General features: G+C 43.9%; 2 protein-coding genes and 1 long non-coding RNA gene across 6 annotated transcripts; 1 reads left to right on the top strand and 2 right to left on the bottom strand.

Moving 5' to 3' along the window:
- Positions 1 to 19,794: 19,794 nt before the first annotated feature.
- Positions 19,795 to 23,025, bottom strand: LOC308590930. 2 transcript variants are annotated; one of them, XR_014009938.1, is made up of 3 exons: positions 22,930 to 23,025; positions 22,140 to 22,288; positions 19,795 to 19,961 (listed from the first exon to the last, which is right to left on the bottom strand). It is a non-coding gene; the product is annotated as an uncharacterized lncRNA (long non-coding RNA). The 2 variants fall into 2 exon arrangements; XR_014009939.1 differs by lacking the exon at positions 22,930 to 23,025 and adding an exon at positions 22,438 to 22,684.
- LOC308590886 (hepatocyte nuclear factor 4-beta-like) lies at positions 22,287 to 47,366 on the top strand. The gene is made up of 10 exons (XM_081201232.1): positions 22,287 to 22,421; positions 32,010 to 32,181; positions 33,412 to 33,506; positions 37,357 to 37,463; positions 38,644 to 38,799; positions 40,515 to 40,602; positions 42,470 to 42,622; positions 43,868 to 44,104; positions 44,763 to 44,882; positions 45,530 to 47,366. The coding sequence occupies exons 1-10, from the start codon at positions 22,304 to 22,306 to the stop codon at positions 45,667 to 45,669; spliced, it is 1,386 nt and encodes a 461-aa protein (XP_081057358.1). The 5' UTR covers positions 22,287 to 22,303; the 3' UTR covers positions 45,670 to 47,366.
- Positions 47,367 to 49,472: 2,106 nt separating this feature from the next.
- ZDHHC7 (zDHHC palmitoyltransferase 7) lies at positions 49,473 to 75,367 on the bottom strand. 3 transcript variants are annotated; one of them, XM_081201275.1, is made up of 8 exons: positions 75,138 to 75,367; positions 67,673 to 67,754; positions 60,959 to 61,281; positions 57,511 to 57,635; positions 56,029 to 56,125; positions 54,493 to 54,574; positions 53,027 to 53,157; positions 49,473 to 52,842 (listed from the first exon to the last, which is right to left on the bottom strand). In XM_081201275.1, exons 3-8 carry the CDS (start codon positions 61,262 to 61,264, stop codon positions 52,666 to 52,668), a joined length of 918 nt encoding a protein of 305 aa, XP_081057401.1. In that variant the 5' UTR covers positions 61,265 to 61,281; positions 67,673 to 67,754; positions 75,138 to 75,367; the 3' UTR covers positions 49,473 to 52,665. The 3 variants fall into 3 exon arrangements, with proteins under 3 accessions (XP_081057401.1, XP_081057402.1, XP_081057400.1); XM_081201276.1 differs by lacking the exon at positions 75,138 to 75,367 and adding an exon at positions 70,277 to 70,456; XM_081201274.1 differs by lacking the exon at positions 75,138 to 75,367 and adding an exon at positions 70,281 to 70,456.
- Between the last annotated feature and the right edge of the window lie 56,193 nt (positions 75,368 to 131,560).

The raw sequence follows: 131,560 nt of genomic DNA, 5'->3' as shown, positions 1-131,560 counted from the left end.
AGTCATTCAGTGTTAAAGGTAAAGGTAAAGGGACTCCTGACCATTAGGTCCAGTCGTGGCTGACTCTGGGGTTGCGGCGCTCATCTCGCTTTATTGGCCAAGGGAGCCGGCGTACAGCTTCCGGGTCATGTGGCCAGCATGATTAAGCCGCTTTTGGCGAACCAGAGCAGCGCACGGAAACGCCGTTTACCTTACCGCCGGAGTGGTACCTATTTATCTACTTGCACTTTTGAACTTTTGAACTGCTAGGTTGGCAGGAGCAGGGACCGAGCAACAGGAGCTCACCCCGTCGTGGGGATTTGAACTGCCGACCTTCTGAATGGCAAGTCCTAGGCTCTGTGGTTTAACCCACAGCGCCACCCATGTCCCTTCCATTCAGTGTTACTTTATTGCATATTCCATCAACTGGTGCACCCACTATGTTCTAATGGTGGGAATCTAACCATTAGACATTGGCAACAGGCCTTGAAAGAGCAGACATAGGGTATCTCATCCCTCCAATTTTAGGGCAGGGGGTTATTGTGTGAAGTATGAATGTGGGTTGTAGCTTGATTTCTTTACTAGCTTCAATCACACTCAAAAACACGCACACTTAAAAGTTCCGCTTAGGAAGTTCTGCAGCGGAGGCCCCACCTGCCTGTCACAGTCAAACATTATGTCTTTCCTCTCCCTTTTGATCTCTTTGGACTTTTTCTCTGTTCTTTGCTATGGATCCCAGTGGTGTTTCCACATTTTACATGGAGCCAGCTGACAATTTTTATTTGCCTGAGAGGTCAGCGATTGATTTGAAACTGAGATATGTTGGTTTCTTATTTTTTTAAAAAATCATCCATCTCCATCCCTGGTGGGGCACTTCCCATGGAAAGTACAGCAAGGAACTCAGCTAATGGCAAGCATGGAATCTGTTTCAATTGAGTTGGCAATTTCAGCTGGCTGGCAGGTGGCCTGTAACAAGCCATTAAAAAAATGTGCGTCATTCCTGCAGCTTTCTTCCTTTTTTTTCCTGAGGAGAAGCACATCCGGAAGTTTCTTAATGCTTCCTATGTTGCAAAGTGGAGAGAAACTTGAAGATCCTCCAGGCAGAACTAGAATTGAATACATAAATTTATAAAGAAAGCCCAAGCAGCATGGATTGCACAAACATATTATTAGCTCCATGAATTGTCTTTGGGGCTTTGCTGGAAACTCCCCAGTAAGTCATGATAATGGACTGAGATATTGAATGTCTTTTTTCCTGGACACCTTGCAGATGGCATTTGATGTGTTTTTGGAAGTCAGCATCAAACACAGATCATTATGCTTGACTCAGTTTTTTGTGGGGGGTTTTCTTCTGCCCATTGACTGATGGCTGCTTTTCTAGAGAAAGAAAAAGGCCTACACAGTGATAAAAAGAAATGACTCTAAAATAAAGATTGCTGGGAACTTCCAGCAGATGACTGGTCTGTTACCCCAATTGTAGAATCATCTCTAGTTAATAAAAGGGACATTGTAGCTCATCTGGCAAATGCCAAGTGACTGTTAGTTAAAACCCGCTAAGCAATACTTCCCAAACTTTTTCTGGCCACTGCCCCCTTGGTACCATAAACTCACCCACCATGTCCCCTACCCAATAAAAAGCATGATTTGTTTTTTGTTTTTTTATAATAATATTTATTAGATTTCCAACAAATTGAACACAACACAACAAAAAACCAAAAAAGAAAAAACATACAACAATACAATACAATACAAAAAAACAACAATGCAAAACACTAACATACAACTAACAAAACAAAACAAAAACCATTTAAAACACAGTCCAATTTCAATATCTTATCTTTCTTTCACTAATTTCCACGACCTCCTCACACCTCCCTTTTTGTATTCCACTTCTATTAATTGTTTCAGCAATTCCTTTCCATCTTCCTCTGTTTTCTATCCTATAATTGTCTTAACACATTCTAACCTTGTTTTCCCCTTTAATGCTCTATTAATCTATTTATACTTAATTCCTTATAACATTTCTACTAAAGCCATATAACCTCATTCCAACATTTTTCTAACATTCATTAATTTTACAGTATTTCTGTAAATAGTCTTTAAACTTTTTCCAGTCTTCTTCCACCGACTCTTCTCCCTGGTCTCGGATTCTGCCAGTCATTTCCGCCAATTCCATGTAGTCCATCAACTTCATCTGCCATTCTTCCCTGGTGGGTAAATCTTGTGTCTTCCAATATTTCGCAATGAGTATTCTTGCTGCTGTTGTTGCATACATAAAAAAAGTTCTATCCTTCTTTAACACCAATTGGCCGACCATGCCCAGGAGAAAGGCCTCTGGTTTCTTAAGGAAGGTATATTTAAATACCTTTTTCATTTCATTATAAATCATCTCCCAGAATGCCTTAATCCTTGGTCATGCCCACCAAAGGTGAAAGAATGTACCTTCAGTCTCATTACATTTCCAACATTTATTATCGGGCAAGTGGTAGATTTTTTTTCAAGCTTAACTGGTGTCATGTACCACCTATAAATCATTTTCATTAAATTTTCTCTTAGGGCATTACATGCCATAAATTTCATACCTGTGGTCCATAACCGTTCCCAGTCAGCCATCATTATGTTATGTCCTACATCTTGTGCCCATTTAATCATAGCTGATTTCACCGTTTCATCCTGAGTGTTCCATTTCAACAGCAAGTTATACATTCTTGACAAATTCTTGGTTTTTGGATCTAACAATTCTGTTTCCAATTCTGATTTTTCCACCTGGAAACCAACCGGGTTTCCCCACGAGTAGGGGAGGCGCAAAAGGTGCCCGCCGAATCCCACGCTCACAGGCTTCTCCTGCCTGTGATTTTTTGCAGGTCTCCGCCTTCGCCGTGGCAGCCAGAACCAATTCCCATGGGGCAAATTCCTCCCGATCAGAGGAATTCTGCCATTACTGGAGGCACCTCCCCGGAAGTCCTAAAAAGAAGAAGAAAAAAGCTTGATTTGGAATAGGAGTTTGCACAACCCACTAAGTAAGATAATAACACAATAAATTTCAAAACATTAATTAACTGCACATTTTTCAAAACCCAATTAATTTAACTAATAATAAAATAATGTTAATTTTTAAACAATAAAATAATGATAATGATAATTGCCATTTACACCTCCAGCATCCCTCTGCTGCACCCTGGCCTCCTAGTGCCCCCCTAGGTAATCCCATCCCCCCCCAGGGAATCACAACTATAGTAATCACACCGTCAAACATACGTAACACTCACATTACGAACTTGTGCATGTCTACATTGAAGTAAAGCCCCACTGAGTTCAATGGGGCTTATACCCATCTAGGACTGGTCCTACCATTAGGCAAAGTGAGACAACTGCCTCAGGTGGTGGATGGTGATGATGTTGATCTTCTTGAGCATGAGAGCCCTCTCCCCTCCTGTGTCTTCCAGTAACTGGTAGTCAGAAGCATTGCTGCCTCTGACTGTGGTGGCAGAACATAGCCATCATGGCCAGCAGCCAATGATAGCACTATCCTCCATGAATCCAGCAGTTTCTAGCTGTAGAGAAGCACCAGCTACATCTGAAGGCCTCCTGCTCTGGATTCTTCACTGCAACTTTGGCGAGTGTTCCTCTGATGCCCAAGAGATGGCAGCACACATTTCATTCCTGGGTAATGGAATGTTCCACGAGCCACCAGAGGGGCTATTGTGAGTAGGATGAAACGCTAGTAATCTAGAAGACAAACGGCTCATATAGTCCTTTCTGGTTTATTTGTTAAAGTCAAACGGTTCAGCCCAAATGGTTTTCATGGCTCCCTACCCCCCACAAAGCACAGGTGGGAGAGGATTACTTTTTATACTAGACAGACAAAGGATGAACCTTGACAGGAAGCCAATGAGCACATTTGCAGACACTTTGAGAGAGGCTGTCTGGCAATCTTGTGCGGGAATCTTATGATTCAGCAGCAGTTTCTGGTTAATTAAATTATGTCTTATCTCACCAGAGGAGAGGAGGAAGTGGGCCCCAATTCTCTGGTGGCGATTCTCCTTTGGAGAGGCAAGCACAAATGAGCAATTTCAGAGGCAAAGAAAAATGCCTTTCTTTATTAAACCTGAGTGGGAAGCCAAAGTTATAAAATGACCAAAGTGTATTCATTCCAAAGGGGCCGTAGCTTGGTGGTAGAGTATCTGTCTTGCATGCAGAAGGTCTCAGGTTCAATCCCTGGTAGGGAGGTAGGGCTGGGAGAGACTCCCATTCTAAAGCCTTGGAGAGATGCTACCAGACAGTGTAGAAAATGCTGAGCTCAATGGACCCAATGGTCTGATTCAGCATAATGCAGCCTCCTCTGTCCCTATGTCTGAATGAATGAAGAATTAAAACCCACCACCAAAATCATGGGTAGGCAAACCAAGGCCTGTGGGTCGGATCCGGCCCAATCGCCTTCTAAATCTGGCCCACAGAGGGTCTGGGAATCAGGGTGTTTTTTCATGAGTAGAATGTGTGCTTAAAAAAAATAAATGCATCTTTGGGTTATTTGTGGGGCATAGGAATTCGTTCATTCCCTCCCCCCAAAATATACAGTGCTGCCCCCCACAAGGTCTGAGGGACAGTGGACTGGCCCCCTGCGGAAAAAGTTTGCTGACCCCTGACCTAAATCAGAGAGAGAGATGTTGTTGGAGTGAATCTGCCATCATACCCAACCATGCTGGCTGAGGCTAAATGGAGTCCAACAACATCTGGAGGGCCACAATTTCCCCATGCCTGAGTTATTAGACCAGGCTTCCTCAAACTTGGCCCTCCAGATGTTTTGAGACTACAATTCCCATCATCCCTGACCACTGGTCTTGCTAGCTCGGGATCATGGGAGTTGTAGGCCAAAAACATTTGGAGGGCTGAGTTTGAAGAAGCCTGTATTAGACAATGGTTTGAATCAAGGTCAAGGATTTCTGGGTAATTCAACTTAATAGTACTCAATCTGAGTATTACAAGGGTGTGATTCCAGAGTTTTCCTGCCATGAATGCCACTCACAGCTCTATGCCTGGATTTCCCAAAGTCTGCTATTTGGAACAACTTTTTTTTTACAACCTGAGGTTCCCATTTGGCAACTCGATATCAACCCCAAGTTGATGAATTCTGAAAGATCTGACAACTGCTAGAGATGGATTCCTGGCATGGTTCACTCATCCCCTGGTATAAATTTCCAGCTGTTTAAAAGAATGAAACTGGAGGGGTGGAGGAAGAGAAGCCCCCCTCCATGTGCTTCAACAGCCCCAAGCGGGATCATTTAGAATGAATTTCGGTTTGACGTCTTTTGGCAATCCTGTTGCATAGAGAGCAAGACAAATGATCCTCTTATCTCAAAAGCAGCAACCCACAAGCACTCCTGTTTCTAATTGGAGCCTGGCAGAACTTCTTTCTTCCATCCATCAAGCTGGTGAATAAAAAATGAGTATCCCTACAGCTGGGACTCTCCAATGGTGAGTAGCAATGTTTGGGGAGGAGGTAGAGAAATCCAGGCCATTTAGTACCGTCATTCCTCTCCTTGGCTCAACATTAACTTGTTTTCCATTGTAGTTTTGAAGAACCCGGTTGACTTTATCTCTTAGATGAGGGAGGATAAGAAGCACTCCTCTCCCCAAGGGCCTTTGATAGTTGGTCCAGCACTCCAGAAGGGGCCAAATGACAAGGCAGGACCTGAAAAATGTGGCTCATTTGGAAGGCCATGAGTACAAATCTCTTTGGAAAGGGGGTGTTAGGTTTTACTGGGGTTCTTTTTTTTGGGGGGGGGAGGGGTCTTCATCTCTATATTTCTTGCATCCCTCTTTTGATGAAAAGGGATGATTTTAAGAGTGTATGTGTGCTCACTCTCTCCCCTGCCCACCTTCTTAAAACAGCCAGAGGCAAAATGTATATGAGTGGATATTTTATTTTTCTTCATGTGCTTTCTAGGATCACATCCTGTTGCACACACTCCAGCAGGAAGAGACTCCAGGGGTTCTTGCACTTACCCAGGGCTCTGTTCCCTTGGAATGAAGGTCAAAAGAGACAGTGATATTGTGATAGGAATTTTGAGGTCTTAGATATATGTTAAATGTTCATAAGTGTACCAACCAAGCACGTACATAGATCAGCACAGGAAGACCAACCTGAAACCATTTTGATTCCCAAACTGAGCAAAGGTTTTCTCTGCAAGGTCAAAGGAAAATGGAAAAGCCTCCCATTGTCTTTTCCTTCACAAATCCTGTCTTAAGGGTATGTCTGTATTTGAATAGGGTGAGCCTGTGACCTGACTCAGGAACTAAGTATTTATCATTACTAAGTATTTATCATTACGAAAGACTGGCCAGGCTCCCCAGGGTATCCAATCAAGTAAGCAGGCAATCCAATCAAGTGACCATTAAACAGGTAACCTGTCAGATGAGATAAACAAGTCACTCAGATTTCTGTTTTAGACCACCTTTTTGTGATGTAGGTATGATGTATCTGGGGGTGGTGGTCTTGAGTTACACCCCTTTTGTGATGTATGTGTGATGTTTCTGGGGGTGGTCTCAAGGGCAGGGAATTTAAAACATCTATATAAGGCCTTGTGCATCATTGTTCTGGGTTCCTCCTCCCTCCTGCGTTGTGGTGAGTGAGAATCCTGTTGCAACAGATCAATAAAGATCAGGCTTACTAGCTGCTTTGCTTCTCAATATTCTCTGGTTGGCCTCTGTTATTTTCTCCTATCAGTAGGGAACCTATGTAAGGACTCTATATGGGCTCTATATGGGAAGCAAGCAAACCCTACTTTAATTTTTAAAACATATGCCCCTCCTTGGGGTCAGATCAAACCATCTGTCCAGCTACTGTCATCACAATAAAACAATTACAAATTTGTAATTGTAAAAAAGCAACAACCCAACACTGCAAGTATAAACAATAACAGACAAGGATGGCAGATTCTTTCCTGGACTGCACCACACACACACACACACACACACACACACACACACACACACACACACACACACACCTACCTACACCTTGTGCTTGAAATAGTCTACACAGTTTCTGCTGAAATCTGGACTTCAGACGTGCACCTGGGGGCATGTGGTTTCAAGACCAACCTTGGCCATGTCATCCAGAACAAAATGGCCTTTCTTATGTTCTCCTCTCTGAAGCCCTGGGCTGATCAGGGTTTATGGAAACTGTAGCTGAAAACAGCTGGAGGACAGCAGGTCACAGAACCAACTGAATGTCCAATGGGGCATGATGAGCTTTATCCCTTATACACCCAGTAGACGGCTGCAGTCTTCAGGAGGGTTTCTCCTGCAAGTTCCAACAATCTCAGAAGGCACAGTGATTCAGATCAGGGCTTTTAGTGTGGCTGCCCCTGCTCTGTGGAATAGCATTCCTGTCAAGATATGACAGGCACTCACTCACTGCACTTTCCAGAAGCAGCTGGATAAATGAGTCTTTACTTGGAGCATCCAGTTGTTAGGGTTTGGGCCTTGTTTTAAAGATATTCATTGTTTTTAATAAATAATAATAATAATAATAATAATAATAATAATAATAATAATAATAATAATTTATTTATACCCCGCCCATCTGGCTGGGCTTCCCCAGCCACTGTGGGCGGATTCCAAAAAAATATTAGCATACTGTAATACATTTCAAACATTAAAAGCTTCCCTAAACAGGGCTGCCTTCAGATGTCTTCTAAAAGTCTGGTAGTTGTTGTTCTCTTTGACATCTGGTGGGAGGGCGTTCCACAGGGAGGGCGCCACTACCGAGAAGGCCCTCTGCCTGGTTCCCTGTAACTTGGCTTCTCGCAGTGAGGGAACCGCCAGAAGGCCCTCAGTGCTGGACCTCAGTGTCTGGGTAGAACGATGGGGGTGGACATGCTCCTTCAGGTATACTGGACCGAGGCTGTTTAGTGCTTTAACACTTTGAATTGTGCTCGGAAACGTTTAATATTTTGAAACCTTTGAGGCGGGGGCTTTGAAGGCAATTAATAAATCAAAGTTAATTAACCAATACATTAATAAGCTCATTTGTTGGGGCTCATCACATCACTGAACTCAATCCAGATTTGCATACTAATACTGCTTCAATCTATGTTTAAGTAACATCACCATAAAACCCACCTGGGTAACTCCCACCTCCCATTTAAGGCTTAAATGATGGATCTGATTACTCTGCTGATTCAGCAGCTTGACAAATTGCATTCCTTCAGGCTGGGAGTCTGAATGTTCAAAAAATTACGAAATGCATTGCTCAGCAAAAGAGAGGGGTGAGGAGGGTGGAGAGAGAAGCCTTTATGGATGCCTATAAACCAGTGGCCATATTTGTTTAGTTTCATGGAAAGCGCTCTCGGAGCGAGTCATTTCGCCGAAGTTCAAAGTGTATGGTTTCAAAAGGGTTTCAACGGTTGCCAAAACCTTCCTGGTTCCGAGGGTCTTGTCATGCTAAGTGGTTGTCATGGGGACAATTCTTTCCCATTATTATGCCTGGAGTCTTTCCTAAACCACATTAGAAGTGGATACTGTTACAACGGTTTCAGAATCAACAATGGAAGCTCAGAAGAGGACAAATCCTTTCCAGATGTTGTAAACTAAGAGTAGTTTACCTTTCATGCAAAAGTGAATAATTTTTGGAATGATTCTTAATGCCTGGGGGGTGGGGGTAGAATTCCCTCTAACCAATCACCTGTTATATCCTTGTAGTTAAGATCGGAAGTACAGTGGTACCTTGGGTTACATACGCTTCGGGTTACATACGCTTCAGGTTACACACTCTGCTAACCCAGAAATAGTGCTTCAGGTTAAGAACTTTGCTTCAGGATAAGAACAGAAATTGGGCTCCGGCAGTGCGGCAGCAGTAGGAGGCCCCATTAGCTAAAGTGGTGCTTCAGGTTAAGAACAGACCTCCAGAATGAATTAAGTACTTAACCCAAGGTACCACTGTAGTTGAGGTACCACTGTACACATTTTGGGATAGGTCTCCCTTTTAGCATGCTTCTAAGAAGTTTACATCTGAGCTGTGAAAGGATATATTTGAATTGGGAAATAGCCAGTGGCTTGTTCCTTCTTCACATTCTGTTTCAATATAGGACACCTTTTTAAGATGTAAATGAATTTGTATATATTCAAATTCGTCAGGGATACAGAGAAATGCAAACAGTGGCTTGTTTCTGTATCATATATTTTTATCAGACATTTTGCTTGTTTTCTATATTGATCCTTCATCCCCTCTTTTTGGCACAGAAAGATTGGCCTCAGTCTTGCCCCAGTAATGCTCCTTTGAAGATTTGAAATTTTAATTAAAAGCTGAGAACTTGGGTTGTGGCCAATGTTAGCCTTACTTTGGTTAGCTGAAAAATTCCTGACATCCGCAAAGTAAGTTGCTGAGCTGTTTTTAGGAAGAGTGATTTTTTGCCAGAAATTCCACCCTGACGCCATTTTTACACCAAGAACCCATTTTGTGAATTTTCCTGATGTTTGGCAAGCCTAAAGACTTGGGTCCATGTGAACACTGTATACTTAAAGCACTACGACAATGTGACTAGTCATGGCTTCACCCAAAGAATTCTAGGATCTGTAGTTTCTTAAGAATATTGAGAGTTGTTGGGGACCCATATTCCCCTCACAGAGCACAGAGAACAATTCCCACAGCGGCTTAACAATTAATTGTTCTGCACAGTGGGAATTGCAGCTTTGTGAGGGGAATAAGGGCCTCCTAACAACTCTGAGCACCCTTGACAAACTATAGCTCCCAGAATTCTTTAGGGGAAGCCATGATTGTTTAAAGTGATATCATAGTGCTTTGAATGTATGGTGTGAATGTGGCCATAGTTGGATGCAGCCCTTAACTAGTGGCTGTTAATGAGTCAATGCATGCTATGTTGAGCTTTGGCATCTTCAGTTTAATACATGTTGGGAGAAATGGCCAACTGCTATCAAAAAGAGTGAATCAGCTGGCGAGAGGTTGACTAACGGTTAATAGAGGAATCTGCACTAGACAGTTCATGCTCCGCAGGTGATCTTTTGTAAGATGCTCCCTTTCCTCTTATCTTTTCCAACAAGGCAACCTTGAGACGAGTCATCCCTCTAATCAGGCTGTGCAAATATTACTGGGCAGGAGGAACCAAATGTTCTTGTCCAGAGTGGTGTATTTATAGACCACAAGGGCTCAAGATTTCCCCTGTTCTATTATAGAAATTGAGGCATCTGCTCCTAGTACTGACAACAGCCTTACTCTGGTTGTAGAACTGATCGACGCTGATTAAGTTCCATGCATAGAAAGCCACCATAAGTCAACAAAGGAGTTCAGAACATAATGAGAGCCCTACTGGAGCAGTCCAAGGGTCCATCTTGTCTAGCATCCTCTTTCTCATGGTGTCACTAAATACCTCTGGGAAGTCCACAAGCAAGACACAAGCACAATCATGCTCTCCTGCTGATGTCACCCCAAAACTGGTGTTCAGAGATCTTTGACCCTGGAAGTAATATAGAGCCATCAAGACTAGTAACCATATGTTGATCTATCCTCTATGAATTTGTCCAGCCTCTCTTTAAAGCCACCTAAGCAAGTTGCCATTGCCACATCCTATGGCAAAGAGTTTCATTGTTTAACTATGAGCACACTTGAGCTTTAGGCAAGCAGGTAAGGCAGAGTGCCTGATTGCAAACATCAGGGGCTACCACACAAAAGACCCCGGTCTTAGTAGACATAAGATGGACCTCGGGAGCATGTGGCACTACTAAAAGTGTATCCCTCAAGAATCAAAGGCAGGGATATGCATGGTAAGGTATTCCCAGAGGAAACTGGGTTCCAAGTTGTTCAGAGATTTGAATCTCTACAGCAAGATCTTAAACTTGACCCTTAAAGCACATTTTCCCCCTCAAACAATTCTGGGCACTGTAGTTTGAGAAGGACTGCTAGGAATAGCAACTATGTGAGGGGTAAACTGCAAGGCCCAGAATTCTTGGGGTGGGGATGGGGTGTGTGTTTCAAATGTGCTTCAAAGGTATAATGTTTATGCAGCCTCTCTCTTCATAGAGGCTTGTTCAGGTGATCAACCAAGGAGAGATTAAATAAGTTCTAAACATGGAAGCCAGGGGGCAATATAACAAATAATACCATGCCCAGTTGGGGCAGAGGAGTATTGACTTTACTGACTTCTAAGCGCCGGCAGAAAACAATCCTATCATCCAGAGTTTTTAATAGATTATGTATTTATTACTCATTTGCCATCTTAATTTTATTGCTGTGCCGTGGGTTGGCTTTTACTGCTCTTCCTGCTTCTCTCCCATTCCTTCTTGTCACCTCTGCTCTCAGTGCACTTTGTCTCAATCATCTTACAGATTGGATGGTTTGCATTTTTGGCCTGGCCAGGACTGAATTAAGACCTTTAGAAGAGGCCCTAAGCACTGAAAAGAGTATGGTGCCCCCCATAAGTGATTCCAAATAAAAAGAATATTGAACCAGAAAATATTTTTAACGTTTTGATTTTTTGAATGTTTTAAATAGATGTTTTAAGAACATATGAAGAACCTGCTGGATCAGGCCAATGGCCCATCTAGTCCAGTATCTTGTTCTCATAGTGGATAACCAAATGTTTGTGGGAAACCCGCAACCAGGATTGAAGCTCAAGAGCACTCTCCCTTCCTGTGGTTTCTAGCAACTGTTATTCCAGCAACTATGGAGGCAGAGCACAGCCACCATAGTTTACTAGACATTGATAGCCTTATCCTCCATGAATCTGTCCAGTCCTCTTTTAAAGCCATCCAAGTGGGTGGCCATCACTGCCCCATGTGGGAGCGAGTTCCATAGTTATGTGCTTCATGAAGAAGCACAGTGGTACCTTGGGTTACAGATGCTTCAGGTTACATATTGTCAGAGCTGCTTGAAGATCCTAGCTCACAGAGGATCACGCTAGCCAGCGGTCATTAAGTAAAAGTCTTTATTGAGTTACAGTTTCCATTCCCAAGCTGCTGCGTGCAACTCTACGTCTAATGGCTAGATCGGCGAAGCGCCGTCTGAGTCTCCGCCCCTTGTGCACCAACTTAATATCCTAGCCCTGCTCCACCTTTTCCGCCTGACTGCTCTCCTCTGGGTCCCTCTGCCCCCCGGGGTCTCTTCCTTCCGGGATTCTTCTGACGCCGACCCCCCGGAACTCCCTGTCTCCTTGCGCCGGGCTTTAGGACCTGGCTCCCTTTCCTGGCTGCCTACTGCGTCACTTTCCTGTGCATTTGAACTTGGCGCGCTCGCCCAACCTTCCACTTTCCGTCTGACCGTTTCTTCGCTCCCCGATGGAGGTGTGGCCACTCCTGACTCGTGCCCTCCCCCCTGTTGCGAGCTGCCAGCGCTTGATCTCTGGCGCTCTTCCTCTTCCCTGCTCTCTGGCTGTGACGCTGGTCCCGATTTCCAACTGCTCTCCTCGGAGTCCCCTCTGGCCCTATCTTCCTGGGGTGTCCCCCTAGGCTCCCCCCTTGCCCTGACCACTGGTGCTCCTTTCTGTGAATCTTCTGATTCACTGGAAAGACTCGGAGATCTCGGGTCGTCGTCATCACTCATCTTTTCTTCTGCCTCCTCCCCCTCGCTCTCTGTTTCCTCCCTTGCCCTTGCCTCTGCTCCTGAACCCCTGACACATATGCTTCAGGTTACAGACTCCGCTAACCCAGAAATAGTACCTTGGGTTAAGCACTTTGCTTCAGGATGAGAACAGAAATTGCGTGGCAGTGGCGTGGCGGCAGCGGGAGGCCCCATTAGCTAAAGTGGTGCTTCAGGTTAAGAACAGTTTCAGGTTAAGAACAGACCTCCAGAACGAATTAAGTTCTTAACCTGAGGTACCACTGTACTTTCTTTTATCTTCCAAAATTCAGCTACATTGGTTGGCTATGAGTTCGATGTTATGAGAGAGGAGAAAAAAATTTCTCTATACATTTTCTCTATGCCATGCAAAATTGTATAAACTTCTTCCATGCCACGATCATTTTCTTAAAAATCCCTCCTCACTATTTCTTTAATCTCTAACGTATTTGTTTTGCAACCCAGGATTAGCTTGCTGTCTAGGATTCATTTCTGAGGTTTCAGAGTCCTTAACAACATCTCATCGGCAAGGCATACTACAGTTGCCGGTTGGCCTCTCTCCCCACCCTCTTAAACCTACACAGTTTCAGCCAAATATTGGCCCCAGTTCTGAAAATAAATCAAGAGAATAATGCAAATGGTTAGCAGCCAATTTATGACATACTCTGAAGAAAGGACTGGCTAAGATTTATGCATTTTATGACACTGTGTCAAAAGACACACATCTCAACCAAATAGTAGCTAGCTAATTATTAAACACAAAATATCTATCAATGATCTGTGGAATGGGATGGGCAAGTACAGGGGTTTTCTCAAAGCTATGGTATCCCTTCTGACAATTTGCTGAGGTCTAACATTTTCTAAGGTTGAGTCTCCATCCCAGTATTGATTTGTACACACACACACACATTATAATCAGTGCTCTATGTTTTCTGTGGGGCTACAGAATTCAGCCTTAGAATTAATTCAGGTTAACCAATGTATCTTGAAGAACATATGTGAGGTAGGAGCCAAATGACTGAATGTTCCATCACTGTCACAGCCAGGCTGCAAGTAGTGCTCTGAGATCCTTCAAAAGCCAGAGAAGAAAGCCAGCAGCCAGGACTAAAGAGCAAGTCAGGATTGAAGGGGAAATCAGGGACAACAGGTCAGGAAACAAGACCAAAGGACACAGGAACACACCAGGGTTCAGGAAGACAGTGGTTTAAGCAAGGCTCAGTTGAAAGAGGAAGTCTTCTTATACTCTTCCCTGTCCAGGAGGAACCAATGGCCAGGCTGCGTGAGCAGAGTCATTCCAGGACCTGATGGTATTTCAGGTACACACACAGTTTCCTTGCCAATGGAAAACAAGCATCTTGGAAGGAAGGTTAGCTGACAACCTTTGCCTGGACGTTCTGCAGCCTGAGGGCTGCCATTGCCTCCTGAGCAATCTTCCAGGGGCCGTTTGCCAATGGTAGGTGTGGGCAAAAGTAAAAGTGGGTGCAGCAATGAATGGAAGTGTTTGTACGGTGCGCAGCATTTGAGTGTTGCAAAAGCCATACACCTCTCCATCCTCCATCCAGGCAGGCAAGAGACATTATCAGCAAAAGCACTGATGCAGAGCAGAGGCAGTGGGGACAATAGCCTAGAAGGGGAGTCTCAAGGGCCAGATGGAGAAGCCTGAAGGGCCACATCTTGTGCCTAGATCTGAGCTTCCCCAATCCTGAATGTGCAGAGATATTGTTTTTAAGGAAGAATCGTTGTGGCATCCTCATCCAAAGCTTGTGTCACCACCTTGCTCTCCTTATTTATTTATAAGCCTTTGGGGACAGAATATTGTATGGGGGTAGGGATAAACCCTGGATTGGTTGAGAAATAGTTGCCTTCGATGAGTCAATCTCAGGAACAGCAAAGGAGAGCTGGTGTACCCAAGATACATATGTTTTCCATTGATGAAATAAATCTCCACACACACGTCTTGGCTCCCAGAAACTGTTGATCCTCCACATTGCATAATATTATTTTGTGGCTGATTTAATTCTCTTGCTTTCCACCCTGACACCTACCTTACAGAGAAAGCCAGCACGGCGATTGAAATAAGGCTAAGACATCTGTGATTTCTCAGAAATTACTTTCAGCAGAACTATCTATAACCTACGAAAGGAAAAACATATGCTAAAAAGTTCTAAGCAGTGCCACAAGCCTATGCAGCAACCCATCTAGCACATTCAGCAGCAGTATTTCCCCAGCCACAACTCAGAATGTTCCACTGAGTCAAATTGTTGTGATTAAGCTACAAATATTGTATCTAGTCACATGAAGAAAGGCAGATGCAACCAGGTAAACTTAGCCAAGGGGAATCATTAGGTACTTAACAGACTTAGCAGACTGGCCTATGGCACAACTTTGCATAAATTTGCATAAATTTTGCACATGTTAATTTATGCATTAAAAAATCGCCAGTGTGGTATAGTGGTTAGAGTGCTAAACTGGGACCTGGGAGACCAGGGTTCAGATTCCCACTTGGGCATGAAGCTCTCCTTGGGCCATTGGGCCAGTCACTGCCTCTCAGCCTAACCTACCTCACAAGGCTGTTGTGGAGATTAATTGAAGAGGGGAGAACCATGTGTGCTACCTTGCACTCCTTGGAGGAAAATCAATAAATAAACAAATATGTAGACCTTGCATACAGTTACATGTACTGAATTATATGTATACATGGAAATTTAGGTTGACTTTCAGCACTTGTTGTCAGGCCTTATTCTGAACTATGAGTTCATAGGTTTGGGAACCTAAAGCACTGTATGTGGATTAAGCAGGTCCCAAGGAGCTCAAAGTGCCAGTCACATGGTTCTTCCCCTCCCTTCTTTTATCCCCACAACAACCCTGCAAAGCTGCGTAGGCTGAGAGCTTCCTGGCCAAGTGGGAACTTGAACCCTGATTGCCCAGTTCATAGCTTAATATTTTAACCACTACATTCCTTCTCTCAGTTTGGCTTTCTCTGTTGGCATTGATGAAGAAATAGCACTTTCTGAGCACCTGTTTACATATGAGCTCTGACAGGGGTTGACATTCTATCCCCTTTTGATGATGTCTCCCGTATTATGGTGAGCAAACACAAGTGTTCTGGGGAAATATATTCAGGGAAGTCCTTAGTGGAGTAGACTGAGGTCACATCCACACCATACATTTAAAGACCATGATCCCCCCCACCCCAAAATTACCTCCCGTGGAATTACAATTCCCAGCATCCTTAACAAACTACAGCACCAAGAAATCTTTGGTGAAGCCATGAGCTTTAAATGTGTATTGGGTAGGCCTTCAATGTATGGTGTGGCTATGACCTGGAGCCATAGCAGACTTTCTATTTTCTTTTGGCCCGTAAATTAATGTTTGACAAATGGGGTGTAGGTTTGTAGCAAGCAGAGTCAGAGGAAGCTCACTGGCAGACGCAGCCCCCATGGAAAACTTCCGTCAACTGTGTCTGAATCAGTGTCTGTGTCTCCCTGGCTTCCAGTTGTGTTTTTCACTACTGTATCTTCTGGAAATTCCTCTTAGGCAGAAGTGTTACAGAAATTGCCAAAATCAGGCCAAGAAAAGAGAGCAGGCTGCTTTCTCCAAAGCTCATGTTTTCTTTGAATTTTTTGGACTCTTTGAAGAAGAGTTCCTACACTGACTGGCAGCAGCTCAGTATTACGCTCTCTTTCAACCCAACCTGAAGGTGCTGGAAATTGAACCTGGGAACTTCTACATCCAAGGCCGTTGCTCTACCGCTGAGCTATAGCCCTTCCCCAAAGGCAAACTGTACCTGCTTCAGTGCTGGAATTAATATTTTTTGAAATTCTTTTATTTAAAATGAAAATTGGAAGGGGTAGAAAGAAGAGGGGAGCAAACCAACAGAACAATGAAGTCACAGGAAGAAGGAATTTTCCACAGCATTGTGTACATACACACACATATGCAGGAACCATAGACTCGGCACACTCTTTTACAATCCGGATCATGACTTGAGTTTAACGACAGCTTTGCTAGCGATGGGGGAGACATAACTAACAACAGCAAGAAATTACTGGCTCTAAACAACATTCCAGGATGCAATACAATGCAGGACGTTCAAAATGATACTACTGAGACAAGGCAACTGATTACCCAGCCATCTGGTTTGGGTAAATGTGTTACGGCTGCGGTTATAAGATTAGACTCTAATGATTTGATTTCACACCACTGATTATCACAGGCAGCACACTGTTTCTAATTATATGTTTCTCCCCCAAAGACATCCATTGGCTTCTGTATTTCAGCTATTGAGTTTATCCAGAGAAGATCTATTAGATTATTGACCTTGCCAATCTTCTCTTCTCAGCCATCATCTGTAGTAAGGACGGGGAATCTGCAGCTCTCTGGGTGTTGCTGCAGTCCATCTCCCATCAGCCCCAGCCAACATGGTCAATGGGTGGGAGTAATGGGAATGGTTGCCCAGCAACATCTGGGGGCCAGAGGTTCCCCATTCCTGATCTGCAGTAAGGATGGATGAATAGGGAGTTGGGTACATTTGGCTTGGAGAAGAGAAGACTGATCGGTGATATGATAGCCACCTTCAAATAGCAGAAGGTCTGTCAAATGGCAGATGGAATGAGCTTGTTTTCTGCTGCTCCAAAGGGCAGGATCCAAACCAATGGATTCAAGTTACAAGACAGGAGATTCGGACTAAATGTTAAGAAGGACTTCCTGACAGGAAAAGCTGTTCAACAGAGAAATGGATTACCTCAGAAGGTGGTGGGTTCTCTTTCATTGGTGGTTTTTAAATGGAAGTTGAATGGCCAGCTGTCAAGGATTCTTTATCTATGAATCCTGCATTGCAGGGGATTGGAGAAGGTGACCCGTGGGGTCCCTTCCAACTCTACAGTTCTGTGATTCTATGAATAAGTCAATAAATTGGATTTTTTCTTTTGAGGAGAATGGGAGGGTCCTTTCCCCCATTCCCCCCTCTTCAGGTTTTCTTTTTTCTTTTTAACTTCCATTTGCAATATTTCCATGTTAGTTTATGAAGTTGTTTTTTTGGGGTTTTTTAAGTCCTGGCAGAAAGAATTTCAGCGTTTTAGTGGGCAAAATATGTACATTTTGTATGCAATTTTTCCCAAATATACACATTTTTGCAAGCAATTTCCCCTAATATTTTGCCTTTTGTTTATTTTCATGGATACATACACACTGTCCCTCAATATATGCATGTTATTGGTCGGAAAATAGCATCATAAAATGCAAATTTCAAACTGTAGCTTGAATTTTGGGTTGTGTATTGTTTCAGGAAGCATGAATTAGTTAGGTTCACATTAAAATGCAAACAGGAGGGAATTTCTTCACCATTCCTATTCTACAGAATATGAAGTTTTTTGTGAAGGTGAATGAGTTCACCATTTTCTTAATGAATGAATGAATGGAGGGAGAAGGAAGGAAAGAGTGGTTAGGCTTATTTACAACCCTGGAATCTCCACAAGGTGCCATCCACCCGAAACAGAGACTTCTAGGAATTTTCGGTTCCCCAAGGCATGGATTGTACCCACAAAAGCTGTGATCTTATTTTTATAAGATATCCAGTAAGTAAAAAAAGGTCAAAGTTCCGTAGAATGACTGCAAACAGATCACATTGGGTGGTGAACGTTCTGAAATAGCAACTGGATGTAGTCTTTCCCATGTGGTTAATTTCAGTGCTTTTGGCTCAAGACTTAAGAGAAATGCTTAGAGGATAGGAATTGGGAAAGTTTTTTTTTTCCAGCCCAGGGGTAACATCTCTTTGTGGGCAACCATCTGGGCCTGCAGGCCAGCCATGGGCAGGAACAGAGGAAAAGCTGGAGAGATCAATGGAAGTTTGTGCAGCAGGGTGGATTCCATTCATGCCAAAGCTACAGGTTTTCAGTCCCACATCTCTTTGTATCCTCCATCTAGGCAGGCAAGAGGCATGGCCAGTATTCAGGTACTCAGTCCAGCCAGGCAAACAAGGGTATGAAGCAGAACTAATGAGGGATGTGACCTGGAGTAGGAGCGTGAGCTGGTGAGAGTCCCAGATACAAAAGCCTAGAAGGTTGTGTTCTGCCCCCAGGGTTGAAGTTCCCCATCCCTTTAGAGAATATACCCATCAAAAAGCTAGGTAATAACATTGTTGTCTCTTGCCACTGAGAACAGAATAGTAAGAGGAAATTACCGACTCCCTCCAAATACAGTTAAGTCCTGTGTCAACACAGTATATTAGTGTGATGCCACATCAAAAGTTCTTAGAAAGATGTGGGTTGGTGGTGCTCTCAGGTTTCCCTGGGCTTTGTTGACAGTGGAAAGAAGAAGAAGAAGAAGGAGGAGGAGGAGGAGGAGGAGGAGGAGGAGGAGGAGAGAGCTGATATAACATATGAAAAGGTAATGTTGGGGTAGGCATCCGTCTTTGAAGATCCTGTGTCCCTACTCCAAAATGGGTTTACTATTCATAGTTATAGGATGCATTTGGTACCCATTTAGCATGCTGACACTCCAAGAAAGGAGACATAATGTCTGTCTTTAATAGGCCAGCCTCCAGTGTTCTTCATGTTTTAGAGCTAGGAATGTTTGACTTTTGCAATGTTTGTGTTTGGCATTGACTGAAAGAAAACTCAAATGTCACCACCAGCCATCTTCAGGAAGCTGTTTCTGCTCATGGTACTGGGAAGTGGGAATGTTTTGATTCTGCACACTCTAACTTAGTTGGCACCAACCTGGTGTCCTCCATATGTTGTTGGACTACAACTTCCATAAGCCCCAAACAACATGGCCAATGAACTTATGGGAACTGTAGCACAAGAACATATGGAGTGTGGAAAGCTGATCTCACAGTCAACTCTAAAAGGGCATAAAAAAATTGGGTCAGCAGGTCTTCCATAATACTGTGCAAAATCCATGTTGGACAGGCAAAGCAGGAAGTGCTAGCAAATCCAACTTCCTATGTAATGTATCAATGGGAATCTAGGCATCTTCCTTTGTCATTACATTAGTGAGTTGTCCATGTGTCTGAAAAATACTCATTTCCTGGTTGGTTGGTTGCTTTGCTGTGACATAACTCTCCAAGACCCACTATGAGAGTCACAAGCAAAATCAGAACTACTAATTAACGCCTAATTGAGCTGATGCTGGCATTTCTGGAAGCCTTGGTACATAGTCCAAGGATAAAAAAACATAAAACTCTTATCTTTCCAAGGAGTCTGTGCTGTGCTTATTCTTTGAAACAAAGAGGGAATTGATTGCACAACTTAATTATTTTATATCTTGCACATGATAACAAACGTTCTTGCTTGAAGATAGATTTTAGGGGTGGTCTTTGTTTCAGTTTTCACACCGGCTGATGGCAGACCAGACAGATCCAATCTTGTGTTTTCACAGGTCCCATGTTGACGTGGTAATGTGGGGTCTGCAAGTCAGAGACAACAATCAGAGGTTGAGCCTAGTGACCTCCAGCAAAAGGTTAGCCAGTATGAAAAAGAGAGAAAGACAGAAGATGTCGAGCTGTTCAAAGACCGGCTTTGGCTCGTCCCATTATTTGTATTATTTGTTTTATTAAAGGATTTATTAGGTTAAACTGGGCCTCCCTACTAATGGAGTTGAATCTGAGTTCAGGAAATTTGGCAGAGAAAGCAGTTGACAATCCTTTGGCCCAAAGCCTACCTTCTGGAAATTGCAGGGCCCCCCCCCCATCTCTTTCTCTTGAAACATGACTGCATATCAGAGTAGGTTTGCCTAGAGTTGAAATAACAATCCAATCATTCCATTTTCCATGGGTGTAATTTTAGTGAGGCACACACAAATTCTATGAAGGTCTTTCTTCTCGCTATCTTGGGCTGTGGGCCTCACTTTAAGTTTCTTGTTCAAAACTCCAAATCTGCCACCTACACAGTTTCAAAGTGTGCCACTGGATTTTATTCCCCATAACTGATGCTGCTCCCACTTCTGTTTTTGTGGCGATATTTAATGCATTTTGTGTGCATGCATGTTCATATGCCAATGTACATATTTCAATTTGGTGGCCATTTTTTCCACATGCACCATTGAAACAGAATGGTGGTGGCCAGCAGTGTGATCCAAATATGGCAGCCATTTTTAAATGTGCAAATGCATGCTCACATGAAGAATGGGGACAATAGTTTGAATCAAGTGAAATTATTTGGGTGGAACAACTTCTGCTTTTGCAGTGGAACTTCCCTTCCTTCCCTCTACTTACCCCCTGTCCCCTATGCCCCTCCCAGATCTGCTCCAGAGGGTTGGGGGGGGGGGATAACAGAGCAGATTTGGGGGAGGTCACATTGGAGGGGAGGGAGGGGAAGATCCGCTGCACAAACAGAAGCCCTTCTGCTTATGCAATGACTTCATTGGATACAATCCAGAGACTCAAAGTCCCCAAATGAGCAGCCCTAACTGTGGATACTAGTACCAGATACCAGTTTATACCAAAGTATAAACAAATACTGTATTAGCCCACTGTAATGGATCAAAGCGGAGCCAACAATGGAATGACTGAAACAATTATCCTTCTCTGCACCATTGTCGTTGGTGATACTAGGGCTGCCAGACATTTTCGAAAGGTGGCGCTGTGTCCTGGATCTTAGGCAAGTCAATTGAAAAATTGAGGGTTTTTTGTTTAAAAAAGCTCAACAATTTTGGGGTGTCTTTACTTTTTGAAATATGGTAACCCTAGGTGATACAGTAATGCATTGCATCTGATATTAAAATCTGGGCATTTGAGGACTTTGAGTTGTTGTCCCCATCATTCTTTGTCGTCTAAGTTAATGTGCTTGCATGCACATATGTGCAAAGGATTGCCATCTTTGGCACTCAAATTTGACACCTGCCACTCCTTTTACATTTCACCTTTCCAATAGTTGTTCAGACATCAGAATTTTCAATGGCATATGCACAATGGGTACGCAGTACCAGCACACCTCTCTCTTTTGGTTAAAAAGAGTAGCACTTACTGTAACAACTTCATAATGAGTACCGGCACCTACTTTTCGGGGGGGGGGGGGAGCACTGGATATACATTATATTTCCCAAGCAGAAATACATGGGGTGGTTTGTTTGTTTGTTTGTTTGTTTGGTCTAAGAGCCATCAGTGGCCTTCATAGAACCTGGATAACTTTGTCTGGGCTTCACATGCTTCCTATGAATGTGTGGCTTTCATGTAGTTTCCTCCACATAGCCAAAAACTTGCTTTTCTTTCACAAAATGGTGGCACTTTCCTTCCAGCATCCTTTCTGACACATATCAACATTTAAAACCCTATAATAAAACCTAGAACGTAAAAGGGCATGATAGCCTCCAACACTTCATGTCCTGCAGAAAGAGTATGTTAGATCATCTGTCGTTGCCTGTGCTTTTCAAAATGTTTGCTTAAGGATTGCCATAAACCACACACTATTGAACGGAGGATGCAATTTAAGTTGATTTAGACCAGGTCTTATCTGCCACCATATAATCATGATTCAGGGCATAGACTCATAGGGCACAAGGCAGAGAGAGAGAGAGAGAGAGAGAGAGAGAGAGAGAGAGAGAGAGAGAGAGGCAGAGCATGCAATAAAGACTAGGTCATTTTTACCTTCCAACCTTCTGATAGTGGTGGGGGTGGGAACAGCGGGAAAGTTAGGTAATGATTTGTCATCCTCAAGCCTGCCGTAGTTGTCAACCCTACCGTGCTGGAGATCCTCGCTGTGATTGACAGCAGGGTCGTGGGGGCCTCACTTGTCTCTGTTGACAGTAATAATGCGGATTTGTCAAAGCCTAATGGACATGGAGATGCCAGATTACGCTGAGTCCCTCGACTCCTCATACACCATGTTGGAGTTCGAAAACCTGAGGGTGCTGCCCACAAACTCATCAGGTGAGTGAGGAGATACCTTCCGTTGCCTCTCCAATCGGCCTCTGCTACCTTTGTTCAAATGTTGTCCTCTTCGGTGGACAAGAAGGAATGGGGTCGAAGGGTGGAGGGTGTCGCATTTGTGTGGGTGAACTCTTGGACTTCTGCATCGGGACGGGTCTTATGCTGCGGCCTTGAATTATATTGCCGATAAGGGACTTAGATTGAAAAGCTTGTTGTATTGTGATTGAGAAAACGGATTTCTAATCAATGGAAATCTCTTGGAAAAGGTGTATTCCACACCTCACAAACCTTGCTATGACATCACAATGCTGCAAAATACTTAGCCAACAGCAAAGACTATTGTTTATTAAGCCTGGAAAAATCTACTTTCCGAATATTATGCTGATGATGCATTTATCAAATAAATGGCATTTTATACCACTGTCCACTTTGTTTGGCAAGATGTACCATTGATAAATGAGATGGTGGGGAGAGATTACATTTAAAAATATATATGAAATAGCTTGGCCTTCTTCTTCTACCTCTCCTTCTCCTCCTTCCAAATCACTCTCATCCGAAGCTGATTTCTGGGGCACAGGGAGAGAGGTCATCAGAGTTTTGTTGGTCATGTTCATTGTGAATGTTCACGGAACTTGCATATATTTAGAATCTCATGTCATCTTGGTTCTGATTGTAGCTCTTGGATTTCATGACCATTCGGACTTACTCTTTACACACGTTTCCCCCATCTACCAGCTGAGGAAAACATAACATTTTACATATCTGATGAAGTACAACATTTCATTTTCCAGAGGAGGAGCTGTGTTTGTCTGTTGTAGCAAACGCAACAGAGAACCCTGTGCTACCTTAAAGATGAACACATTAATGATCGGATAAGCTTTTGCGGACTACAGTCAACTCCATCAGTCCATAAAACCTCACACCATTATAAATGAGTTAGTCTTTGAGGGGAGAAATGGCATTTCAAGCATCCGATAAAATGAGCTCGAGTCTTGTGCTACAAGATTTCTCTTAGTCTTTAAGGTGAAACACAGGTGCCTCCCTGCTCTTCTTAAACAATATGGTGACACCTTTCTGTGACTTTGACACAGAAGGCTTGTGGGTAGCCAGAAAGCTTGAGCTGATGTTTCCTTCAAATATGTCCCTCCCCCCCTTATAACCTGTGGCTCAAGTGTCACTGACTGGACAGGACATCATTCCTAGGAGTACTTCTTGTGGTTCCCCATGCCCCTGAATTTGGGCCAGCCTCTGCTGTGGTAGGCCGCCTTTAGTGTGGTAGGCCCTGCCCTGTGGAACTCCTTGCCTGTAGAAGTTCAGCAAGAACTGTCCCTCCCTCCCTTCAGACATCTTCTGAAAACTGTTTAATTTAGAAAGGGCTTTGCAACCTGATTTTTCTTTTAACTGATCAATGTCTATTGTTATTCATTGTTTTATTAATGTTTTTAATGATGTGTTATGGATCTTTGATCTCTATAGCTCCACCTTGCTATATATTTAGAAAAGTTAGGATTCATAAATAAATTATATCTATACAATAGTGTAGAAACAACACGCTAGCTTTTCTGAAAGGTGAAGGCTGTTTCAAGTTGGCATTGTGGTATTTGCCTACTTGTTAATAAGTAAACCAACATAGTCAGGAACTTGCTGTTTTGAAATGAGCATGTTTGTCTTGGGTAAGCATCCTCATCAAAAATTTGTCCAAACAGCTTAAAAAAGAAAACACCCACCTCCCTACAAGCTAGCCAAAACCTTGAGATCGTGACATATCCCATTAGTAAAGTGATCCAAATGTAAGAGGTCTACCCAAGAGCTTTCACAAAGCTCTTACAATAGACAAACAGCCATCTTTTTAATGGTGTTTAGGGGAAATTAGGGGAGGTGTTTGCTCAAATTACGGAATTAGCAACTGGTTTAGAAGAAAGGAAAGGCTTTGTCTTGTATTGTGTTCTCAGTCTCATTCTTATCCTGGGCTTTGGAGCTTTCACTCGTGTTCCTGCCCACCCCCCTCCACCAAACAAAAAGGAACTTTGATAAAGTGATACTTCTCTGTTGCAATGGGGAAGGGGGAATATATTGATCCCTGAAAGGAAGTTCACCTTGAAACAAAATTAAGACTCTCAAAATGGTGGTACATCACTGAAGGGGGAGGAGATAGTTTTGCTGGCACTGCTCCTGCTTATTCTCTAAAGGGTGGTATGCCAGGAAAACCCTGAGGCTGGCTTTAGAGATGAAGAATAAAATTAAATCGAAATGTCTTTTAAAGCATACAAAGATGGTGTTGACATGAGGTGGTGATGGTAAGCTGCACTGCTTATCACCAGAGATATCACGAGCACTCTCTTGAGTAAGGTGTTCATGACATTGACGCAAGCACACCTATTAGGACTCTGCAAGTTTACTGGCTGAAAAACCGAGCTCCCCTCCCCTCCACCGATTGCAATTTATTGCAGCTTGAGCACCAGGGAAATGGGATATCCTTGAAGCAGAAACACTTTGTAGAAGGAAAACTTGGCGGATCTCATCTTGCACGATAAACAAGCAACATCTGTGCACTTGCTTCTTGAAAAGCTAATCATTGGGTAGGGTTTTAGATATGCCCCGTTGAATCATCTTATTTTGTCGAAGCCAATGCCCTTTCCAATGCAGATTTAAGAGTCAAAAGAATTTCAGAATTAAAATCCAGCGATGAAACCTTCTGACTTTCTTAATTTTGTAGTGATTTCCTGTAACCTCCAAGAACCCCACTGGATTTCAGTGGCCTTTCGGTAGTCTTCCCAGTTGTTAAGATGGTTCACTTCTGACATGAAATTGGGGAAGAGCTCTATGGTAGAGCATCTGCCTTACATGCAGATGGTCCTTGAAAAGTATATGTGATGTGCAAACAATGTTAGTGGGGTTTCAAGAAGCACTGTGAAAGTTGAGATATATTGTTAAAATAGAAATAGAAGTGGGAGAGAAGTCTAATGGCAATATAAATAGAAGAAATGCGTAATTGAGAGGCAAATATGGATGATTGTCAGAGAAGCTGAAGGAAGTCCAAACAGAGTCAAATTTGTGGAAATTTTGATATAATTGTATATTTGTGTTGAAAAATTAATAAAAATTATTTTAAAAAAAAATACATGCAGATGGTCCCAGGTAACATTCCAGTATCTCCAGGCAGGCCTGGGGAAAGCTCTTGCCTGAAACCCTGGAAAGTCATCATCAGTCAGTGTAGCCCAGGGTTTTCCAAACTTGGCCCTCCAGCTGTTTTGGACTACAGTTCCCATCATCCCTGACCACTGGTCCTGCTAGCTAGGCATGATGGGAGTTGTAGTCCAAAAGCATCTGGATACCCAAGTTTAGGAAACCCTGGTGTATACAATACTGAGCTGGATCAACCAATAGTCACTAGGTATAAGACAACTTCCTATGTTCCCATGTGAAGCCGGCATAAATTGGCCTTACAAAGAACACCTATGTGGTCGCTTGGCCCCATTGCTACTCACTTCCAGGTGGACGACAAATACAGTTTCATTTCAGTAGCATTTTTTTGAAGACTCATTGGGAAGGGGATTTTTTGCTGACACTGTCTTTGTAATAATTTTAGCTTGTTTTATCTGGTATGATTGAAATTGTTCTTGCTTCATTTATTAGTATGCATTGATTTTTGATTTTTTATTTTTTTAAAAAGAAAATCCATCTTGAATACTTAGTGGGAAAGTGGGATATAAATTGTGGCAATAAAAGAAAGAAATATACATCTCTTTTCAGTAGATTTTAGAATTTTGAAGATTCATCAGAAGTGGATTGAACCAGAACAAAATGTATGGTTGTAATCTAGAATACTTTATGATCCTGTTTCTTTCCTTTTCAAACCAACTCTTACAAACTTGAGAAATATTCCCCATCAGGCTACAACTGTTTATTTTTCTCTTAGGTGCCATTTTAGCTGTCCTGGTCTTCCTAACTTACCTTGTTTATGCTAGACGAACACCTGCCCCATGATACAATTCCTCATATTGTTGTTTCAATATCTGGCTGATGTATCTCATTAATTGGAATTGCTTTGACAACTGGCTTGGAAAAGGAACTTCTCTTATGAAAATGTTTCGTTGTTTGCCCTAATACTTTCCCCCATCCTAGAAGTTCAGCATGACCCTTTTCAAAAATGTCACAGCTGCAATCTGGTCCATGGGTGGTGGCCAGGATAACCAAGTCAAACAAAGGAAGCTTATTATAGAGTAACATACGAAGAAGGCAATAGACTATATATCTGGATTCATGGAGAAATGCACAGGGCATTGAGAGTAAAAATGGCTCCACTCTTGAGGTGTGGCAGAACAGGCCAGATAACATCTCAATGCCGTTTCAATAAGCCTCACCCCACTCGTTGGCAAGGAAATACCCTTAATAAAATACATTGTGACACTGAGTAAGTTGATATCACATTATCAAGTGCCATATAACGTTCATTCTGCACTTGTAAGGAATCATAAGAACTCCATCAAAACTCCATCTAGTCCAGCCTTCTGTTCTCACAGTGGCCACCAGATGCCCTTTTAGGAAGCCTGTGAGCTGAACTTGAGTGCACCGGCACTCTCTCCACCTGTGATTGCTAGCAATGGGCAACGGCACCTACTCTTTGGAACACCCTGCCCATTGATATTAGGCAGGTTGCCTTCACTGTATTGTTCAAAACTTTTTTTGTTTCACCAAGCTTGCAAAGGCATGCCATTTTAACATGTAATTTTTAGCAGGTAGTATGGCTGATTTTATTTGCATTTTGAGACTTTATCCGTGTCAGCTTGATTTTAATGCTTGCTTTCATCAATATTTTAAATGAATAGTTGTTATTGTTCTTTGTAAACCCCTTGAAGGTTTTCTGTCCAGTTAGCAGGATATACATTTTGTTCCATAAGAAGTGCAGAAGAAGAAAACAGGGAGAAACTTGACACACAAGCTGCAATTCCACTGCTAGCTCTGTGGAATTAAAATAATAATTGAGATTCCAAGATGAAAACTAGGACTGATCCTTTGTTATATAGAGAAGCTCTAGGCTGCTCTGAGTGACTTACAATTATAAAAGCATACATGATACCAAATTTAAAAGACATCAGATAGATGAAATGGCATCCATTGGCTAAACTCTGCAAAAACAAAAAGGGCAAAATCTTACCCCACACTACTAAAAGAAGAACACCAATACAGCCTAAGGTATTGTCATTCCCAAGTGACCCCAATTAATAGGCAACTAGTTGACTGAAGAGTAACATCTTTGCTTGCACTAAGAAGCTGAGAATGATGGCACCAGGCACATCTCTCTACGCACACACATAATGAAAACACACAATAAAATAATTTCACCAGAACATCAAAATAAATTAAAGTGTACAATAAAACAAGCCCATTAAAACAACACAACAATTTTAATAGCCCCCCCCCCAATTAGAGCAGGAATTTCAACTTAGCCAATTAGGGGAATGCTTGTCTAAACAAGTTTGTCTTCGAGAGCCGGAGGAATGCCAGTACTGATGGGGCATCTCAGATTTCAGCAGTGAGATCATTCTACTACACTGGTTTCACCAGCGAAAAAGCCTGCTTCGTGTTATCACAAGCTGATAGCCATCAGACCATGGTGACATTAACCAGGTTCCATTTATTGACCGTAATGCCCTTACTGGCCAATAGAGTGAAATAAAGTAGAGGGGTTTTTTTAGGGCTTTATAAGTAAGAACATGGCCCAGAGTTGTTTAGGGATTTATAAGTAAGAAGGAGTAACAAAGAAATAATTAAGTCTATCTTGTTGAGTGCTAACCATAAACTGTAGGTTTTCAGGTTTAAACGTCAGCCCTTTGTTCTGCATGCACTGTATATATTGAAGATCAACAATGTGCTACGCACTTCCTCCACACATGATGCGGTTGTGAGGATACATTTTCTACCCCGAGACATTGCCATAAATTCCCAAACTGCACACAGTGCATCCATCACAGCCAGAATGCTTGTGGAACTTGGACGGAGTAGATTATTTTTCTGCCAGAGAATTCTCACCACAAATATATCTCAGAGCCACTCCCAGGAATTATTTTCTTGCCCCAGAACAAGGCCATTTATTGTATTTAAATTAGGGTATGTTTAGAGGAGATCTAGAACCCAAGTTCCATTAAGAACAGTTTAAAGAATTATTTTTTAGCCTGGAGAAGATTATGGAGAGACATCATAGTGGTCTTCAAATCTCTGAGGACTGTCGCACAGAAGATGGACAATACCTGGGTCACATCCGCACCTTTTACCATACATTTAAAGCACTACTATACCACTTTAAAAGTCCTGGCTGCAATTTCTAGAGTTCTCTATGAAGAGTGATTGATTGTTAGACCACTCTGGAAACTGTAGCTCTGCAAGGCGAAACAAGGGATCTCCTAACAATTCTCAGCACCTTTAACAAACAACAGCTCCCACAATTCTTTGGGGGAAGACACGACTGTTTAAAGTGGTATCATAGTGCTTTAAATGTATGGTATGAATATGGCCATATATTGCCTGCTTTCTTCCCACCCACCACCTGCTTTTGAAAAGCACTTCATCCCCCCTCCTTTTGACATCATCATAGCATCACTAATATTATTTCGCTCACTAAAAGAATCAGCCAGCCTTTTCTTTCCAAGCAAAGGCATTGAGGAGTATTTATGGCCAAATAAAATGTCATCATCATATATCCCAAGCTAACATTTACTTAGCTGAGTTAAACTAAATGACAGGTGGCAAGCATCAACAAAGGATTCCATTTTTTTAAAGGTTTCAGAAGGCAGGATTGGAGAGATGGCCCTGTGACACAAAATATTAATGCCAATGATGCTTACCTTGGTTGGGCACCTTTGTGGGATGGCGTCAGGATCCAGCAAGCATCTGGTGGCAAGGCACTTTCCTGAGCTGGGTGAACCCAGAGGAGGGGAGAGTGCTGTTGTGTTCAGGCCTTGCTTGCAGCTTTCCCAGGGGCATCTGGTTGGCCACTGTGAAAACAGGATGCTGGACTAAATGCATCATTGCCAGTGTGGTGTAGTGGTAAAGAGCAGTGGACTCATAATCTGGTGAACCGGGTTTGATTCCCTGCTCCTCCACATGCAGCTGCTGGGGACCTTGGGCTAGTCACACTTCTGTGAAGTCTCTTAGCCTCATTAACTTCACAGAGTGTTTGGGAGGAAAGGAAAGGAGGTTGTGAGCCACTTTGAGACTCCTTAGGGTAGTGATAAAGCAGGATATCAAATCCAAACTCTTCTTCTCTTCATCATTGGCCTGGTCCAGCAGAACTCTTCTTATGCTATCTTCCCAAACACCTGAATGGCTAAACAAGGGAGGGACTTTTCAGTGCTCACACCTGAATTTTGGGATTAGCTTCCAGAGATACCCACCCAACTCCATCACCGTTGAGCTTTAGGCATCTGATTCAGAGAGCAGAGGAGTCAGTAGATGACCAGCCTGTTCACTGCTGGATGGCTTGGCTGCTTTACTGATGCTGTGGTCTCTTATAATGCTATGTTGTGTTTTAATTCTCTTGACTTTATGACCACAAGCCACCTTGGCGATTGTAAATATGAGAACGTCGGGTATGGCTTATGGCTGTGCACAGCTCATCCTCCTTCCATCCAGCCTGTGGTCTCAATTTGGGTGGGCAATCAGGTTACATCCCCCACCCCACCCAGCCACCTACCCCAGATCCAGTCCCAAATTAGTTTAGGGGTGGGGCTAATGTTTATTTCCCCCCTTTAAAACCTAATTAAACATACAGGTGGGGGATGTTGCAACTCCCCACTAACTGAGAATAGGAGGGTTGAACCTGGAGGGGGCGCTGTTTCACAAGAGGCTTTCCTGCAGGCAAGCCACTTGGGAAGGAACACCCTGCATCCGTTGTTGCACAGAGACACCAATCAGGTGAGGTGCTGCTTCAGAGATGGCGCATCAGGCAGGAAGGAGAATCAGGCAGCACTGGGCCCCTATCTTATCTTGGGAAGATGCAGCTGGTGGTCAGATAGGCCTTGGCCTCTTAGTGGAGGTTTCCTGTCCACCACCTGCCTCTCATTGCTGCCTGATGCCAAGTTGGTTGCGTGTTTTTTAATGTGAAATGGCAGCTGCCTGGATTGAGAAAGCAGCATTGGTAAAATAAGGTGGTCTGTGAGGGCAGTTACTGGAAGATCCCTGTGCAAGACAAGAAAATAGAAGTCCGTTGGGATACTTCCATGTGTGCACAGTCTTGTTGTACCATCTTTTGCACGTGGCCTTGCACAACATTTCAGGATACTTGCTCACAGAAGATGCATTGCACATCATCACACAATGTTTTTCTGGTGGCTCTTGCACAACAGTTAAATTGAACAGCACCGCTGCCAGAAATTTGTCCTCTACTGCATCTTTGGATCCAACTCTAAATAAATAACGCTTCCCCTCTCCCCAAAAGATTGTCAACTGATCCTGGGTAGGCTGCTAATTTATTTCTCTGCTCTCTTGTGTGGTGTAGCTTGAACCACCTGAATCAATAGCTTTTTAATGATCAAGAATCTGTTTTGTTTTGTTTACCTTTTCAAGACCTATAAGGCACCATCTCTTGGCTTGGTCATGGCTTGTAGCATCATATCCCAGGACTGCATAGACCAGGCATAGGCAAACTCGGCCCCCTTTTGGGACCACAACTCCCAGCATCCCTGACCACTGGTCCTGCTAGCTAGGGATGGTGGGAGTTGTAGTCCCAAAACATCTGGAGGGCCAAGTTTGCCTATGCCTGGCATAGACTGATTTTCAGGATCCTGATTGGACTAGCTTAGGAGTGGGCAGATCTTGCTTCCATGGCCAATTTCTGGTGGACCACCTAGAGTCAGCTAGTGGCTTTGCTAATTTAGACCACATTCATATCATAGACTTAAAGCACCGTGATAACACTTTAAATAGCCATGGCTTCCCCCAAGAATTCTGGGAACTGTAGTTTGTGAAGTGTGCTAAGCAATGTTAGGAGACTCCTCTCTTTCCCCTACAAACAATGGTGCCCATAGTTCCTTCTGAAGATTGATAGATTGGTATATTTTTGAATTGTAGCTCAGGATGGGTAAAATATGAGTCTCCTAATAATTCTCAGCACCTTTAACAAATTCTACAGCTCCCAGAATTCTTTGGGGGAAACCATGACTGGTTAAAGTGGAATCACAGTGCTTTAAATGTATGCTGTGAATGTTGACTCATTTAACACGCAGCAGTGAGCAACGTGAATTTGGATTTTAAAAATAAGGCAAGACCCAATACTCTATGGATTGGGTTGGTTTTGTTCCTTTCCAGAGCTGGTCCAAGAGGAAATATAGAGCTTACCTCCCCACCCATTCTCTATATAAAAGCCAACCAGATTGGTGGTTGCACCTAACGTAGACATAGGTGGTGAGAAACCATCCTCCACTCCACTAGAGGGCAGCAGATTAGTTTATAAGTTGCTAGGCAGACCCAGCTGTAGCCATACCTCTTACCTATGGTCACCTGTGGCAGCTGCCTCCCTCTGCCTCACAGTAGGATTGGCATCCCCAGGATACCCACTTTATTGACCACTGGTGAACTCCTTTTTTGCAGATGCCATTGTTTCAGAGTCAGGGAGTGGCGGCCTGCTGGCGAATGGGATCAGCTCAATGTGTGCCATCTGTGGAGACCGTGCTACTGGGAAGCATTATGGAGCTTCCAGCTGTGATGGTTGCAAAGGGTTCTTCAGAAGGAGCGTCCGTAAGAATCACGTCTACTCGTGCAGGTAGCTCTATAGTTTTGTAGGTCATCCTTGGGCACTGACCGGCTTTTCCATAAGCTTTGAACATTGTCACTGGCTTGAAGATGAAGACGAATGACAACTTGAAATTTTCTCTAGTTTGCACTGCCTGAAACAATATGTGAACCATCCTTTGAAATTCACACGTTTCCTAATTTTGCAGTGGAGTTCTCCATCCAAGTAATTTGTACAAAAATGTACATACTAGGGTAAAGTTTGCATATAAGGGCATGTTTTCATGAAAATAACACACAACAATGCATTATATTTGGGGAAATTGTATGCAAAAACAAGCACATTTAATCAAAACTGGATAGCTCAGTTGTTTTGAGTATAGTGCTGGTAACAGCAAGGCTGCAGGTTTGATCCCCATAAGGGACAGGTGTATATCTCTGCATTGCAGGGGGTTGGATGAGATGATCCTTGAGGTCCCTTCCAACTCTGATCCCATGGTCAGGAGAAGTTTGCACCAAATTTCTAATAAATTCTCATGAGGACTGTTTTACCTAAAATTCATAAATTGCTACAGTAGCTTGAAAAAATGAATTTAAGTGGGTGGAAATGAGAAATGGAGAAACAGACAGAATTGCCTATCTCTGTTGGCCGTCCATGAAGCTGCCCTAACACTTAGCTGAAGCTAAGCAAGTCTGGCCAGTGGCTGGCTGGGTGGCCACCCAAAGACCACTTGTACTCCACCTTGGGCTCCGTAATGGACAAATAGTGAGATATAAAATGTAAAATAAAATAGGAGCCTAAGACATTTCATTGCCTGAGGCAAAGAACAAGATAGCTCTCAATCCAACCACACTGACAGTTGACCCTTGCTTCAACCCTGGCAAAAGGACAGCGTACAAGGCAGCAGGATTTGGGAAGGGCTGGTAGCTCATTGTATCTGCTTTGCATCCAGAAACTCCCAGGTTTAATTCCCAGCACCTCCAGGCAAGACTGGGAATGTCCACTCCTGTCTGAAACCCCAGAGAGCTGCTACCACTCAGCATAGACAACACTGAGTTAGATGGGCCAATGGTCTGACATGGTATAAGCTTCCCCTCTTCCTCTGCTTAGCAGGGGAGTTTCCAGCCTTTAGCATTGCCCATTGCCATCTTCACCCCTGGCACCTGCCGTCGAAGGCATCTGGCTTACTCTGCCAAATGATAGGACCGGCCCTTCATATCACCAATGATTTTTTCAGAGCTTGCCTCTTTCCCTTTCCAGATTTAGCAGGCAGTGCATAATAGACAAGGACAAGAGGAACCAATGCCGATACTGCCGTCTGAAGAAATGTTTCCGGGCAGGAATGAAGAAGGAAGGTAAATGGTCTAAAACTATCCCCTGATCCAGAGTCTCATGTGCACTGCTGTGATGCTAGCCTTGCATTCAGTAGCCTGCTGCTAGCGTTGGGGGAGCTGATGAGTTGTGCCAAGTTCCACATCAGCAAATTCCTTTGCAGCACCGTTAATGAGGGTGCTGAATCACAACGGATGAATTCTGAATCACAAATAGGCAGAGCTGGATCATGTGGTTTGGAAGGGGGGGGGGGTTGGAAAAAAATTAGGATGTTGCCCAGACAGTGCCATCCCAAGACATTTTGCTTCCTGAAGCAGAGTTCAAATTTGTATTAGTAGTTTGATATATTGTCTACCGTTCACTATGCAGTCTCAGGGCAGGTTTCAGCTGTTCAAAAATACATTAAAACCAGTTAAAGACAAATTGCAATCACAAGAATACAATGGCCCCTGAAAGGTGCATCTTCAGTATTTGATAAAGACAGTATAGTGAAGGTGCCAGATGAAACAAGATGAAAAACAAGGATAGAAACCTCATCTTGTTTTAAATTTCCTAAGCTGCTTTGAGAGCATTTTGCAGAAAAAGGGGACTATTTTTTAAAATAAAATAAAATAAGTAATTAGTATATCAGCAGAGCACCAGATGTTGCAATCAGACCCTCATCATTTACTTAGTATATGCAAATCTAGTGAAAGTTTTGGGGAGTTACTGATTTGCTTCCTTTGCCAGAAAAGTGACCTCTACTGGGACAGGTATCGATTTCCTATGGTTTTGTTTTTTTCCGCCCCTTGCCCCACCCTGATCCACCCCCTCTGTAGCAACCCAACCAGGTTTCAGGGGAAATGAAGCAAATTGTTTGTTTGGTGGTGCACTAGGAAGTCAAACAGCAAACACAGTCCTGTTTGTTCAAGATTTTGAACCTGGAAGGGGCATCAAAGTTTTCCATCACTTGATTGCAGAATGCTCAACAAAATTCAGATATAGCAAGGCTCCTGACAGGAAATACTCAGTGATTTTCTACATCCTAAATTCTGGTCCAAAACACCAAGAAGGCATTGAGTTGGCAAAGGCAGAGTCAAAACTTGCTCTGTGATCATGCTGTCTTTCCAGTGATGCAGTTTCAGTAAGCCTTTGTGTCTGTCCAGCCTTTCAGACAGGCTACTGGCCTCAGCTTAGAGATGGAAGAGAAACTCAATTCATCATCAATGTTAAGAAAAACTGACCAAGGGCCCAAACTCAGACCTTATGAAGAAATAAAAAATTTATTCACTGGTTGGCTGCAATACCACCAGGTGAATGATTTGTTAAAAGAGGATAAGAGGAAGGCGGGTTTTGATGATAAAAAATCAAAATTTAGTATAGAAGTAATAGAAGGCAAAAATAAAACCCTGTCCAGAATTTATGATATATTACTAGAGTGGTACACAAAAGATGAGGAGGTGAAGGAGGCAATGATTAAATGGGCAATTGACTTTGGTTATAACATTGATTTTGAAAGGTGGATAGAAGTTTGGAATTGTAACATAAAGTTCACAGCATGTATGGCATTGAGAGAAAATATCTGGAAGATGCTATATAGATGGTACCATACCCCTGTGAAATTGGCCAAAATGTATAGATTAAAGGATAAGAGATGCTGGAAATGTGGCGAGGTGGAGGGTGACCTATATCATTTATGGTGGACATGTAAAAAGGTGAAAGGCTTTTGGGAATTAATTTATAATGAACTTAAAAAAATATTTAAGTATACCTTTCCCAAGAGGCCTGAAGCCTTCCTGTTGGGAATGATGGATAAAGAAATTAAAAAGGAAGATAGGACGATATTCCTCTACGCCACCACAGCAGCGAGAATTATGTTGGCACAATATTGGAAAGTGGAAACCATCCCCAACATAAAGGACTGGCAGATTAGAATGGTAAACTATGCTGAGCTTGACAAACTAACAGGTAAAATAAGAGATCAGGATGAACAGAAATTTCTGAAAAATTGGAGTAAATTTTGGAAATATATTGGAATAAATGCTTAAAGTGAATTGACGGGGTTAGAACAATACGACCAGCGAGTGAATTTAAGACTATAGATTGAAAATCAAATACGTAATGGAAGGAGATATTTGATACTTATCAAAAGGATGGAGGGAAGTTCAGATTGTGTGTCTTTCTTTTTTCGGATGTGTGGTTTTTGGTTTTTTTTCTCTTTTTTTTCTTTGTAATTTTTTCTCTGTATTTTCATATATATCTATTTTTTGTGTATAACTTCAATAAAAATGCATTTAAAAAAAAAAAAAAAGAGAGAAACTCAATTCAGTTTGCATGTATGGGCAAACCTTCCTAATTCACACTTTCCGTAATAATACACTATCTAAAATGCAGCCATCCTTCAAAATTCACACATCTTTGAACTTTGCAATCTACTTCTCTAGTCAAGTAACAAATAGAAAAATGAACATATAGAGGCAAAGTGTTCACAAAAATGCATATATAAATGAAAACTGCTTATAAAAATGCATTATATACGGGGAAATCACTTTGCAAATATGTGTACATTAGGGAAAGCTGCATACAAAGGTGTGCACTTTAGGAGGAATCACACTAAAATGCTGCTGAATTTTCACAAGGAAAATGTGGAGAACTCAACCTAATTCTGGGAAACAGAAAAACTGAAATTCACAGGTTTGCCCATCCCTGTCTCAGTCTTAATGTTTCCATTCATCAGAAATGCATTGCAATGCACTCACCACCGAATAATGACTTACTTTTACAGTAGGTAAAATATTAACTGGATAAGTTTCTTCCAAGGAACCTCCTGCGATAATGCCAAAATCATCTTGAGAACATCATGCTTTAGGCTGGGGGGTTGTTATCTGCCTTGAAGGGAAAACAGAAAAATATACACCATAAACCACACAAAAGATAAACAAGGAACCACTTTGCTCTCCAAAGGGTGTGATTATGATAGGAGCATTAATGCAACTCACTTCAATTGGATTCTGTCTTCATTTGTGCTTTAAACAGTATGTGACACACCTGTTTTTTATCTCTTGTGTGGATGACCTTTTGGCCTCACTTTGTCATAAAATAATAATTCTTTCTGTTCTCAGGGTATATATGCCTAGCTTATGCATCCATATACCTAAGTGGGACCCACAAAAGCTTTCAACACAAAAATGTGTTTGTTAGCCTTTAGGGTACTGTGGGAGAACACTGAGTCAGACCATTGGCCCATCCAGCTCAGTATTGTTGACACTTAATTTAGATCCTGGGCTTAGCGTAAATGAAAACAGATGCAACTTAAACCACACAATGAATATCAACAGCGGCACTGAAAACAAACCACACAGAGAGACAAAAATACAACGCCCACCCTCAGAAGACACAGCCACAACAGCTAGTTGGTGGCCAAGGACTGTTGGAACAAAAAATACATCTTTGCCTGCTGGCAAAAGGAAAGCAGGGGGGGTTGCCATTCTAGCTTCCCATGGGAGGGAGGTCTACAATCTGGGAGTAGCCAGCAAGAAGGCCCTGTCTTGTGTGCTTACCAGATATGCCTGTCATGGTGGCAGAGAAACACCTCCCCAGAATATCTCTCATAAGGGAGAGCCCGTCCTTCAGAAAGGAACATGAATTCAAAGGGTGTGGACATTTCCAAATGATTCTAACCATGTCCCCACCAGAACAGTTGCCTATGGGTTCTTCCTACCTGGCCTGACCACTTCCCAAGATTCTTAGCATCTGCATTTGGTGCAAGTCCAGTAAGAAATGTAAACTTGGGAAATTACAGTGCAAGTCAGCCCTCTTGCTTATTGACAATTGGTTGTGTGGTCATCGGAGGGGATGCCTGCCTGACACGGTTGCTTCGTCTCTCTTGCAAAGCTGTACAGAATGAGCGTGACAGGATCAGCATCCGCCGGAGCAGTTACGAAGACAACGGAGCCCTGTCAATCACCATTCTGACCCAAGCAGAGGCGATGGCGCATCAGGTAGGAGGGGAACCTCCCCCCCCCCATTTCTTCTTACATCTTGTGGTCATTGGGAGTCTTCTTATTCTGAGGTCCTTAACCACACGGAAACCTGGCAATAGGGTATAATCTTCTGCTGCACCTGAGGCAGCACAATGTGGTTCAGGTCACATCTAAAGGTGAACCTACCTAGTCTGTACTTTCCAAAACAATATGCGAATTGAAACACAGCCATCTTTTGAGATTTGTGTATCTCCATATTTTGCAGTGCAATTGTCAAGCCAAGTAATGGGTTCAAAAATACTAGGGTGAAATGTGCAATAAAATGTGTATATAAGCAAAAAACAACAACAAAAGGAGCAAAAGTGCGTTGTGTTAAGGAGAATTGCATATATGCTCTAAAATGAATTTTCGTGAGAACTAGTTGTTGGGGAAATGTGGATGACTGAACTTAAGGCAGTCAAAATGAGAAACCAAAATGGACAAATTCATCCACCCCCAAACAACAGGCTAGTTTAGGAGGCCAAAGCAGGACAGCTACTGTACATGGCTATGAACTCTTCAGCCTCCCTGAACGCTCACATTTCCTGAAATCCCCAACATCCTCAGCTGGGCTTTCCCATTAGCCCCAGTAGGTGGGGAAGCTTCTGACTGTATGTTTGGAATTTGTTTATCATTTTTTGGCTGTAACATCCAGACCACCCCCCCATCCTTTTCTTTATTCTTTTTCATTGTCCAACCACTCCCTACCACATAGAAGATCTTATCCAACAATGAACTCTGGAGAACTCTTAAGCTTGCCACATTTTGGCTACTTTTTGTTTGGTCCTAAAATAAAGGTATTAGCTAACTGTGTACTATGGAGTTAGTTTCTCTCTCTCTCTTTATGAAGAAATTCTAAAGTGCCCCAAACAGGAATCAATAAATAAAATGCAAGCCTCTTGCACCGAAGGACTACAGATTTCCAGAACTTGGAGGGTGAGTTTGGGCAAAAGGCAAATTCATAATGTCAACGTACGTTGTTGATAGAATAGTTGTGATCTATTGCCACCTTCTGGACAAAAGGGTAACTTTCCATTTGGGCACGATAGACTCATCTATACAATGTTGTGTTATATGGAGGGGTGAAGGAGTGGGAAAATGGGGAAGAAGGAGATGTAGGCTTGCCTAGTTAAAGGGTGCCTTATCTTTTCTCTTATAGTATTCGGCTCTCCGTCCTGTGCACAGTGCCGATATTGCCATGAAGAAGATTGCAACCATCAATGATGTGTGTGAGTCGATGAAGCAGCAGCTCCTGGTCCTTGTTGAGTGGGCAAAATACATCCCAGCATTCTGTGAGCTTCCCCTGGATGACCAGGTGAAAAAAGCAACATGTGGCTTCTGCAACCTGGATTCTTTGAACGTTATGCTTTCCTTCTGCAGACTTGCAATGTGCAAAGGAGAAACTTCCTAACTCAAAAATCTGTACATTTGTTCGTTTCACAACAGTTATGGATTGATTTAGTGATTTGGGAGAGAGAGAATAGAAAACCTGGGTGTAAAAGATTAGCATTTTTCAAGCTAACACATGTACTGTATGGCAACTGTTGCACAGAGCTTCAGATATCAATGAGCTGGATGGGTAGGATGTCATGGAATGTTAGCGAACATTGCACTTGCTCAAAGAACAGGTGTTTTCTGCTTCTGAGAGGGGAGTGGAAGTTGTCAGTTTGGCTGAGATGAAAGCTTCGCACAGACCCTAGAGACAGGAGTGGCTTTTGGGGGTTGGTCTAGGAAGAAGTCTCAGTCCAAGAGAGAAGTAACCCCCATAAGCAAGGTAACCATAAACAGGGTAGAATGGACTGAGAAAAAGGTACCTGAAGGGAAGGTGTTGATGGAAGAGAAGGGAACTTGGGTAATTGGACAGATGAGGTGACAAACTGGGGCAACAGGAGGCTCTGAAGAGACCTCATAGCACTTAAGGCGGTGGGGAAGAACATAAGAAGAGCCTGCTGGATCAGGCGAATGGCAGTGAGGGTTGTAGGTAGGCAGCATTGAAGGAACCCTAGGGAGGCAATGAGCATGAAGAAGCTGTAGGGAGGTTACCAGGGAACGGATTTCACATATTAGATGTAACAATCCTAGCTGCTACTCCAGTTTAGCAGGCTGGGGAAAAAGCATCAGGTTTGGATGGTGACTTCTACATTACCAAAACATATATTTTAACTTTGGTATGTTTTAAAGTATGGTTGTGATTTTTTCTGTGTTTTATTGTTTTCTTTTTTGTAAATTGCTTTGAGGGCTTTTTTTTTTTACATTTGTGTATATATTTTTATGAAATACACACACACAGGAAATACACCATTTGTAAAGGAGACAAAAGGAGAGGACAGGTTTGCATACAATTTGCAAATGCTCATTTCCTATCTATAGAGGCGCATTGAAAGATAATGGCTATAATTCACACAGATGTTACTGTGACCAGTGTGGAGAAGACTGTGACCAGATGACCCATTTGCCTAGTGCTCACTGTCAAGTCTCACCTGCTCTCCCTTCTTGGGGTCCTTTATTTTTAAGCCAAGCTTAGACCAGACAGCCCTTCAAACAGAGGCCACCTTCAAATAGGGGACTGACCTCTGTAGAGTTGGACACACGGCCACCCTAGCCAGGCCTTCACACTCCTCTCCTTTTTGTGGCTTTGGGGCTTCAGTCCTAGTTAATTTAAAACAAGAGTTCTCCCATATATCCCAATGGGTAACTCTCTGGTTATATGTCCATTTAATTAACAATAATCTTAAACCTATGGTTTGTATTTGGTTTTAGGACACCCCCCCCCACAGTACCAGTAAGGGGAAGAAAATATAGAGGCTGTAGGTAGGAAGGAAGGAAATTTATGGCAGCACCAGACATAAGGATGTTGGCTGATTTATTTCATGTTTTGATCACTTCACCAGAACTAGGACCTGATCAAAATCCATTGTTGACGTGCATCAGTAAAGCAGACTACAGTTTAGTCAGTATGAAATTGTTCTTTCTTCTCTCTCTCTCTCTCTCTCTCTCTCTCTCTCTCTCTCTCTCTCTCGGGATTCACAGGTTGCCTTGCTAAGAGCCCATGCTGGTGAGCACTTACTGCTGGGAGCTGCAAAGCGTTCTATACCATACACGGATTTTCTATTACTAGGTAAAATACCCATGCACTATAACACACCTCATTGTCTGGTTTCCACAGAGTAACCAGATCTCTGTACTCTCTCCATGTTTTCAAAACCACAGTGGTTCATTATTATATTTTTGGTGTTATAGAATAAGACAACTGGAAAGATTACCCCCCAAAACCATATTGTCCAACTCCCTCTAGTAAGGTGAAAGGTAAAGGTAAAGGACCCCTGGACGGTTAAGTCCAGTCAAAGGCAACTATGGGGGTTTGGCGCTCATCTCGCTTTCAGGCCAAGGGAGCCTGAATTTGTCCACAGACAGCTTTCTAGGTCATGTGGCCAGCATGACTAAACCGCTTCTGGTACAACAGAACACCATGATGGAAACCAAAGCGCACAGGAACACTGTTTACCTTCCCACCACAGCGGTACCTATTTATCTACTTGCACTGACGTGCTTTCAAACTGCTATGTTGGCAGAAGCTGGGACAGAGCAATGGGAGCTCACCCCATCGTGGGGATTCGAATTGCCAACCTTCTGATCGGCAAAGCCCAAGAGGCTCAGTGGTTTAGACCACAGCGCCACCTCTAGTAAGTTAACAATAATCTATAAACACCCCACCCTAAAATGTATCACCCTAACACAAGAAGATCCCTGCTGGATTCTGTTTCCCACAGAAGATAAGCCAGGTGTTTCTTTAAAGCTCCCATGAAGCAGGGCAAGAAATTCACTCTACGCACTGCACCTAGTGATATTCAGAGGTAGACTGTAGTTGAACATGGAGGTTCAATGATCAATAGCTGCTGATAGACCCATCATTCACGATTTCATCTAGCCCCTTTATAAATCTACATAAGTTAGTCGCTCTTGTCACATCATTTGGTGGCAAATCCATTTATTTATTTGGAACAATAAAACATGCATGCATATACATACATAATTGATGGAATTTATGCAGTATGTGAAGAAGTACTTTCTCCTGTCTCAATTTCACTGAGCCTTTATTATGAGAGAGGGGGAAAATATCTCTCTGGTTCCCTCTCTCCACACTAAAGATAGCACATTAAACAGTTTTATAAACAGCCACCATATAATATCCTCTTTATAATCCAAATCTATACATGTCTACTCAGAAGCAAGCCCCAGGGAGTTCCATGGTACCTACTCCCAGGAAAGTGGGCATAGATTATTGCCTTAAAGTTTATCCCATGCATCCATTGTCTACACAGAAGTAAGCACCCCTGAGTTCAATGAGGCTTACTGCCAGGTAAGTGTACACAGGATTGCAACCTGAAAAGCCCTGAACACTCTAGCTTGGAGATGGAGATGGGACCCTCTAGATGATGCTGAACTCCAACGTCCCCCATTGGTCATGTTGGTTGGGGCTGATGGGAGCTGGAGTCCAAGGACATCTGAAGGTCTACAGCTTCCACATCACTCTTACACCCTTTCCCCAACAGAGAAGGGGGTCCACCCTTTTCATCCTTTACCACCAGGTTTTCAGACAAGGCAACCAGAGAACTGTGCCTTAAGTTTGTTTGATGAAGAGTCCCATTTTAAATCCAGAAGCTTGTTCATTCTTACTTGCGGGGCCAATTTGTTAAAAATAATAATTTTGAAACAGCACATCAATATTTGCACTAAACATTGGAGAAGGTCTAGAGAGCTCAGTGGTAGAACATCTGCTTTCCATGTAGAAGGCTCCAGGTTCAATCTCTGGCATCTCCAGATAGGGCTGGCTGGGAGAGAACTCCCTGTCTGAAATACTGGAGAGTCAGTGGCGACAATACTGAGCAAGATGGCCAAGGATCTGACTCAGTGTATAGCAGCATCTTATGTTCCTCTTTGCATCAAGGTAAGATGCTTTTTCTCCTCTCCCCCTCCCTTTTCAGGAAACGACTTCATCATCCCAATGCACTGTCCAGAGCTTGAAATTGCCCGTGTAGCTACCAGGATTCTGGATGAGCTGGTGAAGCCCTTGCGAGAAATTCAGATTGATGAGAATGAATACGCTTGCCTGAAAGCCATTGTGTTCTTTGACCCAGGTGAGGTCCTCTCATGTGCTACTGACCGTCACAAAATCCATTAATCATCAGAGGATGGTGCAGATTTCAACAGCAAGACTTCACTGCATATCTCTGCCCATCCATTATGCTTCAGGTTCCTTCCTGGACCATTCATTGATATGGTACCCCCTTCATCCTTTCTTCAGAACCCTCCCACAAACATCACTTTTCTTCAAGGCCTTTTGCTGAACCCCTTAATCCTGTAGGTATATTGGAGGAATTCAGTTTTGATGAATCTGAAAAGTGAACTGACCTGATCTACACATTCAGGATTAATGTGTGGATCGGAATGCAATTTTCTTTTGGATTTTGCACTTCTCTGAATATTACAACATGGTTCTTGACTCATGCAATTTAGCATTTGTATTGTAGGAGAAAGGAGTGTTTAGAAATGCATAGGTTGAAATAATATATATTTATAAAACAGCTATTTTTCAATAATGTATGTATTTAAATACAAATCTTCATGCAGATTTCTTAGAAAACAGCAACAGAATTTGCAATAAGAGGATAATTTATTTTAAAAAGGTATATCCTGAGTTTCACCATCTCAGTCCCCAATGGTCTTACAAAATAGAAACATATGATATACAACATTTGAAACATAAATTAAATGCCAGAGATTTAAACATCAGTGCAGCAGAGTCCTCCTGGCATAAAACAGTTTCAACCAGGTGTCTGAAATTTAACAGGAGTGGTACAGGTTAATGTGGAAATGGGTTGGAACAAGCTATGAGCATATGTGAAATTAACATGGGGCATCTTTATCCCATAACCAAGCCTAAGTCCATCCAATGGTATTTGCCCTTATCCATCCCTTGCACCTCTTGTCTCTCCTTCACCCTCTTCAGCTGTCTTCACCACATGTCCATTTCCTGGGGTGGGGAATTCCACAAACTGGGCTTCACTAGGGAGAATGTTCTTTCATGCACTGTTGCGAACCACATCTCAGATGGTGGCAGGGCACACAGAGAAATCTCCTCAGGTGATCTCAGAGGGTATTGTGCATATCCTAGTTGGAAACCCTTTAAGGCAGGGACAGGGAAACTGCTGCCCTCTAGATGTCAGGCTCCAACCCCCATCAGTCCCAGCCAGCATGGCCAATGGTCAGGGCTGATTGGGGGTGGGGGTGGAGTCCAACATATGGAATACCACAAATTCCCCTGAGTCAAATTGCTGCATGCAAGCCAAACTAACCTTAGTTAGTTTCTCTCTCCCTCCCAGATTGCAAAGGCCTGAGTGAGCCTGGGAAGGTGAAAAACATGCGTTTTCAGGTACAGGTGAACTTGGAGGATTACATCAACGACCGGCAGTATGACTCGCGAGGCCGATTCAGTGACATTCTCCTCCTGCTGCCGCCTCTCCAAAGCATCACTTGGCAGATGATTGAGCAGGTTCAGTTCGTCAAGCTCTTTGGAGTGGCAAGGATCGACAGCTTGCTGCAGGAAATGCTTCTGGGAGGTAACAACATTTGGAATGGTGTTGTCTCTTTCTCAGCTGTGTGTCTTCAAGCAGAGGTGAGGACCCTCAGGCCTAGAGGCCAGAATGTGGCCCTCCAGACCTTTCTATATGGTCCTCAGAACTCTCCCTAGGCCACACTCTTCAGTGGCTTTGTGTCATGCCAGAAATGTTTTTGCCTTGTTCGGATGTGTCATTGAACTCTGGTGATGCCCCTTGCTTCCATGCATAGAGAACGTACAGGTGTGTGTAGACACTAGCCTACTAGACTAAGGTAAACTTGCTGCACCCACTTTTGCCTCTTGCCCTGCCCACTGCTGGTACGTGGCCCTTGCAGAGTTGCCCAGAAGGAAAGGCAGCCCTTGGATTGGAAATGTTACCCTGCCTGTACCTTGAAACAAAACTAGGGGGAATGACACACTTTGGGCAAAAGCCAGGAGACAAATCCATCCGTCCATTTGGGTGTTTGCATACAAAGAGAATGGCATAATTAGAAAATGCTTTCTGAAGGCTCAGCGTGGGTCACATCAATAAAAGCAAAAGGATTGCATTAGGCTTTCCCATTAAAGGCAGAATGAACTTCAAAACAAAGAAAAATGACGCCTGTGTTTGTTCAATAATGACTGGCAGAATGAGACAGCTTTTCTCTCTGTTCATGCAGGGACAACTATGGATGCACCACAGTACCAGTCAGGGCCTTCCAGCCTTAACATGGAACCTCTTCCGGGACACATTGTGCTCCCCAGCAGCATCGGATCAGTAATTCACACCATTTCAGCCTGTAGGTGTCCAATTTCCTATCTGTTTCACTTAGTCAAAACTTTTGCTTATTAAGGCTACGCAGATCTTTCCTCTGAAATATTAAATTCTGAATGTGCACATATTGGAACATTTCAGAAAGGCATGCACTTTCTTCCAAGGAGCGAGGATAAGAAGAGGAAAATCTGGGAGCGATGCTTCAATTTCACTGCTAAAATTTAAGATGCAATATGCAATTTCCTGAAAAGGAAATTGCATACTTCAAGTGCACATTTCTTCACAGCAATGGGAGAAATTGTACAGGGCAGTAATGTAATTCAATGATAGCAAAGATGCTTTGCATCCAGAAGTACTCTGGTTTGATCCTGCCAGGATCCTGTCCAACCCAGAGACCTCTTTGGAGGAAAGGGTTCAGGGGATGATTACATACATAACATTTGCAGACTTAAAAAAAAGCAAAAAAAAAAAAAAAAAGCTAGTGAATGCTACTCATATTCACTTGTATGATTCCAGTTCCTGATCTCCAATGAACATGCAAATTGCAGCAATGTCCACTCCTGCTCCCATTTCTGATGGAATTCCCCAACATCTATAGTCCTGACCCACTGGTTGAAGACTAATGCCAGGCTATTGCAAATAACACCTTTTTGTGTTTTTCCCCCTCCACAGCATCTCCTGAAACATCCCTTCCTTCTCCTTCAACCAGTACAGGAAGTGAAGATTACAAGCTAGGTCCTGCCCCCAGGCCTGAAGTAGTACCTGCGACTGTTTTGCCTCAGGTGGTGATACCCAAACAGGAGATTCTATAAAGAACCACGCTGAAGAAATCAATAATTTAACCTTTCAAGTCTTAAGTCCAGTAGCAGCCAGCACTGCCAACTTCACGGGGCCCTTTTCAGACACTGAAACAAAATGGCACCTTTCAGCAAAGACAGGAGAGAGCCCACCTGTCGGCAGTGTCCCCTTCCTATGGGTTCATGTCGTTTCCTCAGTTAGAATTGTAAGGTGTTTGGGGCAGGTGCTTCCTAATGAAGCAGCAAGGGTTCTTTGTTAATGGAGATTAAGTAGAAGATAGATGCATGTGTTCTAAGTTCTCTTGGCTACGGGTCTTCATGCTTGTGCGTGTTCATGCTTTCCAAGCTCGGCCTACATACCAACAATGCCTGGAAGGCTCAAGCAGCAGACAGACTCAGAGAGACACATTGAAAAATTAGAAGCAAAGAGCAGGAAGCACATTGTGAATCTGAGACCTGTCTGCTGCTCTCTTCTCCTCTAGGAAGCTCCACAGTGCTCCAACACAGAAATCTCCTTCATGGGGCTTGGCAATATTACATCTTATGAGGCCTTAATAATGTGTTGCATACTAGAGAGGGCAAGCAAGCATAAATGCATCATCAGACCTTGTTTCCAAAGTCCCATACCCTCCCATATTTCTCCAGTGAAAATAGAGACATCCTATTCAACAACAACAACAACAACAACAACAATAATAATTTTACTATTTATACCCTACACATCTTGACTGGGTTACCCCAGGCACTCTTGGTGGCTTCCAACTCACAACGACATTCAACATTAAGAAGCTTCACTATACAGGGCTGCCTTCACGTGCCTCAGGGGTGAGATAACTCCATACTCTCCAACATTTCTCTGATGAAAATAGGAATGTCCTAAAGAAAAGCAGGACATTCCGGGATCAGATCAGGAACTGGGACAGTTCTGTAAATCTGCAACTATCCCTGGAAAATAGGGACACTTGGAGGGCATGGGATTCCAGCTGGCTCCCTGTTTCACTGCAGAACATCCAGTATCTCAGTCTTGGTCTTGCAGCACTCACTAAAGAGAGGCCCACTGTTTTATTATTTGTGTAATTAATTTGCACTCTCCTCAGTTGGTATCTCAATGGAGGCTGATTCCTTTGGGAAAACTGGGCACTGCCCCACCACCCTCTAGCTGCCGTCTGCCAGTCCCCAGCTGCCTGCTTTGTTGCTCCAGGATGTGGCGACACTGGCTGTCAGCTTCCAACTTCTTAAGTCCCAGTGTTGGCCCTGTGGAACTCAGTGTGGAGGAGGATGGGGACAAAACTAAAATTAGTTGGCTCCACCTGTCCTTGGCTCTGTTTCTATGTGGGTCTCCCTGGCTTCTACCTTACCAGTTCCAACGGGCATCAGTCTTCACTGAAGAGCATGCTGCTCATCAAAAATTGGCAGTTCGTTTTCTGTTAACACTCCCAGCTGTTGTGTGGTTCTTTTGGAATAGAATACAGGATACATAATCCAAAGTGGAGAAGATTGGTTCTGCTCATATCACAGCCACTGCCAAAATTGATTCCTACATTCCCATTGCTATTTCTTTTGATCCCATAGGTGTCTGTTTATTAAAGTCTGATCAGCATACTATTAGGACTTACTAACGTTTCTGAGATTTGTTATGCTGTTTCTAAAAGCCATCAACATTTGAAAATAGGAACATGCTGTGCTTAAATAAAAAGTCATTAAGTATGTAATTAATGCTTCAGTCTTTCCATTGCTTCTTGGGGACAGAAGCCTCTTCATACGCGTCAAGCTATGAGGTGCTCCTAAGAATATGTATCATGTGAAAGCCACAAACCACTGTATTGACTTGGATGGATGCATTGCCACTGCTGCCCTCATGAAGCGGGAACCACGACTCATAGCAATTATTGAAAGCCAGGGTCACCAGTGCTTTGGACCCAGTGATTACATTTGGGATTTTGAGAAAGTGCTGTGGCACAAGTCACAAAATGGCTGCCATGGAGACATGACAAAGCATAACACAAAATGGCTGCTGTGAGGTATGTGGAAGACCACAAAATGGTACTGTCGTGCCTCTCCATCAATGGTAAACAAAGGCACCTACATTAGGCACTGCCAAACTTGCTCACGGAGAAGCTCTTGGCACCTCTCCTATGTTCAGAAGGGTGTCCTGTCCTGGTACACAATGAACTGTGGACATGCTTAGGAGGACATGTTCAATGTAACAGTGCAAATAGAAACTGAGTGGAAAGAGCTTGTGGATTTTTGAGGGGAGACCTTTTGTAAACAACAGGAGAAGTACTTGCAGACACACTGAAACATGTGGGCACCACCTCTGATTTAAAGCTACCTTCTGAGGATTTTGAGTTGAGAAATATCCTTTACTACATGGAGTATGTGGGGTATCAACAAATACATTCACCACCAACACCACACCGTATTTTTTCGTGTATAAAACACCCCCATGTATAAGGCGACCCTTATTTTTTAAAACCCCAAATTAAGAAATTAAGTTGCTTAGCTTTTGGGGTGGGGGTCACTTCTGCCAGTTGCTCACCTGTCTGCCTGCCCTGCCACTTGTCTGCCTGCTCACCACTACCAACAGCCCACTTGCTGCAGCCACCAATTGTCTGGCCACTTTGCCACAGCCGCCAATCGCCTGCCCAATTGCTGCAGCTGCAGCAAATCGCCAGCAGACCTTGCCGCAGCCACCAATCACCTGCCCCATTGCCGCTGCCAATCTCCTGCTTGCTGCTGCCATTAATCACACGTCCCCCCTCTGCATTCACTATCCATGTGTAAGATGACACCCAATTTTTGCCTTTTTTTAAAATAGCAAAAAGCATTGTCTTATACATGGAAAAATATGGTATATTCTATTCTGGCCCCAGCAGAGGAAGCTAGTTTACATGCTATGAAAAAGCTACTGGGCAGCACACAGGGATGTAACAAACATTTCATTCAAAATGATACCATACTATGACTTATGCTAGGACAGTGCAACAATGTCATGGGTAGGAGCACTTGCTATGAATACATGCAGATCCTGTTGATTGCTCCTTCCTGGTAAAACTCCTTTGTTTGATATCAAGTATAACAGAGGGATATGTAACTACACCTCTGTTGAACCAAGGTGAATCTTCCAGGGTGGACACATGCCATTTTTTACAAAGCACAGCCATCTGTTTGAAGGAGTCCTCTGTTGCAGAGCTATTTGGTCCAAGTCTAATCTACAAATAGCCAACACTTAAGAGTGAAGAAATTAAGGCAGGAAATTCAGTGAGCACACAGGAAACCTAGCTTTCCTCACTATGTAGAGAAGTAATGTATTTCTACAAACAGGAGATGGGTCGGAGCTCAGTGGTATTTACTTTGCACCCAGAAGGTCCCATGTTCAATCTCTGGCATCTCCATGTAGGGCTGGGAGAGACCCACAACTGAAAAACTGGAAAGAGTTTTTCCCAGCCAGTCTGTGAGCTAGATGGACCAATGCTCTGGCTCAGTGTAAGGTACCTTCCTATAGTCCTAATACAACCAGATACCAGGCTTAACCAAAGCATATGTTAACAGTTATTTCCTTTCTTTGAACAACTGAAAAAAATGTCAGGAGGACATAGTACTTGAAGGCAAGGAAGTTCTTAAAAGACAAATGCACAGGGGAAAAAAGACATTAGGCCATCTGTCCCTCTATTGCCTCCTCTGTTTGGTTTCAGAGTTCCTGAAAGTCTTTAGGTATTCTTCCCAAATTCAAAAAGGATGCCCAGACTTCTAATCACGCAAAACATGAGCTCTGCTGTCAATATATAAAAATGAAATTAAATATCCAACACAAAGCCCTCAATTAGTTACTTTATTTTACATTAAAAAAATTACAACAGAACAAGGATTCGAAAAGCCAAGAAACTCCATTTTCATACACACACGCACACACACTTGCTAAGTCACACACAGGTTCAGCTGCTTTAAAAGGGATTTGCTGAGTTCCAGCAGTATACAGTCCATCAAAGTGTATGTATGAAGTCTTGTGTTAAAGCAGATATAACCAATTCCCAAACTAGGTGAAGGTACAAAATGGAAATGGGCAAGATCTTCCTGGGCTTGCTGCATTTTTACCCCTTGCTTTGGTGATCCAAATCTAATGTTATTTATCTGCTTGCAAGTTCTGCCTCCCTAGTAATACATGCACAGACTTGACGGAACTGTGAATATGTACATAAGAACAAACTGCAGGCTTTTGTTCATGGGCTGAGAATGGACTGCAAAGATCCCTTGAGGCATTGTCTGAGCATTTTTTGATTCTTACAGGTTGCTTAGTTCACCAGCTGTGTGTGCCTGGCTTCGCTACAAGTCACCGCCCGCCTGCCATGAGCCCATTTTTCTGTATAGCAGGTAGTGCACACATCACCATGGTTCCAGTTTATGCCCTGCATGGTGGGAGAGCAAATAGGACCCCTTCATCACCATATAAATACTGTGATTTTGTAAGAAGCCTCTCCTGATGGAGGCCCAATTCCCCTGCTCCAAGGGAGAATTGTTTACATGGATGTATGTACAGTGTGCTTGCCCCACAGCTTACACTATGTGTGTTTGAAGAGGGGGAGCCTGTAACAAATTCATCACCTACATTAGGAGGGTCAATGAACTGGTATGCAGTATGAAACAGACCCTTCCGTTGTATCTCTTGTTTCTCCTCCCGTACTTCTATTCCTCCAGATCACACAGTTTTCATTTAATGCCAAAGACCAAAATGGTCATGCAGGAAGCCCCCTTCATGGGAACACACGCTTGGGCATCATTGCCATCCTGCTATAAAACACAATTCAGGTCATTATAGTTAAGACGCTGCACAGAGACATAGGCGAGTGAACCTCCAGGAATTAAAGATCCTACTGGAAAACTCACACTAAACTTATAGCCTACAAGTCATTCAGAAGAGGGAATTCTGCATGAGACAGAAGTTTGCTTGCTGTTTGCTTGCTTTTGTAATAACAGAAGTCGCAATCCACTCTCTAAGCCACTTCTTTTCAGCAGTGGGAAGTGCTGGGGTAATATCAGCAAAGTCCCAGCTTCCCAGGCACATGCATACTCTGTCATCTGTGGGGTGTGCCAGCCTCCAGATTCTTGAGCATGCTGGTACTGTGATACCAACGGCTAAGCAAAAGCTCAGTCTCGATATGTTTAAAGGCAGGTTTCAATTTTGAAAGGCTTCCCCCGCCCCCTCAAAAAACATTTCTCCTTTCTATATATGCATGCTCAAGATGTGAAGTCTCTTGTTTAAATGGCATTAAAAGAAATTGGGGGGGGGGAGGATTAGCTTCTGTTACTGAGCACATATATCATTCCCTTCAGACAATGTTTCATTACTTGCAGATGTAACAGCACATTCAGACCATGTAGTGGTTTCACTCTACAAGGGATGGTAAAAGCTGGTTTGATACCATTGATTTCTCCAGTTCAGAAGTGATTTTGTTTGGAATATGGTAGCATGCTGTATTTCCTTTTGCTGCCAAGGATTAAAAAAAATAAAATCATTACATGGAATCATCACAGTCAAGTACTGCACTTGTTTCTGAAGAAATCTGCCCATCTTCTTTGCCGACAATGGTAAGCAAGTGTAGCTATGAGTCACACGGTTGGCATGGCTGCAAGGAGACTATCTGAACAATTGGCAACATTCCCAAATGCATTCAAGATACATCAAGAGAGCCCCATATTTGTGTAGGAGTGCTGACGAGTACTCAGCGCTCTCACAAGAGTAGTGCCAATAGCTTTAACAGGACAATGCCACTACAAGAATCCCTTTGTGGAATCAGGAGGCGCCTCTCCCACTGCAATGAACATGAAAACTGGTGTTATGTGTCAGCAGTGCATGCACAATGTTGCATTAGTAAACTCAGCAATTAAGGCCATCTGGAACCAGCAAGTCTGACTTCCACAGAGCATGTTTAGAATCTGGCTGCAGGCCAGCATGTTTAAAGACATGCCTGTTCTTCAGATCTATTGCAGCTTACATCTTCCCACCCCCTATGTGCAAGTTCACTAGGTCTTACCCATAGCTTTTGAGAGGCCTGGCTTGCATTCTGACAAATTTATATAATGAAATGCAAGAAGCAATTGAAGCTGTTGGTTCAATTAAGAGACTTCCAATATGCATTTTTTCATGCCACCAGAAGTTTATGGTTCCACTCCCGCCCCCTTTTGGAAGGACAAAAAGTAATCCTTCAATGCACCCAATGATGAGTTCCCTTAGAAATTATAATGAACAGGAAATTGGTGTAAATACCTCAGGGTAGAACAAAACCCTGCAATATGATTTCCGCACACTTACCACTTAAAACTGAATCCCAAAAAAGGAATACTTTTCTGAGCCTATGGAAATTTTGGACACTGAGTGGCCTTGTATGTTTTGGCTACAAGGTAATGGATTACAGACCTGTTCAGATACCCACATGCAGAAGTACAGCTGAGGGAGTCTTTGGGGACAAACAGAAAAGTTACATAATGGGGCTGAGCATTGCCTAAAAACTATCAGGTCAAAAATGGTTTCTTTTGGCTCATGATTTCCAGCATTTGTACTTGTATAATAACATGATTGACAACTGTGCCTTGCCACAAAGTCATATAAAAACAGCAGAGGTCAACTCCTTAAAAAAAAAAAAAGACACATATCAAATAAAAGGGGTTTGACAAAAATAAATGCATAATTAGTCCTCTAAAATAATAAGTTACAGTAGTAAAGACAATATTTTGGCTTCATAGTGTGACTGTCCACTTTTCTTGGTTGTTTCTGATTGTTTTGTCATCTTGCTTGAAAGCCATGTGTGGTAGTATCCAGTTTACACTTCTGAGAGTTAATGAGATGTCTGTGACTATAAATGTATAAAATTCTGCTTGCTACAAGCAAAATGTTTCATGTGTGTCAAATCTTCATTGGTCACAGGTAACTTGTGGGCAGCTTTTTTCTTTTTTCCTGGTGCCCAATAAATACAATATACTACTTTTTGTGAGTTCCAGCATGATTATACAGACTCAAACAGAAAACTCAGGACCTCCTTTCTTGGCTCTTAGCATAAGCCGTCTGATTCGAAATCCAGCAAACGGATTTATCCATAGCAGAGAAGGCTGGCCCCCAAAGACAGATTTCATTCCTTCCCAGCGCAACCTCCGTTCCCATGTAGGCTTCTCACTCTTCAGTCTTTCAATCTCCTGCAAGTAAATATGATAAAAATTGATGTTAAGAAATTTGGAAAGCACGCTAAACTCTAGCCAAGACTGAACATCTGTCTCAACAGAGGATATGGAAAGGGGCAGAACAAGGTCATAGGAGAAGCAGGTTCAAATCCCTATCCAGTCCTGAAACCAGACCCCAAGAAAAACCCTCAATTCTGACCGTTTCATCGTTGCATATCGAGTGGATCTGGGTGCCGAACATTACTGCGGTAAACGTCAGAAACAGAAAACCCTCAAGGCACAAGAAGATCAACAGGATCACAGTCACAGGTGGTGAAAAGTCACTGCATTCTGAAAGAGAGCGGATGAGCTTCAATGAAAAAACAAACCGCAACAAGCACGCCAACAAGAGTTAACTTCAAAAGGATTAGCAAATCTGAGAATGTAACAGGAAGTTAGGAGGATCACATGCATACACATCAGTAGCCAGACTGTTGGCCTACAAGGGGCCAGTGACATGTAGAATGGGAGTTTGTTCCTGTATGGAGCTGCCACTGTAGTGGGACACCATGTGCTCAAATTGAAAGCGCCTTCCAGGTGCTTCAGGCTCAGGTGCCACCAGAATTTTTACAGATCAAAATACCCAGCTGTATTTATATGGCAAAGTATAAAACACAATATACGCAGGCCTCCCTCATCACTGATTCACCATGCTAGGTAGGAATGCATGACCCGCGCCCACATGCACAATTTAAAAAGGCAATTATTTTAAAAGCAAAGTTAAAAGGCACGGTCTATTGGAATGTGTCCCACCATTGTCAAGCTCCAATGACTTCCTTAATAAGGAAGGATGATGCCTGTTCATCTTTGTGATGGAAATGGCAAAAACCACCTTAGCAAATACTGCAGGGCTTCTCAATCATAGATTTACATGGGTGACCAGCTTTTTAGGCCAAAATATCAAAGGGCTGTTTTTAATCTTGAAAGCCCTATACACCCTGAGCTGCCAGAGGACTGCCTTCTCCCCTATGGATCTGTCTGACCCCTTCAGAGGTCCTTCTCAAGGTACCCCCATCTTCGGAGGTAAGGAGGATGGTTGCCAGGGAAGAACTTTTCAGTGGTGGCTTCTATACAGTCTTGGTTGACAAATGCCTTGCGACTTGAACGTTCTGGCTCCTGAACGCCGCATACCCGGAAATGAATGTTCCGGTTTGCGAACGTTCTTTAGAACCCGACTGTCCGACGTGGTTTCTGATTGGCTGCAGGAGCTGCATCCAATTGGAAGCCGTGCCTTGGTTTCCAAACGTTTTGGAAGTCGAATAGACTTCTGGAACGGATTCCATTTTACTTCCGAGGTACCACTGTACAATCCCCAAACAAATCTGGGAGGCATTTTTTAAAATAATACTTATGTGGTGAGTGAAAGCTTTTCTTTATTAACCAAGGTGTTTGAATGACTGTTCTGCTGTTTTTACTGTTTTAGTGGTTCTTGAGGTTTATCTGCTTTAAAAAACAACTCTGTTGATTATTATTTTTTAGATAATGCTGTTAACTTTTCAATTGTTTGATTTTTACATGGTAGTTTCTTTTGTGGCACTTGGATACTCTGGTAGAAAAGTGATTTAGATATACCAAAATAAATAAGTAAAACGCCATATTACAAAAGCAACTGAAGTGTGTGCTTACCAATCCACTGTCCTCTGACGCAGGAGAAGAACTGAAACCCACACAGGATGAGAGCATGAGCTGAAATTAGAGCTATGTACATCTGGAAGTGAGAAAAAAGATTTGCAAATCAGCTCTGAAAACCATGCAACCATTAGGCAGGCAGTCAATATTTAAATTCTTTTACAACTTGTAAGAGGACTATGCTAGACTGTGCAGTGCTTTCAAAATTCTCTTTTTTTGAGACGGGGCAGGTGGGCAGAGAATTTGCTGCATTAGCTCAAGGTTTCATCTAGCACAGGGATAGCAAACCTTTCCCACCATGCCTCCACCCAGATGTTGTTGGACTGCAACCCCCATGATGATGATGATGATGATTTATATCCCGCCCTCCCCAGCTGAAGCCGGGCTCAGAGTGGCTAACAACAATAAAAGTAACACAGCATTCTAAAATCAATTCATCTTAAAATCAATTCAAAATCAAATTAATGGCAACCATTGGGCTGGAGTTCTGTGAGGATTACCAAAGGAGGGGGTCAGACTGTGCCTTGGCCAAAGGCCTGGTGGAACAGCTCTGTCTTGCAGGCCCTGCAGAAAGATGTCAAGTCCCGCAGGGCCCTACTCACTTGTGACAGAGCATTCCACCAGATCGGGGCCACAGCCGAAAAAGCCCTGGCTCTGGTTGAGGCCAGCCTAACCTCCCTGTGGCCCAGGACCTCCAATATGTTTTTGTTTGAAGACCGTAAGGTCCTCCATGGGACATACCAGGAGAGGCGGTCCCGTAGGTACGAGGGTCCTAGGCCGTATAGGGCTTTAAAGGTTAAAACCAGCACCTTAAACCTGATCCTGTACTCCACCGGAAGCCAGTGCAGCTGGTATAGCACCGGGTGAATGTGATCCCGTGGCGAGGACACTGTAAGGAGTCTCGCCGCGGCATTCTGCACCCACTGGAGTTTCTGGGTCAGTCTCAACGGCAGCCCTACGTAGAGTGAGTTACAATAATCAAGTCTGGAGGTGACCATCACGTGGATCACAGTGGCTAGGTCAGAGCGAGAGAGGTAAGGAGCCAACTGCTTAGCTTGGCGGAGATGAAAAAATGCCGCCTTTGTTTTAGCTGCAATCTGTGCCTCCATGGAAAGGGAGGTGTCGAAGATTACACCCAAACTCTTAATGGACGGTGCTAGCACTAATTGCGCCCCCGCAAGAGATGGGAGTTGCCCCCCATCTCAAACCAACGGCCATGAAGGCTGGGCACTGAAGGCTGGGGATCTACACGCTGACTATCTGTGATCTAGCCCATCAATGTTTCCCAACAACAACTAGTCAGACGGATCCAGAAAGCCATGAAGTCAACAGCTCTCTCCTGCAGTTTTGGCATCTGCCCCATCAACTGATATTCAGAAGCACACTGTGTCTCTGAGTGTAGAGGTTCCAACTTGAAGATTCAACCCCCAAATTAGGATAGCCAGGGACAGTTTTACATTGGCAACAAACAAACAAACAAACAAACAAACAAACAAACACTAAACAACTAAATAAATAAATAACCCTACTCACAGTAAACAGCACAAAAAACCTCTGGTTTCTTTCCCCCACACAGTTATTGACCCAGGGGCAGTGATGATCCATCTTCCGAATGCATCGCTTGCAAATGCTAGTGGAAGGAGGGGGAAAAACACTGAAAGTTATGCTGTGGTATGTGTTACGGATATTTTGCCCTTGGTGACTGCAAAGAGGCCATCTCTCTGGAAATCTAAGACGCTGGCATGCGTGGTACAGGAGGCCAAATGGAGGATGATTTCAAACTGCAGCTCGTTCAATGCAGCCGCTCTACATTAACAGATGCTGTAGGACATTCAAACATTGTGTGACTTAATATTGTTTGTTTTCTGCATGTCAAAGTGAATAAACGTGATTAAAATACACACAAACACACCTCAGGGGGCACACCTTGCTCCCTCCCCAATAAAAACAGTTCAATGAAAACTGAATATACTTAGAAGTCTTGGAATATTGAGTATTAGCTGGAAAAGAAAAATTGGGGTGGCATAATGGAGGAGGGTACGACTGGATGGGTGGCTCTCTGAGCAGCACTCAGGTTTGAAGGTGAGTATATACATTTTGTTCCTTGCCCCACCAACAATACTAATGCTACTAATTATAATAATTTTCAATATATAACAACATTGCACAGTTCCACATTTCATTCTACATGGAGTGCTGGCACCTTCCCTTACCTTGAGATGAAGGCTCTCAAGCACTACATTTTCTAAAGCTAGCAATTTTTAGTGCAGATGAGCTCTGCCAGATCTTCCAGGAATGGCCAGATTCAAATGCTTTGCTATCACAAAGCCACAGAAAGCTTTTAAGCATTCAACTTAATGCTTAGAAGAGCGAGGCACAAAGAGATGGTGGGACAAAGTGGGGAAGCAGCTGCAGGCAACTTGTGGAGAACAACAACCCTCCATGCTCCTGCTTAGCTTGTTCAGACAAAAGGGAATCTGAAAGGAATCTTGAAAGAATTGACCTTATCTGTCACTTTTGCACAAGCTATAGTGAATTGCAGGCAACTTAAAAGTCACACAGCAATGCTCTGTTCCGAGAAAGCTGCAAATAGAACACACATGAAAGCAAAGAATGCTTTTAGGGAAATGTGCTGAAAGAGGCATCTCTGAGGTCTGAGAAGCCACGCAAGAGTCAAACTATATATTACACCGAGACTGCCATTGTTTATGAGATTTTTTTTTAAAAAAACAAACAAACCACAGCTTCAATCCTTATTGGAAGTATTCTGCAGAGACCGTGAGGCTAACTCATTTCCCCAAGAGCTGAAGTCACAGGGAAAATTGCCTTACTATTTTCCCCAGGAGGGAAAGTGGTGGAGGAGGATGATTTTCATTGGGGCTGTGGAAAGGAGGAAAGGGGTCAACTTCCTTCCACCTGCATAATTGCAATATGCAAAGACGTTTTTAATATCACTTATAGTTTGGGCCTTGGATTCCAGGCTGAGAACAGTACAGAAGCAGCAATGGGACATACCTGCAATGGTGGGCACGTTCCGGTTTAATGCTGCAGCACTTTGGACACTTGTAGATTACTTCGCCTGGTTTCAACTGCAAACTCTCCATGTACTCTTTTGTGGCATTTCCTTTTGGAACAGCCCCCTAAGGCATTACAGATGGAAAGGAAGACAAGGCCCAGTTACTGGTATATATCTGAAGAGTCCCAGTGGAGTTTTCGAGAGTGATCTAAAAGGCAACCTGAAGGCACAGCTGAGAGCAACTTTAATGTTACTTCTATAGGGGCTGAGGTCCACAAGTTTCATGCAAAAGGTATATTCCAAGCAGGGATTTGGATAGAAAGAAACAGGGCACCACCACGTTTTTGAGGGAGTTCTCAGCAGAAAGGAAGGCAGAGTAATTTAGAGGACCTGGAAACATTTGGGCAGATGAGGTGGCAGAGCAAGGTGGTTGCAAGTAAACGTGTACCAGGACAGGAGGGCAGAGTAACAAGATGGGACAAGGATCTGGGAGATCTTTGGTGGTAAGGACTAACTGCCCTCAATACGGAGCCTATATACATAGAAATAACATTTTAGAAAGTTAGAGAGAAACTGCCATATTTCCTCATACACTGGGCCTTCTCAATAAGCTACCAAACTGAGCAGGATCATGTTCAGACAAAAACGTGCTTGTATTATGATTTACAATCCTAGTTTAGGTAGATAAAAAAGGATCCTATTCCTCCATTTCTTTAGCAAGTGATATTATAGACATGTAAGATTTAATCTTGGGAATACACCAAGGAAAAACACACTATGTCCATGAGGAAGGTCTGTAGGAAGGAAGATGTATTAAGGGTTTTCTGGTAGCAAGACCATAATGGGGCAGACACTGGAGCAATTTCTTTGATTTCTGGCTACAATTTCCCACTTGACTATTCATGATGGTTTAAGCTTTGGCAACTGAATGTTCACTGTGATCCAAGCCAGAGGAGTGCATATGTATTCTATGCGCAACTGGACGGTTTTCTTATTTTCAAGCACAAAGTTCTGTGGGGTGCGCGTGCATGTGCAAATCACCTCTCTCAACTCTAAAGGCCGCTTTCCATGAAAGAGAGAGAAAGGCAGCAACACAAAACTGATAGCAGTTACTGAAGCATAGGTCTTAACAGTAATGGACAATTAAAAGAAACAAGCAGGCACTAGGGCCTGGAGGGAGTACTGCCCCAAGTTTCAGTGTGGTAGCTAGGGAGAACTGCAGAGGGTGAGGCTATAGGGATGGGGAATTCTTACATGATAACAAAGCAGATGCAGCAGTCTAGAGGCAAGGTTGAGCATGATATGTGTCAAAGAGGAGGCTAATGGGGGCAGCTGACCTATTCTTGCCCTTCAATTTCCCCTCATGTCATTTAAGGTGAGCCTCCTAACTGCCCTTCGGTCAGTGAACCTGCAGTTCACTGACTGTGGTTTAACTCAATGTAACTGGCTCTGTATTTAAAAGCCTTTCTAAATGACTTATTATGAAATCTCTTAAGTGGTGTACAAAAATACTATACAGTGGTGCCTCGCAAGACGAAATTAATTCGTTCCGCGAGTTTTGTCCTCTTGCGATTTTTTTCGTCTTGCGAAGCGCGGTGTCGGGAAGGTTTTGGAAAAGCTTCAAAAATAACCAAAGTCTTTAAAAACCTCAAAAAAGGCTACCACACCGCGTTCTATGAGTTGCTCCTCGAAGTCAAGTCGCAACTGTAATAGCGGTGTTAAGAAAAAGGAAACAAACTTGCAAGACGTTTCCGTCTTGCGAAGCAAGCCCATAGGGAAAATCGTCTTGCGAAGCAGCTCAAAAAACCCTTTCGTCTAGCAAGTTTTTTGTCTTGCGAGGCATTTGTCTTGCGAGGTACCACTGTACTGGCCACTCTGACTGGTGGTGACTCTTCAAGGTTTTCCCTAGTCCTGCTACCCATGTTTCATTTAACTGGAGGTATGGGAAATAAGTCTGGGACCTTCTGCATGCGCAGTGTGTTTTTAACTTCTATATGGATACTCCTACCATTCTCAACACTGAGCCTGGAATGGGGAACTGCTGGTTTCTTTGGAACCAGCCCATAGTCTCCTGTCCAAGATCTCACCCTCTGATAAATAAATTAGATTTAGTTGGGAAAGCTTCCATTGGTGCTAATGGGAGCTTTTTCTCTAATCCCAATTACTGTGCTTGGAAATTCTAAAGGGGTGGCAGCTGAAGAGTAAGGTTAAACTCTGCCTGACATGACCCCACCCTCCCAAAAGCCCTCCTGTGTAGCAACTGAGTTTAGAACCAAAAGCTTCCACTGGGGTCAATGGAAGCTTTTCTTTCTAGTTATTGTGTAGGGCTGATTTTCAGTGTGGAAAGAAGTGCAAAGAGGAAGAGGAAGAGGGTGTGTGTGTGTGTGTAAGATAAATGAAAAAAGAGGGGAAATCGTGTAACATAAAGATGAGTTGGCTGTGGTATTTGTCACTGTAACTGACTTGTACAGGTTTGATATTAAAGAGATATATAGTAAAATGTTATTTAGGGAGATATTTGTAAGTTGTAAGGTAAGATGAGTGCAAGGGGGCACGAGTGAGAATGGGACAGAATGGTGTGGTGTGTTGTGTCCCGATTGGCTGAGGGTGGAGTATGACAGTGTGTGTGTATACAGAAAAATACAGTTGCGGTCTCGAGAAGGGTGGTTGGTGTGGGTGCTGAGGAGCAGGGGGCAGAGTGGGCGGGATAGGATTAGGATTTGTATTTGTATTAGGAAAAGAGTTATAAGCACATGCTATGAAATTTCTAATGCTATTGTTGAAAGCAAATCATACCTATTAATGACTGCTTTTAATAAATATTTGTTCATTCAAACACCTCATATTTGGCCAAGCCATCAAGGCTGTGACAAAGTTGGTCAGAGGTATTATTGTCTAGATGGCAGTAGCAGAATACCAGTGGTTAGAAGATTGCTTGAGGTACTGGAATTCCAGATCTGGAAACCTGATAAGGCAAATAGGAGCCCAGGGGGTTGAGAGAACATTCACCAAAAGGGATTGATGATTTGAATTAAAGTATACTCTTGCTCCTAAACCTGAGTATGACAATGGGTATGGCCCTGCCTGATTTTGGCTTTAGCAGTATGTGGTCCTCAAAAGATTATCCCTAAAGGAGCACAGTCCTTAGCATAAAAAGATTTCCCAACCCTGTGGTAGGCAATCCACAAGTGCATGCCAATAGAATAAATTACTAGGAAAGGCTTCACACACAGTAAGAAGTGTTGACTGTTCAAGCATGAAGTGTATAATGCTAGTTGTGTTTCCTGTTTGGGGCATTTTAATTTGACTGTAGGTTTTGTTTGTTCCCAAACACGTTTGTGGTGCTATGCAAGTGCCAAAAGTTCTGCCCAGAAAAGATTCCCTGTGTATCACTGTTCCATGCACACAAAATGGTTAAACCCAACTGTGAGGAACATGTCTACTCACGGGATCAGTCAGCATTGTTCTCAGGTGCGAGGACAAGGCGAGCACTGCCAAGCAGTTGAAAAGGACCCCATTGATGAGGGAGTACCAAAAGTCTTTGGAAGGCAGCAGCATGACAAATGTCACTACAAAATCCGCATAGATAACGAGAAGCCAAGTCATCACCGCACAGACCATCCCACAGCCGTCACGGATGAACCAGACCCGGTCGGCCATGTCAGACTCCGACGACGATGAATCATAGCTGTCATTTTCGGCAAGCAGCGGGTGATGCTCGACGTCGCGGAACCTGTGCCCAGATGACTGCATGATTTTCTGGACTGGCCCTGCAGAAAAATAATAAGAGGGCAGCCATGAACCAAGGCGTTTTGACAGCAGATGTCAGGTTCTATTACCATGGGACAGAAGCAGGTCTGATGGTAGAGGTTACCTCACCATAACAATTTTGTTCAAGGAACAGTACTTTAGCAAGAGAAAGTGCAAATCTTCTGTCAGTTACCTGTATATTTTGCACCTCCCACTTCTCTCTAGCAGACAATTTGTTGTGGTTGTAAGAACATGCACAACCCAGTAAGATACATCTCACACCACTTCAAGGGCCAGTTATATATTTTTACGAACTCTGAATTCTTATGTCAACTGCAGGAAAGCATTTTGTTAAAAAAATTAACTGAAGTTTTTGTTTTTGTCCCTCCTTCAGAGTTCTCTGTATGTATTCTCATCTATTCTAATCCCAAACCTGTGGTATTTTCTGCATTTCACAGCACACCATTTTTTCTCTTTCTGCACTCCATCCATTATCCCTCTTTTCCATCACTCATGAGTAGGGTGAAGGAATTAAGCCAAAAACAGAAAAGCAAGTGGAAGCAGAGATTGCTGCAGTTAAAGGTTCATCTGTGGTCAGGAGCATAAATTAATCAAGCAAAGACATCACTGTTGTTTTCTTTGAGTCTGCAAGTGACTTTTTAAACCATTGTTTTGACATTTCCTTTAGACTGAAATGAATGTAAGTTACATACCTTAAGTAAATAGTTATTTAACTTATGTTAAACAGCAGCAGAACACAAATAACACTGTATATGGTGGAAACTAAACTGCAGCGGAATGGAAACAGTGCCGACTGTGATGAATGGAAATTGCTGCCTTTTTACATCTCTATCTGCAGATTTCTCAGCACCCCCACTTCATAGGTACTTATTTTTTCTCTTCCTCACCCCCAAATCACTTTGTACTCCATGTCACCCCTTTTTTCTCTGTGCATCCTTGTCCCTTATTATTATCCTCATCCCTTCCAGGCTCTAATTTTTGCTCATTTTGTTGCTGTTGTGCACTCCCTTCCCCACGATCACTTTACTTCTACAACCACTGTCTGAAATTGGTGGCAACAGCAAACCAAATGTTTGCTACCCCAACCATTAACCCCACTAAGGAGTCTTCAGCTGCAATCACCAGCTCACGTACTAGGGAGTAAGCCTCAATGGATCACATGGGATTTCCTTCAGAGGAAGCATGTTTATGATTATGGTACTACATTCAAATGGAGCATGCAGCTCCATAGAGGGAGAGGAGCAATGAAGATATTGTGCTGTAGACATTCTCCCTCCCTCATCTCTGCCTTTAACAAGAAGGAGAAGCAGGCTTAGTCATTTTCAAAGAGGTGGGAGATGACTGTAAGTTGTAGGCATTTGGAATTCCCCAAATAGGAAAGGAGTACAACTGGCTCATGTGACTAACATTACGTGAATGCTCTTTACAACATTCACATAAGACAAGAAAATGAAGCCTATGCAAGATAGGTTTTTAATTCACTGAGGGAAAACATTTATACGTTTGTACAGAGTTAAAAATAGTTTATATTACATCCAGGACAGATTCCTCACTTACAACAGTTAATTCTAAGTCTCATTTAAAAGTATGAAGAAATGGCCTTAACTGCTCTAGCTAATTAATGTTTACTCTGAAGCAGGATCTACTGAATTCAACTGAGGCTCATATTAACATTTCCCTGAGAACCAGCATCATTTTTTTGATCCCAGGGCCCCCCCAAAAAGGATTCTGCCCCCCGCCACCACAAGTAATTTAGGCAGGACAGTTAGCATATGATGAGAGCACACTACAATTGGTACAGCAAGGTGGCAAAGAGATTAAATGAGGCAGGAAACCCAATGTGATTTTCATTCCACCATAGATTAGATGGCCTAAGGCAAGCCACTCTTGATCTTAATCTCTGCAATTTGAGGCTTATCAGACTTGGGTACCTTTCAGGGTTGTTGTGAAGCAGGGATGGAAACATTCCAGCTCTCTATATGCTGCTGAACTACTAATTCCCATCAGCCTCATCCAGCATGCCTAATGACCAGGGGTTCTGGACATTTGGAAATCACGTAAATGGTTATGTTCACATCACAAACCAAAAATATACACTTCTGTGCAGACGGAATAGCAGGGAGATCAAACAATTGATCCCATATGGTGCTGGCAAGCAGAGGCAATTGCTAAAGCAGAGACAATAGCTAAAGCACACACACAGCAAAAAATATGTATGTCTCAATTTATACAATGACTCAACGAAAAAAGAAAAGAAAAGAAACACGGCAGAGGCTACTCAACACACTGCAGCAGCAAGATCTCTGGATGGGGTTGTGCTTTGCACTTTCAGCTAGCAATTTAATCTTGGGAACAGATGCTCTTTCTGCTGCCCACACATTCTGTTCATTCAAAAGTGGTTAAGTGGTGAAATAGGTTCCAGCCTTATGAAATAAATCTGCTTTCCACGAGAACACCTTATTTTTACACACTGACTTTTATACTCATTCCCAGGATAGAACGATCTAAATCAAGTCAATTTAAAATCAGTTAAAAATAGTAAATTTATTTAAATCACTGTCTTTAAATTAAGTTTCCCCATTTTAAAATTGATATATTTTGTGAACAAGTGTTGTATTCACTGATTCCTGTTGTGAAGCAAATTGGTTGCAACTAAGCTGAGTTGTTTTACAACCTACAAATGTAGGAAGCTGCCTTATAGAGACTACAGTCCTACACAGAATCAAACCAGTGGTCCATTTAGCGAAGTACTGTTTATACGAAGGTAGCTGAGGTGGAATCCTCCAGATGTCTTGGACTCCCAACTTCCATAGAGCAAAACATCATCAGGCCTGGCTCGTGCTGAAGGGAGCTGCAGTCCACAACACAGACAAGAGATAAATTTACCGTATTTTCCGCCCTATAGGACACACTTTTTCCCCTCCAAAAATGAAGGGGAAATGTGTGTGCGTCCTATGGGGCGAATGCAGGCTTCAGGAAGCTATCCGCTTTTGGAGAGCTGCCTGCACCCCGAAGCCTCGGGGTGCGCTGAGCTCAGCGCCCCCAGGCTTCGGGCTTCATGCAGCTCTCCCACGGCTTGTGGAAAGCTGCCTGTTCTGGGGGCTGGGGTCGGGGGAAGCTCGGGCTTCCCCCTCCCCAGCCCCGCGCCTGGGGGAAAAAAAATAATTCCCCCCCCTTTATTTCCCCCCCAAAAAACTAGGTGTGCCCTATGGGCCGGTGTGCCCTATGGGCCGAAAAATATGGTATCTTTAGTCTTCTGCACACATATGCATGGATATTAAGTGAGACTGCCTTCCTGTAGAATATGCACATTTATGTGAAAATAACACCTACTGAATTAGGGACGCGGGTGGCACTGTGGGTTAAACCTCAGCGCCTAGGACTTGCCGATTGCATGGTCGGCGGTTCGAATCCCTGCGGCGGGGTGCGCTCCTGTTGCTCGGTCCCAGCGCCTGCCAACCTAGCAGTTCGAAAGCACCCCCGGGTGCAAGTAGATAAATAGGGACCGCTTACTAGCGGGAAGGTAAACGGCATTTCTGTGTGCTGCGCTGGTGCTGGCTCACCAGAGCAGCTTCGTCACGCTGGCCACGTGACCCGGAAGTGTCTGCGGACAGTGCTGGCTCCCGGCCTCTAGAGTGAGATGAGCGCACAACCCCAGAGTCTGTCAAGACTGGCCCGTACGGGCAGGGGTACCTTTACCTTTACCTTTACACCTACTGAACCAAGTGGAACTTATTAATAAACTTGTATATGATCAGATGTTCAAAACATTACAGGTCTTAAGTGGGAAAACTATGAGATGAAAAATGCCTATGCTGTTTGGTTATTGTTGAATCATAACTATTCATAATTTGGAAACAGAACACCTTGCAGAGTTCAGATTGTTGGAGGACATAAAATAAAAGTTATAAAATCACCCATATGAACTGGTGAGAAAAGGGTGCCATCTCCTGGCTCCCAGTCTAAAGACTGAAACTTCCTCCAAGAACACAACTTGGAGCTCATTTGTCTTACTTTCTTCAAATCCTTCCTTGAAAAGCCACATGTTCTTTGGTGCATCCCTATAGTTCTCATAACATTACCAAATCTAACATTGTGCTGCTGAAATATTATTCCACTGTATACACATGCTTTCAATTCCTCCTTTCCTCTTCTGCAGCTATCTTCCTTGTCAGAAACTGCCAGCCCCGTGCTTGTGGGTACCGTGGCACAAACAAAAGCTTTAATTAGTGACCCTGGGCAGGTACCCCAGTGTCAAATGAGCACCTGGGAGACCAAATCCCCTATACAGTGGTACCTCGGGTTACATACACTTCAGGTTACATACGCTTCAGGTTACAGACCCCGCTAACCCAGAAATAGTACCTCGGGTTAAGAACTTTGCTTCAGGATGAGAACAGAAATCGTGCTCCAGTGGCGCAGCGGCAGCAGGAGGCCCCGTTAGCTAAAGTGGTGCTTCAGGTTAAGGACAGACCTCCGGAACGAATTAAGTACGTAACCAGAGGTACCACTGTATATATAAAGGTGTGATATAAACGCAGCCATAAATAAATAGATAGATATATAGATATATAGAGAGATAGATAGATAGTCTCTAGCCCTTCTAGAAAGAAATGGGGCAAAATGTGCTGCTATCTTCTATGTGACTTCAGTGAAATGAGAGTGAGTGCCATGTCTTTGTACTTAGTAAAGCACCATGACGACGGATGGCATGTTGTAAATAAGAGTAATTTTGATAGATGCTCACAATAATGTCAAGTGCATGCATTAACATTGTTCCTTTTAAATTTGGCATATTTTTGAAAGAGAAACAGTATCATTTACTTAAAAAATAAAATTGAGGGTTATATCCAATGTTAGACCCATTAATACTACTTTACTTGGATACAGCTCAGCATCTTTAAATACTAAATAACATTCCGACTTTTTAGCTACCCTATTGGTTTCATTTTGCAATAATGCTCTCTCCCAGCAGATGGAGGGTTTTTGTTTTGTTGGTGGGACTAGGTGTTCACTGATCTGCACTTGGTGTCTGGAGTGGAACTATAATGAGCTTCATTTATTTGCTCATTGCCTCATCGCACCAGGAACAGAAAGGAGGCCCCAGAGAGCCTCCAACTATCTATATAGAAAATCAAAGTATTATGACCAGATTGCAGCATAACCCCAAAAGTGCCAGAAATAGCATGAAACCCTAGAAGCACTTTCATCACTGAAATCCCTATTGATTCACTGCTATTAAGGACCATGTTGGAGAGCAACCTGAAAGCACTGCATTGATTTGTGATATCTGAGCAGATGCCTCACCGCTTTCCAGCTTATGCTAGGTCCCCTTCCCTATAGCAAGTCAGCTTCAATGTAGTTTAAAGCGCCTGCTTACCAATTTTGTCATTACTGATTCTCTTCCAAACATTAAGCTTACACCATCCAATTTGATCATAAGAAGAACTTTTGGTGTTTCTGAACCATATAAGGCAAACCCCACCCCTTGTCAAAAGGTATTCACAAACAATGGAAGTTGTAGTCCAGGAACACTTAGAGGGGAAGCAAGATTTGAAGTAGAGACTTCAGCCTCAGTCGCATTACAGCACATCACCTCTGTGCAACATGCTGCTTTAAGTCACTAAAGCCTGTTGAGCAAATAAGCAAGTTGAACTGCGGAGGGGGAGGGAAGCTGCAATAGGATGAAATTTGAGGTAGCTGCATAAATTGCTCAACTTACTCCGATCAGGATGCAAGTACAAAAAGGCCTATTAAGGTAACGTCCCAGGAACAGCATGAACTTTGAATGGAAGCATGCTGAAAGTTTATCTGCCTTGAAGACAAAGACCTAATGAACACATACAAATGATCTGCCATTTATGTGTGGCAGGTTGCTATGCCAATCCAGGGGTGCCGCCAGTTCATAGGAACATTATACTGAGTCAGACCATTGGTCCACCTTGCTCAGTCTTGTCTATGCTGACAGGGAGTTTTTCGCAGCCCCACCTGGAGACGGAACCTAGGACATTCTGCATGCAAAGCTGGCGATTTACCACTCAGCTATGGCCCTCCCCTCGCCTTTTTTTTTTTTTTTTTTGGTCTGGCAAATACAGCATTTGAAATAACAAAGACAAATGCCACTTCTGCTTGCTGAGCCGCTACACACAAGTTGCTTGAAGAGTGGAGGAGCCTCCCTGCTTTGGCATTTTAAGGTGAGCTGTTGTAGCTTGTTCCAAGGCATCATACTTACGCCTATTGCTCTATTTTTACAAATCTGAAGAAAGCTTATTCTGGGCTACAGGCTCACCATTAGGGACTTAACAGCATCTAAACATTTGTATTTCTATTTGCAACCCACCTTGAGCCTCTGGGGACAGGCTGGGCAATAAATCCAGAATGAACACATACCTGACAAGGAGTGTGAGTGTTAGTCTGACATCTTGCTGTTCCTTTGGGCTTCTAAGATGCATGTAGTCATAGTTGATGTAACCTGCACAGACATAATAAAGCCACTCATTAGTTACAAGCACAGCAGCAAGGTTATAACAAAGCATGAGGTGTCTTCTGTGATGGAATTACAACACATCTGTAGAAGCCAAAAACCTGCACTAACGTGGAGGAAAACTTCCATTCTGACCTCTGATTCACTTATCAAGTTAAAAAGGCCGCTTTTCTCCTCTGCCCTTGGATAAACACTGAATCTCTAGGAAAAAAGTGGGGGGAGGGGCTTTGGCTTTTCATTTTTCTGATGAGAGGATAATGTTAATGATAGGCATTATCTACCATCAGCTGTTCAGGAAATCTCAGACTCAAACCATTTGCCCTGCCCAGCTGCTCCACGCTGCTGTCCAGCTGTCTGATCTCTTCACCTCCATGTTCTTCCAGCAAGAGATTTCACAACTGGGAAACACCAATATGTGCTGTAGAAGACTATATATCTAAGAACTTCTACCTAGAGCACAACATGGTTGCTAAATTACTGACTTGGATTGTATCTTGTAGTTTCATTCTGGGCACAATTTTAAAATGCTGGTGTTGACTTTTAAGGTCAGTAAAGACTTGGAACCTGGATACCTAAGAAGCCATCTGCTCTTACATGAACTAGTCCAGCCATGATAAACTTCATCGGAAGTCCTTCTCCAAATATCTGGGCATTGTCTCTTCCTCCATAGCTGAACTCCCTCCCTAGGGATGCTTACTTGACACCAACATCATGAAGCTTTAGGTGCCAGTTAATAATGATGTTATCTGCCATTTGTTTTTCTTTTTTTCTTTTACTGAATTATGATTTAATTTTACTACTTCTGAGTGGATTTTTGTGTGTCTATATTTTGCTGTCTATTTATGCTGCCCCTTTGCTATTTATACAGGCAATGCTTTGGGGAAGGTCTTAATTATGTTTATTTTTACGTAAACCTTAACTGGGAACTTGCCTTGGAAATTTTAGCAAACTGAAAGGTGGGATATCATTCCCTCCATTTATGAAGTTCAGAGGTAGGTGACAGAACTTGCATAGCCAAAACAGCACACACTCACAGGAGAGGTAACAGCAAGTTTGTGGAACAATCAGAATTTGCTGAAGTTAAAAACAATAACAAAAAAAGCGGGATCCCAAAACAAACCACTGAGCACTGGCCACACTCAGTGGTCACAGAATGCTGACTAATGATTTGGGGAGGGAGAGAACAGAAAAGCAGGTAGGTGGGGAATAGAATGGAATATTGTAGACTACCTGAGACAGTAAACCAGTGTCCAGTGGTACCTTGGTTCTCAAACGCCTTGGTAATCAAACAGCTTGGAACCCAAACACTGCAAACCCGGAAGTAAGTGTTCTGGTTTGCGAACTTTTTTTGGAAGCTGAACATGCTCTGTTTTGAGTGCTACGCTTCCGATTTGAGTGCCACACTTCCATTTTGAGTGTTATGCTGAGGTCTGTCTGTTTTTGCTATTTATTTTACATTTCTGTTTTTGCAGCTTTTTTGTTTTGTTTTTGTGACTATGTGGAACCTAGTTCAGCTACTGATTGTGTGAATGTAGTACATTGTTTATTGCTTGCATTTTATGGATCAACTGTCTTGTTAGATAGTAAAATTCATGTTAAATTGCTATTTTAGGGGTTGTTTCTAAAGTCTGGAACAGATTAATAAATTTTGCATTACTTTCTATGGGAAAGCGTGCCTTGGTTTTGGAACGGACTTCTGGAATGGATAAAGTTTGAGAACCAAGGTACCACTGTATGGACATTGCAGCATCATATATAGAGGCACCTTCACCTATTATTTCAAGTATGAACACGTCCCCAGACACAGTGCTTGAGGTTTCATGACCATGAATTCAATTGGGAAAAATTCTGTCTCTGCAGTCAGATTAGCTCCCCCTTCTCCCAAAAAGATTTCTGTTGGCAGAAAAGAAAAATCTACAGGGCCCTAAACGTGGGCACCAGTGACAATATTAGCGAGAATATCCGCATTGACAATGTAAGCAAAGCTGTCACACACAGTTAAGGCATGGTTTCAAAAACGAAAAATGAAAATCTCACAGCAAACTGGCTCTGCTAACTACAGAGTCAGCATCTCCTCTCTCAGAAGGAAGGCCAGCCAGTCTTTCATTATACAGGTCTGCAGCCCAGGGGAAGCCCTTCTGCAGGAAAGCAGCAGCTGCAGGAGACTCAATCTACCTATAAGTGCCCAATTAACCCCCTCTTGATTATTTTGTCCAAGTATTCCATGCTCAAGGTCACAGTTGCTCTACTCTAGCTAATGGTAGATTTTCTGCAATTGGATACGCAAAATGATCTTGAAGTAAGATATTTTTCCTGGAAGCTGCCTTTGTACACGGCCAGCTGTACGTTAGGAAAGTCAGGGAATTATTTTCAATTATGCTAGGCTACCTTTCACTTTTTGTATCTCCCAAGTCTCTGACCTTCACAGTTTGTATATCCTTGTGTCTTGCACCAACTCCTTCCACCCCCTGCGTGATCCATAATCAGTCCTTTAAGATGACTTTACTTACTTACATGTAAGTAAGGTGAACTGTTCTAGCTGAAAGGGTGAAGGGGCTTGGGAATTCTGCAGGCCTCGCAGGCGCTGCCCGACCCACACGGTGCTGCATGATGTCATCCCATCATGGAAAGCGGGCAGACCCTGTTCAACCTTGAGGGCCAGTCACAAGTCCATAGCTCCTTCAGCAGCAAGGCTCAGCCATGCTGTGTGAAACCGTGATGTCACAGAGCCCAGCCATCTCCACTCTGCTTGTGAGGAGGGCAGACCCACGTATTCAGCAACAGGCTGGTTGAGAGCAGTCACAATTTGAGAGTTGGACACAGACACACCTAGAAGGGCCTGAAGTTTACAAATGGCAAGATAGGAACAGACACACAAATCTGAAACTAGTCCTTCTTCCTACATAGTTGAGATTTACTGAACCCTGGCTTTGGTTAGGATTACACAAGCAAGCCCACACACACTACCCCCCCATTACAGTTACACACACACACACACACAAAAACCCAATCCAGGTTTTGAAAGGCAGTCTTCTGGAGCTTTCTCAATGCTTATGACATTAATACGAAGCAGTGTGATGTATGTTCCATTGAATTGTATACACATCCAACCACTTTCTTTTGAAGAGTTTTCCAAGTACATACAAAAATCTACCTATTCTTTTGCATGCCAGTTACTGGATTGCTTAATCCAGTAGAGAAGGACCATACCTTTCAGTAACGAAGTGCCCACTTTGCATGCAGGTACAGTCACTGCCTTCTCCAGTTAAAAGGACTTCAGGACCAAGTGCTTGAAATAACCTCTGCCCGAAACCCTGAAGGATCAGTCCAATCAGTCCAATCAGAAGAGAAACAATTCAGCTAGATGGACCAATAGTCTAACTCAGTTCCACATAGAGCTGCTTCACATGATTTGTCTCGAGTACTGCTACCGACACCTTTATTAAAACACTAGAGAGCTTGGAAGTACGCAGGTACACAGCTAAAGTATTTGACATCAAAGTCCAAGAAACAGCACTTATCACAACTACTTACTAAACTACTGACTCCTATTTCTGGTTAACGAACTTTACTGACGAAGGTTCCCTTCCCCACAAAAATTCATCATGCTCACATTCATCACGTTAAAAATTCAAGAACAAATTATGTCACCCAAGTCAGTTTTCGGTAAGCAAAATAAGAAGCCAAAGGCTGTTCTCTTCTAATAAATTATACATGTAAAGATCCTTATTGTACCAGGTAGACTGCTTTACACCATTTGGTTTTCGGCAAAACATTTCAACAAAGTGTCCTACTGCACTGCACGGTAACGACAAATATGCATGGGGAAACTATCATGATTTTGTTTCACTGCCATCGTGTTTTCAGACTCCCAACAACCAAAAGGACTAGAATCATATTTGAATAATAGGTAACAATATCACAATACCACTGCTCAGTGGCGCAGCACCTGCTTTGCATGCAGAAGGTCCCAGGTTCAATTCCTGGCATCTCCAGGTAGAACTGGAGAGACCCCCTGGCTGGAACCTTGGTGTGTTTCTGCCTCTCACTGTATACAATATTGAGCTATTATTTACTTATTGAATTTATATCACATCCTTCCTCCCAAAGGAGCCTAGGGTGGCAAATGTGTCCATAATTTTCTTAAAGAGTATTCCAAATTCCCAGATGACAGCTCCCAACAGTTTTATACAAATATTAAAATAGCAACGAGACGAAAAGGGCCCTTGTGGGACCCGTAGTCCAAAAACCACAGAGCCAAGCGACAATCTGCTAGTACTACTTCCTTGTAGCAACTCTGCAGGTAGGAGTGGACCCACTTTAACACAGAACTTCCTGCTAGGTGGACCAATGGTATGACACAGTGTAAGGCAGCTTCTTATGATCCTAAAAGCTGCACAGAGATACAGCAGGGACTTCAAATTCTTGTAGTACAATAGGGACCCTCTCTCAACTTTGGTGACTGTGATTGGCTTTAAACTGCTTTAATATTGTATTTTTATAATGCTGTAACTTGCCCTGGGATCGCATGGTAAAGGGCAGGTAAGAAATCAAAGAAACAACAACACAAGTTGTGTGTGCCTATTCCAAAACGATTAACAAAGTTTCAGGTTCTTACTTGTTTTACAATTTGCTTAAATCATCTGAAATGTGAGGACCTTAAAGAGAGAGGTTGTATTGAGCAGTGATGGTGGTGGGGAGCCAATTGAGGAGTTAGGTGGAGTACATGCAGTTTCCTGGCAGTATGTCCTACCTAGTTCAATCCCTTGTCAAAGAAAAGGAAAAAAAGGAGTGAGGGGAACCAAAGACTGCTGAGATGGAAATATTATCTCTCTACCAGAGACTCTTGAAAGCCAATGCTAGCCACAGTAGAGAATGCTGGTGTAGATGGACCATTGGTCTGACTCAATATAAAGAAACCTAATGAGCAGTGTCTCTTAAAGCCAAGGATAATGAATTAAATCAATGACAATGTTCCTTGATTTCTTTGCTGCAAAGACAGCAGCCAACAAAAGCATCAGCATCTGGCTCTCAATGTGAGTTTTTCTGTACAAGGTGAATGAATTTTTTTTAGCAGACATATCAGAACAGAAAGCCAATTATCCCAGACACTGGGCTGATTAAAAACATTTTCTCTCAAACTTGGTCCTACAATCATGGAGGAACACAAAGCCATGGCTGGAAAAGAAGGAGAAAACTTATTCTCATTTACAGGACTAGGTCACTGGCAGTCCTGGAAAATGAATGCTAATGGTTGAAGATTTCACCTTTATGCCAGGAGGAAAAATGTAAGCCTCTGTATTAAACTGTGCTGAGACAAGAACAAAGATAACAGCATGATGGGAAAATCCTGATCAACAGGGAAACCAGGACCAATTTCTCATAGAGATGGCAAGCCAGTGTCTAGCCTACACCACATCAGCCTGTAAGTGGTGACTTGAAAGTAAACCATCAAATCCTGTGCTTAAAAAAAAAAGCAATTATGTCAGGGAGACAGCAGGGTTCCTGATTTCCTAGTTTTCTATGTGGATGGATTTTTAAATATATATATATATAGAGAGAGAGAGAGGGGGGGGAACATTCAGTCAAGTGCATCCCCCCTAAGGCAACACAGTTCAGGCAACCATATGCTCAGTGAGCCCTAGATGAAGCATGGTACAGCTTTTGCTGTGGGGTGGAACAGTTCTCCAAGGGCTGCAATCTCGTGCACACTAAGTGGGAATACCTCCAAGTACAGGATAGGGCTACAAAGATGGGATAGGGTCGAAAAGTGTGAGAAACACAAAGTAACAAAGTATTGAAGAGTAGAAGGCAGTAACGGCTGATTTTATCCATGATAGTTTGTAGGGGTGGGGGTGAAATACAGGCTATCAGTTGTCAGATGGCGATGAAAAGTGTGGTCAAGTAGATGTCGTTTTCAAATGCACAAATAAGACTGGGAGGGGTTTACAATTAACTAGCTGGAAGAGAGAAAAGGTGTTAGAGCTGTTGGTTTAGGACTGGAGAGACCCAGGTTCAACTTCCCATTCAGAAATACAGCTCAACAAGTGCCAGTCATGACCTCAGCCTCACCTACCTCAAGGGTTAGTGAGGATAAGAATGGTAAAGAGAACCAAGCGTACCTTGGCAGAAAAGTGTGATTTACCGTAGGTAAATAAGCATAAATAGTCAAGCAAACTAATTAAGTACAGTGGAACCTTGGGTTACGTACCATTCTCCTTACGAACACTTCGGGTAACGAGCTCTGTTAACTCGGAAGTAGGTCTCCTGGTAGTGAACTTGCCCTGGGATGCAAGCGGAAGTCGCACGCTGGCAGTGGGTAGCCCCGTTAGTGAATGCACGCCTTAGGCTAAGAACAGTTTCGGGTTAAGAACGGACCACCGGAACAAATTAAGTTTGTAACCGGAGGTACCACTGTACTTATTTTAGTATATATTTTAAACATCTGTTTTATTATATTTATTGCATTTCTATCACATCTTTTCTCCAATGCTCTCAAGGTGGCGTATATGGTTCTCCACCTCCTCATTTAATCCCCACAACTCTGTGAGGTGGCCTAAGGTCACCCAATGAGCTTCATGGCTGATTTCCTAGGTCCTAGTCTAACACTGACCATTACACAACACTGACCCCACTGTTTCTCAAAGGAGCTCATCACAAACCACCTCTCACCACTTTCCCCAAGATGGTGACTACTAAATGTTGCTGAACACCAACACTGTCAGTTCCAATCAGTGTGGTCAATGGTAAGGGATGGGAGCTAAAAGCTCAACATCTGGAGGATGCCAGCTTGGGGAAGGCTGCTCCAGCTTAAATGTGCTATATGGCAGCACAGGTGTGGGCCTTCCCAGTGGTGGCACCACGTTAATAAACTTCTTTTCTGAAATACTGGTAGTGTGAACTCTTGATTGGCACCACCCAAAGGCCTTACCTTGTCTGCCCTGGCCTTTGTTGGGAATGAGCACTGACGCTGGGTGTTGTGGTGTTCCTCTGCCTACGCTGGCTGCAAGTTTAAATTGCTATTTGTTCGATATAGTTTTAGTTTTGATTGCATTCCCCTCCATGGGGTCGCTTTAGCGATGGCAGCACAGGCCAAATAAATAAATATTCCAAATAAATAAACCAAATCTACTTCACACAGCCATGAGAGAAGCCCGGTTGGGGGGAGGTACAGTTTGTGGGGCAGAGGAACATGGGGGGGGGGGAGAACTGGTGACATGCTTGGTAGGCGTGGTCTAAAGAGGAAGGAGGGGTCGAAAAGGGCGTGGCTTGGGATAACGGAGGCGTGAGGACACCCGAATAGGCGTGGCTTAGAACAAGGGCGTGGCTTGCTTATCTCTCTTTCTCCCTGCCCCTCCCTCACAGACTCACCGTCGCTTCGGTTCCTTCAGGGCTTTGCCGACGATAACCCAGGGTGATGAGGGCGGCGGCGGCAGCGGCAGCAGCCTCGCATTCCAAGGCCCGGCCCATCCCGGGGAGAGAGGAGCCCCTCCGCTCGCGGCCCGCCGAAGGGAGGTTGGCAGGCCGTGTGTGTAACGGCCGCTGCCGCTGCTATGAAGGGAACAGGGCGAGCGCGAGCTTGGGAAGCCAGCCCGGCGCACTGCGCAGGCGCCTCGTCGCGCGGCTTAGGCCCAGCCCCTGAGGGGTGGGGAGGAAATATGGCTCTGCGCATGCGTAGAGTGATGGGTTCCAAAGGGGACAAGAGAAAGAAGAGTAGAAAAAATTAGGGCACTGAAGCGACTCTGGAAGTCATGAAAGCAAGCCTCTTTTCCTGTTCTCCCATTAATCGAAAATGCCGGGGGGGGGGAGCAGAAGTAACAGCGCGGGAGCTGCGGAGCATACAGGGCATCTCGTTTTGTTTTGTTTTGCTCTCAATCGGAAATGCCCCGCAAATGGCAGCTGTCGAATAGAAACTTGAAGTGAGGGGTGATGGGCAGCGCTCCTGGAAAGGCCCGGATTCCTCGTTGCGCTTGCGCAGTGCATAAAACGTGCCTCCTCTGCTCCTGTTTTTTCATGTTTTCTCCTGGGAAGTTTTTGACCTGTGACCTTTGCCGTGATTGTAATTAATTGCTGCAACGGGGCTTCATTAGAATCCGGGGGCTCAGCCTCACTTCCAAAGCCAGCTTCTCTAGGCCAGGCTTCATCCCTGGAGAAATCATCCCCAAATTCAGGAAGGATGGGAATGCAACTTTATTTAATTACAATTAAATTAAATAATTTCTTTAATACAGTTTAATGTGCAGTCATTCACACACACACACACGTGCCATTTATGACTCCTTTCTCATAATATAATCTCGAAGTGATTTCACATTAAAACAATAAAATTTGCACAGCTTCATAGATAAAAGCAATCAGAAACATTAAAACCATTTAAAAACACTCATTTGTATTTTTAGAGGTTCATATGTAATATAGATACAGACTGGAATAAATTCCCTGCTTTTGTTGCCATCCTTCTGAAAATGAATCTAAAAAGAGCTGCAAAATCAAAACAAGCACTAAACCAATTAAGCAATACTAGATAAAACGGAATGAAATGACACAATCTATTCCCAGAGCGTCCTACAATAATTTTCTTGCAAATACCTTGGTCTCCAAGTGGCTCAAAAAGCTGAGATTAAAAGAGCCAAATTAGACGTAGGGTTGGATCTGAGCATATATAGGGCAAGCCTGTAAAAGTCCCAAGATAGCCTCACTGAATTTAGTGGGAGCCCAAGGCAATGTACACACAACAGCCTTGTGAGGTACGATAAGCTGTGGTAATTACCTGCCTCAAGGTCAGCCTGTGAACATCATGGCTGAGAGGGGATTTAAACCTGGGTTTCCATGCAGCTGTTCTGACAGCTTAACAACCAGTGAGAGCCAGTGTGGTATAGTGGTTAAGAGCAGTGGACTCATAATCTGGAGAACTGGGTTCGATTCCCTGCTCCTCCACATGCAGCTGCTGGGTGACCTTGGGCTAGTCACACCTCTCTGAAGTCTCAGCTCCACTCACCTCACAGAGTGTTTGTTGTGGGAGAGGAAGGGAAAGGAGAATGTTAGCCGCTTTGAGACTCCTTCGGGTAGTGATAAAGCGGGATATCAAATCCAAAATCCAATCCAAACTCATAACACCTACACTGGCTCTCTACTCAGCTGGCTGTCAAAAAATAAAGAATAGCCAAGGAATGAGAACACCTTGCTATAACACATATCAAGAAAGGGCCTTGGCATTTCATTTCAATGTAAAAAAGACAGAAGCCTGATGTCCATTTTCCAAACTCCTCACTGCAGTATCTCATCCCCGTGCAGGTTTACTTGGCAGTAAGTCCCACTGTATTCAAAGGGCCTTATTCCCAGGTAAATAACCATAGAACTGCAGACTGAAATAATTCCCTGGTTCTATTTTCCCCATAATCCATTGATCTCTATTTGGCCACCAGGTGGTGCATTTAATTCAAAGGCTGGTGCGGGAAAGGTGTTACTTCAGTTATTCCAGTGTGTTATTTCAGCCCTCTGGGAGCTGATTCAGACTGGTCCAAAGTCACCTAGTGAGTTTCATGGCAGAGTGAGGATTTGAACCCTGGTCTCCCAGGTCCTAGTCTGACACTATAACCACCATGCTGCACTGACTCTCTGTTGGAACAGGGCTTAAAATGGAAGGTGGATGCAGCCACTACGCAGTAACTCCTCAGTGGTAGCATAAAGAGGAATTATTGTGGGATGGTACTCGGACAGTCATATTTCCAGGATGGATAACTTATTCATTGCTTTCCTTCTAACAACATTTGTAAAGCTTGGTCATTTGTGTCTGATGGAGCACAGCTGCATGGCTCAGCTGGGATCCAGATGTTCCTGAATATCTTTACATCTGCTGTTTTCAGATTGGTCTTCCTTTGCCTGGCAAGAGAATATAAATGAAAACAATCTTCTCATCCTGCTTCTCACTCTCACACTCTTTCACCCATTCCCTCCCAAAGTGGTGATTTTAAAATATAAATATATGGGCAGGATTCATTGAGGAAATTAAAGAGCACGAAAATAAAGAAATCTCTGACTCCTTCCAGATGCTTGTCTCCTAGAGCTACCCAATAATTGCTCTTTTGTTGTAAGCTGTGAGTAGATTTGCAAGTGACTTTCCACACTATTGGGAGGTGGGTGGGTTATTTTTTGGGTTTTAAAAGAAATTATGGTTCTTCTGATCCTGCAGCACATATGGGTCTTGTTGGCCATTTTTAGAGCAAGAAAATGTGTTGAAACTGTAGAAAAGCCCAAGTTGTGCTTGCAGTGGCACAGAATGCTTTGAAAACAGACTTCCACTGCAGCAGCATTCCCTTGTATGCCTATGTGACTACCTCAGCAGCTGGGGTGCAACCAGGCTTGAATTAGTGAAACCAGACTGACTCATTGGAATTGGTGGGTTCTTTGGGACAATTTCCAAAAATTATTGCAACCTTACTTACATAGGAAGCTGCTTTAGACTGAGTCAGACCACTTGCAGGTTATGGTGGAGCCCAGGTAGACTCAACCATCTACAACCTTTCAAGCATTCAAAATGTTTTCAATGTATTTTTCCAACAAGACTCACAACAGCCCTGGTAGCAAGTACCGACCCACGTTGCCAATGATGGACTGAGAGTGAGAGAGATAGTGTGTGTATTTACTGAGGCCACCAAAATATTTGAAACAGGATCTTTCCGTTTCTGGCCTTGCGCTCTACATTGCAGGTGGCCACCCAATAATTGCTCTCTGTTGCTGTAGCGTTTATTCACAGTGCTTGTTGGGTAGAAGGGGATCTCCCTTTGGCCAGTAGCCAAGTGGTCTTCCACCTGCTTGAGACATGAGGCAGGTGGCTCCAGAACCCAGGGCCTTGCTACCATCTCCTTTTCTTAGTTTTTGCCAGTAGTGTAGTGATGAAAGAGTATCTTGATTGTCAAGCGAGTTAGGGAGAGCAGAGGATAAGATTTAAAGAGCTGGGCATGCAGCACGAACTCTTAGCCATGGAGTCATTTATTTAGGGAAGCTACAGAAGAGACTGGAGGGCAGCAACGTAGAGAACTGGAGGCTGGTAGATGCCTAAGGGTATGAAATCCGCTGCAGAACAATTTCAACATTCACAGTCTCTCTTGCTCAATAGCTAAGCATGGTTTACACTAGCAACGGGGAACATGTGGTCCTCCAGATGTTGCTGGACTCCAACTCCCATCATCCCTGACCATTAGGCACATTTGTTGGGGCTGATGAGAGTCGGAGTCTAACAAAGTCTTAGAGGCCACCCTAATTTTTGGAGTTACGACAGAGTTATTCAGATTTGGGTGTCCAGGTGTTGGACACCCAATTATCCAATTATCCCATTATCCAGCTTAGCCAATGGGCAGCGATGATGGAAGTTGTTAGTCCAACAGCTCCTGGGCATCCAAGGTGGAAGAAGGCTGGTTTAGAATAGAGCTTTGGGACCCTCATGCAGCCTTTGAGTGGCTGAGAATCAAACTGGCTGCCTTTTAATAATCAAGATTCTATTCTGGGAAAAGCCAGTTTTGTAATCTGAATAATTTGTACAAAGCCTATTAGCTTTCAGACACAATCGTTTGTGGGTTCCATTTTCTTTTATAGAATTACAGAAACATAGCTTTGCAGGGTTTGGGAGGGGCCCTGAGGATCATCTAGTGAAGTCCAACTCCCTGCAATCTCAGCGCACAGCCCCCACCCGTTTTGAAGACATACTTATTTGAAGGAAGCTCATTCTTAAATAATAGGTTATCCTTTTTGGAAGATGCAGAGTGACCTCTAGTGGCTGAAAACAACATAAATGCTATTCCCCTCAAAAAACAAAATTGAAGGTGTACAAACAACCAGAACTAAGAGAGGACGCGATGTCTTGATGCCCTGAAAGAGTCGATACAGCTCCATATTTCTTTCCCCCACTCTTCCTGATGAAATCTAGTGCCTTTCCACCAACCCTGGTGCCTTCCAGACATGTTTGGACTAAAATTCTCATCATTCCTGACTATTGGTGTTGCTAGTTGGGATTGATAGGAGTTGGGCAGCGCCAAAATCTCAAGGTCGGCAGATTGGGAAAAGCTGATTTTGTGTCACATATGATATAATTGTGCTGCTTCCCCCCCCATCCCTCCCACCACGCAATACTGCAGATTGGAGTACCAGAAGATAGGCTTGCTCCTTCTTGTATGTGACAGGCCTTCAAGTACAGTGGTACCTCTGGTTATGAACTAAATTCATTCTGGAGGTCCATTCTTAACCTGAAACCGTTGTTAACCTGAGGTACCACTTTAGCTAATGGGGCCTCCTACTGCCGTTGTGCCACTGCCACACGATTTCTGTTCTCATCCTGAGGTAAAGTTCTTAACCCGAGGTACTACTTCCGGGTTAGTGGAGTCTGTAACCCGAAGTGTTTGTAACCCGAGGTACCACTGTATTTGAAGATGGCTATCATATCACCTCCCAGTCTTTTCTTTTCCATGCTAAACATACTCAGCTCCCTCAACTGTTCCTCATAAGTCTTGCTTTCCAGACCCTTAATCATTTTGGTCACCCTCCTCTGTACACACTTCAGCTCATACTGAATGATAGTGCCCTGAACTGGACACAGAACTTCTGGTGAGATTTCCCCAAGACAGAGTACTATTATTTCCTTTGATCTGGACACTATACTTCTGTTGATGCAGCCTAGAATTGCATTAGCTTTCTTTGCTGTTGCATCACACTGTTGATTCCCGTTAAGCTTGAGGTCTACTAAGACCCCTAGATCATTTCCTAACTTATGATAGATGTATCAAAAAAAGTTGTGTCAGTAATGAGTTCTTTTACTTCATTTTTTTTCAGCCAACATGCTACCCATCCCTTCCACTTGGTTTACTTTATTTTCTTTTAAATGGGTAGAATGTAACCATTCCAAAGGATAGGGAGTGCTTTGCCACCAGCTGTTAACACTAAAAAGAGGTGTTTTGATGCTCCAAATTTGGGAAATAAATTCTTTTTAGTTCCCTCCATTTATTTATTTTTATTTACAGTGTCATTTCAAACATATTTTCAAGGGGGAAAGCAGCCTGCACAAATCCAGTGCAACTGAAGTTCATTCTAATACAGCCGTAAAGTTTCACGATGTACATTAAATCATGAGGAGCAGGAAGAGCTAAACCGGCAGCAAAGCTCTGAAACTGTCAGGCTCCCTTACCGGAGCTGTTCCCCCAAGGGAGCCATTTATGTAACAAACGTTTAAAATCCAGTTGTAAATGATGGCAGGACAAGGAAAGTGCTTTGCTCAGTTTACAAGGGGATTTTTCTTTCATTTTTATTCTTCTTTTTTTAAAAGTACACTTTGTTGACAAATGCTCTTTTCCCTATGCTTAAGGGAGAGATTAAATTTTCTTGGTAGTTAGCTAGGGCCTCTCAAAGACAGTTCTGCTGTAATAATGGAACATGGAATTATTTTGGCAATTTCAGTGGATGCCATCTGCCCTGAGTTGCAACCGTGGCAAGAGGGTCCCCTGATGGATGGGGTGAGGACTTAGCAAAGGGCTGATGTAGAGCATCTGCGTTGCATGCAGAATGTCCCAGGTTCAATCCCTGGCTATTCTAAGGCTGGGTAGACTAACGATGGGGGTATTAAGGGGAACGGCCAAGTATTTTGATATCCCTCTGATTTGCTCTTCAGTGAGTCTAATGTGCCAGTTTCTCATCCTGCCAAAAGATGGTGCTGTTTCATAGAGCTGGGAGAAGAACCTAGCCTAGGAGGAACATAGGAAACCGCCTTGTACCGACTCAGACGATTGGTTCATCTAGCTCAGCATTGTCTACACTGACAGGCAGCAGCTCTCCCACAGTTTTGCCACAGCTTCCCTGGTGATACCAAGCTATGGCCCTTCCTTGTAAAGTTCAAAGTCTCGTGGTGGGACGTGATACCTAATGCCTTAAACATTCCAGGGTGTTGCTGATTCACCCTTGCCTTGGACACCATTAAGGAAGAAGATTGCTACGCATGTTTCTTAGGGAATCTATTTTCTGTGCCATTCTGATAGGGATGCACCCAACTTTCAACTTAAACCTACACAAAGCCCTGCGCTCAGTTCTTTCTTTCAGGCCTTGTTATCAGCCCTGCAATTTGCTAGCTGCGTGCCAGCCAGTGGGGGAGCAGTCCGAATATGATGCTGGATATGGTGCCTCAGTGCAAGTCAGGCAGATTGGCCAGTCACCCCTGCTGGGCTATAATGAAAGGAATAATGCAAAGCTGAAGCCAGGAGATGTGTGTCCATCTCAGAGGGACCATTCCCCACTGCTCCTTTGTTGGCTTTGGGCTCCGTTCAAGGGCTTGGGCTTTCATCTTTGCCATCTCATCCACCGCCTCATCCCATATTCTGCTGAGAATCATATATGATTGCAGGAGCGGCATAGCTGTATATCCAGGGGCCGCCGGTAACATGTTTTCAATGGACTTTTGCCTTTGAAATTGTCTTTCCCTTTCTTGAAGAGATAATGTTGGAGTTTGCTGAGTTTTGGGCTCAGCTCAAAGGCTGTCCCTTGCTGTGAGGAGATGAGAACATAAATCATATATTTATTTGAATTTGGGGTGGGGTAACATTTTGAATTGGAATTTCTGGTCCTGGGCCTTAAAGAAACTGCGTTTGTTTGGATAATTGCGATAAACTTGAGACTCGGGTATATGCTCTCCTAACCATGATCCCTTCTGTGCTTCGAAGCTGTAAAAATAAAAAGGAAAGGGGAGGGGGAACCCAATCACTCTTGTGTTTTGTTTAGTTCCTCCAGGCGAGGAATTCATGAACATGGATCCACAGGTAGAGCCGAAGGAGCCAAGTTATGACCAGAGTAGAACCATCTCTTGTTATTTTCATGGAAATGTTTCTTTGCAAATGCATTTCAGTTCCAAGATGGTCCGGATGGTGTTTTCATTGGATCAGCGACATTGACAAGGCAGAGGAGCAGCCTTCCAAGTTGTCTGCTTGAGCCTTCAAACATTCTGTTAGGGTGGGCACTGTAAGAACGGAAGAGCACAAATCCCTCTAGGTCAGATCAAAAGCCCATCTAGTCCATCATTCTGTTTCTGCCAGTGGCCCTTCCAAGTTGCTTCTGTGATGCTCATAACTGGACCAAGGAGGCAGCCATCTTTCCCCATTCTCCCCAGCATGCATCCAGATGCGCACAGCCCCATGGAAAGCTCCAAAACCCACAGTTGAGCAGTACCTATTGACTGCAATAGAATAATGGATAGACAAATCTGTTGATTCTGGTTTCTCTCCGTTTCTCACTTTTCCAGTCTTAAATTTAGTTTCAAATCAGTTTGCCTTAAAAAAAAAAGGCCTCATGAAAATTTATCAGCACTGGAATGCACATTTCTCCTAATACAGTGGTACCTCGGGTTACATATGCTTCAGGTTTCAGACTCCACTAACCCAGAACTAGTACCTCGGATTAAGAACTTTGCTTCAGGATGAGAACAGAAATCATGCAGCAGCAGTGCAGCAGCAGCAGCAGGAGGCCCCATTAGCTAAAGTGGTGCTTCAGGTTAAGAACAGTTTCAGGTTAAGAACAGACCTCCAGAATGAATTAAGTTCTTAACCCGAGTGTACAAACTTTTTTTGTATGCAGTTCTGCCTAATTCAGGACTTTACTGTGGTCCACAAACCACACACAGTAGACTCATTTAAATTAATGGACCAAAGTTATCCATCAACTTGAATGGGCCTACTCTTGAGTAGAACCAGTATTGGATCCCAGCCTATCTCTCTACAATGAGACCTTATTCAATTCCTTGGTTCTGACCTCTTGGCTTCTGATTCTTGACTTCCTCTTGACTGTTGCCTGGAGTTCAGCTCTGAGATGCTCAGCACAATCCTATGCCTGTTTGCTCAGAAATCAGTCTTGCTGCATTCACTGAGGCTTCCTCAGAGGCAAATGTGCACAGGGTTGCCAGCCTGATACTCATTTTGTCTTATGTGTTTCTCCGTTAGCCTTCTGAGGAACTCAGGCTGGTGGTGTGCGTGGCTTTTTAAATCCCATTTTCTCCATCAATCTTGTGAAGCAGGTTAGGCTAGGAGAGAAAGAAAGTGCATGTTTGTTGCATTTTTTGCATGTGAAACTCACCAGGAACTTGAATACAGGCTTCTGTAGTCCAGAGTTGGCCAAGCCATCCTGCCTATATCCCCAACCCTTTGGGCAAGGACCACCTTATTCAGCCTAAGGGCCACCTTCTGTTCTGGGCAACCTCCCAGGGGCTGCATGCCAGTGGTGGGCAGGGCTAGAGGCCAAAGAAAGGAGCGCAATGAATGCAGATTTTATCTTTGTATAGAAAGCTGGTTTCTATGCACATCCACACACCCATCCTCCATCCAGCCAAGCAAGAGGCACCACCAGAGTTGAAGGGAACATTCCAGCCAGGCAAAAACACTTCAGGTGTGACACAAAACCAGTGAGGAGGATGGCTTGTGGAGAGTATCAAAGGCCTTACAGAGAGATCTGGAGGGTGGCATTCATCCCCTAGGCCTGAGGTTTTATGACATACAGGTGGGAAAGACACATCACTTCCAAATGCTGTAACTCCCAGAAGCATTTCCTGCAGCAGGCTGCTGATCCTCACCACTCCAAAGAGCTTAATGAACTTGACCTGCTTGGTCATCTGCCAAACCAGGGCCAGCAGAGGGTTTTCCTGGAGACGGGTGTGTGGCTGAGTCCTAAGGGGCCAGGAAAAGAGGTCTGGAGGACCACATTCTACCCCTCAGGTCTGAGTTTCCCCACCTCACCCAATTCTTTTTTCCTTTTTTGCCCCCATGTAATCTCTGATGCAATAACCCTAGTCCAATTTACTTGGAAGAGTAAACGTCTTTGAATTCAGAGGGAGTAGATATACATCGGAAGACCTAGGGAAGGATCCTGATTTGGACAAATATTTAAAGGCTTTCAAACAAAGTCAGCTATTGTTGAGGCTTCCTTCTGCCTCCCCCCCCCCCCCGCCTAGAATTTTGGATTGTGGCCACAGTCAATCAACTCCAAATATGGCTTTTCTGGCATCGGATAACTGTCATTCCCTTACTCTCAACATTCTGTTTCTCTCAGTAGGCTGTGAAAAACCACCCAGGAAATTGTCTCAGACTTTAATTTTTTTAGGAAGGAGGATTTATCGGTCCATTAGTATTTTGTTCTCATATACACCATCTTCTCCAGTTATGGCTATTTCCATATTTCTTGTTTTGCAAAAAGCAGAGCTGTTGTTTTGCTGCTGAAACTGCAGTTTTTCACTGCAGTTGACCAGCTATCTTATTTGCCTGATGATGAGAAACGGGATATATATACATTTATATAAGTTGCTATCCCCCCCTTGCTTTTTTAAACGCTGTAAAAGCAATCGTGAACTCAGTGGGTGATTTTCCTGTTGTTAAACCATAGGCCGTAATCAAAGGGAAACAACCCGCCCTCCTTTTATTTTCATTTTTTGAAGCAGATAAGATAGGCAGTGTTATTAATCACGGATTTCAATGGCCATGGTGGGAATTTGAGGCTGGGACTGACGAGTTCCAGCTTTATATGAAACTTGTCAACATGTACAACAGAGCCCGGCTGAGGTCTGGAGGGAGCCTTAAAAAGTCATTATGCATCTGTTGTACGATAAAGAGCAATTGGCCTGGGGTGATGTCATCTTCTTTGCGTTTTTATGTTTCACATAAAAGGAACCCAGCAACACAGTTTCTCTTGTGCAGGGCAAGTGAGGGAGTAATGTCTTTAATCAGGGGCAAGTGGGGATTATTATTTACCATCTCACAAACTTCAGGGCTAAGCTGAAACAGAAGGGCTGGTTGTATGAGAAACGTGACCCCTGCCAAACACACACACACACAGTCATTTCAGTCTGGGAGAGGGCAGAGAAATGGAGGGGAAATGTTTGCCTATTCAGGGCGAGAGCAAGAAGCATCGCCCTCACTCTGATCTGGCTTTGTAACACTGGTTGGTAACCTCAAGCACATGGTTTCCCCAAAGGATCCTGGTGCTGGGAATGGTATCTCTGTGAAGGGGAAACCATGGGTCCCAGGGTACTTTGGGGGAAGTCATGTGCTTGAATCATGTGCTGAATATGCTCTCGATGTATAGTGGGGATCTGTCCACAATATTAATTCAGTTAAAACATTTCAGAATTAGATGGGTGATTATCCCTGAAGTGGGGAGAGAATTCCACAGCCTAGGAGCTGCCACAGAGAATGTCCTTTTCTGGGCTGCCACACCCCAAATCTCTGGGGGCATTGGAACTAGTAAGAGGGCCCCCTCTGCTAATCTTTACACCCAAGTGGGCTTGTAGGGAAGGAGGCAGTGTTTCGGGTATTTGGGGCCTTGAATCAGGCAACCAGGGCAGCTGTTTTCAAGGAGAGATTTTGTGAGCTCTAAACAGGACCCCAACCAGTTATCTGACCACTGCATTATGGACCAGTAGAAGTTGCCAAGTCATCTTCAAGGGCAGCCGCACATAGAGTGCATTGCAGTGATCCAGTAGGAGGGGGAAGCAGCTCCTCCCATTTCAGGTGGGAGAACTTATTGCAAAATTTGAGTAACTCAAAAGAATTCCAAAGGATGGCTTTGTTTCGGTTTGTGCATTGTTTCAGAAAACGTGAATTTTATAGATGTGACTGATCATTTTTGTCTCTGCTGGAATCACCCTGGGTAATCTGGATTCACTCCTAGTTGATAGGAGGCAAAGCAGGACATGTGAGAAAGCATCTTGGTGGCCTGGCACATTGAGGACACCCCCCCCCCCAACCATTAGCGACAGCTCCACTTCTCGTTCTGCAGAGCCTGTGTTGCTGAGAAAGAGTGACATCATATGTCTGCAATGTTCGAGCCTTGAGCAGTAAAGCAAAAGACTTAGGACACAAGCCAGAGGTGTGCTGGGCATGCCATGCACAGGGTCCCTGTAGATTATTATTATTTTTAGTCATAGTCAAGGGCTCATGCACAGCAATTTGTTTTATGCAGTTGGCATCTGCAGACATCAAACCAACAGAGCTTTCGCCCATCATGATGGGGTTCCAGGTCTGCAAAAGCAGCATGAGCTGAATTTTGTTTCAATCAGCTTCCTTCTCTATTTCCTTGTTGTTGATACGTCTTAGGTTGCATCCTGTTTACAACTCCCTCCTCCTCACACTTTTCTCTCGGACCTCCATATGCCATCTTTAACTATCCTCTCTGGTGAAAGTGTAACCCCGATCTCAGAAGGAAAAGTGCCAGAGGACCAGTGTCATCACAGAAGCAAGGAGTGAACTGGTTTCCGCTGGTCTTTGTTTCAGGAAAGGAGCAAGTATATCTGCCTTGTTTTTCTCTACACTACTTAGACTAGAATGAGAAACTTTCCTATCCAAGGTATGCATTTTCTGCAACAAGCCACTGTGTTATTTTCTTACCTACAAGCACTTCTCTGTGTGTGATTGCAACAGCTGAAGTCTACTTTCTAGCCAGATTCACTAGCTTAGCACTGCTCACTCTAGAGGGTTTCAATAGATAAATGACCTTGTTATGCCACTAGGAGTCAATCCAGCACTCCTGCTGGTACATTTGCTCTACACAAACCTCTACTCTGCACCATAGAAGGTGCCAACAGCTGGCTTGCTTCTGATATTTAGCAATAGCATACCTTAGATGCACAAATGTTTCCTGACTTTAGATGCCAACTTTTAACAACTCTAGTACTGCAGTGGTGACGTTTTGCTGTTTTATTTTTGTATAACATCACAATAATTTGGTCATCTTTGCTGCAAAGGAGATGCTGGCGGGACGCAGTAAATCCCGTGGCCGTGAATAAAGCCAGGAGGATCGTGGAACGCTCAGTGGCGCGTAGAGTGGCTGCATTGGGTGGGCGGGTCATTGGGCACCCGTGCATACAGTATGACAACGTACCACTCTATCGCGGGGATGGCGTGCATCTATCTGATGCTGGCAATGATATCTGGTTAGCAGACATTTTTCAGGGAATTAGGGATTGGTTACAGGCTGAGGGTATTGGCGGCGAGCCACTGTGATGCGGCTCGTGTGGCGGTAGGCATTGGCCGGGGTATTGTCATGCAGATGAGATCGGGGGGGAGGAGCGCCATCACCTCCCCCAAGGCTTGGAGGGTAGTCCGTTAAAGGACTCCAAGGGGCGTCGCCTCGTCCAAAACCTACGGAGGCTAGGGCCTAAAGCGCCCCCCCCGAGCGGTAACCCCTCGGGGAGCGCCTAGGGATATGCATCTCGGGTGGCTCCCCCTGTTGGTGTTTAACCCTCACCGGTTAGACCGGTTAGTCTGGTAGGGCCAATGCCTAAAGCCAATACCACTCTTGCCTGTAATCAATAAAGTTGTGGCCATTTTCGCCCATTAACCTTAAATTCTGGTGTCCTGTGTCTTCATTTATTCATCTGTGGAGGGGGAGGGAATAGCCACGCAACTTTTAACAACTCTAGTACTGCAGTGGTGACGTTTTGCTGTTTTATTTTTGTATATTGTTATTGCTATGATTTTATTGTGGCAAACCGCCTTGGGATTATTTCTTTTAATGAAAAACAGCAGAATTATGTTAATTAATTAAGTTGATCGGCTCTTTTTCCTTTTTTAACCTTTCTAGGGTCTAGTTCTTAGAAAGCAGCTGATACTCTCAACCTGGTCCTGGGCTTTGCAACTGAAGGGCTGAATGCTCCTTAGGGATGCTCTACCCAGACTTTCCCTACCGTCTGCTCATTTGTTTTGTAATGCCCAGTGAATAATTTTGGTATGGAGAAATGCACAGCCATTTCAACACCCCACCTGACATTCAGCCCAGCACAGACTGACCCATCTCATTTGCTGCTCCTAAGAGGCTGGCTTATATTTATCTCTAAATCAATTGTTCTGAACCTATAAAGCATATCGCACTACTTGGGTAATCCTGGATTCTTCTTCCTTTCTACATAACATTTACAACCTCCTGAAATAGTTTGCAAGATGGACCTCCCAAGCTTTGATTCCTTACTGCGTTCAGTGTGTGTGTGTGCTAATGTAACTTAGACTGCCCACCCGCCCCCCTTCGGCTAACAGATTGAAATGATTACACTCCACGCTAGGTGTTAATGCTCCTGACATTTGCCCGTTGTGAGAAATTTATGTGCCAACTGTCCAGAGCTCTGCGGCCAAATTGTAGCCTCTCCGCTTTGCCTCAGAGCTGCCCTGCTTGCTGTGCACTTGCTCCTTTATCTGTTGCAGCGAATCTTGGGGGAGAGAGTCCCACTCCACTCCTTGGAGGGGCCTGTTGAACGCTAACTTTTGGCAATAGGTGGAACGGGCTCAAAGGCAACAAGGAGATTTTTTCAAGATGTGCCCACAACGGCCTGAAGTTGCAGCTTCCATAAAACGCATCTTTGTTGCACGCAATTGCAAAGAAAAGTGCTTTTGCCCCTGTGTGGTAAGCACAGCTGAAGAAACACATTAAACTTCTGAAGTGTCGGGGAAATTCAGTTTACATCTTGGTTACAAGCCCTGGAACCATTTGGATGGACTTTAAAAAAACACAAACCACCTCGTTGGGCAGTCTTGTAGGATTCCTAAGGGCAGAAAAGAGCCACCAGAAATGATTCAAATGTTGGCTCACCTTCTCTAGCAAGAAAAGCGAAAGCATTGGGGAACTTTTAGTTAAGGGGAAATACAAATAAAAATTATAAATGGCAGAGATTTATGAAAGTAAGCACAAATCTTCAAGGAATGCATAGAGAATATTAGCTGTCTACATTACCATGAGCCAGCCAACATCACACTTAACGTTATGCATACTGAGTACTGTAGTTCCTCCTTCTGCTGTGCATTAAGATCTTTAGAGAGATCATTTGTAATTACAGTTGTACTTATGAAGGAACCCTCCCTGTAGATGTTCATGGATCTAGGTGTGGGGAATGGTGGGGTAGGGAGACTTATATACCAGGATAAATAAGACTTTTAAAAGACACTGTTCATTGCATTATGAATTCATGCATACAGCACAGAGTGTCATCTTAACTGCATCTAAGGAACAGATGAGACAGTGAGGCCCCCTCCATCAGCTCAGCCATTTGGCTCCTTCCCTCCCAGAAGGGTCTCCATCAGCTGCAGTAAATCCAGCACTATAACACTATAACAATTGCATAACCTTCTATAACAAGCAGAACCCAAATCAGTTTATTTTCCTCTCCCATCCTCATCCCCTTTTCCTTACGTGCCATGCACACTGGATAACATGCCATGGATTTTAAATCATAAGCTGACTCGACTGTGTTGCTAAGGTATAAAAATGCAGCAAAGAAGTAAGTGAGGCAGAGAGACATATGGCGTGCCAAAAATATAGTCCAGGATCAGCTCAGTGTTTTATAATCCAGTGATGACTAGGAGCCTCAAGGAGTAAATAAATGAGGTGCATATCAGGGAACTGACAAAACCCTTCAACTCCTGGTGAGAAAGGAAGCCCCGTTTTCCAATCTGGTTCGTATCTCCGTCGATTTGAGCTTGGCAAGTCCTGCTGGCTCCTTATTATTCCAGGTGGCTAGGTGTTGGGATTAATTGGCAGGGGTTTCTGTGTGGCTTTGACAATTGCAGTAATTTTCCTATCAGGGCCCTGACATGTTACATTCTCACAGGGGGTGGGCAGGTGGGGGGTTGTTGGTGGTGGTAGAGGAGCTGAGCTCTGAAAGTTTTCAGGCTTCTGAACCTTTTCTAATTATCTCTAATCAACATGCCCTTCTGCAGATAGCGAACCCTTAGCACGCAAGGCGATGAGTGAGAAAAGGGGTAACGGACAGCAGCCTGGAGAAAATAATCAGGCTGCAGAGGAAGGCGAAAGAGATCGATGTGGAGCTTGGAGAGTTGTGGAAAGGGAGTTCCTTTTCCGACATATTCCAACATCTGCAATGCACATTTGTGAGGGGCATTAAAAAAAAAAAGCAGTCTACCAGCAGGTCTTTGGGGAAGAGGGCTCACAAAAGACTTGAAGATGGATGGATGGATGGATGGATGCAGAATACACAACTTTCCGGAGGGTCTAGCTTAGTAAATCCATAGACCATGACAGGGCCATGTTTGGCAGTCAGCAGTATGTCCAAGGACGGTATTTTGGAGGGCAGGGTGTGAGGTTGGAAATGGGGTTTCCCTAAGCAAGGCTGTTCATACCTCTGCTTTAAAAAGCTTATTTTGCAACCTAAATTCACCTCACAATTTAAATTTATCCACTAAATTTACAGTAGGTTTCCAGAGTGGGACTTACTAATAGTACTAATAGGTTATTCAGATCACAAATAGGGCATTGGCAACATTTTTTTAAAATAAAAATTTTAAACCAGATTTTCCATGGAAAAGGTAAATCTGGGTTTAAGGGGAAGGGATGCAGGCTGGCATTTTGATGCCAACAACTTCATGTGGATGCTACAAAGCAACTTGCACACACCAAGAGCACCCATCCCACAATAAACACCCATGTGGAAGCATCCATTCTCTCTTTTTTTGCATTTGCATTTGCATCTAATGTGTCTTCCAAGGAGCAAAGGTTGGTTTGCATTGGTACTGAGCAAGAATGGTCATGGAAATGGAGTGGGGGGGGAATAAGGCTATTTTGTTATGGCTGGGGATGGAGAGACCCATAATTTCAAGGATGAGACAGTGGACACAAAACTCTTTGGTGCTCCCCACCCCTGAAATTCACACTACTGGCCTTTGAAATGTAAACTGAATGTAAACAGTTTGACCAGCCCCAGCCAAGCCCAAAATTCCACCTCCCCATTCAATGCTCAGTGCTTTGCTCACTGTATCAGAGGCCACATTCACACCATACATTTAAGGCACCATGATTCTGTCATGGCTTCCCTCAAAGAACTCTGGGAGACAAAGCTTGTTAAGGGTGCTGAGAGTTGTTTAGGAGAACCCTATTCCCCTCACAGAGCTACAGTTCCAGGAGTTCACTATGAAGAGGCTTTGATTGATATTGATATGAAAATTGTAGCTTTGGGAGGGGAATATGAGTTTCCTAAAAGCACCCTTGAAAATTATGCCTCCCATAATTATTTGGGGAAAAACCACAACTGTTAAAAGTGGTACCATAGAGCTTTAAATGTATGATTTGAATGTGTCCAAACTGGCTCTCAATTATTTACTAGCACCATAGCAAAATGGCACAAACTCATTTCTTATCTGCTGATATGCTTATATACTACAGAGTACTATATAAACCTTTAGGAAAGTGCTCGTCATCAGAGGACTTTCAGACCAGTAGAACCTCCTCTGACCTGTCTGTCCCTCTCCTTAGCAATGGCTTGAATAAAGTCTTGACTGAGTTTAACCCTAAAGTAAGCTGAAGGCTCATTTTCTAGGACTGTATCTTTCCAGATCTCTGCAGGTACAACCCAATTGGCCCAAATCCTTATATGGCATGGGCACCCAGAGCCTTTGCACCCTGGGAAAAATGAAAAAAAAGGTCATTCTATGCTTTAAGAACCTGAAGCCTTTCCCACTTAAAACCTAAAGCCAGAGCACTGCACTTTTTGTGATGAATCAGTGTTGTCATAAATAATTTTACTGCACAGTTCTGGTGCTAATGCTTATTATCCACCTCCATCTTACAGCTTCTGTGGCCTGCTCTGTTATCTGAACAATGAGTACCCATTATTAACTTAGCAGTGAAATAAAGTGGTGGAGAAACAACGCACCTATCATCACCACCATCTTATGGCCCTTCATTTGTTTTCTCTCCTAATTGGATCTGAAAAGGCTAGACCCTCTCAGCGGGAATGAGTTTTCCTTCGCAAGGAAAGCATGCTCGTGCTGTGCCGGACCAGTAGGTGGCACTGTCCTATGCTTCATGGGGTCATGTTTAGGGCCCAAAGAGGTTGAGATCCCCAGGTGTTGCAAACTTCTTACTCCTTTCCTGCACAAAGAGGAGGCCGAGTGCTAAAGAAAATGTGTTTCTGTTCTATTGGTCAGGTACTAAGGACGAATGGTTGGCTGGGGATTAGCCAAGTTCATGTTCTGAAAAGAGCAACCAAAGCGATCAAGGGGATGGAGCGACTCCTAAAGAGGAAAGCTGGCAACATTTGGTCCCTTTTTGGTTAGAGGAAAAGTGAATAACATGACAGAGGTTTATAAAATAATGCATGGTGTGGAAAAAGTGGATAAACATTCCCAGCCCCCGCCCTTGCATAATACTTCATCAGGACCATCCAGTGAAGCTGAATGTTGGAAGAATCAGGATAGATAAAAGAAAGGGCAGTGCATTAGTTAAACTATGGGATTTTCTCCCACAAGAGGCAGTGATGCGCACCAACTTGGATGGTTTCAAAATGAGGATTTAGACAAATTCATGGAGGATAAAGCTAACCCCGAATGGTTTAACAACCAATCCCTCTTCCCAGAAAACTCTGGGAATTGCAGCTCTGTGAGCAGACCAGGGGTCTCCTAACCACCCTCAGCACCCTCAACAAACTACAGCTCCCAGGATTCTTTGCAAGGAAGCCGTGGCTGTTAAACTGGCATGATACTGTGCTCGATGGATAGTGCAGGTGTGGCTTGGGTTTTGGGAGTATCTCAAACCCACCCAGCACAGCTTCTCCATTGGCACCCTGCAAGAAGGCATGTGCCGTCGCTGCCAAATGGTGTCTTCTCTGTTTTCAGATCCCCTCCCTTTGGAGTCCCAGGGACTCAACATTTGGCAGAGTGGAAGATGGGAACTGAAAGGGCAGCTGGTCAGATTACTCAGCAAGAAGAACTCAGTCTTTTGTCATGTGGGGATGGAAGGGGCAGCCACAGTGGATGGTGTGCTGAATGGAAGTGTTTCTAATAGTGTGGAGTTTTCACCCCTGTATATATAATAGAAACAGGTAAAAGATAATTACAATTCCATCCTGTTATAGCACCCTGAATATATATAGAGAGAAGGAGGGAGGGAGGGAGAAAAGGAGTGCTACACCAGGATAAACAGAACATGCCACATCAAAGAGAACACCTACAGATCCTACATTATAATATATATATATATTATTATCCTCTAAGTGCAATGCAAAGGAGTGTCATAGCTGGTGCGTAGGTAAATGTACACCCAGCCACACTTTTTAGAAACCAGGAATCTACTGTTTTGACAAAGAAAAACGAAAAAAGAGGGGGGAGCAACCAATTGCTAAGCTTTCCAGTTCTGAGAAGCACAGCCTGTCAGTCCTCCCAGTCATTGCTACAAAGATGCCAGTGGCTCCATCAATGTTAGCAAAAAGATAGAGCTTCTGGATATACATGCTGGCCACATTAGCCCCGCATGGCCTCAGCCTGGAAGGTGATGGCAGCATGGCTCAGCTTCAGCGAATGAAGCCCATCTGAGCATTCCAGCCTCTGAGCTCTAAAACAGCCACCTTGGAAATAGCATCATGCCATTTTTTATCTGAGCAACTGATGAAGGCGGAAGCCACCTAAATAAAAAATACTGTTTTCCTAATATATCTGTTTTATACTGAGCCAGAACACCGGTTCTTCTAGGCCAGTATTGTCTACACTGACTAGCATTGGCTCCTAAGGGTTTCAGACAGGGAGTCTCTCTCCCAGCCCTTCCTGGGCAACGCAGGGACTAGACCTGAGACTTCTCCATGCAATGCATCTGCCTTACCACTGAGCTACAGGCCTGAATCCAAAGCTTGGAATTCTTATCAGTCCCAAACTTCCAGATAGCTTCCTGATTAGACATCATGTGGAGAAAAGACCAACCTCTGCCTTCAGCAGCTGTATCTGCTTTGCTGCTAGACAGGAATACAAGGCTGTAAAGACTTCTTTGGCGATCACTCGTGGCCGAGTAAGATTGTCTTCCATAAACATGGTTTTAACAATGAGTCCATAGGTGACTGTGGAGGCCAGTTCTGGAACCACACGTCCTTCCACAGTGGGGACATTGGTTTCCGGGCAGGAGTTGATCACGGTGTGGATTTGGCAAGTGTGCCTTCCTCTTAGCATGTTTCTCCCTTGCATCCTGAGTTCGAGTGTCTTCAAAGCCCACGACACCTTTGGTAAAGGCAGTTCTCCAATTGGAGCACTCTCAGGCAAGTGTTTCCCAAATGTTGGTGTTTATACCACAATCTTTTTAGATTTGCCTTGAGATAGTCTTTAAACCTCTTTTGTTGACCACCAGCATTACGCTTTCCATTTTTAAGTTCGGAATAGAGTAGTTGTAAAGACTAAGCCAGTGGTAGTGTCGTGTTTAGTGTCGGACTGGGACCTGGTAGATGAGGGTCCAAATCTCCATTTGGCCATGAAGCTCACTGTGAAACCCCTTGGGCCTGTCAGCAGTGGCAGGACTTGGGGGTCTCAAATTTCAGTGGTGCCCTGTGAGACACCAAAATTCAGTGTCCTCCGCCTCTCACCTTCCATTCTACGTCATAGTTGTGGTGTCCTTGAGGCTCTGTGCCCAGTGTGAGAGAATCAGTCGTGCTACCCTAAATCTGCCTCTGCTGTTACTGTCTCTCAGCCTAACCTACCTCACAGGGTTGTTGTGATATGAGGAGAGGAAGAACCACCAACTTGGGCTCCTCAGGGGGAAATGTGGGATTTAAATACATATATATTTTTAAGAAAGGTATGATCTGTCACCCATGGTGTCTTAAAAAATTATATGTTGCTGCAGTGGCCGCAGTCTACTGTGCAAGACCCATATGGCATGTGCAGGGGTGGGGTGTATTATTTTTCCATTACCGGTGCTCTTTGTGCTAAACATTCCCCCTGCTTCTCCAAACACCCCAGTAATTCTTCATCGACTCCTATCCTTATTCCCATCTTATTTTTCCAATGAAAGTAGGGGCTTCCTAAGGAAAAGCGGGACATTCTGGGATCAAATCAGGACCCAGGACTGTAAATCTGGGACTGTCCCTGGAAAAGAGGGACAATTGGAGGGTCTGTCTTTACCACCCCATGACCAATGGGGGAGGGTAGTCAGAGGATGTGTGGGCATCAGGAGAAGACCTACTGAGCCCACAGGTGCCACGATGATGACCTCTGGTATAGAGAAAAAGCCTCCTCTCTCCCGGAGGACCCCTTCTTTGTGAATGGTTGTCTCTTATTTGCTAGTTAGAGTTCCTGCAACTGAAACAAAATGTGGAGCAAAATGGTTTTGTGTTCGTTCAAATGCCAAACAAGCCAGCCCAATTCTCTCTCATTTTCTCTTCTGCCAACTTAAATATTTTCTTTTTCTCTTTCACAGCCTCTGGAGCTACTCAGGACTGGTGGCATGTATCCATTGGCACATATCCACTGATGGTACGTAGACATTGGCGCACAGAGTTATTAACGGAATGGTTCCACCCCTTGCTAAGGTGGGTCCATTTACTGCAGGGGTGAGGAACCTCAAGCTGAGGGGCTAAATGTGGCCTTTGAGGTTTTTCTAGTTGGTCCACACAGGGCTGTCCCCAGGCCAAATCCCTCAGAATATGCCATTGGACTATGATAACACCTCTTGCTTACCTGGCCAGAAGATGGAGTGCTGTTAATGGGTGTGGAGAAACCTCCGGCTTTTGCACGGCTTAAGTGCCACATACTGTACAAAGATCAAGGTTACATCCATTGCTCTGCTCAGTTTTGCTTCTGGCTATGCCTACTGGCACACGGCCCTCGGAAAGTTGAGCACCATGGAATGTGGCCCTCCCTGCCCTGGATTTATTGACTTGCATTTTGTTGTATTGTCTCTAGACATGAATTGATGTCACTTTGCCGTTCCCCATCTTTTAGCAAGTCATTCAGGGCTCGTTCGGGAGACTCTGGGAAGGTCAGAGAGGCTGCAGGTCAACATGGGTCACTAAACGTAGCTGATATTTTGTCTTTGCATTTCCCCGAAGGAACAGAATGTCTTCCTTCCTAGCCGTATAAAGCCTTGCAGTTTACATTTTTGCCTTGTCACTTTTCCAAAAAAATCTATGTCACTCTTCTCCCCCCTCTGCCATCTTTCCTCTTTGTTTTGACTCTATTTATTACTTTTCATCCCGTATATTAATCCCTCCAGAGGATGGCTGTGTTTCTTGCCTCCTGTATTTATTGCAGTTCTCCAACACCGAGCTCAACTGAAAATAAATAAAAATGGGTGAAAAATAAATTACACAAACTCAGCCTGAAATTTCTGACTGCTCTTTCCCGCTCTGGGGGCACCCGGGAGCCAACTCTGTGCAGCTTTTCACTCACCGCCGGTCATTTGTTTCCACAAGGCTGATCCCGCTGTCGGCTGTGTGGATGTCGCCGTGGGTTTACAAAAAGGCCTGTCTTCTAGATGGTTTTTCTTTTCTTTTTTAAATCTCTGAGAACATCTAAATGACTTCGAAGGCTGTTGGCTGAACTCTGTGCATAAATAGGAAAGATCTTCCTGTTAGCTCTGAGTTACAGCTCTTCTAACACTAACCTACTCCACTGTATATACTGACGGACTTAACAGGGTTCTGTTTTAGGGTGCTTATATTTCTTCTAAGCTAGCACCAGGCGCAAAATGAGCATGCTGCTTCCCTTGCTTCAGAGAATGGAGCTTTGTAACTCCTCGTTCTCTCTAATGTCCCTGACTTGAACCTCCTCCTTCTCCTCTGCCCCTCAGAAACTTCACCCAGCCCCCAATTTCCACTATGCACACCTCCCCATTCTACAACCCCTAGATTCTGCCTGGAATTAGAGTTAGAAAAGGTTTAGAAAAGGGCAACCCAAACAATCAGGAGGCTGAGTGACTCTCCTGCAGGGAAAGCTCGATGAAGCATTTGGGACTTATTAGTTAAGGGTAGATTTCCCATTGGCCTGATCCATCAGGCTCTTCTTGTGTTCTTATCCATGAAGAGTGGTGGTTAGAAGGTTGGTTTGGGACACGAGAGACCTGGGTTCAAATTCCCACTCAGCCACAAAGCTTGCTGGGTGACCTTGGGCTAGTCCCTGCCTCTCTCAGCCTAGCCTACCTCACTGAGTGGTTGTGAGGATAAAATTGAGCAGGGGCTAGTAGCCGCTTGAGCTCCTAAGGGGGAAGGTGGTGTAAAAATGTAACAAAATAAATGGATCAATGTTATCCTGAGTTGCAGATCTACAGAGACAAGGGGGGGGGGGGTAGAGGAGAGAGAGAGGGAAAATGTAACTAGAGAAATGAATTGCAGAAACTACAGAGTGATAATTACATTGTTAACAGTTGCTATTCACACCCACACCAGTTGCTGTTGTTGATAACACAGAAATCCTGGCATTGGTAAGCCAATCAACCCATGCAGTGTGATTTTTTTATTATTATCCTTTGTCCAAAATCAGTTCCTAAGCGGTAGCAGTGAACCTCTTGAAGCACTGTAATTCAGTGGTTTCAGCTACTGTCTTCCCTTAATGTTCTTACAGAATATCATGGGAGGTTGAAATGCCCCTCTGGATATTGCCATTTCCAATGTCAAATTTGCATCCATTTATCCTTTTGTGTAGTGACTGGCCTGTTGCCAGATGCATTGTTGACAGATGGTGGCATATCTCGCATTGCAAGATGAGGAAGTGAAGGAACACCTGGTCTTGCACGCAGCATTATTAGGTCTTGTGACTGTGTTGCCAGAGCAGAAATGGTGAGGTTGGGGCACTGCTCTGGGTGTGTTGTAAAGGCCAGTTTGTTAAATTCTGTTTTGTTTTGTTTGTTTTTTAAATAATGTTACTGCTGCCTCTGTATTTTGCAACTTCAGATGGAGGAAAGAGAGCCTCACATTCGCTGGCTGTCCAGTAAATTTCTGCTGAGACCAGGTGGGCTCCTCCAGATGTTTGCTACACAAGGATCCCAAGAGGCTGCTAAACCAGTCTTCAACTTGACCTTGCAGAGGTCGGCCCAGAGAGGGGAGGACATCATTGCTGGTGATTAACTTCCCTCTGCCCGTCCGTATCCCAGAGACCCCTCGGCCCTCACATTTGCACAAACGCTGGGAAAACCTGTGTGTGGCGGGTTTGTTTTTGATTAGTGAGCGGTGGGGACTGAGCGAACGCTCCCTGCAGTTAGAGCGGAAGGTAGGAGTGAAGCTCTGGGACTTGGGAAAGAAGAAGGAACATTGTCTCTGTTTAACTCGGCAGCCTCTCCAGAGAAATCCAAATGGAAGCCTGGAAGGAGAGAGGAAGTACATGGAGCTAACTACTGTGAAGAAAATGGTGGAGGAGAGATCTTCCTCTCAGGTCAAGCTGAGTGGAGATACCTCCAAAAGTTCTCTTAATGTAGGTGGTCTGAGGCTGCTCTTTTTGAACCAAGATGTAAAAGACTGGAGGTGAGGGACACAGAGGGAGGGGGGATCTCCATCCATTTTAAAGCAAGGGCTGCACAGCCAAAGGCCAGCATCTCCTCAGAAAGTACCGTCTGTTCCCGGAATGAGCAATTTAATTTCCAGAAAACAGCGGCCGGCGTTTGAAGAGCAGAACCTGCGGGTTCTCCTCACGCGCCGCTCTTTAAAGTTCAACGTTGAAGGGAAATAAAGCTGAGCCCATCTCTCTCGCTCGTTGCCAAAGTAATTCAAAGGCTATTGTTCTTCATATCAAATATGTTTCTATCCAAATAAGGGAACTATTTTCTCTTGGTGGGGAGCTGAAAGTGGGGGGGATATTTTGTGACTGACATTTGTTTATAGTATGATATTAAAGCCCACGGAGATATTTTCAGACTGTGACCCACATGCCATCAATTCATCTTTTTATTCACTAAAGCAATAAGCAAATATAAAAAAGCTAGGCTATTGGGACTTCCTGTTTATATCGCCAGACTGCACATTTTTCCTCTGTTAATTCTGCAGATGGATTAATCCGCAGTTATTTCCACAGACTTCAAATAGGGTTTGAGTGGGATCATTGTGAGGTTTTTTTTGGGGGGGAGTGGGGAGGAGGTAAGGGTAGAAATGTAATATGCATTACAATTTGCACTTTATATTAAAAATCCCCGCATGATTTTGGCAGCTCTGTGGATTACAGGAAACACTGAAAATCTTCTCGAAACTTGCACCCTTCCAAAAAGTGTGTGTTGGGGTGTGTGTGAGAGAGAGCAGAACTGAATGTGAATCTCCCCACTTCCTAAGCACTCTAACCAATACTATAACACACTGCCACACTAGCTTATTTCCCTTTAAAACATAATCAGATAAATTCATGGAAAAGGGGGCTAGGAATAACTATGAAACCTCCAGATTAATGGCGGTGTACCACAAAATATCAATTGCTTGGAAGAAAACAGCAGAGATTAGATTAAGGATGGGGGAGAAATCTGGTTCATAATTTTTCATAGAGCACATAATTAAACAGATACATTCATGGAGGATAAAGCTATTCGTGTCTACTAGACATGACAGCTGTATTCTGCTATCTACTATTGGAGACAGTATGCCTCTAAGGAATACCAGTCTCTGGGCATCACAAGGAGGAGAGTGCCATTGTGCTCCTGCCTTATGCAATGGCTTCCCACAGGCATCTGGTTGGCCACCATGAGAACAGGCTGCTGGACTAGGTGGCCTTTTGGTCTGATCTGCAGGCCTCCTCTTATGCTCTTATTGTTTGCCAAGCCATTCTTGATTGTTGCAAAGGATTCTGGGTAGATGTCGTGGGTTGGAAACTGAGTTCACGTAAAGAGTTTGACTCACCATGTCTCCGAATGAACTGAGGATGCACCCAAGACCACACCCAACAAATAGCAAAGTTGAGCAAATGTCTTTCAGGAAAGTTTGTCTTCTATTACTGATCCCGACACTGAAGAACCCTTGACTGCTTTCCAAGTGGCCCTGAGGTAAAGTCTCGACATCACTGGAATAGACCATTGTTAAACAAGTGGAATATTTTGTATCACCACCCTAGCTGCAGAAGTCCCTAAAAACCTATCCATTAGAAAAAGGGGGGCATTTTCTTTTCTTTTCCCCAGTTCAACGAGAGAGCCAAGCAATTTGCGATCTCCCATGTGTGCTCAGAAACATCAAAGGAAATTCAAGACCTGCTCCAGCAACAAATTAATCTTCTTCCAGGAGAAATAACGTTACAGATATAGACATTGTCTTAATCCTCAATTATTAAATTGCAGTGAGGAATTAATTTGTCAGCAAACGTTTTGATACATTTTGGACATCTTGCCAGTGGTTTGTTTGAGGGCGCTGCATGCTGCTACGTGCACTGAACTATGCGTGAACCCAAGATCATCATGAGCTTTTCAACATACAAGCGGTGAAACAGCTCCCAAGTAAAAGTGTCTTCCCAGAAGTGGATGCACGCAAAAGCACCAATCCTGCAGGAAACGATACGAAATACTATGAGAGAAGGGAAACAGGTCTCTCTCTCTGATAATGTTTGAACTTGTGGTCATCTAAGTATGGGGTGTTAGGCAATGGCGTAGCGTGGGGGGTGCAGGGGGGCCCGGCCGCAGCGGGCGCAACATCTGGGGGTTAGGGTTAGGGGGCGCAAGTCCACGGGTTAGGGGGCACAAATCCACGGGTTAGGAGGAACAAATTACTTGCCTTGCCCCGGGTGCTGACAACCCACGCTACGCCACTGGTGTTAGGAGAGGGACAGTATCTCTGGTTGGGGACACATCATGCTCCTTTCCCCACCTCTAGTCCCCACCCTGCTCTTAGTTCTCACCTGTGGCTCCTAGATGCTGACAGCAACCACACCCTGAGAAACGGCTTTGACTGACTGGCTAAACCAGGTGAGGGTAGCTGATGGGTGTTAAACTGTTAACGAGTTAGATGAGTTTGTGGATGGCGTCTTGTTTGCCTGCTTCTGACAACAGCTGGAGCCAAATGTATAGCTATCCTTTTCTTTGGATCACATCAGTGAGGCTGAGAGGAGAGTTATGTGGGTAGCACAGGACCTCCGTACACATTGCCTGGGCTTGGAAATATAATTAAAGCAACCAGAAGAAGAAGAGTTTGGATTTGATATCCCACTTTATCACTACCTGAAGGAGTCTCAAAGCGGCTAACATTCTCCTTTCCCTTCCTCCCCCACAACAAACACTCTGTGAGGTGAGTGGGGCTGAGAGACTTCAGAGAAGTGTGACTGGCCCAAGGTCACCCAGCAGCTGCATGTGGAGGAGCGGAGATGTGAACCCAGTTCCCTAGATTACGAGTCTACCGCTCCTAACAACTACACCACACTGGAGATTCCGGACAGACAAAAGGAAACACTTCTTCACATAGTGCAATTGCTTCTTGAAATAAACATCATATTTAACTATGCAATTTATCTGGAATCATAGAGCTGGAAGGGAACCAAAGGCAGTCACATCAAAGATTTGTATATGCATCTGATTAAATGGACTCTAAATGGACTCTGAAAGCTTGTGCTGGGACGAATTTGTAAGTGATAGCAAAGCTTGTCATTTTGAGGAAGAGAGAAATGTTGGCAAGCACTAAAGGCAAGCCAGTGTTGCTCTCACCCACTCCGAGAACCTGCTGCCCCCCGAATGTAGGGCAAGGATGCCCCTGTGAATGATTCACTTTCCTAGATGCAGCTGCTATACCTCACTTCTGCAGTCTCACAACTTGTTGTGTTTGTGTTTCACTCCCTTTCCCCCTTGTGTTGCCTTACTTCTCTCTCCCTGGTTTATGGGCCCCATCAAAAGTCCTTGGTAGCCAATGGCAGAGTGACCACCAAGAGTAGATTTTTATAGCTTGCCATCTCCAGCAACTATCATAAACAATCAGGCCAATAAGCCATGCCTGCCAAGAGGACCGTGCATCCAGCTGGTGGACAGCTGTTTATCTTTTTGTTTTAAGAGAACAGAGCCTTCATGAGGACTGGGAACTCTGAGAGAATTAGGTTTTTTAAAAACAAGTGGACTGTTGCTCGAATCCAAATGATGAACTCTAATACAGTGGTACCTCGGGTTACAAACACCTCGGGTTACAAACTCTTTGGGTTACAGACTCCGCTAACCTGGAAGTAGTACCTTGGGTTGATAACTTTACCTCAGGATGAGAACAGAAATTGCATGGTGGCAGTGGGAGGCCCCATTAGCTAAAGTGGTACCTCAGGTTAAGAATGGTTTCAGGTTAAGAACGGACCTCTCGAACAAATTAAGTTCGTAACCCAAGGTACCACTGTATTAAGGATGGTGGGGTTTAACCTTCTCAGTGCATCAGGAGTGTCTAGATCAACCTTTGCCAACCTGCTGCCCTCCATGCTGGCTGTGGCTAATGGGAGTTGTAGTCCAAAACATCTGGTGAACACCTAGTTGGTGAAGGCTGAACTAGATGACCCTTGAGTACCATTTCCAGTCGCACAGTTGTATGAGTCTACAAGAAGACAAGGATAATTACTGGTTCAGTTTAAAAGCAGGAAAGCGAACTCTTTAAGGTACATATTCCAGTCCTTAAATCCTACGATTTTCTACATAAACATGCCATCCAGCAAGTGTTTTAATCATGGTCCTCATAAAAATTTCATGCCTATAGAGCCTCATTTTATAGGCAACCTTGCAACTGGCTCATGTTATTGCTAGCATTATTACCGCAAGCTGGATACACATTCCAAAAAAGATTTGGGTTAACAGGAGGGATGGATTGCCTGTAAAGAAAAGGGGGTGGGGAGGCAGATCAGATGCATACAATATATTATAGATGCAAATAAAGTTTTTTAAAAAACAAACAAACAAACAACTAACTAAAAAATAAAAAGAGAGAACAATTGGCAACCCCCAAAAAGTCCCAGCAGGAGGGCCAAGTCAGTTAGGGAATGTTGCGGTTTGTTCTCAAATGAGCAGCTTGCTGGGTTTAAACCATTTTGAAATTGAAAAATAAAGCAAACAAATTATCCTATCTGAAAATCTGCAAGCCTTCTATTTTTCCATGTGCAGAGCAATGTGGCACAGCCACAGTGATGCAGTCAGAAATTAAGCTGCCCCTGAGGAGGTACAATGGAAGGGTTCAATGGAAAGACACTGTAAGGCTCAGGGCAGAGCCATGGACAGTTCAGGTTCCCAGCCCCTTCCAAATCCAAATCTAGAGTGTGTGTCCCTTGCCTCTCCATCTCTCCTGAATAAACACAGGAGTCATGGTTGCAAGGTGTGTGTTTCACTCATGTCTCACACTGTGGGGACAGGTGGGAAGTTGGGACAAGGTGAGGGGAATCCAGCCCCCTCAGGACCCCCTTCCTCGGGTTCTCCTGACCTGGGTAGTAAGCTTCCCAGACCACTGGATCCTTCCCCGGGGTCTTCTTTCAGTCATTGCTGTTCTCTGTCCTGCCTACCTGCCCTGCACTCAGGGCCCATGATTAGTGCAGTCTGCCAGTGAGGAGAAGGAGATGTGCAGGCAACCTGTGTCTATCATCTTCCTCACCCATTTTTGACATTTTGCACATTTAATAAGGGCTTTAAAAAACCCCAATTGAAGGCACACAGATCCATTTGAGCCACTGATCTGGGTCAAGTTGGCCCTGAATTGGATCTGGGCCACTCCAAAGCATCGGATCTGTGGTCCTACACATAGCCATGTCTTAAACAAAAGCAACTTGGAGCATTTGCGATGTGCAAATGTATCTATATTACACACACACACACACACACACACACACACACACACACAAATGCACTAATTCAACCATTCTGAGCAAATCTAATCTATTCCAAGCATTTCAGCAGAAGATGTTTGGATGTATAAAAAGTGTCACATATGTGAACAAAGAGAAAGATGGAGAAAATTGGAGGAGGTGGGGAATCTGGGGAATCGGAACAGAGCCAGCGAGTGCGGAAGAGGAGGAAAGAGGAGTTTAGGCCTTTCTGAAGAGCTTTTTGCTGTCACCCAGCACAGGATGTCTGTCCGTAGGTGTGGTGGTCCGTAGGTGAAGTGGAAGCGAACACCAGCAAGTATTTTGCAAGATGATATCCCAGCAGTAGGCTGACCTCTTTTCCAGCACATACTGTTCTCCTGCCAGAACCACACACAGACTCCCTCACCCTTGGCTGAAGTCCCCTCTCCCTAGTTTCAAAACTGGCCTTTACATCTTTGCTGAGTTACTCCACTGGGAGCAACCATTATCTGTGTGTACCAAACCCAAGCTGTCTCTGACTGGGGACTTTGCTTTTGAGCTGGCTCACTCTTCCAGCAATCCTTGATCTCAGAGGAAGGGATCCAAGCTGTCTCTTTGATGTTGGCAAGCCTTGACCAGCGTTGAGCCTCCCCACTGATCCCTTCATGCTTTTTCTCCCTGAGACTACAAAGCCACAGGGAAGGGCTGGCTATTGTATCAGACTCTCCGTGAAGCATCACCCAGGTCTTTATTACTGAGCGGGACAAACAGGTCATAGCACGAGGCCCAGAACTTGAAAGGCCTTCATGTTCAAAGGATGCCAGGTTTTAAGGTTGCAACATCTACCTTGACTCCGTTGAGTCAGCCCTCAGATGCAATGGAAAAGTTGAATGAATCAAAGGCATTAGCAGAATTGATGCACATGGACATGGGTCACCGAAAGTCTACTCCATCCTCCCTTTGTTCACAGGGATCTTCCAAAGAATCACTTTAGGAACACTCTGCCCAACCATATCTCAGCACCCCTGTAAGGCCACTTAGCTCAGTGGCAAAGCATCTGCATTGCACACAGAAGGTCCCTGGTATCTCTAGGTAGGGCTTAGAGCCTGAGTAGAACCCAACATAGATGATGTTTTGTCCCCCTTTCCCCTAAGACAGGGACTGGGAACGTCTTTCAGATGAAGGCCACATTCCCTCCTGAAAAACATTCCAAGGGCTGTGTGCCAATGGTGGGTGTGGCCAGAGGCAGAAGTAGGTGGAACAACGAATGTGACTCTTAGAATTGTAGAGTTGGAAGGGACCCCAAGGATCTTCTAGTCCAACCACATGTAATGCATGAATCATCACTAGAGTATTCCTGACAGATGGCCATCCAGTGTCTATTTAAAAACCTCCAATGAAGGAAAGTCCATCATCTTCCAAGCTAGCCCATTCTACCTAATGTTTAGTTGGAATCTCATTTCTTGTAATTTAAATCTATTGGTTCAGATCCTACCCCATGGAGCAGCCCCCCCCAAAAAAAAGTTCATTCCATCTTCCATGTGGCAACCCTTCAGATATTTGAAGATGGCTATCATATCACCTCTTGGTCTTTTCATCTTCAGGTGAAACATACCAACTTCCTCATCTGTTCTTCATAAAGCTTGGTTTCCAGACCCTTGATAGTCTTGGTTGCCCTCCTCTGTGCACATTCTTCTTAAACTGTGGTTCAGTTCTGGGCAACACAATTTACGAAGAACGTGTGCAGAGAGTTAAAAGAATCTTAAAGTTTTACGGTAGGCTGCATTCCAGCTCCACAAAAGTCAGAGGTTCCCAGATGGTCTGCTCCTTATATCCCTACATTCATGCATGGAAAAGGCTTTGTGACAGTGTATGACACACTCCATCTAGGAAAAAATGCTGAAAGAGGATCAAGGAAGCATAGCTCAGGGAGATTTTCTCAGGCCATATCAAGAGGGCCATATCAGTCCTCAGGTGTGGGGTGCATCACCCCTGCTTTAGGGTGAAGGGGGTAGGGCCCATTTCAGCAATTCTGAGGTGGATAGTGGGTGGGCTGATCTTTTTCTTTTTTTATTAGCCAGCAAAAATTCAGTGATTGTTTTCACCACACAGTGCCTTCTGCTTCCCAACTGATGTTGGGTTGAGACAAGTTTTTAATAGTAAAAGAAAAGGGAAGTGGGGTAGAACCCATCACCCAACAACAACGTCACATAAAATGAGAATTGGTGAGGTCTAGGGGAAAAAACAGCCACATTCAAAATGTGAGAGCGGTTTAAACAAAACAAGCTTTCAAGAGACTGGGTCATAAAAGTGATGCATCTCCATATCGGATCTGGAGACCACACATCTTGGGAGTTCAGATACGATCGGAAGCTACTCAAGATGTCATTCCGTGGTTACCACGAAGAGGCCATTAGAAGGAGGGGGGAACCCTTTGATCTAGTATCTACAGCTGGCTACCTGGGGAGTATCACCTCCACTAGCTTTCAAAGAGGGGCTCCATCTGCACCATACATTTAAAGCAATGCCATACCACGTGGATCCCCACAGTCATGGGATGTGTAGATGTGGCTAGAAAATCAGTTCTAATCTCCAATGTGAAGGAAGGAATTATTACAGGCATCTCTCCACATATGCAGGGGTTATGCTCTGGGCCCCTGCACATGTAACTGAAATAGCGTAAAGTGGGGAGCACCCTCTAAAAAGCCTCCAAATGGCCATTTCCCCCTGCTCTACAGCTCTCTCCTCCATTCTCTCTCCAATCCAGACCAAAATATCTGGAGTCAAAGCTCTGAGGCCAGCTGGAGGACATGCGGGAAAGCGGCTGGTGCCCCATGCGCCAGCTGTTAGGTAGGAAGGCTGAGCAGCCAAAACAAAAGTCCTGCTGCACCTCAGGTCTCTTCAGGGCTTCCTCTGGCCTCGCTGCCATCAGTTCCAGGGAGGGTCTCCTCGTAAGTCACAAGGACACTACAACTCTCCCCCATGATTTCCTGGTATGATTCTATTTATTTATTTCCCAGCACTGCACATTTATGCGGTTGCACATAAGTCGATTGCATGTAAGGGGGGTGGGGGACACAGGTATTATTATTATTTATGAATCGTTTCCCACAAAGCACCTCAAAGCAATTTACAGAATAATAAAAAGATATGCGAACCAGTTATTTATATAAGAACAGTTGAAACAACTGCACCTATAAAAACTCTCTCTTTCAGTCGTACATTGGTTGTCGAAAGCCTTAGTACTCAGACATTTGGCTCCTGAACGCTGCAAACCTGGAAGTGAGTGTTTTGGTTTGCAAACATTTTTCAGAAGCCGAACATCCAACATGGCTTATGCAGCTTCCAACTGAGTGCAGGAAGCTCCTGAAGCCAATCGGAAGCCTTGCCTTGGTTTTCGAACTGTTTCGGGAGTCGAATGGACTCTCGGAATGGATTAAGTTTGGGAACCAAGGTACAACTCTCTCTCTCTGTCTCTTTTTAAAAAAACCACCCTAAACAAAATCAATTCAAATCCAAGACAAATACCAACTGGAATAAATATCTTAGAAGGCTTATGGAAAGAAGAATGTTTTTAGCAGGTGCCCAAATAGACAATGGAGAAGGTGCCTGTCTGATATATAACAGTTCCATAGGTGCTTCCATGCTAAGGCTCAGTTCCGGTATCACGTGGAACAGACAAGCGATTGTATTGGCAGTTGAATTTTATTTAGTATGCCGGCAGTGGGACAGGGTCCTCCTGAGTGAAGCAGGCTAACACAGAGGGCACAGGCCGGCTGGCTTCCAATACCTCGTCACCACTCTCTGCCTCCCATCATCTGCCACCTGAGGTGGACGCCTCCCTCTTCCTAATGGTAGGCCTGGCTCTGGTCATTCCAAATGAAATGTTGCATAAACATTTGCTTATTTATGTAACATACAGGCCCTTTGGGGCTCTGGATTTATTTCCTCTTGAGAACTGGTTGATTTTACGGCAAAGACATCACTCGCTTCGTATTATAAAACAGAGCCGGAGCCCGGATTGTTTTTGAAGAATGCATCCCACTATGTGTACTCCGACACAAGTTAATAATATAGTTCCTTCTGAAAATACGAGAGCACTTTGAAATCTTTTGGACAGCAACCTCGGATGATTTAGGGCTCTTCGAGTGTTTGCCTTGGAATCAAATCTTATTTCTAAATTCACAGGTCTTCAGCAGTTGGTCAGAATGTGCTGTGAGACCTGCCAGTTTTCACACCTTAACCAAAGATTTATTCCCAATAAAAGTCACCAAGAAAGGAAATATCCTTATATACATAGCCATACACTTCTTCTGCCCCCACCCCCAGGAAATCTTTTCATAACTGGATGATTCCCCTCCCTGTTCATGCCCATATTTGCAGAACTGAACCTCTCCTCTCTAAACATCATCGTTGCAAAACTCAGTACAAGGAGAAGAAGCTTTTTAACATCCCCTCCACTTTCCAGTACCATGTGTGTGTGTGTGTACGCGCGTGCACACACACACAAGTTGCCAAGTGGCCTCTACAAAACTGGTCTTTGTGCCCAGCAACTGAGCTGCAGATGAAGAAAGGAAGTAGATTTCTTCCCCTCCTCTGTGATGATCTATGTGGAATCTAGCACTGGCATGGCTGTCTGCAAAACCTGGTAGCTACCTCCTCCTCTTGCTTCCTTCAAGTGCATCCAGATGTGCAAAATTTGGGCAGTGAGACAGCTTTGGGAGTATGATTGCCACAGTTACAATGCATGTTCTGTCCTGTCCTCCACATAAAACTTAGGCTGCACACACAACACACCATTAAAGCACATTTGAAGCACATTCACCCCTCAAAGAATTGTGGGTACTGTAGCTTACCCCACACAGAAGGACAATCTCCAGCAACCTTGAACAAAACACATTGCCCATAATTCTTAGCCGGGGGTGGGGATGTGCTTCAGATGAGCTTTATAGTGTACATAGCCTTAGTTGAACAGAATGAGGATTTGCACAGTACTGGACTGGCTGAACTCTGTGTCAGTCACAAAGCTACCTTCCCCCTTTTCAGGGCTGTGAATGCTGCTGATTGGCTGCCCTTGGTGAGAACCGTGAAGCCACTTCCCTGACCCCACACACCTTGTCAGAGGTGTCTTCAAAGCATTAAGAAACAGAAAATGAAATTCAGGCTATGTTGTGCTCTTAATGGAATTTATGGCAGGGAATATCCCTTGCCTGAAACCCCAAAGAGTTGCTTCCAGTCAGTGTAGAGAATACTGAGCCAGATGGACCAATAGTTTGACTAAGAATAAGGCAGTTTCCTTATTCCTGTATCCTGTTTTGAGCCAATGAACAGGGTACAGTCTTACTGGCTGGGCCAGTAAAATCTTGGCTGATTGGCTATATCATAATCTGTACAACTCTTTCTCCATTTTTTCTGACTACTACTTTAACATCTATGTTCTTTAGGCCAATTTCTGCTGGGGTTGTGTGTGTGTGTGGGTTTGTAATTTGCAGCTTGAGCTTTTGATCTAGGGCAGCTGAGGTTTAAAGGAAGATAATTAGGCGAATTACCAAAGGGAACATTTTTACACTTAATGGTCCCATTTGGTGTCTAAAACATGTTGTTGCAGTAAATAAAGCAAAGCTGAAAAACTCATGCATGCCCTGAGGGCTTCTTTCCCTATCCCAAGGGAGGTGCTTTATCCAATGAAGCACACACTGCAACGTGATGGTGCAATGTATGTATTTTCTTTATGAACAAACCCAAGACAAAAATTTGCAGGAATGGCATTCATTTTCAACTGGACGAATTGAGACATTCAAGAAACATAGAGGGGAAGTGAAGCCAGCATTGCACAACTATTAGGGAGAATGAATTTCAGCTATGCAAGCATATTTATTTTAGAAAGCTATTTGTTCACTATGCATTTGGACACAACTATATCATAACCATATTTTTTATGACACTACCTGAGATCCAGGAGCAGGTTTTCTTCTAAGTCTGGATACAATGGTGGGCTAAAACTTTTTAAAAAACTGCAATGATTTACATCCCAGCATCTTCATGCAGGTCTTGAAATCTCCCTTGCCTAAAATGCTGAGGAGCTGCTGCCAATCAATATTGATGGAACTAGTTGGACCAATGGGTCTGACTCTGCATAGGGCAGCTGGCAAGGTTTCTAAGTAAATAAATAATGAGAAAGCTTTGCAACAATCTTTAAGGATGCACCTTCAAATATTTAAGGTGGGACACACATTAGGCCCCAAATATCTGAAAGATGGCCTCCTTCCCTACAGATCCTTCTGGGTGTTAAGATCAGCATGGGGTGGGGAGGGATGAAGGTAGCCCTATTGGCAGTTCCACCTGCCTCAGAAGTTTGGGGTGGAGGTGGTGGCCCAAGAGAGGGCATTCTCTGTGGCAGCCCCTAAGCTGAAGATGCACCCATTTACCCTGGCCTTTGATACATAAGAGGTGCATTTTCAGGGTCCAGCCAATTCCTGTGATTGTACTCTGTTGGAACTGATTTTAATTTTTAATTGTTGTAACTGTGTCCAATTCTGGGCAACACAATTTAAGAAGGATGTTGACAAGCAGAGGAAGGCAACCAAGATGATCAAGGGTCCGGAAAACGAGCCTTATGGGGAACGGGTTGAAGGAGCTGGGTATGTTTAGCCTGGAAAACGGGAGGGTGAGAGGAGATAGGATAGCCATCTTCAAATATCTCAAGGGCTATCACATGGAAAAAAGGAACAAGCTGGTTTTCTTAAGCTCTGGAGGGTAGGACCTGATACAATGGCTTCAAGTTACAAGAAAGGAGATTCCAGCTAAAAACCAGTAAAAAAACTTTCTGACAGTAAGAACTGTTTGACAGTGGAACCAACTCCCTTGGGAGGTGGTGGACTCTCCTTCCTTGGAGGTTTTAAAGCAGAGGTTGGATGGCCATCTGTCGTGGATGCTTTAGCTGAGATTCCTGCATTGCAGAGGATTGGACTAGGCTAGGGGATCCTTAGGGTCTCTTCTAACTCTACAATTCTCCAAAGAAGAAGAAGAAGAAGAAGAAGAAGAAGAAGAAGAAGAAGAAGAAGAAGAAGAAGAAGAAGAAGAAGAGTTTCTCAAGAAGTCCAAGAACTGCCATTTGAATCATGCAATACTACCAGATAAACATGGATATGTATTATTTCATGCTTTAGGAAGGCTTTAGAAAACAGCATGCAGAGACACCAGCTGAATAGTACAATGTCTGAATACCCAGGCTGTACTTCAGAATTTCCTTGGCACTTTACAGGGCTGGTGCAAAACCCTTTTCATTAGCCCCCAGAGTGTAGGGCCCCATGCCAAGAAAACCCCATAGTTTTTATGAGTGCTGACTTTCCATTTGAGCCCGAGTGTGTCTGTTCTCGTGCAGAACATGCCTGGCTCCACCTCAATCTTTGCACCTTATAAAGCCTCGTCGTGACCCGACATGAGCTGCTTGCATAAAACCCCTTCAGCATCTCGGGTAATGAAGAGTAAATAACTGGGCAAAGCTTTGCAGCTTTCTTGCCGTCTCCAAAGAAATAAAACAACTCCGTTGACCAGAATTCTTTAATCCTCTGCACCAGCTCGGCCTCCTTTATTGGGTGTTATACTGAGCCAGTGTAAATCCAACTCTTGTAATAGGGTTGGTTTTTTTCTCAGCAGGTGTTGGGTGGATACAATCTAAGGATCTATTCCATCCCCTGGCCCCAGTAAAGGTCAAACCAAAGAGTCCCGTTGCTCTCACTTTCAACTTTGGCCACCTATTTCTTGACGTGTCCTTCTCTTCAGCAGTCTAGATGAGCCCAGTTTGAGCACAGCAAAAAGGGAAAGGTGGTTGTTTTGATGTTTGTCAGAGCACATGGAAGAAAACTTCCCATTTTTGAGGCGTCTGAGCAGCATCTTAATCTAGCAAACACTGTTCAAACAAAAACATCAGAAGAGTCCTGCTGGATCAGGCCAATGGCCCATCTAGTCCAGCATCTTGTTCTTACAGTGGCCAACCAGATGCCTTTTGGAAACCTGCAAGCAGGAACTGAGCACTAAGGAGTCTACCTGCCTAGGATTCTCAGTACATGATATTTAGGAGCTTCTGAGTGTGGAGGTAGAACACAACCATTGTGGCTAATAGCTGTTGATAGCCTTATCATCCATGAGTTCGTACAATCCTCCTTTGAAGCCTTCCAAGTTGGTGTCCATCACTACCTCTTGCGGGAATGAATCCCATATCTTAATTATGCGTTGTGTGAAGTTGTGCAGGGGTGAGGAAATGTTTTCAGTTTTTGCCTGCATGTGTGAACAGCAGGTGACAAGTCTATAAATATAAAGTCCAGTAGGCAGATCATGAGACTGGGTCATGCATTTGAGTCCCATGCTGGGCAAAAGATTTCTGCATTCATTGCAGGGGGGTGGACTAAATGACCCTCATGGTTCACAGTTCTATGATTCTATACATACACAAATCCCATCCCCGACATCTCTGAGTACATCAGCTGCTCTTTAGGTCATCATCCACTTAGTGCAAAATAATTTCAAATAATTTGAAAACATTTCAAATAATTAATCAGATGGTGGGACGTTTGCTACAACCAGACTCAAAACTAGCCCTATTATCTTATTGTACTCCTCAGATTAGGAATGCCATCAATAAATATCTCAACCTTTATTTATTAACTGTAGCTAGGTTGGTGACAGCAAAGAATTGGGAAACTTTAAATGCAAATCTGTTTGAAGCTTGGATTTTGCAAGTATGGGGCATCGTGCTTATGAACAAATTAACCATCCTGCAAATGGAACATCAATGTGGAAAAAAGGACTCACAACTTCTGTACAACATGAAACCCGTTTATTGACTTAATTAAGGCAATTGAATATGGTTTTCACTCTCCATTAATAATGGAACCTTGTGGAGTAACACCTTCATTTGACTACCTACATTGGAACATTTAAGATGACAACCATCAACTGGTTTCTTTCTTTCTTTCTTTCTTTCTTTCTTTCTTTCTTTCTTTCTTTCTTTCTTTCCTGAACAACCATTAAGCTCTGTATTCCCTTTGTGAGCATGTTTTGTGAACTGAAATTAAAAACCAATAAAGGTTCCCCTGTCCCAAGAAAAATCACATTTGATTGAACACACTTAGAAATTTCCTTACAAGCAGGAAGCCTGACTTATCATAGCCTCTGATTTCAGGGAGCAATTTCTAAGTGCATTCAACTGAACATGCTTCAAAAATCCCCTTCAAACCTTTGTGCTAATCACATAGATCTGAAGAGCAGACTTCAGGTCCCCCAAACTGGAAAATAAAAAACAACAACAGCCAGCAATTACTTGGGATGGGTACATCTGTCAGTTATGGTTTCTCTCACTTTCTTGTTTTTCTCAAGCTTCAGTTCTCCACATTAGATCACAGAGTTGATGGTGATGGTGATGATGATGATGATTAAAGTCATCATGAAAATTCACCAGCCTTTTAGATGAAAATTTCTCCTAACAATCACATTTTGGTCTGCAGTTTTGCCTAATATACACATTTTGTGCAAAGTGATTTCATGCAAACATAATGCATTTTTGTAAGCTATTGTCACGAATATTCATGCTTTCAGTGCACAGTTTGTCCAAGTATGTGCATTTCTTCACACAGTACTTGGTTGGAAAACTGCATTGTAAAATTTGGAGAACTGCAGAATTTTAAGGACGGCTGTGTTTCAGTTTGCTTATTGTTTTGCAAAGTGTGAATTAGCTAGGCTAACCTTTAAATGGACATAAAATAGAATTTCTCATCCATTCTTACTGGCCGATTCTTACTAGGAACTGTGGCACAGTTGGTAAAGATCACCTGTGGACTTAATCCCTTGCAGTTATCCAGATCTGCCTCCATCCTTTGATAACTTTCTTATTAGTCATAGATCTCTTCTCTTCCTGCAACAGCCTGACCAAATTCTCATATCTGATAAAAATATATCTGCAAAATTGCGCTTGAAACCCCCACACCCATATATCAGGTGAAGTAAACAGGTACACACATTTAATATACCAAATATATATCTTTGTTCATTTACTTGCTTTGAGTGGCAGACCTCTAGATATGGACAGACTCTAAACCCCATCAGCCCCATCCAGCCTAAACAATGGCCAAGGATTATGGGAGTGGTAGTTCAAGAAGACCTGGAGGGCCATAGGTTCCCCATCCCTGGTAAACTGCATCATCTTTGTTGCACTCAGCACAGAGTATTTATCTGCTGCAAAGGGAATAGGAGAACAAGCAGCCTAGAACCACTTTCATCCAAATCTCTGCTCTTTCTTTAAAAACTTTTGCCGAATCACCAAAGATGCAAGACAGCAACAGCAGGACATTCAAACAAAGGCTTAACCTGTTCCTGGTTCAAACCACTGAGCTTGGTTTAGAACTCCACTGCCATTGCTTTCCATCAGAGGGCAGCAAAATCAGTTCTTCTCCCTGAATCAAATAAAGCACACCGAGCCGAATTTAAATGCTCGTCATCCAATACTTCCCGACCAGCAGCCCAATGACCCAGTTGTATCCCTCTTGAGTTGAAGCCCATCTTGCTGCCTCACGAACCCCCCTGGGATTGGCTTCCTGCTCATGAATGCATGGTGGATTTTGCACCTCTGCAGAACAGCAACCTTCCAAAGTCTGCAGAAGTTGCCACGGGGATCGCAACTGCCCCCCTTCTCTGCCCCCATTATGCATGGCATCTGGGATACACTGGAGGCGCCATTGCAGGTATGGAGTTGCTTGGTTGCAGCTGCACAAACAGCCATGGGAGGTAGGAACCATCAGAGCTGAAACTGGGAATACACAGGGCTGTGTACAGTGGTTCAGGGAGCACCCCCCCCCCCCAGGAATACAGGCTGGATAATTCTCCATGGCTCCCATGGTTTCTGAGATATAGGGGTGTCCCTATGCACCTAGGCTAGCCACTGGTTGTCATTGCTATGGAATGTAACCAACTTAGTCCAGCCCAACTTAGTCCAACCTGAATGGGTGTAAGTTGGTCACATCCATTACTTTCAATGCGTCTAATGCCCCAAATGCAGAAATGCTGATAGATGCTCCAGCCCCTTGATAATTTTGATCTACAACTGCTGAGGGCGTGAAGATCATGGAAGAAGACACTTGAGGAATGAGCTTGTGACAACTCCCAGACTTTGGTGGCTTAGCTGAGCAGAGCCACTAGGAGCGAGCAGGGTTGCAACCCTTAGTAAGAGTGATACAAGACTAGGGTACGGAGGTGCGTCTTCAGCATAGGGTGAAAGCTATTCAACGAATGTGCTAGATACCCCTCTGTGGGGAGGAAATTCCACAGCTCTACCAGGGCACCCCCCCTGAAATTCTGAGGGTGGTAGAATTACCAAGAGGAACCTCTCCCTGCCCTCCCAGCCTGCTGATCTTAACAGCCAAGAGGGCCTGTAGAGAAGGAGGTGGTCTCTCCTATCTTCAAAATAAAGAGCTATAAGGAGGGAGAACAAGGTGGGGAGAGTTGCTTGATGTTGCCTGTGCACAAAGGCCTCAGACTCAGCAGGCACACAGCTCACTTGGCCACACTCTTTTCCACTATGGAGAGATGTATTGTATTTCTATTTATATGACAGCAGTGATTTATAAATATGCATGCAGATGTATAAATCTGCAGATGGACTGCAGCCCCCCCCCCCGCTTTTGCCAATGTCTAAGTCCCCACCCAAATCTGGCCTTGGAGGTCTCCTCTCTTGCATGGGGAATCTTGAACTCTGAGATACCCCACAATTCCACCAACAGAGAAGCGCATAATGAGAGATGCGAGTTCTTGCCAGCTACTCCACGATCCCTCCTTATGTTTGCTGTTGTTCAAAGGAGTTACAAATTAATGCATAATGTGTTTTCTGAGCTTTATCTCTGCCTGGGAAGGAAAATATTTGGCTCCCTGCATGTTCCTTCGTCTTAATCCAATGAGAGATCTTTGATGGAGGTAATTTGGATGGTTATGCTTTGAATTATGAACAGGGCAGGGACTTCATTAACATATAGATTTAAAAACAAAATGAAAACAAAAATGAAAACCTTCCAATTAAGATTATTGCTCCACTTTTCTTCTTTAAAAGCAGCGTGTTCTCATGAGAGAGCTCTACAGGTTGCTTGGAAATCTGGGCCTCTTTCCCAGCCATCTCTTTTTATGCAGCCCAGTTTCCTGAGCTTGCTGACAGAGCTGTCTGGATAGACCCCGGCTTGCATTCCAAGGAGTCTTTGCTCCGAGTCAGCTTCGCCGGGCCCAATTTCAAACAAACACAGACAGACCACCACAATCCAGAGCTCCAATGTGGGACTGGCACGGTGCGCTTTTGAGATATCGAGCATAAATCAACTCATGGCGAGTTCAGACGCATGTGGGAGTCAAGAGACTGGCTGGTTCTGCGCGCTGCGTACAGAGGTTGGCCAAAAGGGGCTCGTGAGAGATGGCAGGTTCTTCTGGAATGGAGAGGGTGTTGGGCAGGGAGAAAGTAATATGAGAACCCACCTCGATGGAATTTGGTGCTCCGGAGAACTAGTCAAGCTGCTTGTTGCTTCTCATAGTCTACACATTGATGACTTTAATATTGGATTGCTGCAATGCACTCTGTGCAGGGCTTCCCTTGTATTAGGTCTGGAAACTGCAGTTAGTGCAGAATGCTGCAGCATGATTGCTGACAGGAGTGGAGACCCTGTCAGCATATTACACCCTTGCTCAGAAATCGGCATAAAAACATGCAAAGTGTCCTGCTGGATCAGGCCAATGCCCCATCTAACCCAGCATCCTCTTGTCACAGCGGCCACCCAGCTGCCTGTGGGAAACCTGCAAGCAGGAGCGCTCTGCCTTCCTGTGGTTTCCAGCAACTGGCATTCAGAAGCCTTTCTGCCTCCAACTGTGAAGGCAGAGCATAGCCACCATGGCTAGTAGCCATTGATAGCCCCCATCCTCCATGAATTTGACTAATCCTCTTTTAAAGTTATCTAAGCTGGCGGCCATCACTGCTTCCTGTGGGAGTGAGTTCCATAGTTTGACTATGCACCGTGAGAATAAGCACTTTCTGCGGTGTCTGCTGATTTGTTACTGGGCCAAATTCAGGGTGCTACTTGCTGTTAGTGTATAAAGTCTGTAAGAGCTTGGGACCAGATTACCTGAAGGATCGCTTTGCGTCATTTGTGGAACTGCCCACCTGTCTGTGGAACTGACACTGTTATAAGTGCCATAGACACTTATAACAAGTGTTACAAGTTTGTTCTTCACTTTCAATGAGTTTATTTTTCAGCATGGCAAACACCTACCCTTTGGAACTCCCTGCCCATTGACTTTAGGCAAGTACCTACTCTGTATTCTTTTCGGCACCTGCTTAAAAAAAAATCTGTTTAGGCATGTGTGCCCAGACATGTAAAGCTAACATGTGCATGAATATGTAATATTATTTTAGTGTGTGTGTGTGTAGTGCAGGATGTAGGCTAACATGTTTTTAATTTATACCTTTTATTGATAATTTTAATGCATATATTATATCTTATGTAAACCACTTTAAGGTTTAAACATCTCAGGAGTGAAGGCGATTTCCTTTGCTAAGAAGCAGATACAGGACCCTCTTGACATTGGGTGAATCAGGACATGAATAAATTTGAATCGAGTGCACCCAGTGCTTAGCGCTGATGAAACTGAAGCTCATAGTATGTTGGAGAGAGAGAGAGAGAGAGAGAGAGAGAGAGTTCTTCAAGAAGAAGATCTGCTAAAAAGGAGAGCTGCCAGGGGCATGCTGTTGTCAGAGTGAGCCACGCTGAGAACTATCTATGGCACATTCCTCCTCGAAAGGACTCAAGACGCTGCTGCAATCAACAGTGAGAATGGGCCTGGTTCCCATGTCAAAAGTGGGAATTCTAGATGAAGCAACCACATTCCAATGCGACGGCATCATGCAAAAGACAGCAATGGTGTTTGGGGGGGGGGGTCTCTCCTTCGCCATTTTTCCCTTATGTGGAAGTGTCATTCTTCCTTGCCCATTCGTTTTGGTTGGGTTTCGCTGAAGCTCTTCCACATTTTTCCATGACATTCCTGCTTCGGGCTGTGTGTGTGTGTGTGTGTGTGTGTGTGTGTGTGAGAGAGAGAGAGAGAGAGAGAGAGAGAGAGAGAGAGAGAGAGATTGAGACTTCATTGAGATAAAAAAATGGTGGCATCTCTGCTCTGGTCATGTGTAAGACTGTTGGGTTCATCTAGAGGTATCTACAGCAGGGATGGCAAGCCTCCAATATCTGGGGTCCCAAGGCTGAAGAACACTGGTCTTCACTAACAAGCAGTGGAGTTCCAAGGCCTCAGGCCTGGGCATTTTCCAGTCCTACTCCTTGAGCAAATCCAAGACGGTGCTCTTCCTTCTCCACATCAATTCATGTATTCATATACTTTGGAACTTCTGAGCTAATGGTTGCTTTGATTCCAACGGAAACAGGACTGGAAATTGCTGACGTTGGCTTATTTGTCCCATGTCTGGAACGGAAATCAGTACAGCGAATGCCATTGGTATAGGCTGCTGCTACTGCTGCTGCTTTCAGTTCAAAAACAGTACGTAATTGATTACATCCCCTGCTTCGTTTTCACTCTGTTTCCTTTGCACTGGAATTAATTGGGCGGGGTAACACAATGACAATGTAATTTACATAATGAACGATGTAAATAAGTCATGCAATTTTGCCCCAGAAGGGCAAATGACACAGTTATTTTCAATTACAGGGCAGGATGGGATATCACTACTCTCAGCCTTCCCCCAGATCAACCCAGAAATGAGCCAATTTAAAACAGTATAAAATAGCAATAATGCAGTCAGAGTACAAAGATATTGTTAAACCCCATTTAATGCATTGGCAATGTTGTGGCCTGAATAGGGTAAAAATTCAGCATGTCTCCTTCCTTGGTGTTCTGTCTCAGGAAAGGCTCCAAAGAGTGTCCCAAATATTTTCAGGTGAGCTTAAAGTTCAATCTGATTAAACGTTAACTTCTTTTTTTTTGTCCTGACCAAGTTGTCTTGGGATGTGAGTGATGATATAAGCATTCTGTTCTCTTCTTTCTGTTTCTTTGCAGCCCAGAAAGGAAACTGGTCCTTTATTTCTTGGTTTAAGAGGTTATCAGGGCGGTGCAGGGTTATGGACCAAAGTTCATTAAGCTTTGGGAAGAGGGAGACAGACACGAGTCTCCCTCTGAGGAGGAAACCTTTAAAGTCTAGGATGTTTCACACTTCCTGCCCATAGCTCATAAAGATAGGAGCTGTTTCCCAGAGGAGACAAATAAAAACCTAATCACTTCTTCAAGTCTGATCCAGAGAAGAAGAGATGGGAAGAGATGGGAAATCTCTGAATGATTTGCTTTAAACCACTGGCTGTTGCATAGGCTCAAGCAAGTGGCACGAACCAGTCAAAGTTATACAGTTAACAGGAGCAATGCCCAGCTGATTAGGAGAAACAAATCTGTCCATTTAGGTATTCTCAGTTCCCCATTTTTCTAATCTTAAATTCTTTTCTCTATGTTTCTTTATGTCAATTTTCCCTAATAAACACATCATTGTAATCTGATTTGACTAATACAGTGTTTCCCAACCTTTTTTTGGCAAAGGCACACTTGTTTGATGAAAAAAATCTCAAGGCACACCACCATTACAGCCCCGTGACATCAGCGCGCAGCGTCACGCCGGGAGGGACGCACGAAAGTGTAAGTTTCAATTTTCCCCCCTCCCCCTTGCTGGGGAACCTCCAAGCTTTGGGGGTGGGGGGGGGGAGGCAGCAAAGCGAGGCAGGAAGGAGAGCGCGGCTTGGCTGGGTGAGCTTTGGCAGGGGCAGGGAATGAGAGCCGCGAGGCGGGCGCTGCGGACGGAGGCGCTGCCCGCCGAGCTCGCAGGCAGCCAGGCAGGCAGACGGCGAGAGCCCCGCGCTGGGCGGCCTCTCCTCGCCGCCGCCGCCCCGCCTCTCGCCGCCCGACTCGCCCACCTCCCTCCAGGTAACATCTCGCGGCACACTAGTGTGCCGCGGAACAGTGGTTGAAAAACACTGGACTAATACACACTTTTTTTTTGCAAAGCAATTTCCCCTTATGCATTTTTGTATATTCTTTTCATGAATATGAAAAAAAATGTGTATATTGGTCAAATCAATGTATATATTAGGGTAAAATGTGCATGGGTGACCTCCATTAGGTTATAATATTATGAGAGAGGGAGAAAAAACTTTTCACTGTCCACTTTTTCCACATCATGCAAGTTGGTGGCCATCACTACCTCTTGCAGGAGTCAATTCCATAGTTTAACTATGCACTGTGATAAAGTCCTCTCCTGAATCTTCCAATGTTCAGCTTCAGTGGATGACCTTGCTGGGTTCTAGTATTTTGAGAAAGGAAGGAGAAAAAGGCTTCTCTTTGCCATGCATCCTTTCCCACTTCCTCTACACCATGATTCATTTTGTACAAACTTCTCTTATGTCTTCCACCCTCTTACAGTCAACTCTTGTTCTAACCTGAAAATGAACACTGCAACCTTTCTCCGTGCATGAGTTACCCCGACCCCCTGATCATTCTGGCCACTCTTATGCCCCATTGTGCTGGTCCCGAGGGTTAACCGTGCGATGAGTCCGAGTCCAGTCCGAGGTCAAGGGTGTGGTATGGAGGCTGTCCGTCAAAGCTGAAGCGGGATCCAAGGCAGGGAGTCAGGTGGGGTCAGGAACTCTGGCAGGAGAGCAGGACGGGGTGCAGGCAGGAACAGGCTACCAACAATGTTGCTCCCAAAACCTGGGACTGGGGCTGGCTGGCTTTTATCTGCCCCAAGGCATAGGGCGGCCCCGGTCCACAGGTGACTCGCCTCTCCTGGCCTGGAGGCGAGCACTCCTCCTGCGGGAACTTAGTTCCCTCCGCCTCTCTGCCCTGAGCCTCTGCAGCTCAGGAGAGGCTGGAGGGTTACTGGACCCAGAGGCAACCTCAGCTTCCCCTCACAGGGTTGAGAGTGGAGCACCTGCAGGCAATGGGTCCTCCATCACCTCAGGAGCCAGAGCAGACTCAGCTGGTGCCTGCACCTGAGGATCCAGCACAGGTGAGGACCCTTCAGGCTCAGGCCCCAGCCCCGGCTCAGCTGGTTCTGGAGGCAGGGACTCCTGTGCAGGCTGGGATTCCTCAGGTTCAGCCTCCGAGTCCGAATCCCAGGCCATCACACCCATTTTCAACCCCACATCATCTTTTTGAGGGGTAGTGTCCGAAGTGGCACCCAGTATTCTAAGTGTGATGATAGCTTAGATTTGTATAAGGGCATGTTTGCCAGCTCAAAAACATCCAGTTTGAAATGTGGTGCCCAGAACCTTTGCTTTGACACTACAAGGGCATTTATTCATTGTCTTTGTCCTGAAGCCCCAGGCTGTTGTATTGTTAACTGATCTTGAGTCCCAGTTATGGCTTCCCTCCCCCACGTGGCTTGGAATATGGGAGGTTTCATTGGCACACATTCCTCCGTCAGTTCTCCTTCCTTTTACTGTGGTACCTCGGTTTAAGAACAGTCCTGTTTACGAACGATTCGGTTTACGAACTCCTCAAAACTGGAAGTAGTGTCCCGGTTTGCGAACTTTATCTCGGTCTAAGAAAGGAATCCGAACGGTGGAAGGGCACCGGCGGTGGGAGGCCTCATTAGGGAAAGTGCACCTCGGTTTAAGAACGGTTTTGGTTTAAGAACAGACTTCCGGAATGGAATAAGTTCATACTCAGAAAGGACACCAGCTCACGACAAGAGTCTGAAAACAACGTTGCTTGTCTGCCATTTTCAGCAGCTCCTTTGTCCAAGAGCTGACACCTCCCCACAAAATGGCTCTGAGAATTAGCTCCCCATAGGCTCCCCTTTGCCACCTGAAATGTGTTTGCTCTTTGCATTCTTGTGTGTGAATTACACGACACTTTCCAGGCATCCCCGTTCCTATTCACCCATTATTTGGTTCTTTTCCATTAGCCGGATGCTTCTAGAGAGTGCTGTTATGCAGCGAGATGCAGCAGACACAGAAAACTCATCATGCCATTTGAAACGTCAGTTTGGAGCACCTTTTTTATAGCTGGACCATAAAACATTGTCAGGTCCAGCGTAAGCCACCCATTTTGTTTCTCTAGTGACCCTTTGTTCTGCTAATGGAGGTGGCAAAGCTCCATGCTTGGATGCAAATGAATATGGGGGTTTGGCAGCTTGGAATAATGCTCCCAATCAATCAATGCCTTGTCTTGCAATGTGGACCAGAAATGTCCCTTGGGATGTTGAAGAGGCCAGTCTCTTTCACATGCATGGCATAAGAACCGCCTTAAAAATTCTATCCAGAGAAACTGAGGAGCTGGAAATAGGCAAAAGACACACACCACAGGGAGGCAATGCAGGCGAAACAGGTTTAAGGACAGGTTTGCCAGGCCTCCAGGTCTGAGCTGAAGTCTCCTGGTTTTACTGACCCCCTCTAGGTGGCAGGTGGAGGGCCTGTTCTCCTCCAAGTCAGCAAGACTGCCTGTAATAATAAGACAAATTATTACAAAGACTGTGCATACAGCTTGCAAGCTTCAGCCTAGAAGGAGCTGTCCACAAATAATAGCATGGACACTTGGGCCTGTTCTCCTCTTCTCCCAAAGCTTGCCCCTGTGACATCACTAGGAGCCTCCTCATGACATCATCCAGGTCTGCCTGTAGGTCTCAGGCTTGGGTGCTGAAATCTCAGGGTCTCTGATGCTCCTCACCTGGCAACCCTGTGGAAGGAGCCTGAGGTCCCCCATCCTTGCTATAGAAGGAACCTGCAGCAATTTATTTTTTAGTGTGGAAGCACCTACACTTTGGAATGCCCTATCAACACCAGGCCTTTGAAGTGCTCTATTCGGTGCCTTTTAAAACATTTATTTGTGTTGGCAAGCCTACCCAGACATACAAAAGTTATTTGTGTTTTATCTCTTTTTAGCAACTGCTGATTTTAATCTTTTTTTGGGGGGGGAGTTCTTAAATACCCATTTTTTAAATCAATAATTTTAATATTTTATTTTATATTTTTGTAAACTTCTGAGAAGTGGTTTTGTTTTTGTTTTACAATCAAGCCATATATACTTTTTGATATCTATCTATCCAGTGCTTTTTTTAAAAAAAAAGTTTAGCGTTACTCTCATTTTGACTCAAGAAAATTTTATAGTTCACATTGGGAAAAATAAATACAGTAAATGGACAAAAAATAAATAAAGCAAATGGACAAAAAATAAATACAGTAAATGGACAAAAGTACAAAGTACAAAGATTCACAAAATGTTTAGGGGTATGCGTACCCCCAGAAAAAAGCAATGTATTTATCTATCTGGAGGATTAGTGTGCTATTGCAATCAGGTTCCTGTATGTTGGCTTCTCAAAGGCAACTGGTTGATCGTTACAAGAAAAGAAGGCTGGACTTAGTGGGCCTCTTCTGATAGTCTTCTAATGCATTTTAAAGCCCATTTATTACAACTGTTTTCCACCAATGATGTTTTTGCTACAATCATAGCAAAGGACATAGAATTTGTTCTTTGGTCACAAATCTGTCGTGTGTGTGTGTGTGTGTGTGTGTGTGAGAGAGAGAGAGAGAGAGAGAGAGAGAGAGAGAGAGAGAGAGAGATGACTTTCTGACTGAGTGATTTTGGCCCTAAATTGAAAAATCGCACATTCTGAACTAAGCTGAGCCAAGCTGGAAAAATACTCAGTTAATTTTTCAAAAGGTCTTCCTTTTTTTTTTTTTAAACCCAACTGTACAAAAAGTGGATATGAAATGCTCTAGTTGTCGGAAATAACTTTCAGCATGGTGTGTACCAAAAAGAAACTGAAGCAACATACCGTTTTGAGTTTGTTTTTTAAAAGAATTAAGCGGTGTATAAATTTTATGAAATAAAGTAGTAAGAAATATAACCAAAGCTCCCTAGAGGAGTTTGCCCTGTGATGAAGTTAACCAAGCAGGTATACCTACCTTGTATACAATTATGGCTGCTCCACACACCCTTCAGCCAAACTTCTAGTGAGAAACTCCATTAATTCTGTGGAGAAGAGAAATCATTGACCCCCTTCATCATATGTCTAAAGTCCAGGTCAAGGGAGGGCAAAAGGTAAGAACATCAGAAGAATCTTCTGGATCAGGCCAAGGCCCCGTCTAGGCTACTGTTTCCTCAGTGGCCAATAGTCTGGCTCCAGGAGCAACATAGGCAAGGCATGAAGGCAACAGCCCTCTCCTGTTGTTACTGATAAGAACACAAGAAGAACCCTAATGGATGAGTCCAGTGACCCACCTAGTGGCCACAGTGGCCAACCAGATTCCTGTGGGAAACCAGCAAGCAGGACCCAAGCACAAAAGTACTCCCTACCCCCGCGATCTTTCCAGCAACTGGTATTCAAAGGCACACTGCCTCCGGTAATAGAGGCTGAACATGCCCATTGTGGTTGGTAGCCATTAGGAGCCTTATCCTCCACGGATGTGTCTAATCTTTTTCGGAAGACATCCAAGTCAGTGGTCATCACTACATCCTGTGGCAATGAAATCCGTAGCTTAACTGTGTGTTGTTGGAAGAAGAAGAAGAAGAGTTTGGATTTGATATCCCGCTTTATCACTACCCGAAGGAGTCTCAAAGCAGCTAACAATCTCCTTTCCCTTCCTCCCCCACAACAAAGCACCCTGTGAGGTGAGTGAGGCTGAGAGACTTCAGAGGAGTGTGACTAGCCCAAGGTCACCCAGCAGCTGCATGTGGAGGAGCAGGGAAACGAACCCGGTTCACCAGATTATGAGTCCACTGCTCTTAACCACTACACCACACTGGCTCAGAAAGAGGTACTTTTGTCCTGAATCTTCCAACACTCACCTTGATTGGATGGCCCTGTTGGGTTTCTAGTAATTATGTGAGGGGGGGAAACCTCTCCTATCTACTTTCTCGACACCATGCTGGACAGCAGCGCTGGTCACACAATCAAGATCTGGAGATACTGTGTGTATGGAGATGGTTGGGAGGGGAGGCAGTGATCCAGAAAGGCCTGAAATGGGTTATGTGAGAGACAGATTTTAATATTTTGCCTAAAGGCAGCCCTTCTCACAGTTAAGAAACTGTGAAATTTAATGCACACTTGTGTTTTCTTCTGTAAACGCCATGCGTGGGTTTTTTTTGGTTTTTTTGCACAAAACACAATGGATGAAGGGAGAGTGTCAGGGATGGGCTTTGGAGGGGAGGGGGTGCACAAGGTGTAAGTGCCTAAAATACCAAAGCTCAACTTCACTTCCAGGCACTGTATTTTATTGCCAGGAAAATATTTTCTCAGCTGCTTTTGCGCAAAGGTGGTGATTAGTAGCTGGTAACGCCATGTAACGCCATGTGCTTTGACCATGAGATAGCCCACAGATCTACTCGGGCATACACTTCCTGCTCGGAGGTGGCAGTCTGCTTGGTCGACCCAAGACAGGTCTTGAACCCTTACATTCAGCTGAAATTGTTCTCCTCCCATGAAAGATTATGCCCCTATAAAATACAGTGGAAAAGTGGGTCTTAACATCAGCTGCGAGATTAGAACATCTGTCTACCTTTCTATGCTGGGGTGTCATGGAATGGTCATGAATATTCCAACATTTGAGGAGGATGGGTCAGTAATGGGAAACTTGCAGTTTCCATGGAGAGGCCATTTCGGCTGGGGAAGGGGGAAGGATCCCTCTGCCCTTTACCCCAAGGTCCTATGGTGGCTTACAACAATTAAAACACAATATTAAAACTGGTTTAAAACACATTTAATGTGCACATTTCCCCCCATGCAATTTTGCCAATGTCCACATCTGCAAAGGAATTGTCCCCAATAGCATGCATTTTTGTATGTTGTCTTCACCAATATATGCATTTTTGTGCACATGACTTGGCTGGTTAGCGGAATTGCAAAATTCAGAAAAAAAATGTGAATTTCAAATGAAGTCTTTGTTCAGGTTTTCATATTGTTTCAGAAAGTATACATTGGACAGTTTTGGACAGAATTGGATTTCTGCCCCATGCTTAGCTACATCTCCCATCAGCATAGAGGTGCTGGCTGGAATGGCAGTCCAAGTCATTTAGACGGTTGGCGAATGCTGGTGTAGAAACCCAGGCGAAGCTTGCAAGAGGGAATTTGCAAAAAAGAAAGAAGAGAAGAAAAGAAAAGAGAAAAATATTTCCTGCAGCATCTCGAGGGAAAATCAGGGTTGTTTCCTCCACCTCCCTTTTCCCTTATCTGAACGGCGGGCCACATGGCCAGTTGACCTCCAGGCCACTTATGTTCCGGGGCTGATTTACATGAAGCATCTGCCTCTTCTCTGTGTGTAGGAGCTTCGCTCTTAGCAAAAGGGCATGGCTCTCACTCTGGGACATTATAAGGGATTCTGTCTGCTGAGATGACCACTTGTCCTCTTTCAAAGGGAAGTCGCAATCAGACCTTTTGCTCTGGCTTCAGACTTCCTGTTCCTGGTTGACTTATCACGTCGTGGCTTCTGCCTGACTTGAGCTTCCTCTTGGGTCAGCTAAGAGAGATCCTTCATCCTGTATCATTATTACCTCTTCCTGACACGATGGCTCAGATTTCTCAAGGGGACAGCAGTTCTAAAGAGTGCTGGGCTCCCATCATTGGTAGTATTGGGTCTCTGTGGAAGAGCAACACCCATATTAAAAAGCAGCACCATAAGACAGACGTGGGGAACCTTTTTCAGCTTGAGGGCCATATGCTCACCTGGGCAATGTTCCGGAATGATGTATGGTTCCTAAATGCTTAGCTTTGTAGCATACTGTGACTAAAAAGCTTCCCTTTCAAGCTGATTGGACGGTTCTAGGACACTGGGGACAGGGACAATGCTGCAGAAATACCAATGGGTTTTCCCCAAGGCTACAGACCACTGCAATTCCATCATGTTTCCTTGTATGCATCTTTTTTTCTAAACTAAACATTTTCTTCCTGAAAAGCTGACAGGTAAAGGTTTTATACCTGTCTTCCTTTCCTTTAACATGGAAAGAAGCTACCGAACATGGGTTGTTGTTTTCTTAATCGTGAAGTTTTACGTTCTGGCTTTACGACTTGGGCGCTCCATCGTCCATGCCGCAATTTCCCCCTCGTAGCATGGAAAGCAGCGGGGTACCTCCTTCATGTCCGAACATTAAAATCTTGGACTTCTTTCAGGGAAAACGGTGAGGGAGACATAACCCACTCTTCGAGATTTATCTGCAGCCGAGGAGCCAAAATTACGTTTGCTCAGAGTTCAAAAGATGGCGGAAAAATATTTCAAGCCGTTTCTCCTATTAATAATAGTAGTCAATCTGTGCAAATTAACATGTCAGCTTCTTTCGGCCTGGGCTATCTCAGCGCCCTTTCATCCCTCCACTCATGGCCGGTGGCCCTGAAAAATGTTTTCACTCCATATTTCCCCCCTGACGGCTTTTGCAGGAAAAGCAATTACATTATTAAAACTTTAATTGCTTTCCTGTATATAATTTTCGACAGTTAAAGAGTTTTACCGGGGTCTGGGAAAGAAAGACCTAGTTTCCTTCACACAAATGCTTCTCCTACACAGACACCAGATTCACATCCATTGGAGAGAGGATGTTCCATTGATGTGTACATGACATGTAAGTCCATTTTAATTTGCTGCCCCCTCTGTGGTATATTTATTTTATTTTCTTTCTACAAAGATGCGCACTTGGGTTTAAAAAGTTCAGTGATGGCTGGGATGGAAGCAATGTATTAGCAGAATGATAAAATGGTGCCTCCTCAGTCAGCAGGTATGTGCACTCTTATTATGCCTCTTAATACTGCTTGAAGATCAAACCTCTCCATTCTTAAGGAAATCAGCCCTGAGTGCTCACTGGAAGGGCAGATCGTGAAGTTGAGGCTCCAATACTTTGGCCACCTCATGAGAAGAGAAGACTCCCTGGAAAAGACCCTGATGTTGGGAAAGATGGAGGGCACAAGGAGAAGGGGACGACAGAGGACGAGATGGTTGGACAGTGTTCTCGAAGCCACCAGCATGAGTTTGACCAAACTGCGGGAGGCAGTGGAAGACAGGAGTGCCTGGCATGCTCTGGTCCATGGGGTCACGAAGAGTCAGACATGACTAAACGACTAAACAACAACAACTGATTGATGGGGATCACTGGTGGGAAGAGTGCTGTTGAACTCATGTCCTGCTTGTGGGCATCTGGTCAGCCACAGTGAGAACAGGATATTGGACTAGAAGGGGCATTGGCCTGATCTAGCAAGCTTGGCTTATGTTCTTATGTTCCAAAAAATACAAGATCTTGAGCAGAAAGAGATGTTACTAGCGGAAAGCTGCACAATTCTACTTCAGTGCAATGCCATAGTTACTTATGACTTCTTTCCTGTCTACAATAAGTGTTGGGTAGAATCCAATTAATGGTTGCACCGCAAAGGAAGAAAATTAATTCAAGGTCTATCTGTATGTGCATTCGTTTACATAGTCCTATTTAGTCTAAAATGTGTGGAAATAATGCAAAGAGGGGACATGAGGCAGCATGCACGACACCCGCCCCAATATTCCCAACCTGCAGGCTGTACCCCTGACATTCCTGTGCTGAGCAGGAAGAGGATTTCTTCATGCTATACATGCTTAGAATCCTTTCCATAGCTGATGGCACTCATAGCCTGATACTTTAGCATCACACTAAGGAAACTCAGGGTGGAGATATGGGGACAAAGAGGTGGGATTGTGCAGATCAAAGAGGTGGGGCCATGTGGATAGGGCCTGGCTCACTGACTACCATTCATTTATGGGAGACTCTGTGGAACATGATCTGAGACAGACTTAAAAGGGAAGTAGAACCTCATCATCAATCCATCCAACTAGTTTCACTAGGGTAGTCCATTCAGGTCTCCAAGCACATCCCTTTACATTCTGCCAAGAGAGTGTCTCCTTACCTTCAAATTGTGGGGAATGGAGACACTGCCTCTCTGTAGTTTGCATCACACTGGTCTCTTCAAAGGTCCTGTGTCAACGACTGCTTATTTTCAGATCTCACTGGTTTAATCTTGGAACAAACATTAACCCTCAGTGAAAGCTTGGATGGATGGATTGCACTGATGAATCAATTAATTTAACCAGCTCTATGCCTTATATTTTAGATGTTTATGCCCCTCATCACCCTACTTGTGAAAAAAAAATGGTGCTGTTTTGATGGCTGTCATTAGAATGGCCAATCATAATTTCCATTCTACAGAGGGTTTTTTGGAAAGGATTTCTGGGAACAACGCCCGAGCGAACAGGGTGCCAAATTCTATTTGGAGAAACGGGGAGAGGAATTAGCGATGGGATGCTAAAGGTCCCACGCATACCCAGATGCCTTCCTGCAGACCAGCCACAAATTTCCAACCCTTTCAAAATGGCCTCTTTTTAAGACGCAAAATGTGTGAATGGGGTGTGTCTGTGTGTCTCTAATTTGTAGTATAGATGTATTGGCAGTGCAAAGGAAGAGGGACACATTTTAATTTAGAAAACACAACACCACAAAACAAGGAGGCGATGCATTTAAGGTTTGTCTCCTTGCAGTTTTTAATAGCAACACTCACCAGGATCAGAAACCCAAATAAACCAAGCCGAATCAATGAAAAAGGAATTGTGTGCCTGTTTAATATAACACTTTCACACACAAGCATACGGAAGCCAGGAATGAACTCAGCTCAGTGCCAGATAGTGAAGGGACGAAAACAAAACAACAAAGAGAGGTCCAGTCCTATGAGCTGTGGCCAGGTTGCTCACCGGGGCAAGACGGTTTGAGCCAATCCTGGTCTGACTGCACTGACAGCCAATTAATTTCCAAGCCCAATTCAAAGTGCTAGTTTCAACCTATAAAGCCAAAAACCGCTCAGGACTGCAATACCTTAAGGGTGTGTGTGTGTAATTGTTTACTTTTTATTATGTATTTTGTGTTCTCATTTTGTATTTTTATGTTGTGAACTGCCTTGTGATCTTTGGATCAAGGGTGGGATGCAAATTTATATATTATTATTATTATTATTATTATTATTATTATTATTATTATTATTATTATTATTATTATTGAATCATGGAATGGTAAAGTTGGAAGGGACCATGAGGCTCATCTAATCCAATCTCCTGCAGTGCAGGAATATTTTGCCCAGTAAACCCATGACTCTGAGATTAAGAGTCTCATACTTTACCCAATTTCAGTGTCTCTGAGCTGAGGCCACATACATTCACAACATACATTTAAAGTATCATGTTACCACAGTCATGGCTTCCCCTAAAGAATTCTGGGAGCTGTCATAGGTTGAGGATGTTGACAGTTCTCAGGCGACCCCTATTCTCCTCACAGAACTACTGTTTCCAGAGTTCTGTGGGAAGAAGAATAGACTGTTGAACAACTCTGGGAATTGTAGCTGTCTGAGGAGAATAGGTGAGTCCTAATAACTCTCAGCACCCTTGACAAACTTGAGCTCCCAGAATTGTTTGTGGGAAGCCATGGGTGTTTAAAGCGGCTTCATAGTGCCTTAAATGTATGGTGGGAATGTGGCTTGGCAGCATAGACTGCAACTCTGTAATAGCTGCAGGCTTACCCAAGGATTTCACCAAGACGATCCCCACCCCAGCTATACTAAAATCTTGGATTTCTCCATTGGTTTCAACAGGCAGCTTCCAACATCTATTTCTGGAGACATTTAAAAACAACATCAGGAAAATTACCTGTACAGAGAATGGCACCCACCTCCTCTTCTTAAGCCACACCCTTCATTGATGAGGACTCAGCAACACAGCTGCAAATAAAACATTTTAAGTGTGTTTTAAGTGCAATATACAATGTGACTTTAGATGGCGATGGTGAGCCTTATGGAAAATTCAATGTGTTTTTTTCCTTTTCTTTTCAGAATGGCTTTTATATATGTGTAGATTCCACCTGAGTGTTGCACGCTTTTTGAGCGTTTTTGTGTGGCTAGATGTGTCCTCAAATGCTGATAATGTCTATTCTTTGCCTGGATGGATGAAAGAGCATGAGGGTGCATATAGAAAGTAGCCTACTGTACAAAGATAATGTTTACATTAATTGCTCCACCCATTTTTGCCTCCAGCCACACCCAATACTGACCTGTGGCCCCCAGCAAGTTGTCTAGATGGAACTGTGGCCCTCAGGCTGAAAACTGTTCCTCACCCCTGATATAGATGACCTGATCCAGCTGGGCTCCTCTTACATTCTTGTATCCCTTGTTGGATCACAGTCTAGTTTCCGCCCTGTCCTGCTCTGTATGTGGGTTGTTTACGCATGTAGCCCCTTTCTTACGTTTTGCAAGAAGATGCCATTTAGCTGCAGGAGGAG

Source organism: Podarcis bocagei, assembly GCF_964188305.1.
Source record: "Podarcis bocagei genome assembly, chromosome: 7".
Taxonomy (NCBI): domain Eukaryota; kingdom Metazoa; phylum Chordata; class Lepidosauria; order Squamata; family Lacertidae; genus Podarcis; species Podarcis bocagei.
The sequence above is the reverse complement of the archived record's forward strand: the minus strand, read 5'-3'. Positions and strand labels throughout refer to the sequence as shown.

Coding starts and splice junctions, on each gene's coding strand:
- LOC308590886 (XM_081201232.1), top strand. CDS start 22,304: ATGCGGATTTGTCAAAGCCTAATGGACATGGAGATGCCAGATTACGCT. Junction 33,507..37,356: donor GGCAGGAATGAAGAAGGAAG/GTAAATGGTCTA, acceptor TCTCTTGCAAAG/CTGTACAGAATGAGCGTGAC. Junction 44,105..44,762: donor GCAGGAAATGCTTCTGGGAG/GTAACAACATTT, acceptor CTGTTCATGCAG/GGACAACTATGGATGCACCA.
- ZDHHC7 (XM_081201275.1), bottom strand. CDS start 61,264: ATGCAGTCATCTGGGCACAGGTTCCGCGACGTCGAGCATCACCCGCTG. Junction 56,126..57,510: donor GAACGTGCCCACCATTGCAG/GTATGTCCCATT, acceptor TCCTTCCACTAG/CATTTGCAAGCGATGCATTC. Junction 53,158..54,492: donor CGTCAGAGGACAGTGGATTG/GTAAGCACACAC, acceptor GCTCTCTTTCAG/AATGCAGTGACTTTTCACCA.